The 144,179-nt window shown below is 40.9% G+C and overlaps 1 protein-coding gene across 5 annotated transcripts; it reads left to right on the top strand.

Annotated features, from left to right (window-relative positions):
• The first annotated feature begins 29,864 nt into the window (after window positions 1-29,864).
• On the top strand, window positions 29,865-139,444 carry KLF7 (KLF transcription factor 7). Of its 5 annotated transcripts, none has more exons than XR_014326271.1 (5): window positions 29,865-30,393; window positions 70,526-71,156; window positions 123,740-123,863; window positions 137,164-137,628; window positions 138,717-139,444. XR_014326271.1 is itself a non-coding variant. In XM_082840830.1 (4 exons), the coding sequence occupies exons 1-4, from the start codon at window positions 30,292-30,294 to the stop codon at window positions 137,199-137,201; spliced, it is 693 nt and encodes a 230-aa protein (XP_082696956.1). In that variant the 5' UTR covers window positions 29,865-30,291; the 3' UTR covers window positions 137,202-139,444. The 5 variants fall into 5 exon arrangements, 3 of the variants coding, with proteins under 3 accessions (XP_082696956.1, XP_082696955.1, XP_082696954.1); XR_014326272.1 differs by having other exon boundaries at window positions 137,164-138,361; XM_082840830.1 differs by having other exon boundaries at window positions 70,526-70,954; window positions 137,164-139,444.
• Window positions 139,445-144,179: the final 4,735 nt, after the last annotated feature.

Here is a 144,179-nt window from a genome sequence, read left to right as displayed (position 1 = left end):
ATGCAACTGTCCTCAAGTGCAGAAACCATCATGTTACTCCTCTGATCAAGAATTTCCTATTGCTTATAATAAAGGTCCACATTCTTCACTTTAATATCAAGGTCCCTAACAAATGCCCTCTCACTGCAAGTAAACCCCTAGATCTACCCCTCTCTTTAATCATCAACATTTCTCCTTCCTCTCTACTCTCTGCTATCTCCTAAGTAAAGTCCGTTTCTTTGTCTTCTGTGGTTTTCCATGAGATATCCCACTGCTCAAAAGTGGATATCTCCCTTCCAAGCCACACCTTTCAAAGCGTAGGGATTTTTAGATTATAAATTTAATGTGGTTGAAAGAACTAGCTATGCACTTAGACACCTTGTTTCCCTGGGACAATGGCTTCAGAGCCTGACAAGGAGGGATCATGGAGGACTGAGGAATGCTTGTGTAGGAGCCCCAGACATGGCAACAATGGAGCCCAATGTCCAACCCTCGCCCACACCACCCCCTCCTTGGCAGGGAGCCGGTGTTGGCCAAATGCAGACATTCTGCAGGGCTGAGAAGGAATAGGGGATACTTGCCTCAGGCAAGACCAAAAGCTGAGAACCATGAGCAGGGGAGCAATTTAAGCTAAAAAGGTACAGGGAAAGCCTATGCTCAAGCCCCAGAAACACTGTATCCCAGCAACCAGTTCTGAGGTCAGAGGGCAAGGGTCACACAGCTGAGAGGTGTGAGGCGAGAGTCAGTCAGCAACAAAGAGTCCCTGGGAGCTGATGGTGTCTTTTAATGGTGGTGGTGGGGGTGAAAGGTATGTGGTGTGGGACAACCCCCAGCCCCTTCCCAAGGGCAGTGACAGGGAACACAGTGACGGGAGGCTTCCTTCATGCTCTTGGCCTCTGGGGACTAGAGTGCTCCCTTGACATAGACTATCCTTTAGTCGGCCAGGTAAGCATTTATAACAGGGACTATTCCATCTACCTGATAAGGGAGCTTAGCTCTGTGAGACTACAGGCCAGATCTGTCTTATTCACCACCATGTCCCCAGAGGAGCAGGCTGCCTGGTACCACTTCTAATCAGTTTGTAGCTGCTGAGAGGGTAAGGTAGTTGAGAAAATTAAATGAAATCATATAGGGAAAGGTGCTATGGGATGCATGTTTATGTCCCCTCAAAATTCATGAAGCTCTAATTCCCAATGTGATGGTATTTGAAGATGGGGCCTTTGGGAGGTGATTAGGTTTGGATGAGGTCATAGGGGTGGAGTTCCCGTGATGAGATTAGTGCCCTTATAAAGGGAAGAAGAGACCAGATGCCTGTCAGTCTCTTTCTCCTCGGCCATGTGAGGATACAGTAAGAATGCAGCTGTTTACAAACCAGGAAGCAGGCTCTCACCAGATGCCAGATCTGCTGGTAGCTTGATCTTGAACTTCCGAGCCTCCAGAACTATGAGACATAAATGTTGTTGTTTTAAGCCACCCAGTCCATGGTGTTTATATTACAGCAGTGTAAACCGATTAAGAACAAAGGGCTTAGCCAAAAGTGAATCACATATTTTGAAAGGCTAGTTTAATGACATTAATTAGTGAAGAGATCTAACTTGAAATCCCACATCCATATGTCAACAATGGGTAATATTTTTGCTATAATGTGATATATGTACTCCTAAGAGAGAACTTGTGTTCTGTAGAAGCCCATACCCAAAATAGCAGCACTTTTGGGAAAAATAAGATTGAGGCGGACCGACTAAACACTGAGGTAACATTGTAAACGAAGTATTAATAAAACAGCAACTTCAATCAAATTTTAGTATTTTATAAATCAGTCATACTGTTTTCTTAATAAATATACACTACAGCAAATATAAGACTTTAAAAATGAAGGTGGCTTGACGAAAGGGATGTTCAAGGAAATATTGAGTCTGTAGATAATGGTACAAGGCCAAAATACAAAAAGATTGGGGAAAACTGTGTAAATAATTTTTTTTTTGCTCTGTCTTAGAAGTCAATAATCACTTCTAAGACAGAGCAGGGTGGACGGACCAATACTGTATTTCTCTGTGACTTGTTGCATTGAGCTAGGCTAATATACTTTGCATCCAGCTGCCATTACTGTGTGACACAAAACATTAATGTGCTGGCAGAAAACTGTGAAAAACCAGTGTGTCATTTTTTTTTTTTAAGAAGATGTTGGGGGTAGGAGTTTATTAATTAATTAATTAATTTTTGCTGTGTTGGGTCTTCGTTTCTGTGCGAGGGCTTTCTCCTGTTGCGGTGAGCAGGAGCCACTCTTCATCGCGGTGCGCAGGCCTCTCACTATCGCGGACTCTCTTGTTGCGGAGCGCAGGCTCCAGACGTGCAGTCTCAGTAGTTGTGGCTCACGGGCCTAGTTGCTCCGCGGCATGTGGGATCCTCCCAGACCAGGGCTCGAACCCATGTCCCCTGCATTAGCAGGCAGATTCTCAACCAGTGCGCCACCAGGGAAGCCGCAGTGTGTCATTTATGTTCTATTAACACAATTCCCTTATTCACCACTCTTTTACATTCTGAAAACATGTTTTAAAGCAGAACAGACAAGATTTTCACATTTTGAATAAACGTAGACTGGAGAATTATTTCTCTTGACCATCATGAGTTTTACATTGAAGAAGGTTCATAGTGGCTTATAGAAGTCTTTTGTGTGGCCTACAAAATATTTTTTAAAGTTTTGAATTGGTATGTCCAATATTCAAACATTTAGAGATTTTAGGTAAGAAAGTGGATTTGCTGCCCCTTATTCCTATGTAGCAATAATTTGGCAGCCTGCATAGAGGCTGCCTCCATTTAAAGAGTGGCTCTATTCATGTATTTTATTTTACCTGCATGAGGCTGTAGGCATTGGGGCTGGCAAGACTGGTTATACCTTTTATTCCCCAGGTCTCTGCTCATATGCATGTGTGTTCATAAATTGGATATTTGTAATTTAGGGAATGCCCGCATTTTATTTATATCCGCAGTCCTTTCGTAGATTTTTCGTTACACTAAGATGTATACTCTTTAATTTAAAAGTGACCCAGATCCATACTAAACAGGTCACAGGTAAGTGAGATAAATGAATCCCAGAAATAGAAAAAGAAATAATGAGTTTTATGGGCAAATCAAACATTATCCTCCTAATTATCACAGTTAGATGCTTAAGAAAGATCTGTTGATCACCTTTGAGCAGTGAGTATTTTAGTCTATTCTTTTAAATTTAATTTGACTTGATTGCTGTTATTCTTGTGGAAAGACAAGTGTATATAATGGCAATGTAATTTTATTAGCTGCCTCCCACACAATTGCTTTAAAATAAGCTAATTATTCATTGCTACACCTTAAGGTTCTGTTATTATTATTATAAACACACACAGAGCATAAAGCCTTTAATTTTTGTGCGACAACTGTCTAATACTTATTTTTACTGTTGATCTTGTTATTGAGATGGAATCAATACACATTTACAGAATAAGTTTTTATTTTTCAAACAAGACGATGAACACCTCTCTATATTAATCTACAAGATAAAAACTGGCACTGGGCTACTTCTCAATATAATTCTTATGTTTAAAAAGTTTTGCCTTGGAGTTTGGCATTTCTTTATATGTGATTCTTATGGTATGTAAACCGTCCCCCCTCTCCGCCACCAAATAGAGTGAATAATCAAGAGCCCTATTTCTGTGTTTGACCATGGAAGGGTTTGTATTATGTTTAAGCCTTATTTAAAACAGCTCCTATTCCTTGACTTGAATTTAATGGATGTGCGTTCACTGCATTAAATTCACTTTGTTCTGTTCCAGCAATGATTGACAGCCTTGATTTAAGACCAGTAAGTTAAAGGCAGGTTGTTCAAAGATGGCCACTATTCCCTATCAGGATGTCAATGGTCTATAGAAGATATACAATCCATAACCTTGGTTGTACCTTTTCAAACGAAGAGAGGAAATAAAGAGGGCATAAAAATATAAATATATTAAAATATTAATGTAGCAGGTTCTTTTCTCCTTCTGATTTTCTTTGGTTAAAAGATTATTGACACCAATTTGAGCAGTCATCTAGCATGAAATAATTAAGTGGATTATAACTGAAGTTTTGCAAGTCATTATTAATTTAATACCCTACCAGACCTGGAAGCTCAACTTACTGGTCCTTTTGGTGTTATTGCTAATTAGTTGTGTTTTCAGGGTCAGAAATAGTCAATGCAGTTTTTTTCTGTCCTTCCACCACTGAAGTGTTATATAGATAAATATTTTTATAGAGTTTAGTTGTTGATTCTATAGGATAGTTGATTTACAATGTTGTGTTAATTTCTACTGTACAGCAAAATGATTCAGTTCAGTCTTATATATATATATATATTTTTTCATAATCTTTTCCATTATGGCTTATCACAGATATTGAATATAGTTCCCTGTGCTATACAGTAGCACCTTGTTGTTTATCCATTCTATATATAATAGTTGACATCTATTAATCCTAAACTCCCAATCGATCCCTCCTCCAACCCGCCCCCTCCACACACACACACACACACATACACACACACACACACACACACACACACACACACCCTTGGTAACCACAAGTCTATTCTCTCTGTCTGTGAGTCTGTTCTAACAAGAATTTCTACTCTCACCTTTGGTAATTTTATTCATGATTATTAAATAAGTTCTTGAATAGATACATGACTTGCCAGTAAAACATTAAAAGAAATCACTTTCAAGGAATTTCCAGCCGGAAAGGAAGCCTGTAAGTGTGCACAGTATGCTTATCACTACTGCAAGTCTTCACGACCCCAGGGACACAGCAGATACTGTCAGTGACCATGAAGTAACAGTGGACCCCAGGCTTCTGACACGCTAGCCTCTTTGGAGAGAACACTTGCACTGGGGGTTAGGAGAGCTGTCCTGTCCTTTACAGTGTAAATATTTAGTCCCCCACCTCTTACCACAGATGGTCTGGGACAACTGACAACAATATCGCAACAATAATAAAGCCATAAATAGAAATAGTAAGTCAGGACAAATGAAAAGAGAACCAGAAATGTGCCACTCTGGGGTTAGCAGAGTGGCTGTTGTTGAAGTCAGAAGGACAAGGTTACCATCTAGGGTCCAGCCACATCCTGGTGGCCTTGAGCAAGATGCTGCATCTCTTCGCACTGTGACTTCAACTAGAAAGTATAGGGGTTACAATTCTTAGGTGATTTGTGAACTATCATCCAGCTTTAAAATTCCAGGTTTCTAGGGTTTAGGGCTTTCATGAATCATTCAGCTAAATATAAAGAAAAAAAATGATTTTAGGACTGAGGGTGTATCTTGTAAGTCTAGCCAGTTATCTTGCAGATGAGGGTACTGTTGTTTGTGGTGTAGACGGTGCAGGAGAATGCGGAAGTGTGGACCCTGTCTCCCTTGGTTGGGGGAGGGCCTCGAAGCTGACCATGCTTTCATTTCCACAGGGATAGCCTGTGCAGTTAACCCCAAAAGAACAATGTCCTCTGCTTTGCTCTGATCTGCAAAGTCTCCTTTCAATTTTAGATGCAACTGATTTTTCAGATTTATTTATTCATTGACTGAGACATGAATATCTGACATTTCTCTTAAAGGAAAATTCCTTTATAGTTTTTATACAATATACATAATGTTTTTATATTACAAAGATATTGTAAGTAATACGGAAGAGTAAAGGCAGAAAGTAAAAACAAAAAAAGGAAAGAAGCAAAGAAAAACCACACTAAACCTCACAACCCAGAAATCAGAATCATTGATTGCTCAGGTAAAGCTACTCTGAGAATAGATAAGTAGGAATGTTTTTATAACACTGGGTCATATTATACTTACTATTTTAAACAGGAAGAATCGATTTTAATTTAATTCAAATTTAATACAAATGAAAAGAAACTGAAGTGAAGCAAAAGGAATTACTGAACTTAAAAATGAATGCTTACTCCCAAATATTTGTTGTGGAGAGGAGACCTCTGCCCTAGCTTATCCCACACATCTACCTTCACTTATAAGGAGGTACAGAGACCAAAACATTTAATGCTGAACCTGTTCCCATTACTTGATTATTTTCTTCTACTGTGATATTTCAGTGCAACCATGACTATACCTTAGAGTGTAATTCCAGTTAAACTTGTGTATTTGGACCACTGGTACCATGGGGAAAGCTACCACCGAGCCAAAAGGAAAGAAAGCCCATGTGTTTCTGTTTAATGTCTGACCCTCAGGGAGTTTCTAGAGAGATGATACGGTGACCCTGAGTATAAGCAGTGCCTGGCACGTGCTCCTTTGCACAAACAAAGTTATTTACTTCCGAAAACTGGTGAGAGGCAGTGTGATCAAACAGATGTGCTGAAGGGAGCCCGAGGATCAGCCCCCTGTGGGGCTCTGCCCGATCTGCCCCACTCAATAATTCAGTGGTTTCCAAGGCAGAGAGGACACAGGAAAATCTGTGACAAGAAGACGAATGTTGAAGTCATTCTTACAAAATCTCTATTTTTAGTGCATGCTTTACAATGTACGTAATATATTACTGCAGTGAAACAAGTATATATCACTTACAAAGAAATGAAGAAAAAGATATACTTCGAGAGTGCAGGCTTAAAATTTTCTTTGAGGTAGGTGTGCCCAGTCAAGACCCCTGCATTAAATGGTGGGAGCAGTGCCAGTCTTTCTTTGCACCTCTGTCTCCTGACTTGTAAACTGAAGCTCTTCTCCCTTTTCTTTCTGCCCCCTCCCTTCCAGAGAAGTTGGGAGAGCCAAGGAGAACACCGTTGCCCTAAAGAGCAAAAATTCCATAAACATTCTGCATTAACTGGGGTAATTTAATTCAGATTAAAAAATTGTTTTATAGCACTTATTTTAGTTCATATGTTAATGATATCCATTTCCTATGTTTAATTCATGTTTGTGGGCATTATCCCAAATATATATTCTGAGTTCAATTAAGAAGCCAAGAAAAATGTCTAGGAGAGGCTTTTCACTGTACCCGACAGATTCGTATTAAATCCCTGTGTCTTAATATATGATTTAAGGGGAATAACATAAATGGACTCTGAATTTCTCCCATGTAGCTCATTTACAAAAGTACCTCAGCTTGCTAAGAATTTGCCTCTTGTTGGCCATTAGAACACTTACTAGAATATTTATTAGTTATTAACACAGAAAGTACGTTTGCACGTGTGTGTGTGTGTGTGTGTGCGTGCGCGCACATACTGAGAGAAACATAGCTCTCTAGGCACTTATTGGTGGAGTTAGCTTAGATTGTAATAGGTAATAGATGAATTTTTAAAAATAACTAAATTCAAGAGTGAATTGATGTGAGAGTCCAGAGTAGAGCTGATTGGTTGACTGGGGCAAAAGCGGAGAGAACCACCATGCCTAACATATCCTGTGTTCCTGGCATTCAGAGATGCAATCCCCCAGTAAATCCAAACTGTAGAACTATTTATGCCTGACACCATGGCTGTATCAGTTTGCTTGGGCCCCACACAATGCACAACACACTGGTGGCTTAAACAACAGAAATCATTTTCTCATAGTTCTGGAGCCTGGAGGTCTGAGATCAAGGTGTCAATAATATTGTTTTCCTCTGATGTCTCTCTCCTTACCTTGTAGATGACTACCTTCTCCCTGTGTCTTCACATGATCTTCCCTCTGTGTGTGTCTATATCCTAATCTCCTCTTCTTTTAAGGACATATTATAAGAACATATACAATGTAAGGACATACAAGTCATATTGGAATAGGGGCCATCCTAGTGATTTCATTTCAACTCTCATTTTACCTCTTTAAAGACCCTATCTCCAAACATAGTAATTCTCAGATACTGGGAGTTAGCACTTCAACATATAAATTTTGAGGGGACACAATTCAACTCATAAATAGTGGCCAAGGTCAGCTCAACAGCATTCCAGATAAGTCACAGATAAATTCACACTGAACAGTAGCATTTTTGGCCTGGACTATCTTTATACACTATTGTGAAATGCTTTATTGTGTGCTGTTAAATCAAGTTTGTTGCTCACCATGCCAGAAGTGGCCCTACTCCAGAAATGAATGAAATGTTTCCTGTGTCTTTTCTGTAATGGGAGATGGAGAGAAAAGAAAATTGGGGATAGTGCTGTCAGGTGCTATTATGAAGTATTTAGGAGTGCCAGTTTTAATTTATTTGTAGGTTTCATTTTCATGGAAAGAATTTGATTTCTACTTTAATATAAATTTGGTTTATTTTCCTCCTGAACTTGAGCTCTTTAGAATACAGAGAAGAGGGTCAAAATACAATTGGTTTGCTAAGCTGTCACACAGATTCTCTTGCTAACATTTGCAATATTTTCCTTGACTGACCAAGAACTTTTCTCCCTGGAAAGTAAACAGCAAACAGCTATCTATGAAATGGGTCAGAGCAAATATATTTGGTCAGGTGCAGGATAAATAGATCATAGATTGACTAAAATAGCCCTAAACAAAACAGAACAAATCTCTAAGCCACACACATCCAACCTGAAGACTTTCAAAGGCAAAACAAACAAACAAAACAAAAATATCTAGTGTATTCATGACTAGTTCATATTTCTACTTAAAGTATGTTTCCTAAAGTTTTTTTCTCACAACTGTAGATGACCAGAGCAGCAACCTACCAACCCCAAACCGTGAGCCTGACAGAATTCTTACAAACTCTGATATCCCATGATGTCACAGACCAGAGAGGTGGTCTAGAGATTCTGGAACCCTCAAAATCACAGAGAACGTAATGGAGTGATTGCTGCCTCAAGAGATAGGAGGAGAATAGGAGAGGTTGATAACTGAGTCTGGCATTTCAGATAATGATGAGTACTCTTTTAATAACCAGGAAAGAATTTGAGGAAATATATGGACAGAATGTATAGAGAAAGAAAATACTAACTTGTAAAGCAAAACAAACAAAATCTGTCACCTCCACCAAAGATGAAACAAAAAAATTCTTTATTTTGTGCTTACAAAGACAATTAGAAATTTAACAAATCTGTTAGGTATCAACTTCCAAAAACCTTTGGATTTTTACGATTCTATTTCAATTGTATCAGTTTCTTAGCAAAACCTGATATCATTACAACTGTCAACTGGGATCATAGAATTCTAGAATTCAGTGGGAAGTTAGCAATTATCCTTCCTTGAAACTCCCTTGGTTTTGATGGTATCAGTCTATCTTGGCTTTTCTTCCACCTTTCTGGTTGATTTTTCTCAGTCTTCTGTGCAGCCTCTTCCTTCTCTGTCCATCCTCAGATATCAGTGGTTCAGTCCTTCTACCTTTCTCTGGGTAAGCTTATTCACTCTCATGTCTTCTGCTATCATCTTTTTGCTGATGACTCATTGTGCACATCTCTCTTCTGATTCACGACCCAGAAGTCCAGCTCTCTACTGCCCATCCCCACCTTGATAGTGCTTGATAAGTACTTTATATTCAAAACTGAACATCCCAGACTGAAGTTTTCAGTGGTAGCCAAGCCACAAGATGACCCCTCATGATTCCCACCTCTTGATTTTTATGCCCTTGTACCCCTTTCCACACTGGTTAGGGCTGACCTGTGTAACCAAAAGAACATTGTGAAAATGATGAAGAGTGCCTTCTGAGGCTTAGTCATAAAAGACATTGTAGCTTCTTTCTTGCTTTCTCTTGATTATTTGCTCTAGAGGGAGCTTCCTACTATGTCATGAGGACACTCTGAGACAGGCTGGCACCTGGGACCCTTTGCTGCGATGCCGCAATGTTTGTACCTGGACAAACCTTTCCTCCAGCAACAAAATACAAAGAAACTATATGGGACTAAAAATAACCGTGTGCATGCCCAGTTGGGGCAAATTCTGGACAAAAGATACAAAAAGACCAAAAAACCCCTACTACCACTTCTGAAGAGCCAGGAGCAAAAACAGGGTGTTGGGAGCAAAAACAGGGTACTGAGCATGCCCCCTGCACTCAACACCACCAGAGGGGTGGGCAAAACACCTAAGCCACCCCTCCGGCCGGACCCCTGGACACACCCCCACCCTCACTCCATATAAGGAACAAGCTTGTCCTCCCACCCCACCCCAAGAGAGCAAGCAAGGCAAACTGTTATTTGTTCTCACTACCCCTGCTGCAGCAGGGGTCCCAGTAAAGCCTTGCCTGAATTTCTTGTCTGGCCTCTAGTTAATTACTATTGATTGGGGAAGGCCAAGAACCCCGGTCAGTATCAACTCAACCTCCCCATGGAGAGGACTGTGTGGTATGGAAGATGCCCCCTACCAACAACCAGCAGCAGCTTGCCAGGTATGTGAGGGAGCCAAGCTGGAAGCAGATCTCCAGTCCCAGTCAAGCCTTCAGATGACTGCAGCCCCAACCAACATTTTGACTGTAATTGCATGAGAGAACCTGAATCAGAACCATCTAGCAAAGCCACTCTCAAACCTTGTGTCACAGAAACCGTGTGAAATAATGTTTATTGTTGTTTTGGGACACTAAGTTTGGGGTCATGCAGCAAGTATATAACCAATATTCTAACAAAGCCTAAAACTCCTTCAGTGTCCCCTTCTTCAGACATGTATACCACATTCTAATTTCAATAACTCACATAAGAAATAATGAGGACCCTGTTTAAAATAGTGGCAATAGATGTGGCAGAAAATGAACGGACTAAATAGAAATTAAGGAAGTATATTACAGACTTGGTGATAGGAGGTGAGGAGTTAGAGAGTGACAGGAGTTTAGGATGAGAGGCTTGTTCATCGGTTTGTGTTTTACTATGCTCAATTCCAAAAGGAATGAGAGAAAAATACAGCCAAATAACCTTTAATGAGCTAGGTCTTCATACATCACTTTGCACAATTTCTTCACAGGAATCAGATTTTAAATATCATGATTGAAGAGGGAGAATAGCAAGAGGGCTTACCTTTATGGTAGATCAACAATAATCTTTCATGCTTTCATAGTTCTGTTCCTACGCTTGAAATTTCCCTTATACGCGTTATCTCATGTGCTGCTTACAACAGTACTGTGTATTAGCTCAATCAGTCTTTATGCAAATATGCAAAATATTGTGACAGAAGACCCAAATCAAGCTGGCTTAAGCTGAAAAGGAATTTTATTACTAAAAGTGTAGGAATAGGTACAGCTTCGGGTCAGTAGGATTCAGTCCTCAACAAAGCTGCCATAGGGATCCAATATGAAATTGTTAGCCTCTATGTGATATGGCTCAGTGGCCTTTGGCTCCTAGTATGACAACACTCAACACTCAGATTGATAAAGCTAGAGCAAGTCTCTTCAGGTAGCTTCTAGGGAAGTCCTGAGATTCAGTTCACATAATCCAGGGAAATATGAAATTCTGATGGGCCATGCTTAATTCACATGCTTCAGCTCTGGAGCTGAGAATGCATGAAGTCCATCCTGAAGCTCATGGGCTATGACTGGAAAAGAGGTAGCTCTCAGAGGAAAATCAGAGTAGGATTACCTATGCAGACAACTCAGGATGCTAGAGGACCAAAAATCAATAGCTGGCCACTAGAACCATTATATGTAAAAGCAGGGAGCATATACCTGATTGCATAGTCATTATCAAGAAAAAATGTTGTTAGGTCTAAATGTGAAAACCGCAGCAGAAAAAGCACCTAAGCTAGAGTTAAAACCCAGAGAGCCTGTGTGTTAGATTGATTCGTGCTGCTGCTACCCTGCCCCTGCTAAGGTGGGAAGTGAACAGTCTCACGGGTTGCAGACAGTGGATGCTTGCCCTCCCATCTCCACCCCATCTACCTTCTCGTTTCATGGCTGGGTTGAATCATCCTGTATGCTAAATGCTGACAGTGGAGGTCATGGCCATGCCCATATACTGTTATCTCTGAGCCTCCTCTGACTGCAAAGATCCCTGAGACTTGCAGAATAGAAGCAAGGTTGAAAGTGGAGAGTTGTCTCCAATGAATCAGGCAGCAACCTGGAGAGAAGAGACCCCTCCACCCGAGCGCAGGGATCAGAACGGATGGCTGAGCAATGGACATATTGCGCACCCTTCATTAGTGCTGAGACTACTTCTAGCTTTGAGTCCCAGGGAAGGGAAACTTCCTTCTAATCCCACAGCGGGGAGCACAGTGTCAAGTGGGGATACTGCAGCGGAGTTGCAGCAAAAACTCTGAAGTAGTGTGGGAAAGTATGTTTCCAAGGAGGGGCCAAAGTGATTCCTCATAAGCGAGTGCTGGGAAAATATGATAAGAGGTGGATGAAGCCGGCAGGGCATGATCACTTAGTCATAGCATCACAAGAACTCTACTCAGATTCCTTACAGGATTATCCAGTAAATGCCCTGGCTCAGGTGGGTCAGCCTTGAACCCATCCAAAATACCCAGTCTTCCATGCTATGGTTAAAGGAATTTGGAAAGGAAGATCCCTAATTTGGAAACGTGTTCTAATGCTGAAGGACTCTTTCAATTGAAAATTCTTTCTTACTTATTACTGTACTCCATTTTCTGTCTTTAAAGAGAGCTAAATAATTTGAATTCAGGAAGTGAATTGGAGGATCAATTTTTCATGGCTGTTTGACCTCACATTTTGTCACCTGGCTTTTTAGTGCCCTGACTTTTACATCTATACATCAGAAATCATAAGTCACTTCCTTTATGGGAATATAATGATGAGAAGATATGCTATGAAAAAATATATTGAGCCTGAAAGACAAAAAGTACTATTTAAACAAGTGTATTATTAAAATCCCCATTATTACTAATAATCACAGTTGTAGTGATACTCCTATATGCAGGAAGAAGAGAGTAATTTCTAGTTTGAGCAAAAATGTACATACACACAAATTAAGAAAAGATGAGTAGCAACACTTAGCTGTCACTGAATTTTGCCTTTGTTATAAGGAAACAATTGAGAATTTCTATCTTTTGGAGTGTGTATTTGTGTGTGTTGGGGGGGACTGTACAAAGAATTTGAAAAAGAATAGATACATGTATACGTATAACTAAATCACTTGGCAGTACACCTGAAGCTATCACAACATTGTTAATCAACTATACTCCAACATAAAATAAAAAGTTAAAAAAAAGAATAAGCAATATTTTGCATTCAAGACCAAAGCTGGAAATTGGGATGACTTCAAGTTTTGTTTATTAATTTTCATACGTTTCTAACAGTAGCCCCCAGGTTATTATGAGAGGTTAAAACTAATCTTTTACTGTCTAATTTGGGAGCACTTTCTGGTGTGGATGATCATAAATCTCTCAAAAGGAGTATTGCTCACTTCTTTTAAGAATTAATGGTGATTCCTAGGTGGGACCAGATAGTCATGCATCATACCCACAAGCATTAGGTTTTTCCCAGCAGAGACGCTCAAAACAAGTCTGGCAACTTTTGTAGTTGCCAACAATTTCATGGTTACTGTCTGAAGCAGAAAGGGCACATCATCAGATTCTTCCTTCTAATGCAATCTTGTCTTCCTGAGATTTGTAATATTTTTCTAATATGGATAGGGAATATTTTTTTGAGAGTGCACAGTCATGTTAAAGTAAATACCCTGGAGAAATACTTTCAATTAAAATTCAGAAGGTTTAAAAATCCAGGCTAGAAAGGATTTCCCTGACCTACAAAGCCTAATAAGATTTTTCCTTTCCATTTCTCCCTCCTCATCCTCTCTAAGTGTGCGGAGCCGTCCTGCTTTCTTACCTGGTGGCCCCATTTAGCTCTGCCCTCTAGACATTTAAGTCAGAAAATGGCTTTAAAGAATGTTTTGAGAAAACCTGACATACTGATCTACTCTGAAACTCAATCATTTTTTTTTTTTAAGCTGGAAAAGAGTAAGAAACCACAAAAGCAAAGCAATAGTAAAATCTTTTAGACAAGGAAGAAAAATCTGACCAGGAGATGAAGAGGTAGAACTTGTTGTGATTAAGGGGATTAAAGCAAGAAAAGCTTGGAAAGCATGGATTTTGAGGCCTGAAGAGAGCGCAGGTAGCAGGTGCAGCTGTGGCACTCCTGTTGGAGTGACCCTATCTTCTGTGGGGCTGGGGGCAAGTCATTTACTGTCTCTGGGACTCATCTACCGGGTGGGATATGGATGCCTAGACTGTAGAATTTCTTAGTGTGTATTAAACATAATACACTATACAGCTTGGGCACATAGGTACTCACTTATTTGGAGTTACCATTGTAAAAAATTATATGCCTGGGCTTCCCTGGTGGTGCAGTGGTTGAGAGTCTGCCTGCCGATGCAGGGGACACGGGTTCGTGCCCCGGTCCGGGAAGATACCACATGCCGCGGAGCGGCTGCGCCCGTGAGCCGTGGCCGCTGAGCCTGTGTGCCCGGAGCCTGTGCTCCTCAACGGGAGAGGCCACAACAGTGAGAGGCCCACGTACCGCAAAAAAAAAAAAAAAAAAAAAAAATTAAATGCCTGGGTAGGAAGAAAAGAAAATATCTTTTTCTGTAATTGTGTTCTTATCAGGATTATGGTGAAAAATATAACTATTCAACTGAAATTAATAAAACATACAGTTTAGAAGCAAAAAGCAGACGTAGAAACTGAAATGAATTTAAGGGGGTAATAGTCCATTAGAGATCATTCTTGCTCGGAGGTAGGGCTGGGACGAGGGTGAGGCAGGAGAAAAGTCAGGCCAAAAATTAAGAGGTGCTGACCCTGCATGGCCTGGTGCTGAGTGTAAGCGCCTCCTTAAATTTTTCCCCCCGAGTTTCCCCTCCTGCCTTATTCTAGTCCTTGTCTTTTGGAGGCATCCCGCCTGGCTTGTTGGTAACTGCACCTTGCCCTCTCCCCAGCGCTTTCTTTCACACTTTCAGTATCTGGAGAAACAACAGTCACTGCTGTCAGACTTCTTTAACTTCCCCAAGAATTCCAAAAGAGATCATTACAGGATGTGGCGTGTGAAAGGGAACAGAGGTGCAGTTAAGACTATAAATTTTAACTGCAGAGATGATCTCATGTTCAGTCATCAAAGAAGTACATGGAGGGACTTGCTAAAATTTCCACTGTTGAGGGTTACAAGTCATGACCTCATTTCTCACCCTAGAGCCTTAGTATAAGCGCTAAGAATAGCAAGCAGGATCTTTTTTATTGGCTTGTCAAGAACACCACTCGGGGCTGGAAGACCCAGTCACCTTCAAGAACAAGCAACAAAAGGGAGTTGGGTGGCAGTTGGTGGACAGCCTCCAACATACGCATTTTTCTTAGACATTGTTTTCCAGAATGTCTGCAAAGTTATGGTACTTTCATTATTCAATTCAGTCAACCCTGTTTTCAATCTAATCATTTGTAAACATAGCTTGATAATAACTAGCAGTTTTACTCTGGATTAATTGGTGTTATTTGATAAAATCACATAAAGCCAGTTCTTTGAAAATGTGATATAATAGGATGTGTTTAGCTATAAGTAACAGAAAACCTGCTACAAGGACTTTTAGTGTAGGGGTTAATTTGTCTCATGTAACAAGATGAAGAATCAAGCAGTTCCTAATGTTGGTTCAATTCCTTAGTTCTCTTGGTTTTTCGCTCTTAATCCCAATAAGGCTGGGCAGCTCCAGCCACTGAGACAGTATATAAGGCAGAAAGAAGGAAGGACAGTGGAAAGTTGGCACACTGTGGTGTCCCCTTTTATGTTTTCTCCAGAAGCCCATACTCTCTCCATGTTAGGGTTGAATTGTGTCCCCTTAAACAAGGTATGTTGAAGTACTAACCCCAAGTACCTCGGAATGTGACCTTATTTAGAGATAGGGTCTTTACAGAGGTAACCAAGTTAAAATGGGTCATTAGGGTGGGCTCTAGCCCAATGTGACTGATGTCTTTATGAAAAGAGGAAATTTGAACACAAAGATGCGCATACAGGGAGAACACCACGTGAACAGGAAGGCAGCCAATGCCAAACCAAGGAGAGATACCTGGAACTGATACTTCCTTCATAGCCCTTGGGAGGAACCAACCTTGCCAACACCTTGATTTCAGATTTCTAGCCTCCAAAACAGTGAGATAATATATTTCTGTTGTTTAAGCCACCCAGTTTGTAGTGTTTTGTTATGGCAGCCCCAGCAAACTAATACATTCCACAAGACTTCTATTTACATCCTATTGGCCAGAAGTGTGCCCCTGGCCACCCCTAACTACAAGGGAGGCTGGGAAAATACGTATGTAGCTGAACATAGTCCACCCAAAGCATTAGGATTCTGGCAGCAAATTTAAAAAGGAAGTTGGGCATTGGGTAGATAAGCCAGAGCATTTTCCATAGGGGAGAGAGTATTTGCTTGGTGGTGCTAAGACGGGTAGCTCTCCCTCCAACACAGCTCAGAGATTTGAATTAATGCTTTGGCATGCTGACTGAGCAGTGGCAAGAATACAAGGGGTCTGCACACTAGCACTGACATTGCCACTACTTGTTAAATGGTTTCAAGTTGCTTTAGCAACTAAGCTTCAGCTTTTTTATCTGACAAATGGGAATAATAACCTATACTCTGAGCATTTTAATGCTAGATAGAACTGTTGTGAGGACCAAGTAAAGTAGCAGATATGAAAGTACCTTTGAACTTACATATAGTATGTTGTAAATAGTCTGTTCAGATATAAAAGGATAATTAAGGAGGAGGTAGTTCAGCTTCTATGTCTTGGAAATGAAGGAAAGTTGAAACAAAACAGACTTCTCTTAGAAGTTAGAGGAAGTGAAAGGGGAATGGTGGTTCCTCTAAATCTAATTCTTACCAACAAGAAAGCACCAATTGTGAAGTGGCAGTGACACCACAGGGAACAACCCCATTATCTCAGAGTAAATAGGAGTCAGGCGGGTGGGTGTAGCCAGATGGTACTGGCTCTAGGCTTCAGGAAGCCATTTTTAACAAGTTCAGAAAAAGAGAGGTGATGAGTCCTTGGCCTATAACAGTGCTTCTCAAACTTTACATGCACACAAATCACCTGGGGATTTTGTTAAAATGCAGATTGCAATTCAGTAGGTCTGGGGTATGGCTTGCCCTTCTGCAAGTCTCAGGTGTTGTCACTGCTGGTGGTCCAAGGATCACACTTTGAATAGCAAGATCTACATCGCTGAAAAGGAAGCTGAACCCAAAAAGGATAGGAATTTTTCAGAACTGAAATTCTGACAACATATTGATGAATGACTCTACTAAGGAAAAAATTGTAAGAAATCTAGAGATACTGCCTTGACTGTCTTAGGGTAGCTTCAATAAGCTCAGATTCTAAAAGAATGTGTAGAAGTTGGAAGGAGAGACATATAATCAAGGAAAATTGTAAACAAATGGTATAGACTTGTCTAGAAGGCATTAGAACGGAGTGAGCGGTTATTTAAAAGTTATTTTAATGTTTTTTTTTTTTTTTTTTTTTTTGTGGTACGTGGGCCTCTCACTGTTGTGGCCTCTCCCGTTGCAGAGCACAAGCTCCGGACACGCAGGCCCAGCGGCCATGGCTCATGGGCCCAGCCGCTCCACAGCATGTGGGATCCTCCCGGACCGGGGCATGAACCCGTGTCCCCTGCATCGGCAGGTGGACTCTCAACCACTGCGCCACCAGGGAAGCCCTATTTTAATGTTATTTTAAAATTAGTTAAATTTTAAAAAGCAATGCTAGGGTACCCAGGAGATAGACCCATAGCCAAGAATCCTGTTTTCCTTAGTACCATGTGTAGCCTTATAACAACCTATTTTGGGGTTTACCAAGATCCCCTCCTGGGTCAGATTGTATGTTGAATCTTGACACCATTTCTTAGCAAAATTCTCGAATTAATTATTAAACTAATAATTTGTATGCATCCAAAAGGAGAAGCCACAATACCCTGGAACCAGCATCTATGCCCCAAGATGGAGTCAGGCCAAATAGCCCAGTGTCCTTGTTTAAGTGATGACCTAGCCAGAGGTGCCATATCTTCATCTGGCACCATTACCTTTCTGCCTTCAGAACTCTCCTTAGTAATATTTTAGGATGGGTCTGCCCCCAGCAATTTTTGAAGGACATTTTCACTGGGTATAGAAATCTAAATTGACAGTTATTTTCTTTCAGTACTTTGAATATGTCATTCCATTGCCTTCTATTTACAATGTTCCTGTTGAGAATAAAGAGTTCAATCTTATTTTTGTACTCTTGAAAGTAAAATACCGCTTGCTTAAATGCTTTTCAGATTTTTTCTTTGGTTGTCAGCAGTTTTTCTATGAATTGCTTAGAAATAGTTTTGCTGTATTTATCCATCTTGGAGTCTATATCTCTTTGTAGTCCATGGCTTTTGATGTCTTTTGTTTAATTTTGGAAAATTCTCAGTCATTATCCCCTTCTCTCCTGTTCTCTCTTTTCTCTTTTACAGAATCCTGTTATACATATGAGAGAATGTTTCATGTTGTCCCCTTGCCACTTGTGCTCTTCTTCCTTTTCACCATCTTTTGCATCCCCAGGCTTTTGCCTGAATATTTTCTTCTAAACCAACTTCCAATTCTCTCTTTATCTGTGTCTAATCTGTTGTTAAACTGTGGATTAGGGTTTTGTACAGAAACAGAACCAAAAGGAGATATATAGAGAGAGATATCTATCTATCTATCTATATCTATATATCTTGTCATTTAATTTCATGATTATATTAATCACAGTTATTTTAAATTGTCAAAGGAAACCATGAACAAATTAAAAAGACAACCCATAGAATGGGAGAAAATATTTGCAAATGAAGTGACTGACAGGGATTAATCCCCAAAATATACAAACAGTTCATGCAGCTCTATGTCAAAAACCAAAACCAAAACCAAAACGAAACAAAAAAAATAAACAACCCAATCAAAAAATGGGCAGAAAATCTAAACAGACATTTCTCCAAAGAAGACATACAGATGGCCAAGAGGCACATGAAAAGATGCTCAACATCACTAATTCTCAGAGAAATGCAAATCAAAACTACAATGAGGTATCAACTCACAGTGGTCAGAATGGCCATCATCAAAAAGTCTGCAAACAATCAATGCTGGAGAGGGTGTGGAGAAAAGGGAACCCTCCTACACTATTCATGGGAATGTAAATTGGTATAACCACTATGGAGAACAGTATGGAGGTTCCTTAAAAAACTTAAAATAGACCTACCATATGATCCAGCAAGCCCACTCCTGGGCATATATCTGGGGAAAACTGTAATTTGAAATGATACATGCACCCCAATGTTCACCGAAGCACTATTTACAATAGCCAAGACATGGAAGTAACCGAAATGTCCATCAACAGAGGAATGGATAAAGAAGATGTGGTACATATATATAATGGAATATTACTCAGCCATAAGAAAGAATGAAATAATGCCATTTGCAGCAACATGAATGGACCTAGAGATTATCATACTAAGTGAAGTCAGACAGAGAAAGACAAATATCCTATGATATCACTCATATGTGGAATCTAATATTAAAAATGATACAAATGAAGTTATTTACAAAACAGAAACAGACTTACAGATTTTGAAAACAAACTTAACGGTTACCAAAGGGGAAATGAGGGGTGGGAGGGATAAATTAGGAGCTTGGGATTAACATACACACACTACTGTATATAAAATAGATAATCAATAAGGACCTACTGTATAGAACAGGGAACCCTACTCAAAATTCTGTAATAACCTATATGGGTAAAGAATCTGAAAAAGAATGAATATATGTATATGTATAACTGAATCACTTTGCTGTACACCTGAAACTAACACAACACTGTAAATCAACTACACTCCAATAAAATTTAAAAAAAATTAAATTGTATGTCTGATAATGACAATGTCTGGATTTCTTATGGGTCAATTTCTACTATCTGATTTTTTAAATCCTGGTTTGGGGGAAGTTTTACCTTTTTATACCTCTTTCTTTTAAATTGAGTGCTGGACATTAAGTATAAAAAATTTTGTAGATTAGTTCAAGGTTCTGATATCTTTTTGCAGAGAGGATTTACTCTTTTCTTCTGAAGGGAGCTTGGCTAGGGGCAGACTACTTTACTCCAATCAAGTATTGTGATATGTCAAAGCCAGACTTCAGTCCTGGTAAGGTATAGCCTGTTTCTGTCCTCCACATCTTTCCTCCCTCAACCTCCTGGTCAACTCTAAACTCTAATATTTATACTTCCAGCCTTTTGAATTTACTGAATCCTTTGCTCATCTTCCTTTTCAGTTGTGTTTTCTGCTCAGCTTCATAGCCTCTCAGCTTTCTCTTAGGTAATTACTTCCAGTGGGATAAAACCATGCTGATTTATTTTTTTATATTTTTGCGGTACGCGGGCCTCTCACTGTTGTGGCCTCTCCCGCTGTGGAGTACAGGCTCCGGACGCACAAGCCCAGCGGCCATGGCTCACGGGCCCAGCCGCCCTGCGGCATGCGGGATCCTCCCGGACCGGGGCACGAACCTGCGTCCCCCGCACCGGCAGGCGGACTCCCAACCACTGCGCCACCAGGGAAGCCCCATGCTGATTTTTTAGTTTATCTCTTTGGGTCTCCTTTCTTTCCAGGATCTAGGCTTAATGAGTTATCGCTGCATTGTTACTTCATAATATAATTTTTATATTTTGTCCAGATTTTCCAGTTGTTCTTTGGCATAGGGGAGGGCAGGGTTTATCCAATACCAGCTAGTCGACCTTTGCTGGAAGCACACATGATAATTTTTAAGCTCTTTCTAATATACAGCTAGTGCTGAGAATATTGAATTTAAGAGTGCTCCCTACCAGAAGTGATGTTGAATCTCACTTCGGCTTAGATTTTAGCTCAATAATTCCTTATTATCTTGTCAGCTCATCAAGACTTATATCCTAGCATTTTGGTTGTTTTTACATAGAGGGAGTCTGACCCAATAATCTAGTCTGCCATATTACTCATGTTACTTTTTTTTTTTTTTTTTTTTTTTTTGCGGTACGCGGGCCTCTCACTGTCATGGCTTCTCCCGTTGCGGAGCACAGGCTCTGGACGCGCAGGCTCAGCGGCCATGGCTCACGGGCCCAGCCGCTCCGCGGCATGTGGGATCTTCCCGGACCGGGGCACGAACACGCGTCCCCTGCATTGGCAGGCGGACCCTCAACCACTGTGCCACTAGGGAAGCCCTCATGTTACTTTTTATTTAAATCTCTCTTCACTTAACATGTTAGTTCCAGAAGGACAAGAATCATATCTCACTCATCCTTATAGTCCCATTCCCCAGCCTAGTGCTTGACAAAATAGGTACTCAATAATTGTTGAGTAAATGAAATGATGTGGCTTTAAATGAGACCACCTGGGCACATCTCAGTGGGTCCATCAGAACTGAAAAATATGAAGCTCAGTTTTGCCAGTTTAAAAACCAAATGACTACATTCACAGAAAGAAGATTCTCCACATTGGTTCACGCTAGGCAAATTTACAAGGAAGTAGTTTATAAATAGCAACATACCTTGATCAGTGCTTAATGGGAGACATAGCTGGAATGATAATGGATACCTTCTATATTTCTTCTTCCCTTATTCTTTGGTACTTCTGTCTTTTCTTTAAGGCTAATAGTTTTCTGTGTTACGTTTCCTGTGTTTTAATGTCTTTATTCATACTTCTCCTCTGGAAGTAGAAGAAATAATAAACAAGTAAGTAAATAAATAGAATCGATACTACATGTTTACAAAGGGCAATCTTGTATAAGTCAGTGCACTCAGAAGACCAAATGATAGATCAGAAGGTTGCCATGGTAAAGACAAGTCAGAAAGGGGAAATTCAAGGTTGCCAAATAACTTACTTTCAAGCTACTAAAGTAGATCTCTTTCTAGTCTGTCTAAGTGATCTTTAAAGGTCATTTAGCATCAGGACATCCTCTACCCCAGGTCATTATAAAAGAAACTCAAATTTAAAAAATTCTATTCTCCAGCTTCCTTTTTGTTAACCTTCCCAGAAAAGTCTGTTATTACAACACTTTGTGAAATGTTACAATATTCAAGATCACAATCTCTCTTAAAATGTAACAGTGGCTGTTTCCTGATAGACTATGTAGTACCTTATTTAAAAATATATATTATCTCTGAATCACTCAGTAAAGTGGGTTCTTTGACAACATATCTCATATACTTTATGTAGATTTTGGTATTAAATTTTTTTTAAAAATTAATTTTAGTTAATTAATTAATTTATTTATTGGCTGCATTGGGTCTTTGTTGCTGGGCATGGGCTTTCTCTAGTTGCAGCAAGCTGGGGCTACTCTTTGTTGTGGTGCAAGGGCTTCTCATTGCAGTGACTTCTCTTGTTGTAGAGCACAGGCTCTAGGCATGCAGGCTTCAGTAGTTGTGGCACGTGGGCTCAGTAGTTGTGGTGCACAGACTTAGTTGCTCCGTGGCATGTGAGATCTTCCCGGACCAGGGCTCGAACTCATGTCCCCTGCATTGGCAGGCAGATTCTTAACCACTGTATCACCAGGGAAGCCCAGATTTTGGTATTTTAATTACAGAGAATTTTGCCGGGAGCCTTAGATCTTTTTTCTTTCAACCATATTTGACATCATTTGAGGTAATGCCACTTCCTCCTGCTTAGGTCAACCTAACAGAAACCAGCACAAACAATAGTGTCCTAACAATACTGGAGAAGGAGTAATATTGTTTTTAAATTTTACTAAAAATATTTTGTATGATCTTTTTAAAGTTAGTTTTAAAAAAAGTTTGTGCTTATCGTAACAGATATTAGATTCTCTATAGGGTGATCAGACAAATGTTCCCTAAGAATTTATAATCTCAAAAGGGCAATGATGCACATGAACATGTGGAAAGGACAATAACACTTAAGAGGGGTTTAACAAGAACATCCTCAAAGATCAAGAATCGATATTGCAGAAAAGCAAAGGATAGGTTAATGTATGGCACAGAGGAGTTGGGTTGAATCTCACATCTGGGCAAATTGGGTGGAAGGAGTGAGCCTCTCTGAGTTATACTCACTGTTGGTCTTCATCAAATGGGATTTCCCTAGCTTCCCAGCAAAGCAGAGGAGCATGTCATACATGGGAACCAGCTTGGGCATGACCAAAATGTGATGACGCTGATGATTGCTTAGAACAATTTTTGAGCGTTGCAAAGCAGTAGGGGGAGATGATGAGAGCTGGGAGAGGGCTGTGAAGCATTCTGAGGTGGACACTGAGGCATTTCCTCTGGCCCCTCCCGTTTGGACTGCATAAATGGAAGTTTAAGGCATTTGCCTTGCTTACTCCTGAGAAAAGCAGTAACCAGTATTAAAAACTATGACTCAGCTGACTCTTCTAACCATTCAGATAAGCATCCTTCTGGTAAAGCAAAGTCGGTGAAATGCAAATGAGCAACCAGTCAGCAAAAAACTGCTGCTGACATTATTAATCTTCCAAACTACCCAGATCTATCATCCACATAAAAACTTATCATTGGGCACTTGTGGAATAGGTATCCCTCACTTAAAGGAATGGTCACTGTCAGCAAAGTTAGCGGTCCAGACTTTCTATCAAATCAATCTTATCCTCTCATTGATTTCCATTACCAAATCTGAGATGCATTCTGCTGTTAAATCCCATTAAATGTGTACCAAACCCTTTGGAAATGGCATATGTAAAAGAAAAATGATAATATCCTGATAAAACATTGACAGTGATATTTATACATTAATAGTAATGCTGTGCTGTATTCACCATGTCACAGTAAAAATTGTTCAGGATGAAACATAACACAGTCCTACAAACTGCCTCACACACTGCAAAGGACAATAATCCCTAAAACATTAGCAACTTAATTTCTCACTAGCTTCACAACTGTCTTGGCATTTCTATCATTACATAGTCAGAGGAATTCTTCTTTTTATTATTTAAAATCTTTTCTCATCTTCTACCAGTCTCTTTTCCAAAATCCTTGTCCAGAAACCCCTGAATAGCTTGTGATGCTATTCTCAGATGGGAAAAATTAGCCAGCCAGACTCAGTCATAGTGGTTTATCCCAGTGCCTGCTGGGATTTCCCCATTATTGGAGCAACGGGGCATCTCCTGGAAGGAATATTGTTGAGGGAAGCAGTGGACCTGTGAAAGTAGGACTAGATACTTCAAATGCTTTTTCTAACTTCTGAGATACAGCTCTACTATCTGACATTGTTTACAGTGGTAAACATGTCTGTGTTTACCATTCTATTTTCAACCTATGCACTTTGCATAATATATGTTAAATGACCAAATGTTTTGCATAATATATGCCGAATGACTGAATGTTTTGCATAATATATGTTGAATGACTGATTGAATTCAGATGATGATTTTGTTTTTCATTGGAGAATATTGACACTTCTAAGTGCTCGTAGCTCAGGCTGGAAATGTGGCTACCATCATTAATCTCCATAGGAATTATGCATCATAGGTCATAATGGCATTAAATGTCCAACGTTCTAAGGTCTGGACAGGACGTTCCTGACAGTGAACTTTTGCTGAATTCTTGAGTTCCTTCTCTTTATCATTGCGGTGAGTCAATTTTTTATTAAGCAATAAATAGCCTGCCTTCTTGCATCAGAACAACATGCCCATCACTGGTGATGCACCCCAGGTATTCCCCTTAATCATTTTAGCATAGCCCGCTGCAATGCAAAGTCAACATTCAGGGTTGACTTTACCATCTGATTAAAAAAATAAATGTTTTTATTAAACTATAACATACCCACAGAATTCTGAAGAGTCAGTGGCAAGATTGGGATGTTTTCTGGAGATCAGCAGGCTACGTGCCAAGAGTTTTTGGTTAATTCACTGAGAAAAGGGTTTTGTTGTTGTTGGTGTTTGTTTTTTACCCATCATGTCCAGAAACCTCAACATGGAAGAGTCTCAAAATTGAACACACCCAGGGAGTCAGACCCATGCTCACTGAACTCACGAGGAACACACATACAACTAAAAGGACTTTGTGTGGACAAAAACAACCAGAACTGTCACAATGACCACCAGGCTCCTGTGGTTGTAACCAGCACATTCTTTCCCTGCAGGCAGAACAAGTGGGAAGCCAAATTATGAGCTGAAAGTAAGTAGAGAATGAAAACAAGAAGAGATGTGTATCCTCAAGGAATATTTTGTCCAGGACATGAGAGGCCTGAGGAAGCTGCCATTTTTTTTTCAATCATGAAATAACTCTCTGGTTGTATGTATGTATGTATGCATGTCATTGTATGTATGGCCACATACATTTCCTTTCAGATTCAAACTGTCTCTCAGAGAGTCTTTGGCATTCTTTGGCATCTCCATCTCCATCTCCTTGTCACTTTTATTTTCTCTAATACAAACAAAGCCTGCTGCCTAAGCTCACACTTTGTTCCACTATAGTAAGATTGTAAAGAGAAGCAAAAGTCAATGGTATACGAAAGTATTATTAATGATATGGCCACTTATAAATTAATACTCCATTCAAACACCTCTTTTAAACACCTCCCCCCCCCCCCACACACACACACACAATGATGGTGAACATTTACAGCACAATGCAAACACATTCAGTTCTATTGCAAATCTTGCAAAAGGTGTAAGGTCAGTGAAAGTGAGGTTGGTAAAACTGGCACATGAGGATCTATGGAGTTAAACACATGAAGGTAAAATCAACTGGGCTGACGACTATATTGATACTTCAGAAGAGAATAGTTTGAACATCAAAGAACTAATTGAGACCCTTGGGAAAACTGAAGAAACTCTGAAACATTTTTACAAAAAGTGACCCTCTTTTTTATTATTCTCTGAAAGAATATGAAATAAAGCATGTTGTAAGGTGCTTCACAATGCTTAGGAAAAATTTAAGCCAACAATAATCATCTTTATTATTTATTCATTCTATAATTAGCACATGGTTGTACGTTTCAATTTTGTTCAATGTAGGATAGAATAAATGTGTTTTAAAAATGTTGAGTTTTATTTTCAAGACAAGTCCCCAGCAAACCTTTTTTCACTAACTGCTCTGAAATTTGGTCCGTGTTTTAAGTAGATTTACTTTGACACTTTCCCAGTGCTAATCACAATAGGATATTAAGGACTTTCTGTACTAATGACACAGAACTTTTCTAGTAGTAACAGTCTGATGTCTTGATTGTTTCTATTTGCATATTGAATTTTTACTATTTTGTCTATAAAATATCCTCATTTCTCAGTTCTTGGGGGGTAACTTGTTATTTACTCTTAGGTGTTTCCTACAGGATCACTTCCAAAGGGTGATACTTTAAAAAATATCATCAGTATCTTCTAAGGCAACCCATGTAGAGGACATAGACTTTGGAGTCAACCTGGAGCCAGACCTATATTTTAATCTGCTTTTGCCACTTAAGAGACATATGACAATGGGCAAATTATGTGCCCACTCTGAACTTTGGTATCTTCATCTGTGAAAATGGAGCAGTAATAGCTCCCTCACAAGATTGTGGTGAAGATTAGATGTGAACATGTGTAAAATGCCAGGTACAGAGAAAGCATTCAGTATGCAGTAGTTGTAGCAGTGCTCTTTATTTTTGGTTTGCTTGGCTGCCAAATTTCCCTTGTGATCTTAATTTGTTGATTATTTTGTACATTCGGATTCTTTCCATGTGCTTTGCAATGTGAACCTAGGGTCTCTAGGCTATTAAAAGTAGCTAAATATGACTAATACTGAAAATATGCCTTTAGGAGCGCCTTGTTACATAAATCTCTTAGAATTCTAATGTATAAAGCTTCGAAAAACCTCATAATGAGGTTTTTAGGATTTACATTGTAAAATTTTGGTTGAGTTCTTCTATAAGTTGGATGGCTGATATTTACATGTGAAAAACCTCAATGGAAGCCTCCCTCTCCACACCCAAGCAATTTTTATAAACAAGTCTTGACTTAAAGCCAAGAAACTCAAGTCTTTCACCTTGCAGACAGCCCCATGCAGAGCACAGTCTTGGAAGTCAGGTGGTCCTGGATTTGAACCTCTGTTTGGCTGCTTCCTGGTTGTGTGACCTTGACCAATCCAACTTAGTATTTCCAAGCCTGGGTATCTTTATCCATAAAGTTGGGGATAATAAAAATACTTACGCTGGGGCTGCCATGAGGATGAAATAAGACACAGCATAGAAAATGTTTATGTGCCCATACAGCTTGGCACATTGTGCTTAAAATCCTCAAAGTTAACAGGTATGTCATAATTTGTTGAAAATGGTAATAGTGTAACACAAAGAAAACAAAAAACAAGTTCAGTTGAGTCTCAAACAAATTATGTTCTTTGGTCTTGCCTTGCTTTTTGCCTCTTGCGTTTCCTACGTTTAAGATCCTTTCCCTCCCCTGGGTGGTGGTGAGATGAATTGGGAGACTGGGATTGACATATATACACTAACATGTATAAAATAGATAACTAATAAGAACCTGCTGTATAACAGAATAAATAAAATTCAAAAAAAAAAAAAAAAGATCCAGGCTTCCCTGGTGGCGCAGTGGTTGAGAGTCCCACGGGCTCGTGCCCCGGTCCGGGAAGATCCCACATGCCGCGGAGCGACTGGGCCCGTGAGCCATGGCCGCTGAGCCAAAGATCCTTTCCCTCCGCTATTACTCCTGAACATGTCTTCTGCCCCAGTACTTGTCAGTGATCTCTTCCCCATCCCCACACACAATCAGGATAGCATGTTGGGCTGCAGGGGAAGACCTTATTCCAAAGTGGCAAGAGGTTTCTACATTCTTCTTCTCTAAGACTGGTATATCCCCCTACAAGTCTGATTGGTTCAGATATTATTTAATTTACTCAGCTAAAGTCAGGAGATAATGATGGCTAACATTTAATATTCACCTATTAGCACCGGATACACTATGCTAGGTGAGTTAACAAACATTATAACATTTTGATTGTTCATAACAATCAGGCAAGGCAGATACCACTTTTCCTGTGTCTGAGAAGGGTAGCCAGAGGGTCTGAGCCAGTAATTTGCTCAAAGTCACACAGTAGTAAGTGGCAGTATCAATGGCCATCAGGATCAAGTTAATGCATTAATTGGTATGTGATGGCTCTAAATGGTTTTCTACTTCTGGGAAAGGCCCACGCAGACTTCTCATACTGGCACTTATATGTGTGCTATCATAATATCACTTTATTCGTGTAGGACTTTTACCCTTTTCATACCATTTATCCCCTAGCACCACAAATGTGTATAATACATAATGCTAAATGTACCAAGATCCTTGTACATTCCATGCACACACACTTACAGTACATTCACCAATTATACACTGGATGCTGGAGATCTGACCAACAGAATTCCAGACATCAAAAAGCAAATAAACTAGACTTTCCTCAACTCAATAATTCCCGTTTAATTTCCCCTGGCAAATACTGAACTTCAAACTGTGTTTGTTCTATAAAGTAGAACTTTCGAAATATTGTGATATGGAGTCCCACATAGTCAGGAGAGACAGCTGAGAAGGGCGATTAAGGTGGATGTGTTTCTTCCATTATGAGTTGAATTTAAGTTTCTCATTTCAGAATAAGTACCAAATTCTGCAATCATTCCAAAAGTGGAAGTTCAGCTCACACTGCATTTTGGGGAAGCTTTAACCACACTAACCATTTAAGGTCAAGCAAACAACCGGTCAACCCTCACAACGTGCGTAGTTCAGCTAAGAGATAATAGGCTCTCTATCTATACATCTCTATATGTCAGCGCCATAGCGCAATTCAGGTCCTCCTCTCACCACCGCAGCTAGGCAGACGGACACCCTCTCTCCAAGCCGCATGGGAAGTCTCACGTTTAAGCCCCCAAGCAAGTTGCCGGCTCCTGCCTGCACCCCATGTCTACAAGGATTCCCTCTATTGTCTTTAACACACTCCCCAGCAAAACGTCCAGTTCCAATCAACTCTAACTGCGAGGCTGACCCCCGCCCGGTCCCCGGCGTCGGCTCTGAAGGCTGGGCGGGCGGGGTGGGGCGGGGCGGGCCGCGGCGGCACGCACTGGGGCGCCGGCGGGGCTGGGGGCGGGGCCTGCGCGAGGCGCGCGAGGCGGGCCCCCGCCGCTGTTTTCGCGCATTCCCCTTTGTTCTGCTCCATTGTGTGGCGCTTCCTCCTCTGGCGCTTCTTCTCGGCACCCTGGCAGCCTGTGGGGAATTCGTGAAGGGGCTTTTGGTGACTTTTTCTTTCTTCCGCCCTCCTCCCAACCCCCCGGTTTATTTCTGAGGAAGTGAGGAACTCGTTTGCGCTGCCCCGCCCTCGCGGTTCCCTGCCCTCGGGCCTAGAAGGGAGGCGGAGTGGGAAGTGGCCTGCCCTCCTCCCCACGCCGGCTTCCTCGTCCTCCCGCCTCGCTCTTCCTCCGGGAGGCATCCTAACCCCGCATTCTGGACTTTCACCTCCTAACCGGCCGCGTCCACGCCAGAACGGCGATACGCGACCCTCTCCCCTCTGAGGGGCGCAGGCTCCGGCCGCCTGGGGCTCCACCTGGCACCCAAGCGAAGGTCGGAGGCCGGCGTGCGGCCGAAGCCCAGTCGCCTCAGCGTACCGGGAGCCGGTGCAAGTGTCGCCGCGACCCTCCCAATCCCTCGCGCTCGCGCTCCCCGGGCGCCGCAAGGCCTCTTCAGCCCCCTTATATAGCCCTCTAAAAATAGCTCGCCTCGCACCGCCTTGTAAGGCAGCAGGGAGATTCGCAGCGTGCCAATCCGCGCCCGCCGCCAGGGCCAAGCCCCGCCCCAGGCCCTGCTCCACGCTTCCCATTGGTCCTCAGTGACTTCATGAGCCCCCTGTTTACCATACATGGTCACACGCGGCCTAATGGACGCCCTCCTCCGAGATCCCACGGCTGCGCGGAGAGCCGGGCGGAGGGAGGGAGTTTGGGGAGGGGGAAGAGCAGGAGGAGGAGAAAAGGAGGAGGGGGGGGAGAGACTACAAACTAGCAAGGATGGGGGTGGGGGTGGGGAGGGAAGGAAAGAGGGGGAGAGAAGCGATCGCGAGAAAAAAAAAATGCCACCTCCCAAAATAAAGAGCAAAGATTGCATTAGGAGCGAACAGCGCTGCAGAAATAGATGGCAGCTTCGTGTCAGTGAGTTTGCATCCCCCTTCCTGATCCACGAGCTGGAGTGATTAGAGCCCTGGAAGGGAATTGTTACTCCCGTGAAGTCCCCTTTTCCTGGCAGCCGTCTGCACTGTACACGCTGGATGCCTCTCTCCATCCACCCCACTCAGTCTCTCCTCTCTCACCTCCTCTCTCCCTCTCTTCTGCATTGATTTTTTTTTTTTTCCTTTTTAGTTGACTGAAACAAAACAAAACAAAAGGGCCACTGGATGTCTGCCTCCTTGGGGGGTGAGCCAGACAGACTGACAAACAAACAGACCCAACTGTGTTCGGGGGAGGGTTTCTCCTCCCGTTTTGCCCGGCAGCAGCAGCATGGACGTGTTGGCTAGTTATAGTATATTCCAGGAGCTACAACTTGTCCACGACACCGGCTACTTCTCAGCTTTGCCATCCCTGGAGGAGACCTGGCAGCAGGTGAATGATTTAAATTACTTGTGTAAATCGTGTGGTGGCGGCGGAGACGCAGGGGCTGCGTTGGTGTGGGCTTGGGGTTGAATTTTGTTTGTTCGTTTGTTTAATTCCCCCCCACCTCTTTTTGGCTGTCTGTTGTTTAAAATGTTTTCGGAAACAGTCATCTGCTTACCTCTCCACCCACCCCCTAACCCCTTAGTGTGCTGAGCTGAGCGGCCGGTCGGAGCTGCCTGCGTTTCAGTCACCAACACACATCCTTGCGCACACGTTGTGCGGCTCACTGCCCCCCAGCAGAGACCTGCCTAACTTCTGGGGTTCGGAGGAGCCGGGTGGGAAGGTGGTTTGGGGCTTTACGAGCCATCACAGACAGGTACCACGTCCCTACATGCACGAGCTCTACCTCCTTGGTACCTTAAATCAGGTTCATCTCTTTCAACTGGTGCTAACGACCGTCAGATGGGGGGGAGGGGGTAGGAGCAAAGCGGAGTGTTTTCCTAGTAATTAGCGAGTATCAGTAAAGAATAGGAACTTGATTTTGAGATTAGAAGCTGGGCAGAAGGAAGAGGAGCCCAGTGATAAAGGATACTCAAAGATATCTCGGAAGAGGATGGGAAGATGTGTCTATCTCATGCTGACCGTGCATTGTAGGTTTCCCCAGTGCGGTGTCTTCGGAAGGAGAACACCGTCTGTGGGTGTCCTTGCTTCTCTTTCGTTTGGTGTGCCTCTCCACTTAGCACAACCTCCGACAAAGGGTGGTGTGTGCTTCCATGCCTCTGACTTTGTTTTAGAGGACTAGTCAAGAAACTCCTAAGATGCTGAAGGGCACCGATGCCAAGTTGGCTAGGCGTCCCAGTGAGGGGGAAGCGGGGCTGGTGACAAGTTCACTGGGCTTTGTGAAGTGGAATAAAGAAAGTGCTGGTTAGTGGAAAGTGCGAGATCTGCTGCGGAAACAGTGGTTTTCTCAGTAAGGATTAGGAGCTGCTGAGGGGACATTCTGCAGGAAAGATGGTGGGTGGGGATGGAGGGACACGAACATTCTTTCAGAATTCTACAGTGTGCATCATGGAACGTGCAAGAAGACAGTTCGGATTTGCACATTGGAAGTGTGAACGTGCACAATCCGTCTGGGAGAAACGTGCTTGCCCTTGGGGCGGGCGGCAGGAGGCTTGGTGTGTGGCTGCTCATGTAACTTCTCTGCTCCGTGACAGCAGCTTGTTAAGGCTAATGAACGGCTGAATTTCCTCCGACAGGATACAAAGCGGGATTTGCCAGTTTGAGCCTGGGATGTAACAGTTGCTGCTTTAGCGAGTGAGGTTTGGCTTGTGGTATAAGGAGCCTATCCTGTGTACCATTGTTGCTAGTTGCTGTTCTCCCCTGATTTCGAGGCTGGAGTTTCTCCAGGTACTGGCCTCTGGTGTCTGTGCTTCCACACATACATTCCTGCCCAAGGATGCTGGCAGATGTGTTTGACTTTGTCTTTCCCAAAACGCACGCACAGCTCACATGTTTCTAGCAGAAGGCATTTCTCCAGTGCATCCTTTCCCCCATCCTTGATGAGACTATCTCACGAAGGGTCTCACTAGAGCTTTTTCCTGCTTTTATTTCACATGCTAATTAAACCAAAAGGTTGCCAGAATTTCATTTTCTGAAATAGTCTTCATTTCACACTGTCAGCCCACTGGTGTTGAATCGGTTGCCTATTAACAACTGTCTAGACAGGTTAGGGAAGAGAATCTGTTGATTTAGTCAGCCTGCCCAAGGCAGCCCTTGTTTGTGACTAACTGTTAAGCAGGGTTGGAGGGAAGAAAGTTGGCTTTATTTGTTACAACGTTCCCTCCTGATGAATCACACAACTTTGTTTGGTTCAAGATTTCACAGTAGTAAAGCCTGCTTTAGGGGAAGGCCTCTCCAGAGGAAACCTGCTTTTCTAGATCTGGTTAGAGCATCCTTGAGAAGGTCTAGATCTGTAAAGAAACATCATTGGTTTGATAATTAGAGGATGTACTGGATCTTTTGTTTCCTTAGAAGCCTTCTCTGCTTCCCACCCACCTCATCCTTCATCTCACCTCCTTCAGGGCATCTCTAGCTTAGTTTGTATCTGTGGGCAAATAAATTTTCACCCCCCTGTTTCTTGCGTTAATCCTCTCCTACTGCCAACTGCCCTCAGCTTAAAACCCTTTGCCAAGCTCTTTCAGAGGCATGCTCGTAATCCATACTGAAACATAACTTGTGGGGACACGGTCCTAAATGAGATATCGTTCCAAGGAGCTTTCTTCTGTGGGCTCTGTAGTCACAAATGCTTTCTGTAAAGGTGACTGTGCCTCCCAGTTCATGCTGATGACATAACCTCCAACCTCTGTCTCTTCCTTCCTCCCTCTACCTGCCCCCTCCCTCTTGCCTCTTCTGAGTATAAAGGAGGGGAGTGTGGTTATATGCAACTGTTGGTTCTAAATCAACCATCACATGGTGAAATTTTAAGGCTCCTGTGCTCAAATCAGCTCAAGAAGGTTGCTACAAAGAACCCCAGGCAGGAGGAAGTTTCCTGATGCTCTGGGGTAATCAGATTTTAGAGGTCAAATGAGGAGCAGTTATTAGATGTACTCCTGAAAGTGAACAGTGTACCTTGAGGAGATGAGCGAAGTCCAGAGATTCCAGTAGTCTGATTTGGTTCGTAAGAAACAGAGTGGCTTGGATGATAAACTCAAGACCATCTGTGCATTTGAAAATTAAGGATGGACTCTTTGGAGTTTTTATTTTAAACTCAAGTCTGGGATAATTGTTCTGCTTAATAGTCAGTGAGCTTGTCATGGCCCTCCTGTCACAGGGGTCGTCATTTTGACATTGGGTTTTTGGGCAATATTGTCTTAGCCTCATACAGCTCCAACTATGAAAACCATTGTTGGTGTAATTTTTAAATCCTGATGGACATCCTACATTAACAGCTCTCCATTCCTGGGCTCTGACTGCATACTTAAGCATTTGGCCCAAGTAACATCATCCCTGCCTGTCATATAACTGTAAATTACACTGTGCTTATGTGGTCTATTATTTTATGGAATTCAGCTGACGCACAACTCTTAAGGCTACCAGCCTTAAGCTCTTTGGAAACTTGCAGGAAAATTTCCAAGAGCTGTCTGAGGAAAAGTAGGAAAAAGTCAAAGGTAGGACAGAAACTAAGAGTAGCGTATAGGGTACCACTTGATGATGGATAAAGGGGGACCCATTCATGAGTTTTGTTGCCATTAGAAATCATGATTTTTCTGGACCCACTGCTGACTTGGGAAATAAAAGAGGATTTGGTACAAAACTGATGGTTATTTTTCTTTGGGAAGCTACAAAGACTTTTAGAATTTGGATATATTCTTTATACCTAGACTGCTATTTCATGAGTGCAGGTCAAGTAATGATGTTCTAAGTCTTATTTGCACTTAGCTTTGCTTCATGCCATTGAGGAGCATGGTATGTTTACTTGAAAACTCTTATGGAATTATGCTTGTTGTTAATGCTGATTCATAATTGGCAGATGGGGTCAGTTTCAGGCCTCCTTTTTGCTCAGAGAAAATTTTCCACTGCTACTGGAAACAAATAAATAAATCATAGAACATTCCTCCCTCCTCCCCCATTCCCCCATTGTTTTAAACTAATGGCATACTTGGCTACTGTAAGAACTACAGCGTCCCCATAACACTGCAATTTCATCTTGGTTTCAGGCACCCTGAAACACTTTTTACAAGGGCCTTTGGTATGAAGCATCCCTAGGGGACAACTTACAAAAATGGTTGCCTGCCAAGAACAGCCTCATGGTGCAAGGGATGGGATTTGATCTGTGAGCTACATCGCTTCTCCTATGTTGGGATCTTGCCTTTGCACTGCCTTCTACAGGCCCGAGCAGCCTGGTGCTGTCTCAGCCAGAAAGACAAAGCAAACTGTAGGGTCCCTGCATCCGCAGGTTTGCCTCTGTCCCCAATTTGCAGAAAACCTTGTCATGAATTAGAATTTCTTGGCAACAGCACCACCCAGGGAAATTTGTAGACACAAAGGAGCCTTGCTAACCACACTGAAAGGATAAAATAGCTGGTTTTTTTTTTCTTTTTTGTATGTGATTTGTGTGCTCTTTAGTTACCATAACTCTATTTTTTTTTTAAATTTGAAACAGTGACTTGATAGATGAAAAAAAAATCAGAACTGCCCCAGTTCTCCAGATTTTCTAAATAAGGATGCAGTCACTCAATAAATGTAGCTTTACAAATGAAAGCACATGTGAATGCCATCTATCACACAGTTGGCCTTTCCATGTTCTTTTTAATTTTAATTTCCATGTTCTTTTTAATAGATACATCTTTGTGTAGATTTAGCGATTCTCAAACATTATCACTCAGTCTACCTGTTTGCAGTTTGGTATTTTGAAGTGAGTGAATGTTACAACGCAGATGTTTTTACTACATCTGTCTTTAGTTGGGGGGATAAAGGAAGTGGTGACTTCTTTGTTCTCCATGAAACTCCCACCCCCACTCCCTACCCTGAGGAGGATGTGATGTTGGGGTCCAATCCATTTAAAGGGCAGAGCAGAAGATGTGACACCTCACCCTGAAATGATTTATGTATGGGTATGTCAGAGACCGTCAGCGTTCAAAATGTGCTCTTCCTCTCTCCCAGCCCATTCTAAATATAAATGCCAGTGGGGGCTATTTGCCTCTCCACTTGAACGGGAATAGTTTAGAGAAGGTCCTAATGGAGCTTTCAGTAGCCATTCTCTTATAAATCTTCAGATTCTTCTCCCTTCAGAGAATTCCTGTATTTTAACTTTTTGAGTACGAGAAGGCAATGCAGTCTTCTTTAATCACTGTGTGCTTATTTGGGAGAGAAGACAGTTTCCTCTGGCCAGTCCGAACTGGCTCATGTTGATGGGATAGCTGGCCAGATCGGGTGGCAGACACCCGCTATCTCTGCAGTTTGTCAGTAGCGTGCAAGGGGTTTTAAATCACCTTTGCTGGACTCCATGATTGGTGAATGCAGAGAACGCCTCTGTGATTCCGGTTCACTCAATCTATCAGTTAGCATGTATGTTTGGAATTGGGATTTGCTGAAAGTTTAGGACAGCTCCCCAACGTAACCTGAGCGGTGCCAGAAGGGTGAGGGGTGGAGATTTATCTCTCTACAAATAAACCCCTTTGTTTCCCCAAATTAGCTGAGTGCTTGCTTAGCATAAACAGGTGGAAATATTTTAACCCAAATTGCCAAATCTTACGTAGTACAGTGATTAGGAAGCTCTATAAGTACTAATGGTGTTAAAGTCGGTGGAGCAAGATACAGCATCTAATCATTAATGTTACATGCAACATCCACAAGTTGAGAAACACTCCTCCTCCCAGTTACATTGTGTGCTCATTTTAGAGCATCCGCGTGAGAAGCTATCCTTACTTAGTTTAATTTAAGTGTTCCCCAAATCAAATAGCGCATTACTGGAGCAGGCTTTTACCTAAGATCGGTCATGATCTTGTTCCTCTCCCTTCTTGTTCCTTGGCCTTCATTTTCTGCTGCTAATTTGGAGAATCATTTCTCCTGCCTTGAATCCTTTTTGTTTTCCTCACTTGGTATTTTGCTGTGACCCTGAGAACTTGGTCCTGCTAAGTGTATTGTGTCCGTTGCACTCTCCATTAGAGCAGCTTCCAGCTGCCCCATCCACCACATGCGTGACATAGAGATGGACAGCGGGGGGTCGGCAGCAGCTTTGTGATCAGTCCGGAATCAGCCTGCTTGAGGTGGGAGTGACTTCTGATTTCATAGTGATACCATTCCTGACTGAGCATTACTGGAACGGGCTTTTACCTAAGATTGGTCCTGCCTCTGAGCTGGTAGAGGCAGTCAGTCACACCTTGCGGGCTTTTCTCTGTTTATATTAAAATATGGAAAATATTTCACAGTCAGTACTTCATTCCTTTGCTCTGGTTATGTGCAAAATACTGTTTGGGTGATGCGAATTTGAATTGGATATAGTTCTGCCCTCTATGAGCTTGACTTCAGTAGGGGAGAGTGAGCATGTTCAGAATTAAGTAATACAGTATTAGAACACAGTTGCAAAAAAAAAGAGATTTTAAGTCCAGTATTTGAACACTGACCCATGCCTCTCTGTACTTAGCCACCTCGTTACAACCTTGTTTATAAAACATACTTGAGATTTACTAAATTTTCTTAGGCTTTTTTAGCTAATGGTGTAATGGGGCTGGTGGCCCTTTTAGGGCAGATGAGTCGACAGTGTGAATGAATACGCATGTCCATAATGACCAGGAAACAGCATCCATGTCTGTGTCATTCGGAAATGATTATAGGTAATTAAAATAATTAATGTAGAGCCATATGCAATATCTATTTCTGAATATGGGTTTATTGACATTTCCTGAGGTCATATTGAAAGTCAGGCCCCAGGCCTTGTACCAAAGCTAGACCCAGAGAATTTTAGAATTTCAAATCCTGAAAGGGTCTTGGTTTCTTTAACTCTAAAACACTAGGCTAGGACCAAATGATTGTTGAAGCCAGATGAAGCATTGAACCTTCCAAGGTCACCCAGCTGTTGTTAACATGGATGGTGGTCCCAGGCCCAGTACTCTTTCAGATGCCCAAATCAGTTTGCTTGCTTTTCATCACACTGTTCTGAATATACTTTGAGTCACTTCTCATCTTTCCTCCTCTCTCTTTCCCCCTCTCCCCTTAAAGGGAAGCAAGAAAACCCCCATTTTACTTTGAACAATACTAGTACATGGAATTTTTGAATTGTCTGGGCCCTAAACCAAGATATTGAATATCTTGGAGAAAGCTTATGTGTGTAATTTAATCTCTTTTCCATTTTTAATAATGTGTGGTAACCTGGAAAATGTACACTGTACTGAAAAAACAAAATAAAAGCCCCCAATTGCAACTCCAGCCTAATGAAAAAAAGTGCTGTCACTTAAATGATAACAAACGAGCGAGAGTAAGAAGGGTGCATTGAAATGTATGCGGTAGGGAGTTGGATGGATGATAGAACTGGGGTTTTATGTGGAAAGCGTCAAATGCGAAGTTTTGAAATGCTTTGTCTCTGACAACTTGCCAACAAAGGGACTGCATGAAACTGTAGCAGTTATCATGTGCCAATTCAGAAAAATCTCTTTTGAAGTGTTTTAGAATTTCTTGAGAGGGTTGGATGGGCAGTGAGGTTGTAATGTTTTACAAATTTAAACAAAAAACATTGCACATTGTGATAAGCAGTTGGGAAGAGAGACAACTTCTGTGCGGTTTTTAAAAAGTCCTTATGGGGTGGGAGGGTGAAGCCAAGGCTCAATTTTCAGTGTCCCTAGTGAGGAAAGGAAACGCAGGGTGCTCTTCACTCTGCTCAGTGACTTTTGGCCCTTCTCCACTCAATCTCTAGTATAGTTATGATGGTGAAAATTCTCTCTTGGAACTTGGCTCACAGATTGGTTTCACCTCTAAGATCTTAGAAACTGAAGATTTCTTCCCAAATGGAGACTTCTTTATTTCTTCAAAGCTGTAATCTACAGCTCCAACTCCAATATTTTCCTGAGTTTCAGGCCCACATTTTTGAACTGGAAACCTGGGGCTGACACTTAAGGCTTTTGGGGTTGTCCCATGAAGACCTCAGCTGAATATGTCCCAAAGCTTGAACTCGTCAACTTCTTTCCTCCCTTTCCTGGCTTCCCTGTTTCTTTTATTGAGTTGACCTTTCTTCTGTTATCCAGGTTTGAAGGTCCAGCCATCTTTGGCTCCTCTCTTTCCCTTCACTCTGATTGGTTGAAAAATCCCATTGATTTGGTTCTTACAGTACGTCACCATGGTCTACCACTTTCTTCTTGCTCTGCCATTGCCCCAGGGCAGCCGCATCACCTCAGCTGGACTGACTTTCTGCCTCCATCACCATGCTTCAAACTGTCAGTGGGGCCCTCTTTTACATACGATGAGGCCAAATGTCTAAGAGTCACGATGTTCCAAGACTGGGTCTAGGTAGTAGTCACAAGTTTCCCCCTTTGTTACCATGTGCGGTAACCGCCATCCAAATTGAATGACTGTACTTTTCCTGCTTCTCTCTTCATTTATGTCATTTCCTTCAGCCTTTTCCTTCTTCTTCCTCTTTGAGTCTCTTTGTCCAAATTCTACCCATCCTTTAACTTTCAGATGGTTGCCACATCTTCCAGGAAACTCCCTCGCTTTCCCTTGGCCAACAGTAATTGCTGCTGTTTCTATACTCTTGTGTAGAACTTTTTACTTCCTCATGATGCTTTTCAGTTTTGTCCTGTAGTATAGTTTTTCTTTTCTTTTTTTTTCCCCATTGCCTTATTTTTCCAGTTAGGTTGCATGATTTAGAGCAGAGTCCATGCCTTGGTTATAATTTTGATAATAAACTTTTAATACATAACCCTTCAGGTTCTTAGAAAGCCTTGCACGTGGTAGATACTCAATAGATATTTAGGGCTTAATGATGTGACTTAAAATTTGACTATGTCTGTAGTAATGGTTCACAACTGTGGCTGCACCACAGACCAATTAAATCAGTATTCCTTTGGGTGGAACCCAGGTATCTGTCGTTTTGTTTTTATTTTTTTATAAATTTATTTTATTTATTTATTTGTTTATTTATTTATTTATTTTTGACTGCATTGTGTCTTCGTTGCTGTGCATGGGCTTTCTCTAGTTGCAGTGAGCAGGGGCTACTCTTCGTTGCAGTGTGTGGGCTTCTCATTGCGGTGGCTTCTCTTGTTGCGGAGCACGGGCTCTAGGCATGCAGGCTTCAATAGTTGTGCCATGTGGGCTCAGTAATTGTGGCCCGTGGGCTCTAGATCGTAGGCTCAGTAATTGTGGCGCCCAGGCTTAGTTGCTCCACGGCATGTGGGATCTTCCTGGAACCCACGTCCTCTGCATTGGCAGGTGGATTCTTAACCACTGCACCACCAGGGAACTCCCTCAGTGTTTTTGTAAAGCTTCTGGGTGATTCCAATATGCAGCCAAGGCTTTGAGCCATTAATCTATAGAGGGTTAATATCAGCGATACCAGAGTTGCAGGTGGCTACTACTTATATGGAAATATTTCATTTCTTGTATAACTTGGAATCTAAGTGTAATAGAGGTTTATAATAAAGCAGGACAGTGGATGTACTTCATCCAGCTCCTCGGTTAATAGCAACTGTCCAAGTGTTGTTTCATCTTTCTTGTTTTACTTTCCCTTACCCTAAAGTGTTTCTCATTTAGCTCACATTTCCTATGACCCACTAGAGGTTTGCTTAACCTGGTCAAATTCCATTTCTGGTACCTTTGTGGTGGTGGGCATTAAACTCCAACCATGCCGTGCTTCAAATAATTCATTCTCAGCAAGCTCTCGACCATGATTTTCCACTTACCTCAGCCTGCTCTGTGGTTTTAAAGGGATGGATGCATGCACAAACATTTGTTGGATGATGCCAGATAGGCATTAGGTAGCAGCTCTACATATTTCTTTCTGACCTCACTGTTTGCAAGTAGACTCTGTTTATAAAGAATTTCAAAGGACCCATGTTTCTAGTAAGAGGAGCAAAAATAAACTGTGGAAGAATTGCCGCTGAGGACATTCAGGCAAGGAGGCTGCCTCCTCATCCATAGAAGGCTTTAGCTCTTGTGGTAATGACTGTGGGCATGTGGCGATGTTCACAAAGAAGCCTTAGAAATGCCTCTATTTCAAACTGTGATGTTTGCAAAAATGTATGTACTGTAGCTACATCCTTTCATCTATAAACTGTCTTTGATGGGGGTACGGTTGGCAAGAGAGAACATCATGAGAGGAGCTCAGAGCTTAGGGTTGAAGGATGTCTTTTGGAAAGCTCAACCCGGCCGTGAAAATGGCAATTAGCTGTGGAGCAATTGCTCTGCAAGGAAGTGTCCGCCTGCTCCTGACCCCGCTTTCACACTCACCTTGCAGAGCCGAGGTAGCAGGAATTCAGTGGCGTGGTCACAGTGCTGGCTCTTATTTTTGGAGAGGCGGCAAATTCGCTCATCACACAAAGGAGTGGAAATAGATTGCCCCAGCCCTACCTTTTGAGCTCTTAGTGTTTGTTCATATGGCCACTGTGGAGCCTGTTAATAGAGCACAGTTCCTGCCTAAGGGGTGAAGGATGTCTTCTGTGAGGAGGCCTCTGTGCAGGACTGATTCTCCAGTGAGCTCCCTGAGATGCTGCTCAATGACAGACTGCGTCTCTGGCTTTGCTTTCTGCGTTCCAAGATGGCTCAGCCCTCCCCTGTGCATTTGCCTCCCTATATCAAGGTCCTTGCTTTCTTTGATATGGACCAAGATATGATTTCCTCTGTGGCGGAGACGTTCATGTTGGCTTGTGAGAGTCTAACAAACATCTGTATTGAACTTTTTTTCTTAAGGGCTCAGGGTGTTTTGCTCAGGACCTCTTGTCATCGGCACATTCTTTTTGTAACTAAGGAACGGACAGGTGTTACAGAATTTCCCGTTCAGAGGTGAGAAAATTGGGGCAGAGGAAGATTAAGCAAGTTGTCTTAATGTGGCCGCAAAGCAAATGAGTTGCAAAACCAGTGGTGGAACACACTTCCCTCTTCCTTTTTTCCACTTGGCTATTCTGCCTATTATCATAATAAGCATCATAATAATATCTAATATCTGTCAAATACTTCCTAGAGATGATCTCATCTGAGCACTTTATGTGCATCATTTCATTTAATCCTCACACCAACCCTGTGAGATACATATTCTTCTTATCCCCACTTTACAGATGGAGACATTGAGGTTCGAGTTATTAAATGACTTTGCCTAAAGTCACACAACTTGTAAGTGGTTGAGCCAGAATGCAAACCCAGGCAGTGTGCTCAGGACTCCAAATTTTTACATTTATACTGACTCCTAGTTAGGCAGGAGACACCAGGGCAAGAGCCAAAGGTCATGGCCTGGGACTCAGTGGAACTGTTTGGGTTTGAACAGCTTTCTGGTCTGTCTGCTTTCTGGGCCTTGGTTTTCTCATCTGAAAAAGAACTGGGTTGTGCTAGGGCTCCTTAATGTCGTAGTGTTTGTAGTAGTCAAATTCCACGAGGCCTTGAAATCAGACAGAGCTGGAACCTTGAGAAAGTCACCTAACGTCTCTGAGTCTCATTCTGTCATGAGTGGAATGGAGTTAATAATGCCTAGGTAAGGGCAGGCATGTTGGCTCTCTGGCCCAGTGTCTGGTACATGGCATCCACTCAACAAATGCTCTTTCCTTCCCCGTTTTCAACCATCCTTCCTCCTGTTGAAAACAGTGCAGAGTGACACAATGCTCTTTTTCTAAATAGTATCACTGGTCTCGCTAAGATCCCAGTGATTCTGGAATGTCTAAGAGAAGGTGAATGATGAAAGGCCAGGCCAGGGAGAATGCTGGGCATTGGACATGGTGTTCCTTTATCCATCCCACAAGACAGCTCTCATGAAGTCACTGGTGCTTAGAAGTGGGGAAATACTAGCAATATCCATTGTCCCCAAAACTCAGCCCCCTTTGATATCCTTGGAATTTGCTTGACTTGCTCACACAAATGTCCAACTCGTTCCCTTTCTTTCCAGTCTTACTTCTGACTTACTTCCCTTAAGTTTTTCCAGCATGCGGTTATTTTTCTTTACGAGCCAGAATTAGGCACATATACTATAATACAGTGCTGGTTACTACACCTGCCTTTTTTGCCTTACCTGATGACTGAGCTTACAGCAGCTTATGAGAGTGAATCAGGTTTTATGAGATCTATAAATATCTCCGATAGGATTTTTATTTCATTTCCCCCCTTCAAATAAGACATAACGGAAGCAATCACATACACAAGGAATATTCTTTCTGTGATAAAGTGGGTGTTTTTGAATTGGCCTCTGAAAAGCAATAATTTGATGTGGTTGTTCCATGTTGCGAGTTTTATGGGGGAGGGGGAAGAATCATGCCTATGCTGCTATAAAACTCGAATATTATTTCCTCATGTTGAAGGTTTAGCCCAGCACCTATGGGGAGATTTATGTTAGAGATGCCAGCCCTGTGTGCAGACTGCATTTCCTTCTTCTGAGGAGTGTGTATTTGTGTTTTCTTAGACACACAGAATCCAGGGAAGGAAGGTCCCATTGGCTGGCAGGAGGGAGGGCTCCCAGAAAGAAGGTTTCCAGTTCTTTGTCTCATCTGTTTCCAGCTGCCCCAAGGGAGGATGTTCTCATCCTTCTCTGCACTTCATGGATTTCCTAGGAAGATTTCACACCACTTAATATATCTCAATGAGATTTTTTCCCCTTGGAATTTCATTTTTTAAAAAAAGAGTCTTAAACTTATCCAATTTTTTAAAATGTACTCTTCCCCAGTACCAAGTATGGAAAGGATTTTCCTTACCTTGCTCTTTGAGGAGTGTCTAGAAGGAACCTTGAACATGTAACTTTAAAGAATCCATTAAAAAAAAAAAAAAGCCGTGAGAGTTCTATGTACCTCGTTTTTCCTGTCTGGAAAATGGAAGTCAGGAGCTCCATTTGCCATCTTACTCAGGACCATTGTGACAAAGTTAATTATGGATTTAACAATTGTTTTTGAAAAATTGAATATCTGACTCTGACTACTTAGGATTTTTTAATTTATTTTTTTGGCACAACTTCTCCTTGCATACATCTTCCCCCAGTTCTCAGAAGCTTTGTGTTTAGCTAGATGGTAATTTGGCCTCTGAAAGAATAACCCATGTGAACTTAGTACACCTGATCCAAGGACATGCAGGATTTTTACCTTAATGTCATTTCATTTTTTCTATTTAACTTCACCTCAATGTGTAATATAATCTTATCATTTTGGCTCTGCTACCTACAAACACTATTCCGTGCTTATCAACAAATGATGTGACTTCTCTGGTCCACAGTTTCCTCATGTGTATATAGTAGCGTAGAGTTAGGAATAGTCAGCGATCAGAGATACAAACAGGAAGCTCCTGGGCTAAACTGGCTTCAAGAGCTGTTTTATTTGGTCAGCATACATATTTCAATTTATTTTTAATTGGAATGCTTTTAGACAGATCATGCACTCTTCAATTAACCTTGTCTCCGCTATTTCTACCTCGCTTTGTTTCTGATCTCTGGCCAGGTGAGCATGCATTTGGGTTTGTGACCCCCAGACTGGCAGCTCTGTAAGTCACCTTCCCCTCCAAAACACTGTGATTTGGGGACAACCTTTATTTCTTTATCAGTCTCAGGCTGGCTTGATTACTACTCTTACTTGGAATCCATTTTCATTTCTTTTTAGATTTCTCTGCCTTGTTGAATGTCTTTGTTTGGAATTCTGTTTTATAAAGCAGATTCCAAATTGCTCCTCAATTTCTCCTAGTCATCCAGGTTCTGTTGTAGATCATCGAAATCTGGGTTGGAAAAGACCATCTGGTTTACCCCTCTCCCTGCCTGGGCTGAGCAGTGTCTGCAGAGCATGTTTATTACTTATTGGTATTTGCAACATTTTCCAATTTGGAAACTGACTCTAAGTTTCCTGAGCTTGCAGCCTTCTCTTGGTGGAAATGGGAGTGAAATGGGACAATACCAAACAAAAAGTTCTTTTGGTCTAACAGCCCTCATTAACAAATGACTGCCATTGTCACTGTTTCTTTTGTCACTCCTGAGACCCAACTGGTCAGTGGTGGGAAAAACTCCTTTTTGTGGTAGAAAAACATGTAACCATTTCTGAGGTTTCTTAGTCTTGACATAGAAGCATGTTGTACAGAACCCCATTAACTGCTTTAACTGCTTATTTTGTGTGGAAGTAGATTTTATATGACTTGTTTCGCTGAGGAAGTGATGCTTTTTGTGTGAAGAACTCCAGGGAATTATAATAAAGTACTTTCCTGAGAATCAAGTAATTTGCATTTTTTCCTACGCTTGGCACTCAAATACTGCCAGCAAGGCACTTGGCCTTCATTTTCTAATGCTTTCAGGATGCTAGTCTACATTAGGGGTGTTTAAAAAAATTTATTCTTTTGTATTGGCTCCCTGATATTACTAAGGATATCATTTAGGTTGACCAGCTGGTGATTTTCAGGGTCATTCTTTTCCTGTTAAAAAAACCCCTGTCATTCCATTAAGTTACTTGATGCAGGGTGTTTCTCCTTTTCTCCAATCTCCAATTACTTTTTCTTTCTTTCTTTTTTAAAAACTCTGAGTGTTAAGTAAAGATCCAGGTTCATTATCTTGTTAATATATATATTAATCAATTTTTTAAACTAACAGCTGTTTATCTTACTGGGTGAATTGACAGCTATTAAAATATTTCTGAAAAAATATCCCTAGAAAGAAAGAAAAGAAAGATAGAAAATAAGGAAAAGAAAAGGAAAAAGGAAAGAAAGACGTTATGTGGACTTCAAATGTCCTTGCACAGTTCTTCTGTGAAAGAGAAGCGGAATGCAAACCATTTGTCTTCCTATCCAGGATGTGCCTGCCTACATTTTCCTCCTGTTTTTGCATTCATGATCTCTGTTTTTATGCTCCCTATTCATAGAGACTAGGATTTTACAAATATTAGAATTTGAGGACCATTAGACATCTCACTGCAGTCTGTTTTCTTCTCCTCAATTTGCGGGTAACCTGCCTGAGCTTTAGAGAACATTATTTAAGTCCAAGCGAGTATTGGACCATCAAGAACTGTGAGCCCCCTTTCAATATTTTATTTATTTATTTTTCAAATTTTTATTGAAGTATAGTTGATTTACAATGTTGTGTTACTTTCAGGTGTACAGCAAAGTGATTCAGTTATACACACACACACACACACACACACACACACACACTCACACACACTTTGTCAGATTCTTTTCCATTATAGGCTATTACAAGATACTGAGTATAGTTTCCTGTGCTATACAGTAGGTCCTTGTTGGTTATCTATTTTATATATAGTAGTTCGTATATGTTAATCCCAAACTCACAATTTATCCCTTTTCGGTATTTCAAATGCATTCTCATGTTAACACAATGCATGGTGTGGCATGGCTCAAGGCAGTGCTTCTCAAAGGGTGGGCTGCACTCCAAGGGCTTCGTTAGCACAGCGTTAAATAACAACAGAATCACCTTGGGAGGCCTTATTATTCCCTTTTTAGTTTTCTTTCAATCCTTCTGACTAACTCAAGGAGAAAGACTCAGCTTTGTGGTAGTATGTCTTTAAGCCTTGATAATCTTTTCTTCTCCTCCGCCTTCTTCTCTGTCCTGTCCTCCCTCCCTCCCTTTGTTCCTTCCTTCTTGCCTCTTTTTCTTTCCTCCCTCCCTCCCTCCCTTCCTTCCTACCTTTCTTTCTTTCTCTCTTTCTCTTTCTTTCTTTCTTTCTCTCTCTCTCCCTCCCTCCCTCCCTCCCTCCCTCCCTCCCTCCCTCCCTTCCTTCCTTCCTTCCTTCCTTCCTTCCTTCCTTCCTTCCTTCCTTCCTTCCTTCCTTCCTTCCTTCCTTCCTTCCGACAATAGATCCCAGACCCAGAGATTTTGACAGGCAAACATTCAGCTAAAAGTTAATAATATCATTTTGGCTTTATTGTTTTTAATTTTATGATTATCTTTTATTGATGAACATTTACAGGAAGAGTATTTTAAAATATATTCAGCCTTAATACATAATGCCTTAGTGAGGCAGTTAAAAATGTAAATAATAGGGAAATGATTACACAGATGGAATGCTGATTTGGTAAAAATGTATGAAGGTGGAATGAAATGAAGTTTGAGGAATGCTGGTGTGGTAGAAAATCAAGGGACTTGGAGTCAGAAAACTGGAATTAGGCCTGACTTTGTAAGTATAAACCAGGGCAAATTGCTAAGCTGCATTTTCCCATCTGCAGTATGGGGTTTATAATAATAGGATTCATATAATCAAATGATATATGGCTGTGAAAGTGCTTTGTAAACTGTCATATGCTATATAATGTTGTTGTTTTCTATTCTGTGGTAGGGGAGACTTTAGTCTCAAACCTTAAACTAGCACTCCTTGTTGACTTGCTTCTTCCTTATGATTTCTGTGTAGTGTTCTCAGCAGGGATATAGTAGCTTCTTACTTGTTCAAATGGGGCTATTACTTGTGCCTTAATTATGGCACTTTGAAAAATCTTCCTACTGGTTTTCTAGAAGTGGGGACATAATTTCTAATTTCTTTGTGTGTGTGTGTGTTAGCTTTTAAATAAATTTTGAAAAAGTAAACTTAGTATATAATTTATAGTATGTCAGAACTACTAGATTAAGATAATACATTTAGCTTAATTGATTTTTTAAGATAAATTTTTAAAAGTTAAAATATTTTACCACACTCATGAAACAATTGTGTGCATTTGTGTGTGTATGTGTGTTGGTGCCCAAGGATGAAGGAAGTTTGGATTTTGTGTAGAAAGGAGAACCCTGGGGACAGTTTGCTTCTGCAAGTGGAAGTCTGGGGTGGCTAAAATGACTCATTAACAATGTCTGTCTCATGTTGTTTGATGATAAGAAGATGGGGACTTGCCTGGATAGGAAGTCCTGGACTTACCAGGACCTTTCAGCTGACTTACAGGGAAACCCAGCTTATGCTACACAAGGATTGGAGTGACAGAGCAGCATGCGTGCTCTCTGGGACATGGACTTTTATCCTGCCCAAGACACCCTGGTAGGAGGTAACTGTAGATAAGAAGGGAGGTTGATTTCTCTGACATGAGGACCACACTATGTTGGTCAAGCTCCATGAATTCTTCAACTCAGGATGCTCAGATCTCCATGCTGCTTAAGACAGGTGCCCTATTGACAAGAATTTGGGGGCCCAGAGTGTCAGGTCCAAAGGCCCACTCTCCTACTGCCTCATCTGGAGCACTGGTGGAAATGAGGGTGCATCTGGATCACTGTCTATGAGGCCACTAGGGTTTTAGCCCATCCCTGTTTTGGGGGGTTGAGTAACTCCGTCTGTCTACGTTCTTTCAAAGCGAAGGCTTGCAACTTCGATGGCCCTGGGAGCAGCCCATGTGGTGGCTTGCACGGGCCTCTCTTGTTCTACCTGCCTGGGTCAGATGGCAGCCACGGCCCTCCCCTAACCCTAGGTAGAGTTGGAGGGGGTCCCTGAAGCTCGCAGCTGCCTGTTTGCCCTGGCTGCAGACTTTCAAGGGGAAGTGGAGATGGAGAGGGACAGGAATCTACTTCTGTAGGGGTTTGTCAGGACATACCTTTGGCTCAACCTCCCACATGAGAAATTTGATTCTGGGGTCAGGAATGTGACAAAACACTTAGGTATGCAGCTGGATTTTTGCCATCAATGTGATTTGCAGGGAAGTGTGGCCATAAAATGCTTGAGATCATGAATTGGATGGAATCCCCATCTGGAGAGCCATACCTTTCCCTGCAAAATTAAATATTTATGTACTTTTAAAGTTTAGTTTTGATTTTTTTTAAAAGAGGATAGAAACACACTCAACTATTAAGAAAAAAATATAAATTGCTTCAGACCTAGTGGTAACATTTTCAAGTTTGCAACAAACAGCTTTATTGGAAAACATTGTTTTGTTCTTTAAAGAAAATCAAACGCATCCTAAGATGTTTCAAGACCCGGCTGATGCTATAGTCCTGGCCAGTGAACACCATGGAAGCAGCAGAGGCTGGGGCTGGCACTGGCACATTATATTATCAGAGAGCTTTGTCGCCATCTGTTATTCCTTGTCCTCTCGCTTTCAGGTTCCTCCACTGTGGCTTTCCCAGTCAAGTGCTAACTTATTTCATTTTTAAAACACTTTTTATTTTGAAATAATTATAGACTCATAGTAAGTTGCAAAAACAATACAGAGTCCCGTGTTTCCCCCAGTGGCGACGTCTTATTCTATAGCTATCAGATGACTTACTTCATTTTGAGGCACTTGCTCTGAGGGAGTCAGGCATGTGTGATAGGAGGGAACACCTTGGAAAGCAGGGTGATGTCCTTATGGGGCAAAGGGAGCTGTGGGCAGGGGGCAGAGGGGGAATCAAGAAGGAATCCAGGCTATCCCCTCCCCAGCCTCTTTTTACCTGGGACCTCCCAGCTATCAAAATGAAAAGCCAATTACGTTCTGTGTAAATGAGAAAAAAGAAGAAATAAAGCTGTCTATTTGCTGATATGCATAACATTTCAAATAAAAGGATATACGAAAGTACTCATTGACAGTTCGAGGAGGAGGAGAGGGTGCTGGGAGATAGAAAAGGGAGATTTTACACCTTTTCTGTTCTGTTTAAATGTTTTTGACCTTCACATGTGGTCATTACTTTTAATTTTTTTAAGACAATCCTGGTGATGGAGTGATGGGCCACTTACATTTTCCTCGTGTTATATATATATATATATATATACACACATATATATATATATATATAAGTCTTATGTTCATTTAAAAAATACCAAGCCTCTTGAGAAGATCAATAATTATCAACAATTTGGACTGTTGACAGTTGTCTATAATTATACCATGATTGCCGTTATTTTAGTGAGGCCAATAAATTAACCCCACCTCTCCCCTCCCTAACCTATTTGAGAAAACAGATACGGGAACCAGAGAGAGAGAGGTTAAATATCAGGTGTAAAAATTGATAAAGCTGTGTTTGGACCCCGCCGGGCGGTGCGATGTCACTCTGGCTTCCCAGTATTTCCTGTCGCCCTCCCGCTGGCGGCTTGTGGGCGGGCCCATCCACGGGAAGTGTGTGCTCCACAGAACAGCAAGCAGGTTGGCAGCCTTGCCTGCCTACCTGGCCCCTCAGTGCTTCCCCCGCGGCAGGTGGCAGAACCTTCCAGGAAGAGGTCAGGGCAACAAGAGAGGAGCACAGGCTCCAATATTTTTTGTTTTCTTAATGTTTTTTCTCCCAGTATCACTGATCACTTTCTTTCTTGGGCAGGAGTGAGGGAAGGAAGTAAAAAGAAGTTTGGAAGCTTTACTTCCAGGATGTCCTGGGAGATATTTACTTCTGGAAGAGGGAGCCCTGTGCCTCTGTGGAGTTCCAGAGGAGGGCAGGGAGAAGCCCAGCACAGCAAGGGGAGGGGCTCAGGGTGACAGTTTTACATTGGTCTGACTCAGGGGCGGGGCTCAAGGGTCCATTGTCTTAGGCCCACTGGCCGGAAAGGAAGGAGGAGCAGTCAGGGAAGGGGAGTGACCCGGAGCGTGTCCGGTTCTAGTGTGTCCTGAATTCCCCCGACCTCACCGTGCAAGTGAAAATGGAAAGAATTTGAAGACTATAGGCAGGTAGCCTTAACAGAAGAGTGGTGGAGGTGGAGAGACGAGAACAGAAGAATCCTGTGTCTCCAAAACACTCTGGTTGTGGAGACTGCTTTGTCCCTTACCTATCCACCTGTCCACTTACCTCTTCTTGGCCACTTCACGTCAGAACAGAGCTCACTCCTAGTCCCTGAAGTCAGCTGGCCCTTGCTGATCAGAGTTTGTCATCCACCAATGAGGGGTGAAGGAGTTGGAACAGTCACACTCGTCTGCAATAAACCATCAGGATTCTTGAGAAAGAAGTAGAGAATGCTCAGTTTTGTAGTTGTGCTTCATTTCTCATCTGTGATTTTTGTTTGGTTCTCTTTCTTTAGGATTTTCTCAGTGATGTCTTGTCCATGAATAGCTGTTAGTAGTTCTTCTTGTGAAGTCTGGAACCACCTATATCACCATCTTAGTGATGTCACTCTTCTGGTTCTTTTTCTTTAATTTATTCATTTAATTCCTCTCTTTATTCTTCTCTTCCTTCCTTGAGAGCTTTTGATGTGCCAAGCATTGTGCTAGGCACTGAGAATGTAGTAGTGACCCAAACAGATATTGTCCCTGCTGTCATGGAGCTTAGAGTCTAGAGGTGGACCCAGAAGATAAATAGATACATATGGATGTGTGCGTTGTGATTGGCATATAAGGAAAAGAATAGGGCGTCAGGAGAGAACATTTCTTCAGTGACTTTCCCAGTCACATCTGAAATAGTTAAGGAATTTTCCTATTCATCTCATAGCTTTTTTATATACTTCCCAAAATGTTCTTCTCAAACCTTTTTCCTGGAAGTGTATAGTTACCACTCAAAAAGGAAATATAAAATGGAACAGACATTTTGGGTTGAGGATACTTACAACCTTTAGACATATATTACTAGTATTTCATATATTACTAGTCTCCTCCTGGGTATATAAATTCTTTTCTATGTATGTAGCTGGAGTTTTAACCTTGCTAAACAAAGGTTGTCATGCTCTGTATCCTATATGTATTGTTACTGTTTGAGTAAGTATATTTTTGTTTAAAGGGTTTTCTTTAACCTCAACTCTTTTTTCTAATAGATTTATTTTATTCCTTTCATAGGAAAAAAAAAAACGAGGGAAGTAAAGAAAAGGAAAAGCTAATGGGTCTTTTCACATCACACAGCAAATCATGGCAGGCAAGAGATTTTGACTAAGCATGTCAGTTAAGGCTTTAATGATATGTTACTGTACAGCACTTCCTTATAAAATCTGTATATGAAAAAGCAGTAGGTAACTTATGGTCATCAGTGGTGGCAGTTTTAAAAATATACAGATACGATGAACATTCTGTTCCTTAAGTTCTGCCTCAGGATTGGTGAGTTGCCATTGCGTCCTGTTGAGTGATGTGAATAATATCGATAAACATATCGGGTCGTATTTGTCGGATTCTGGCTTGGTACATAGCTAAAGGGAAAAAAAACCTTTCTGGGAAGAGTAATGCTTCTTTAACAGCAAATGGATTGAATTGATGTAAGTATGATTTGCAACAGGGGATGCTTAACCTTCTATCTAGAATCAAATGCCGGAATTAGAGACGCTGAAGGCAACAGTGACTTTAACAGCAGTAAGACTTTTGCTGGATCTGCATGATTGGGAGAAGGATTTGGGGATAAAGATGTATCTGAAATCTTAACTTTGCTTACCTTTAACATCTGCCAGTTTTCAGCCTTGCAGTGACAGTTACTGGCATCACCGAGGGATGGTGGCAGGGTACTGGAGAGACCAAGGTACATTTTCATGTGAAGGGAAGCATGAAATGAACCTTGTTCATCGGGTGTGCATGAGATTTGTTGACACTGACTTGGTGATAGAGGCAGTTGAATTGGGTCATGTGACCTATGAGAGGGAAGCAGTGACTCCCAGCTGGTTGGGAGTCCTAAGCAAATCAGAAGGGACACAAGTGTAGGGCTGGTGGTTTCACTTCCATGCAGGTATAACAAAAGCTCTGTATTTTCTTCTGGTGAAAACATTGGAAAATGTTCATTTTGGTACTTGTAGGTGACCCAGGAAAACAAGTTGAAAAGTTAGCAGCAATGGGATGCTGTACAACTTGTGACTCAACATTTGTATGATGTTTTTGAAACTTTTGCCTTGGGTTAGCCTCCTGGCATGACTTTTTGGAAGTCTGCACTAAACAATAACTCTTTGTCATTCAGACCTAGCTTGGTCTACCTGTACTTCCTTCCACTATGACAGCTCCTTGACCAAGGGCAAGATTTTTATGGGGGTGGGGGAGGTGCTATATCAATACTGGCTTCATCTGCAGAGCTTAAACGCATTTGCCTCCTGAGAGTTAAGCCTTTAATGAGGCATCCTTTCCCTTGGAGCCAGCCTGCCTTTCTGCCGTCTTTGCTCTCCACCAAGGCAGAGAGCAAAGCCTTCTGTTATGATATTGCGGAGTTAATAATGCTGCTCTATTGATTTTATGAGGCTCTCAGTCACAGGGGAATGTATGGGGGATGGGGCCAGCACTCACAGTGCGCTTCCTCCAACTCTCTTTCCAGCCCTGGAGCTTTTGTTTTGAATCTGGAAGCTTCCAACCAGGGCTGGATTTCCAAAGGTCAAATGTGCCTGCACATTTTGTCCTTAATGAGTTAGCTTTGCCCTGGAGCCCTCTCTGAACTTGCCAGCGTTCAACCTGAGTGGTAGCAGCAGCTTGATGACCAGATCCAATTGACGTTCCACCCTTGCGAGGTGCCAAAAGGAGCCACTTAGGGTTATTGGCCAGGAGAATGTGGTCATAAATGCATGTCTACAGGAATGGGCGAGGTTTCCTCTTTGCTTAGAAAGCCAGAAAAACATCAACAGAAAGGGGCTACAAAGGAAAAAAACACATCCAGGCACTGAACCTTTGGTCCCCTCACCAACAAAACAGTTGATGGTTTTAATGAGGAAATTTCACTTTTTTTAAAAAGGGGAGATAATCATCTTTTTTCCTCTTGTTCTTTCTCTTTTATTCCACATTTTCTCGTCTTCCTCCTCTTCTTGCTTTAAAGGTGGCATACACAGGTCAACTGATATCTGAGGAACTGATGTTTCTTTTACTTGATGATGAGAATTTCTTAACTCAGTATTGATCTTTTTGCCTTGGCTACCAGGAAAATCAGTGCTGAATTTAATTCTGTGCATGATCCAGTAGCATTTTTTTAAGCTAAGATTTTTGGTAATATTTATCTTCTTTTGTTCTCATTTTAAGGTTTGTTATATGTATGTCTTAAATTAGTATGAATCTGAAACGGAAAATGCCTTAGATGACTTTGTAAAACATTTGGGTTCAGGAGTATTACTTGGTAGCATTAATATGACCATTGGGCCTCACTAATATCTTTTGAGCTCTTGATCTTTCCCTGAATTATCACTGAGGATCTAGAGAAATAGCCATTGCTGTTTAGTAAGTATACTGGTAAAGCTGAACCTAGAACAAACCAGCAACGTCATTGCCAGCCAAAAACTGTTTGCATTTTCTAGGCCCTGGGGATGCATTTTTTGCTGCCGCTTTACAGATACCCCATGTATCAGACCCCCTAGACTGCTCACCCTTTTCCAAGCACACAGTGGGGCTTTCATGTGTCTACATCATTGCTCATGTTGTGTGCTCTTTCTAGAATGTTGTTGTTCCTTTTCTACATTTGACAAAAGCTCACTTATTTTTCAAGGTCTAGCTCAAATGTGACTTCTTCATGTGGCCTTCACTGACCTCTCTAGGAGAGTGAGTTGGTTCCTTTGCTGTGTTGCCATAACACATTGTTTGTCCTAGCTATTGGTCACACATATACCCTGTTCTCTTTAATTGTATGTGTTTCTATCCCTCTGTCCCTACTATACCATGGGCATCTTATAGGTAGATATTGAGCCCTAGGATTCCCTGAAATCTCTAGCAAAGTGTCTGATGTAAAGTGGAGGCTCAGTAAATAATTGTTAAATTAATTTAAAAGAAGTACGAATACAGTACCTGGCCCTGAAAGGCCAACAGAGTTCAAATGGGTGTAACCTACATATCGTAGCAGAGTTCTTCCTCCCTGGCCGTTATCCTGCTAAGACAAAGCTACCAGTCTGATCCAGTCACCCTTGAGAAGAGCACAGAATGATAAGTAATAGTGGCTCCTAATCAAGATTTTTTTAAAAATTCATTTAGGAAGAATTTGTTGAGCAGCTGTTGATTATACCGAGCACTGTGCTTAGCCCAAGGGAGGTTTAAAACTTGGTGCCAGACCTCCAGGCTCTTGTAGATTTGTTAGCGCTTCCCTCTCCTGCTTGACTTTTCGTGGTGACACCTCTGCAGATTTCCCTTTCTTGTGTCAAGATTCTTCTTGAGAGCAGGGATTCCAGCTGCGTGGTGCTGGGCAAGAGTAGCTGGTCAGGAGACAAAGGAAGGTGCTGCTCATTTGTGATTTCCTCCAGCTGGGTCTCTCCTCCAATAAGCAATTTCTTAGGAAAACTTGGTGGAAGTGTTTACCACAGTTCCCACCAGTCTCTGCTGTCATATTCTTTTCACTAATGTGTACTAGCCTCCTGTCCCCTGTAGGTGTTTTGAGTTTGTGAATCCTGACCTAGATTTATCAGGCAGGGCATTGATAACTACTAGAGGAGGGGATCCTTAGAAACAACACCTGTCTACCCCAGCATCTCAAGGACAACTATCTGGCCTTGTTTCATGGGACCTCACCTGGGAGGTTGGGCAGAAATTGCAGTCCAGAATCTGAAATTGAGATACCTGAAGACTCCTATAAGCAGAGGGATCAGAATAGTAAATTCCATCTTCATCATGCCTTGCTTCCTTCAGGCAAGCAAGATTTGGTCACAAGAAACCAAGGATCAAAGAGGAAGTGACTTCAGGAAGGCCACAAAGCCAATTACATAGGAGGAGCTGGTAAAAGTCCCCCTGGCTTTGGTCTGTGTTCTCGCCGTGACGCCACAGTGCCTTTGATTTTATATACCTATAAAAAGTCCCAGAGTTGAAAGACTTTGATATCCGAGATTGATTAGGTACCCCTCCCAATAAGATGCTAAATTACTTGATGTTTAATAAAGATGGTCTTCCACAACCACATATTTCTGAATTGCAATAATAATTCTTTCTTCTTAGTTTACTACCAAATGATTATAGATAAAACCACTTTAAAATTAAGGTTTAGGTTCCATGTAGGGAGCAGGGGTAAGTGTCAGTTTTGCCCTTGTGTTGATTTGCTGCCCAAAGTTTGATGGATCCCCTTGGTTAGAGGTACGTCACCTGATAAGAGCTGCTGGCATCCAGGATTTTTACACAGGAGTGAAATGCTTGCTGTTCATCTGTTTTCCATTACTGCTATTTTTCCTCCTCTTCTTGCTGCTTCTATTCCTTCCGTGTTCTTTTTCAAGCTGCATTTTCTATTCGAATCTTGAACAAAAGAAATAAGTGATTGATAATACTGGTGTTGAAAATGGGCTAAGATCCAGTATTCTGAAGGGCACTGGGTTGGGGGGGAATGTTGAATCTGGTTTAGTGAAATATGCATTTTTATGTTTATTAAAACTAGGAGGGCTTCCCTGGTGGCACAGTGGTTGAGAGTCTGCTGCTGTTGCAGGGGACGCGGGTTCGTGCCCCGTTCCGGGAAGATCCCACATGCTGCGGAGCGGCTGGGCCTGTGAGCCATGGCCACTGGGCCTGCGCGTCCGGAGCCTGTGCTCCACAACGGGAGAGGCCACAGCAGTGAGAGGCCCACGTACTGCAAAAAAAAAAAAAAAAAAAAAAAAAAACTAGGAAATTTTCTTTCAAATGTTGAATGGCAAATTCAAATACCCCCTTTAAAAAAAGTGTGTCACTTACAGTTTTCATATATTTGGTATTAATCCAATAAACAAGTAAAATTAGGTTCTTAGTAAACTGTAATTATAAATTTTCTCAGTTCAAATCTTAAAAAGTGATACTGGTTCCATTTCTTTCTATCTCAGTAATGACATTTGATGTTGACAGATTGGAATGACTAAAATACTGTTTACTTTTAACAATCCAACCAAGATTTGGAACAGTCAGAGAAAACTCAGACATCTCCTAATAAAGGCTGTTGTCAAAACTAAGACCTCTTTTTGTTCTCACCAGGAGAAATTACATATGTAGTTGAAAAGTTTGTGAAATGAAATTTGGGATCGGGTATTGTGTTTACAATTTGGGAAGATCCTGAACCTTTGTCAGGAATCCTGTTCCTTCAAGGTTACTGCAGATGGTTTGTTGAATTTTTTAGAATGTTTTGAGATCGTGGTAGAGGGTTCAGAGTTGCACCAGAAAAAAAGCCTAAGGGAAAAAGGCAAGAAACTTTTGGTTCTGTTTCTGGTCTATAGTGTGGCTATAGAAGTATGGAAAACCCAGTTTTCTTTACTAGCTTGGGTTCCCCATCAATAGGATGGGGATTTTAATCCTTGTTGTCTAGTTGGTCTCACAGGGGGACTTTGAGGTTACATGAAAATATTGACAACCATTTTCAGAAGCTTTTCACAAAAGAATTATCCGTAAAAAAAAGGTATATGTCATTTCATATGGATTGGATTGGAAAAGTCCCAGTTTCACCTGGCTGCTATAGTTATGATTTGTTCCCGATTCTGTCAGCCTGTTTTCTAGAGAAAATGGAAGGTTTCTATAGATCTCTGATTCAGTGAATCGTGGGTTCAGAGCTCAGAGTATGCTTTTAAGAACAGCACAGATAAAGCATCCCTGCCTTAGCAAAAGTGATCCTTTCATTCATATAGTTGTTTGCAAATCCTGATAGTGTGGATGGCATTTTAATTTTATTTTTCCAAGAAGCACATTCAAGAACTCAATTTATATACACTAATATGTATAAAATAGATAACTAATAAGAACTGCTGTATTAAAAATAAAATAAAATTGGAAAAAAATAACTCAATTTATTGAAGATCAAGCCAAATATAAGCAAATTTTATGGCAATTGCAGATATAGACACAACATCAAGATATCTCCTAAATCAAGGCTGTGGCTCTGCTGGGGCCCACATTCCAGGATTCTCAGTAGAGAAAACATGTTTTCTTTATAGGGGAGTTTTATTAGCAGCAATGTTCCGGTATGTGGTTCAGGTTAATTAATGATGTAGTCACACTGGTATCTTGCCATGAGTTTTATTCCAGTAAGTAGGGCACTAGGAAGTCTCATTGGCATATCCTGTCATGCCAAAATGGAATCCTTAATTTGGACCATTAAAATACATCTCAGTGAGGTCTGTCAACAAGGTAGTTTAAGAATTTTTAATGTGGATACTACCTTACACTGAGAATTCACTCACCATAAACTATTAAGTAGCATGTGCATTGGTTTCAATGAATATATGCCGTTCTAAAATATTTTGTTGGCTGAGATGATTGAGACAATTGAGACCTCAAAGACCCAGACCACCCACAAGCTCTGGTGGAGTTGACCTTCAATTGTGTAAGGAGATTTGTACTAAGAACCACCTTTTCCCCATGAGAGTTTCTATTAATTTTAAATCATGGTGGCGTTTTAAAACTTAATTTTATGTTGTGCATATGTAGCAACCTTCCTTGGAGGTTGAAACAACAAAGCAACTAGATTGGAAATTAGATTTTCCCCCTTATGCTGCTAATGTAGTTCTTGTTCCATTGGGATTTCCCTTTGCATGGGCTGATGATTTCTTTGAAACTGTATGGAAATTGGTTCAAACAGGAACAAAGGGGAGAGGGGATGGCAGTGATGATTCAAATTAGTGTCTCTTCTTCAATGAGAGTCTGGTGCGCCTGAAAGTGCATGTCTTGCGGTACCAGGCGAGCCACCTAAGGTTAAATGAGATGCCAGAGCTACTGGAAACCAAACTTCAGGGCCTCAGCACTTGATTCCTCCCTGTCCAGTTGGGTTGAATTGTTAATTTGAAATCTGCAACATCAGAATGTGGTTCAGAAATGGGCCAAGCACGATTTTTCTTTTCTTTACGTGATGGAAAACCCTCTCTTTCTTTCTCCCTCATCTTTTTCCAGCCATCATGTGAAAGCTTCCTATTGCCTAACATAATAAACAAGAAAGGGAATGACTTTGTGACTCTGAGAACAATGACGGGTTTAGAGAAAGGCATCCGAAAGACGTGAAAAAGAATCTACATTTCATTTTCAGTGGCATGTGCACACACACGCATACATGTGTTCATACACACACAGGGACCCTGTACAGCTTATATTCAGTATTTTCACCCTCAGCTCTTGCCTAGTTTAAGCGCCATACCCTCTTAATTGGATTTTGGCTTACTTCCAGGTTCAGTGTTTGAGGGCTCTGTATCCGTGAAATAATGATACTGAAATAAATAGCACCTCTCAGTAGAGATATCTTTTTATGTAAAATTCTTAAAGGGAATGGAGAGGAACAAAATGCTTTGTGTTTAGGAATTTATGGGAAAGTCACCAGAATGGGCCAAAACAGGAATTTCCAAGGACCTCACCTATGTAAGTGAAGTGTGCAGCTATTTAGGATGACAAAAAACATGCGTCCTCCCTGCCTGCGAGATTTGAATGCACTGTTTCATCGAAATATCAGTGAATGTGGGGATGCCCGTGTTGGGAATCAAATGGATGTGACCCTCAAGTGCTTCAGAGACCAGTGGCCAGAGTTGCCTTTCTCAGGGAGGTCCTTTTGGGTAATAGAAATGGGAATAAATGATGTAAGATGGTTGAGTCTCTATCTTAAATCTGTTCCCTCAGGGCACCAGTTAACAGGAACCTGGTTGTGGAGGCCAGGAGAGGGTGGGTTTGTTCATTTGAGCGACACTTGGAGTACATGATGCAATACAGACTCCTGAGAAGAAATGCCCTCTTTGCATCTGTTTGAAATGTGCAGGTGTGAGGACCCAAGGCTGATCTCTTTGTCTTGAGCAGAGTTTCCATCTTACTGAGTCTGATGAGTATGAGTCAGTGAGTGCTTTCTCGGTGCTAAAATGTGAACGGAGGAGAAACATTGATGGAGTCCTCTGACCTAATAAGGTAGACATTTTAGGATAGCTTTCCTGGCTGGTGAGACCAGCTAAAGTCCTCCCTGGAATTCAGCATTGACTAATGGCTTCATTGATTCATTTACCCATTAAACTAGTATCTTTAGATGCCTTTTCCAGGCCCTGTGCTGGGTGTGGAGATTCATTGGCACATAAGCCCAGGTCCCTACTCTGCTGGAACTTCCCTAATAGTATGGAAAGATGGACAATAAACATGAAAACAAATAATTTAGATCTTTCCAGGGCTTGGTAAGTAACTAAAAAACAAATAATACAAGGTAGTCTGAGGGAGAATGAATAGGGTGTTTGGGTTAGTTTATCTAGGCAGATCAAAGGACTCTCTGAATAGGTGGCAATTAAACCAAAACATAACATTAAAAGAAAGCAGGTACACCATGACCTGGGGAGTCTGGATTCTGGGGTGCAGGAATAGCAGGCACTGTGGCCCTGAGCTTGGTGTGATTGTGTGAATGGAAGGGGGGCGGTAAGAGGTGAAGAAAACAAGACTGGTTCATGTAGGATCTGATTTGCCATGGCGAGGAAGTAAGTGTGATGGCAGGCCACTGAAGTACTATCAGCAAGCACTTGAGCTGGAAGGGGTCTTGAGAGGGTGGTTCACTCACTTTGCAGGAAGGGAAAGAACTCCCTGCTCAGGGTTAGTAGTTCCGTGGGAAGGGAAGAGGCAGTGTTGGAAAGGGAGGTGTTGAATCTGATTCCCAGGCCAGGTTCTTTTTACCAATACAAATGAGAGTTGAACAGCACCTTGTCCACTTGTGTTTATGGCTTCTCTTCCTGGTGGTTTCTGGAGGCCAGAGGAGAAAAGATGAAGTGGCAGGAGGAAGAGGAACATTCTCTGAGATGAGGAAATGGCTTTTACTTCCTACACAGGGCTGCCCTATGGCCTTGTGGGAATCTAAATGTGCCTCTCATTTGGGAATGCTGGGTGTATCCCAGACAGTAAGCATTTAAACTTTTTTTTTTCTTTAATGAAAAACATTGAAGAGACAAGTTAATATCACCTCTAATTAAATATGAAAATACTGCTGAAGCCTACAAGGACTGTTGTTGGTTATATATGCATACATATTGTTTCTGGTGTTCTTTTGGTGGAGGAAGAAGAATTTTGGGCTTGTATCATACTTTCGACCCCTGCCTGACCAGAATTGTGATCAATTGTGTTGACATTTTGACTGAATTGTTTGTTTGAGAGTTGCTTCATTCATTCATTCGACAAGACAAATGCTTGAATCAGGCCATGAGTCAAAAACAAGTCCGGGTATCTTCGAGGAGCCCATATTCTAGTGAAGATTATATTTAGATGCTGGCGAGGCTCATATCCACGGTGAACCAGAGAATTCGTTTCATAGTATCTGTAAACTTGGGTTAGTGAGTGTCTTAAGCTTCATGAGCGAGGCCATGAGGTGCCTGTGAAGAGGCCAAAGATCACCTTCTTCTGGGTTTTGCAGCCTCCTTCCTTTCACCAGCCAGTTGGGCAGCAAAACCATTGGTCTGTTCCTTCAAACCTGTTCTGAATGAGCCATTCCCATGTTTCTTTACCCTTCCACCACTATTTCATGGCCTCCTGGAACTCCAGACTAGTAGGTTCCTGAGAACCCCCATCCATTCACCTGGTAGGTGAGAAAACAGCGCAGTGAGGTAGGTCATGCAGCCGGAGTCCCCTGCTCACTTAACCTTTTCCACTCAACAGCTTTGCTTTACCTTGATAATTATTTGGTGTTTTTATCTTCCCTTTCCGTGCCCTTGATATATTTATTTTCTTCTTAGATGTGTAATGAAAAGAACACATTATATATTGGCTATAGCATCCATAGTGTGTGTTTCAGGCCCTGTTATAAGCGCTTGACACTTGAGAGTGATTGAACTCTCACACACTTCTGCAGTGTAGGTTCTTCTGTTATCTCACTTTACAGATGAGGAAACTGAGGCAGAGGGGTCAAGTAACTTGCCCAGCAGTGATGTGAGCTAGTAAGTAGTGCAACGTGATTTTGGACCCAGGCAGTCTGTCTCCAGGGCCAACTCTTAACCCCCTTGCTTCTGCCTTTCAGGGTACACAGGGCCTGTTTCCTTAACTGGGGTGAGCAGCACAGTAGCACACCCACACAGGCACCTTGAATATTTTGGGAAATTGATTCCAAGGACCCTAAATTAAGTAAATGAACAACCATCTATGTCAGGAAAAGCGGCTTAGAGCTTGGTTTCATTATGTCTTTGGCTGTCACTTTTCGAAGTCTGAGGAGCAAAACAAACATTCCTCTTAGTGCCGCTACGTTGTCTTCAGCATTCCACAGTGGAAGTGCTTAAACTCTCTTGGTTTTGAAAATATCCTCTGTGATCACCAGCCACTAAATTGCATCTGCCACTGAGGGCCCTGATGGGATTTGAACCTGTTGTTCTTGGGAAATTCAAGCTTCGAGTGGGTTTGTGTGTGTGTGTGTGTGTGTGTGTATACATTGTACACCTGGGCAGCTGTGCTTTGGGGTGAAAAACAATCATGTATGTATACGTATTTTTTATGGGAGGTAGAGGAAGGATATATTTAATTTACCTGACTGAGAAGGATATAACAATGGTCCAGAAGGGAGTCAATGAAATGAGCTTGCTTTAAAAAAAAAAAAAAAAAAAAAAATCCCAGTAGCCTGAGTCAGCCTGTGCAAGTGATTTGGGAGAGGAAGGGGAGATGATGTCATGGGTTCGGCATGTTCCGATCTTGGCCACTCAGTGCAGAGGGGCCCGGGGAGTTTGGGGAGGGTGTGTGCATGTGTGTGCAAAGTTCACAGGAGCGGGTAGGGGGGTGAGTAAGAGCGGGTTGTAAAACAGGATTAATAACCCCTTGTCAGACCTTTCCCTGTTACTGTGTTTTTCAGTAATTTTGGTTTGAATGAAGGCTCTCTAGCCAATTAATGTTTATTTGTTTCCTTTGGCAAGACCCATTGGGGGAAGGGATGAGATTGGTGAATTTAAAATTTTTGTTTTGTTTTTGCATTTTGGAAGAAGAGGCAAGTAACATGAGTGTGGATTTTCAATGAAGGCTCCCCTGCCCACCCGCCCCCTCCCAGCCGCAATCCACCCCTTTAAGAGGCAGGAGGCAAGACATGGCCAGCTGGTGCCTTGAACTGACACAGGTGCAGAGGCAGTGGGGGGGTGGCGAGCCAAGAATAATTACAGGTTTCTGAACCATCAGGCCCCTCCTGACACAAGCGCTCATCGCAAAAACTGCTCTTTATGGAGAATTAATGGTGAAGCTGAGCAACTGTCAGGATCATTGTTCTTGCGAAGCATCACCCCTCAGGGGGGAGGCCTTCTCCCGAGTCCTTGGGCTCTCATGAGTTGCTGGAGCAGGGTGCCCTTCTTCTCGAGCAAGGACTGGTTGGCCCTCTCCCGCACAGTGATGGGCTTTTCCTTTGGGGGTGTCTCTTGTACATTTTTTTTCTTTCTTAAACCGCACTCTCAGCCCAGATCTGGGTCTTTGCTCTAGTGTAGGATGATTTTTCCTTGACTATTAAGGCATGAATTTTATTTTGTCTATGAAAGTATAATAACTGAAGCAGAGACATCTAATGAAACTTATTTTCAAGCTCTAAAATAACAAATGGGATTTCCTCCAGTGTGTGTCAAGCTAAATGGAGACTTAGCTGGGAAGCAAGTTGATAGTGGACCCCAGCATGTTCTGTGATCTAGCTGTGATGAGCAGTGGTGTCTCTCCATGACTCAGAAGTTGAATTTAGTTATAGTTCAGTGGCCAAGTGAGAGCGACTGACTCTCCTTAAGGGCTGATGTAGGGTAGGTGCAGTAATTGTAGGTAGAGGCCAGAGTGGTAGACTTCTCATTGGTGTGTTCTGAAAAGTAACATATGGAAGAAGAACCCTGAACCAAGATAGGATGGCCTCTCGTGCATGGGCCACCTTGTCCCTAGTGGACACTGAATTTTAAGGGTCACAGACACTGTGAAGGAGGAAAGAGCTCTTCCAGGTTGTTGGAGGCCTGGGAGACAAGGAGCACAAGACGTGGGCCCCAACTCTGCGCAGGTTACATGGCTGTAAAATTCGCCTTAACTCTTAATTCGGATTTGAGTTGTTTGGTGGTTGTTGGTTTGTTTGTTTTTAATGCGCTGCAACTAAGGAATCCTTGGGAGATGAAAGGGGTATTTGAGGCTGTCTATTTCAGAGACGTCAGGCTCTCCCCAGGCCTTTAATTTTGTCTCCTTTCTCCCCAGCCTCCCCAAAGGAAAAATATACAACAAATATTTTCTTTGTATGTTGAAAATAGTTGGGGGAGGAGAAACACTGAAGGGGTTTTGGTAGAGATTTCCCAACTTTCATGTTTGTTTAGAATTCAGTTAATTTTCATAGCACTGTCTCTCAGAATTTACAGATTACTAGAGGGAAATACTTAATTTGGTTTCAGCTCCAGCAGCCAGTCGATGTGAGAGACAGTGGGAAGGAATGGCATCGTACACTGGTTACAGTGCTGTGGTGGTTTTGCGGAGTTCAGCAGTTCTGACAGTGATGGGTAATACTGTTGTACCTCTGGGGTGTGCTGTTGATGTGGGTTCTTGTTTTTAACCTAATAGCTAAAAAACGCAGTAAGAGATTTTCACTTATACCATATACTTGCTCACCCACAATTTCTAGACAGAATTTATTCTCTCCTAACTTTCCACCCAAATATTTTCTGGCAGTGAAAGTCAAGAAAAAGTGAATGTTTGTTTAAAATCTATCTCTAGGTCTTACAAGTTTGATTCTTGTCACTGGTTCATACCTCCTCTCTGCTACGAGTTAGGTTCACTGTTACATTCTCCTCCTCAGAACTGCTTTGAAATGTCGAAACCCAGGAAGATGGGCAAAAAGTTGAGGTGCCTGTTATGTGAGGTTCTCCCACAGGCTTACTGAGTTTATCAATTATGGTGCTTCCTTTCCCTCCCCCAATCCCTCAGAAAAATTGGTACCAGAACTCTGGCCATGTTTTCAACTTCCTTTCCCATCTTTCAACTCTGACCTAATTTAAAAAGACTAGAGATGTGTCAGAACCATTACATCATACCATCCTTTGAAGGGGGAAAAAAAAAAATCACAAAGTTCCCATAAATATCAATCTTTGCAATCCTATAGAGTTTTCAAGTTGGCTTGGAGTTAGAAGAATAAAGATTTTGCCAAAAAGTGTGAACTTAGTTAATAATATGTTAGAAAGAATGAGTATTTTAGAAGATTGCTTTACAAAAGAAGCACAAATTACCCTACTGTCAGTAGCTTGTTTTGTGTCACTTTGAATTTCCATTCTGGGTTGTGTGTGAATTTCAGAGCACAGAAAAGTAATTAAGCTTTGGGACACTCCCAGGAGAAAGGTAAGAGCTTTGTCTCCCTGTTTCTATACTTCAGACTCTTTGGGGACTGTGGCACCATGGTTAATAGCACGTGACAAAACCACACATAATAAATGTCAGGAAGGGGCTCCCATGGGCAGCTAAGTGCAGTTCACCTGTGTGTGCAGTTACCTGGGTGAGCATTCTTTCTGGAGCCAAAATTCACCCCTTCCTTGCTGGAAGCATCGGCATTATCATCATCATCAACATCAGTAGGTCAAGGTCTGATCTCAGAAGAAGCATGACTTTGCAAGTTTCCATGAAGGAGATTGCTGTTATCTCCCCATATTTTTGCCTCTATGTTCTTTCCCCAGTTTGTTTGATCTCTTTGTTCTTTTAACTCTTGGATCTTTTAAGTGAATGAAATAGGTGGAATACTTAGAATGAAGGGCAGCTGGCTAAAGGGAACACAAATGACTGATAATTGATTATGAACACAGGTAGTAGTGTAGGTGGCACTTTATTTCAATGACTATATTATTCCAGAAAGAAATCATTAGCAAAATGCCATTTCTTTTATTTCTTCTATTTCTTTTTTGACTCACTAACTCAAGTATATGTGGATCCAACAACTACAAATAACTACTCCTAGTGACACACTTATTGAGTGGTGGCAAGAATATTGGACCAATGGCTTTGTCTTATGTTCTAATTAAAAGACAGAAAAAAAGCCTAGAACTTTTTGTGTTTTAAAAACATTTGGCTTTAAAGGGATGGCATTGAGGAGGCTGGACTAGAGTCTGCCCCAACCAAACACGGGTATAGTTTCAGTGGTGGTGATGGATGGGGGTTGTGAGGCAAGCTTATGTTTTAGAAAGTTCTTACAGTGCTACACCACTTCAAATACTTAGACATATCTCCCATCTGAGATAGCAAAGGTAGAATTTAGCTCTAAAAGATTATTTTTATTGTTTGAGACCTATGTGATTTAAACAATATGGTCATTGCTTTTAAGGAGATCATAATCTTAATAAACCAGACATGCTACCAATTTATGGACCCTTAGATCATTTTGGAGACACAGTTTAATTGTCCAGGATTGAGGAGGGTTGTCTTTCAACACTTGACAGCCAGCATATTTTCTTAACTCTGTGTTTCCTAAACCAGGCTTCCTGAAAGAGATAGACTTTATGCTGAACTTTGGATGAAAGAATGATTAGTGGGAGAGAAAATAAAAGATTGTGTCAAGCATATGGGCATGAGGGGAAGTTAAGGAGAGGAAAAATAGGTGAGGGAAACCCTTTAGGGGGAGGGTTTTAGGGGAAATGGCAAAAGCACCTGGAGATATTTGCAATCTTGACTGGCAATTTTCATGTAAATTATGATGAGATAAGGACAGGTTGAACAAGAGCCATTTGGTAACCTTGGCATCATCATGCCCACATATGACCAAGTTTCTTACATATTTCTTGATCCTGTGAAAGTAACTACCTCTTGCCAACAGCAGGGAGATTTTGGTGAACTTAATTTGTCCTGCAAGACTTGGATTATCCTGTTTTCTGTCAAATTCTGCCTGTGCATCCTATCATAGAAGTAGCAGGTATGGCAGTTAACAGGTTTGATTTTTTTTCTTTTTTAAAAACTAGGTCTTGGATTATCATTTTAATAAGCATGTTTCAACAAGAAGGCTATGAAGAGAATGGAGAGTATTTTAAAGTATTTCAGGGTGATCATTTCAAAACCAAATTCAGGTGATGTTTGTTAGGAAACTAGAAGAAGCCATGCATTTTGAAATTGAGATATCGGACAGCCTTCACAAAACTCATCTGTGACTCATAAATAATAAGAAAGTCACTTTGCAGTTGGGTGCGTTTCCTCCCCATTGCTGACGGTAGTGGATTTTTGAGAAGGTGGAGGCTGATCCAGTGGCTCAAACCCTAAGTTGTATTGCTAGGTCAGGCTGAGGAAAGCCTCATTTCTCCAAGGTGAGGTACCAGACAGCCATGATTTATGTCATTAAATTGACATCTGCTGACTCCAATTTGGAGTTTGCTGGCTAGTGTCATTGGGACAGAGTAAATCTCTGGTTCTGGTGGACAAACAAACATTTGAACTCTGTATCAAAATTTGCAATCTGGAGACACTCCTAGTGTGCCGATGGGCATTTCTTCTCTCTCTCTCTCTCTCTCTCTCTCTCTTTTGAAAGTATTTAGACTTATATTAAGTCGCAAAAATTGTACATAGAGTTCCTGTATACACTCTTTGCAGCTTCCCTTAATGTTACATAATCATAATACAAGTATCAGAACAAGAGATTAACCTTGATAAAATACCATTAACTAATTTATACACTTTATTTGAATTACATTATTTTTCCCACCGGTGTCCTTTTTCTCATCCAGGATCCAGGCAGGGATCCATTGCATTTAGTTGTCTTATCTCCTTAGTTTCCTGCAATCTGTGACAGCTTCTCCTTTGTTCCTCATGACCTTCATACTTTTAAAGAATACCAGCCAGTTATTTTGTAGAATGGCCCTCAATTTGTATTGGTCTCATGTTTTCTCATGATTAGGTTGAAGTTAGGTACTTTTGGCAAGAATGGCACAGAATAATGTTGTGCGCTTTTCAGCCTATCATGTCTGGGGAGCATGATATCAATATGCTGCAAATTTCATCATATGGTGAAGGTGGTGCATGCCAGGTTTCTCTACAAAATTATTATTTTTGTCTTTGTAATTAATAAATGTCTTGTTGGGGGGGTGCTTTGAGACTAGGCAAATATCTTGTTTCTCATTATACCTTCATCTATTAATTTTAACATCCATTGGTGATTCTTGCCTGTACTTATTACTACTTTGTTGTTTGACTAATGGCGATTTTCTATTTCAATACTTCTATTTTCAATACTTCTCTGTTTATTAATTGTAATTTTACTATAAGTAGGATCTGATCTATCTCCTCCATTTATTTATTTATTCAACCGTTTATTTATATCACTATGGATTCATGGATATTAATCGTATTCCATGGGTTAGAATCTGTTATCATTATTCATTTTTGTTGCTCGCGTTGCCTAGATTTGGACTTTGAGAACTCCTTCAGGTTGGCTCATGAGTCTTTTTGACATGCCTCCATCACTTTATGAGCACTTCCTTACCTTCTGGTACGACAGTATATTCTAGTCTCATCTTTATTTTCTTTGCCTCAGCCTTTCAATCAACTATTTCTCCAAGGCACTCTGGTTCCCTTTATTGGATAGTGATATTTAGAAACCAAGATCTTCATGCCAGGTGTGCTCACTGCTACTGGGGTGTCTTTGCTTGTAGACTCCTCTCATTGACGGAGCTAGGAAATACATGTATATATACACATACATGCATATACACATTTATTTCTATACATACCTCTGTGTGTATATGTATTAAAATCTCTGAGTAAATACTGATACCTTAAATTCCAATTAAACATCATAAGCGTTTCTTAAGGGAGTTCTTATAATTATTTTTCAAAAACATTGGCGATAAACTGTCTCTTTTGCTTGGAAATAATCTAACATTGAAATCCTCCTCCTCATTAACATTTTAATCTCCAACACTCCTGATGAGTTTCTGGTTGACAAAATCTTCTTTTCTATCTAAGCTTCATCGCCAGCAAATATTACAAGAAGTAGATTTCTCAAGACAAAAATATTCCATAATTTCAGAGGGCTACTCAGCACATTCTGATGGGTACTCATGCTTCTCTAACTCTCAGATGGAATAATAATGCCTTGTATTAGGATTGCAAGTGATAACCTCTCTTAAGTGGTCCAGATTTTCCCACATTTAATGATGGGAAGTATCTCCATCCTTAGATAATTAGTGTGATCCATGTGTTCTGGGATTCAATCTGGGATTCAAACTAGGGCATACTGGGTAGGTTATTTTTGTTTGTTTTTTTTTGGTACACGGTCCTCTCACTGTTTTGGCCTCTCCCGTTGCGGAGCACAGGCTCTGGACGTGCAGGCTCAGCGGCCATGGCTCACGGGCCCAGCCGCTCTGCGGCATGTGGGATCTTCCCGGACCGGGGCACGAACCTGTGTCCCCTGCATCGGCAGGCGGACTCTCAACCATTGCACCACCAGGGAAGCCCTGGGTAGGTTATTTTTTATCCTCCCTGAAGAGTGTGTAAATGCATTTAGAATATCTCAGTTCCTTAGAATCCCTTAGAGTATGAAGAGATCTGAGCTTCCTAATAATCACAACAATTTCTTAGTGACTTTTGATTCTGTGAGCTAAAAATATGTAAGATGACATGACATCCGAAAGCTGTATCCACAGACACTGGTGACTGTGAGTGTGAAATCATCCTTGTTTGTGAGGCCGGGAAGGACCTCTTATAACCTATGATTCAGCTGATTTCTACCTGAAACATATCTGTGTCTCTATGGTCTGGTTCTGCTCTTTGGGCAAAGCTAAAGGAGTATTACAATTATGTTCTAGAAGACATGTATTAGTGGTCATTTCTAGGATTGCTAGCCTCAGCCTAGTCCAGGTTAGGGTCAGCAGGTGGCTTTTGTAGAGTGGAGTAGAATAGAATGATCAAAATAATAGTATAAAGTTGATTTTATCTTTGTTTGATAGACATTATGTACCTGATGGGTACCAGACACTGTACTTGGCAGATGATGGTTTAAAAAGGGAAGGGGAGGTTTCAGGGGTAATATCTTATAATTCAGAAGTGAATTGACTGGGGCTAACACTGAGGGTTTCAATATTGGAAAGAAGTAAATGATAATTTTTAGCAATGAGATGGAAAAATGAAAGGGAAAATCTCTGAAACATAGAATTCAGAAAAGGGGCAAATAAGGATAAGACAAATTCCTAGACCTGAGAAGGTGGTAGTACTTGTTTCGGATATAAAGTGGTGGGAAGCTACTCAGCAAGAGCTATTATTTAATCAATAAGCAAAATAGAATCAAACTTACTTTTCCAATAAGCTTTACTTGATTAATACCTCCATAATATAGAGTACAGAATTCATTGTCCACTCATCCCCTAAGAACTTATCAACATACTTTATTGTTATGTTATTTGGTACCACTTTGCTTATAAATTCATGTAATTTTTAGCTGGTAATTGTTTATTCTGCACCTACATCACATGGATCTATCACTGTCTTCTTCTTCTAACATACAGAAAGCCTTGCACCTTGCTGTGAACACAGTAGTTGAGTGAACACTTGTGACATGAGGGTTGAATGAAGATTGGAACCATTCATTAGTTTATCCTATTAAAAATCAATAGTGAGACCCAAAGGTGATTCATTGTTAAAAATCTGCTTTTCTTATTCAGTAATGCAGAGTTTTACCAGAAGGCTGATTAAAAACCAATCTTTTGAAATGTCACCAAAATAAAATCCTTGACAGATACAACACAACTAGGTATATCATTAAAATAGATTCTTAACAGAATAAAAACCTAGAATCAGAACATTGGTTGAAAACATAGAAGCTCTACAGAGGCAGTAAATTAGGAGCTAGTCACATTTTAAATTTGCCATCAGTGTTTTCTTTGTTGAAGCCCCAGAAGTTAGAGCAAATTGAACTGATAGTATAAGTTAGCACCATGGTTTTCTACCAGATTCTGGAAGAGTAGGATTAAGTGAGGAGAGCTTTTAGATTATAAACTTAAAATCCGCTTTGGCCATAATAGCGCTTCCCCCATCTTACAAAGACTTACATGCACCATGGATGAAGATTTGTTGAAACTCTGAACCTTTCTGTTTTTTTGGTTTCTTTTTCCTCATTTCTTTACCGGGTGAAAACTTTATATTGAAATAGATTGTGTCTTATCTGTACCAATTCAAATAGCTATGATTGAACTTATTTTTATCATGGAGTCAGAGATGTCAAACTATTGTAATGGGACTCATGCTCCTTGCCACACAGTATGTAGCAATTGTATTTTGAATAACTTGCTGTAAACAATGGGGGTTTTGTCATGTGCATCAAAGGTTTTATACAAGGCGTTCTTTAGAACAGTGTCCATTCCTGCTGGTTAGGAAATCCATTCCCAAGGCAGGGCTTGCTGTTGGTTCAGCTCATGACTTAGTTTGGGTGGGCATGGTTTATTCTAAAGGGCAAGTTGGAAAATTGGCCTATTTTTGTGACTTGCTAAAGTCTATTTGAAAAATTAAGTTGGACTGTGGGGAGTCTTGATATGAAAATCTTGTCTGATTCTATTTGCTTCTTGCTTGCGCGGGAACTCCTAGGGAGGCTTAGAGCATCTCACCTGCTGAATTGGATCATGGAGCATGAGGCCATTTTAACATTAAATGTTCTCAGGGAACTTGATGGTGTGAGATAGCCCTTCTGGGCTTCTAGTTCCCCATTAACTATAGTAGTTGAACTCATATCATGTGACCCTTGTGAACCCTTCAGAAGTGTCCAGGGAGAAAATAACAAGGTCAGACCTTTCAACAAGAGAATTTCAGATATGAGCCATGAAACATTCTCTGTTCCTTCCTGTATCTTCTTCCTCAGCCTGTCAACATGTGGTCTCGTGGTGTTCTTTGCTTCTGATGGCTGTTTCTCTCCCTCCCTCCTTCCCCTCTGCAGACATGCCTTGAATTGGAACGCTACCTGCAGACGGAGCCTAGGAGGATCTCGGAGACCTTTGGTGAGGACTTAGACTGTTTCCTCCGTGCTTCTCCTCCCCCGTGCATTGAGGAAAGTTTCCGGCGCTTAGACCCCCTGCTGCTCCCTGTGGAAGCGACCATCTGTGAGAAGAGTTCGGCAGTGGACATTTTGCTCTCTCGGGACAAGTTGCTATCTGAGACCTGCCTCAGCCTCCAGCCAACCAGCTCTTCTCTAGACAGCTACACAGCCGTCAACCAGGCCCAGCTCAACGCAGTGACCTCATTAACGCCCCCCTCGTCCCCTGAGCTCAGCCGCCATCTGGTCAAAACCTCACAGACTCTCTCAGCCGTGGATGGCACAGTGACGTTGAAACTGGTGGCCAAGAAGGCTGCACTCAGCTCAGTAAAGGTGGGAGGGGTGGCAACAGCAGCGGCAGCCGTGGCGGCAGCTGGGACAGTTAAGAGTGGACAGAGCGACAGTGAACAAGGAGGGGTAGGGGCTGAGGCATGCCCCGAAAACAAGAAGAGGGTTCACCGCTGTCAGTTTAACGGGTGCCGGAAAGTTTATACAAAAAGCTCCCACTTAAAGGCCCACCAGAGGACTCACACAGGTAGTGGTACAAGTTGGCCGCACGTGGTTTCTTCTTTTTCCTCCTTTAGCCTCATGGTGGGAAGGGCTTCTCTCTGTTCCGAGAAGTGGCATCCATGCCAACTAGGAGGTGCAGAGAGGCAGGTGGGCCTGGGTGGGGAAGCAGGCGACTCACTTGTTACCTTAGGATCTCCAGGTGTCCTGAGCACAGGACATGGGTTTGTCACTCACTGGCTCGGAGACACTTTCAGAGGCAATAATTCTACAACCATGAGGTAGAATCAGACACTACTGAGGATGCCTGAACAGGGGCTCTGGTGGTGTGACTCACAACCCTACGTGATATATGCACTTGTCACTTTCCTGGTACTTTTCATTGTTTTATCAGTGTAAGTTTGCAGTTTGGATCAACAGTGGAATCCGAGGAGGTACATTTGAAATTCACAATTGAGCAAGGTAGCCAAGGTGTCCCTATTCACTCTTTTTCCAGCATCCCTGATTTTTCATCAAAGTCACCAACAGCAGGAGGGTTTCAGAGTTCATTAGAGGTGATCATTCTATAATTAATTGGCATCTCCTCTTTTGCATTGTCCTCTGGCGCATGCTTTATGGAGAGATGGCAGAATTGCTTTTTAATGAGCTTGTTACTGAGAACTTGCTAAAGTGATTACATGGCTGTGTGTGTGGTAAGGGCGCTGGGGACCGGTGGGGACTGTATATTTTCCTCAGGACTTCTGTGGTGACTCCCAGGAATCATGTTGATCTTGGGAGCGATGGGATAATTTGGTAGAGGGGGGTTTGCAGAGAAAAGAGTGAGATTAGCATATTCCTTGAATCTGGTCTTTGTTCTCTGGTTTGAGTTGGAAGCTTAGGGCTGGTGGCTCTTCTTGGGGTTAGCATCGTAGGAGCAATTACTATCATTGGGGTTTTTTTAATGAGTCCCTGACAGTGTGTTGCTGGTATGGTTTTTGCATACTGCGTGCACAGTACAAGCTGAACAGGGAAAACCTCCGAAAGTATAAACAGCAGAATCAGAGTGTTGTCAGGGAGAAATAGGGGATTGGATCTAGGCTAGGAGATGTGTTGGTGAGAGTTCTTTTCGGGCTCACTGCCTGTCTTCCAGGTACTCTGCGGTGGTTTGTGGGCTGTGTCACCAAGGAAGAGTACAGTGCAAAGTTCATTGGCTGGAAAATCAGGAAAACCTGGGTTCTACTCCAGTGCTATTACTAACTAGCTTTGTGACCTTGAGCACATTGCTTTACCTCACTGGCGGCCTCATTTTCCACATCTGCCAAACAATCTGGATCTTAAGGCCCCTCTCAGCTTTAATCTTCTGGGGGGAGGGGGTCTGTGAAATGTCTTTGTGCAGGACAGAGAAGCTTCCCTGAGGTAGGAGTACATAATGTGTGACTAGAAGCCATCACCACCGCGAACCTGGAAGGTACTCCCACGGGGGGATGAGCGTGGACGTTGCTTCTTCACACCACAGGACTTAGGCATGCTGTCCTCTAACTCCAAACTGACTTTCCCTTCTGCCCTTGCTTGGTTCATGGGAAGGTCCCCTAAGGTAACTTTTGAACCTGTGGCTTAGGTTCAGGTGCCACTCAGGGTTCCCATTAGAGATTGGGTTCAAGTCCTCCAGTCCACATACATCAAGGCGAAAGCTTCCTGCAATTTTCAGCTTTTTTTTTTCCTCTCTCTGATATTGTCCTGGAGGTCGTTTTTATTTATATGTCTTTCTTTCTCAAGTCAATGAGTAAAGTAACGAGAAGACATTGCAGTGCTCCCAGGCTTCAGCCATGACTCATCTCCTGTTCCCCGCAGGAAACCAGAGAAGGCAGGATGAGGCAAGAAGGTTGAGCATTGTTGGGGGTGTGGAATTCATGCTTATGAGCACATTTTTTCATTACTGACGTGAGACAGGCCATGTCCTGCCTAGTATGAGACTGGACGGCTCTGGGGAAGCAGAGAGTCTTTTTTGGGGGTGAGTCCAGAGCATTTTCTTCTTTTCCCTATCCCCTCTTTCCAATGGATGTATTAGAAGGATAACTCTGAGGAGTGATGCATATTTTGTGCTTTGTTTTTTGGTCATTTTCTGTTCAGAGTGATTATCAAGGTGGAGCTCATTATGTTTCCCAGCACCTGCAACCTCTTGCCTTATAGCGAATTAAAGTGGAAAGACTCCTCCCCGTGGGGAATTTACCCAAGAAGGCACCATGCATTATTAGAAAGGCAGTACTGCAGAGTGGTTAAGAGCAGGGCTTTGCAGTCAGGGAGACTTGGGTTTGAATTCTGGCTCTACAACTTCCTAGATTTATGACCTGGATACATGATGTATCTTCCCTGAGCCTCAATTTCCTCATCTGTAAAAGAGGGATAATTTACCTCCTAGATTGTTTTGAAGATTAAATGAGTAAACATATGTAAAATACTTGGCAAATGGTAAGAGCTCGTTAAGGATAGTCATAGGGTTGGTTATAGTTGTGACTATTGCCGATGACCTTGATTAGCAGTGATTTTGTGCAAAAACAGCTTTATGTAAACTAGAAATAAACCACTTAAAGTTAAATGCCACCAAAGAACAAGAAGCTTTTCTTTCCTCACTTCCATAATTTCAGTGTAGGGGTGATGATACAAGGACATTACTCATGGAGGGTGAAATTGGACATGCAGGCCTTGGCCCATTGAAGTTGGCAGTAATGTAGAGCATGACTTTCCTAAAACAACACAGGAAGCAATGGCCTTGCACCCTCCAGAAGCATTTTGCCAGTAAAACCTTCTGCAGAGACAAGCACGGAGGGAAAAGTAGGTGCTTTGAGAAAGAGAAAGGATAGGAGGGGAGGTAGAAAGGATAGGAAGGATAGGAGGGGAGGTAGGAAGGATAGGAAGGATAGGAGGGGAGGCAGAAAGGATAGGAAGGATAGGAGGGGAGGCAGAAAGGATAGGAAGGATAGGAGGGGAGGTAGAAAGGATAGGAAGGATAGGACGGGAGGTAGGAAGGATAGGAAGGATAGGAGGGGAGGCAGAAAGGATAGGAAGGATAGGAGGGGAGGCAGAAAGGATAGGAAGGATAGGAGGGGAGGCAGAAGTGGAGATGGGGGATTAGGAGAGGGAATCTGAATTAATTTGGATGAAATGGATGAGAATCGGAAGTATTTATTTGGAATTGGTGTGAAGGGGGCACATGGGGAACTGAAAAAAACAAAAGTGATAATTTATGTGGTGTGGATGAACTAAGAATAATGAAAAAAGCATGAAGGATGGAATCAAATTAAGTGCAAACATATCAAGGAAGTAGACTAGTAAAAAGCTTGAGGGCAAAGGTATACAGTGATGGGAATTCAGGTTGGAGACGAGTCTGCTGCTAGAAGTGAATGGAGTAGGAAGAGCCGCTGACCAAGTGTTGAAATGAAGTTTAAAAAAATTGGCTCTGGGGCTTCCCTGGTGGCGAAGTGGTTGAGAGTCCGCCTGCCAATGCAGGGGATGCGGGTTCGTGCCCCGGTCCGGGAAGATCCCACATGCCGTGGAGTGGCTGGGCCCGTGAGCCATGGCTGAAGGGCTCTGGTTGGATTCAGGCAAGCTGTTTTAACACAGGGCTCACTTTAATTCAGTGAAAATATTTTCTTATCCTTCAGCTGGGGAAGTGTTCTGGGACATAGAGAGAGAGAGAGAGAGAAAACCATCCAGGAGAAAGAGGGAAAATATTGGCATTTTGTTCTCTAGAGTTATATATATGATCTGTCTCTTCTATATGGTAATATGTTGAAAAAGAGACACTTGCAAATGTGAAATAAAATGTGTGGGTCTCTGTCTATGCATAAAGAAAGACAATACGTTGTTGGTAACATGGACTTCCTTGCATTGAAGAATTTTTAAAAGTGTTATCCATTTAATCTTTAAACAGATAGGATTTACTGAGCTGGAAAAGATATGCTGCTGCTTCTTTTTTTTTCCCTTCTGTGTCTGTTTTTTGAGGATGCTGAATCCTTCAAACTTTTTGCCCTGGAGGATGTTAGGCAGTGAGGTGGCCTTTCTTTTTTTCAGGTAGCAGATGTTCAAGTTGGTAGCTAGGGCACAAATACTGGTTGCCCAAGGAGGTGAAGTGAGGGATGGGGGAGCCAGGCTGGGGGTTGCAGAAGATGAGGCAGGGACTGGGACAAAAGGAATATTGTGAAGTAGCAGAATCTTAGTGAAAGGAAGCATATAAAAATGGACATATGGTTTATTCATTGGGAAGAGCACTTAGTGCTGGCATGAGCGTAAAAATGTCCTTTAGCAGCCAAGCCATTACAGACCTTTCTCTCCCACTCTGTTTTCTGGTCTTTGTATAATATATTTTTCTTTCTCAATAAGTCAACCATTATGTTCATAGTTTTATTCATCTTCTTGGAGACAGCTAAATAATTCTTATATTTTGACACAGGGGAATCTCTCACTTTCAATTAAAAAAACCCACTTTATTATGCTTATTTTCAGCAAAAATCAATTTGTTAAAATGTTAGTAGTTTCTATTCAAAATGAGAAAGAATAATATTCCACATTTCTTCTTGATCACTGCTGAGTAGGAAAGGAAGAAAGTCTGTGATTGAAATGGTGCTTTGTGTTAAGTGAGCAGACTTTTCTAATCTGGAAATTCATATAAAAGCATGTCCACATTTACACTATTAAGATGAGTCAGGTTGGTAAATTCTGGACAAAGGCCAGCAATGAAGTCTTTGGTTGTTGGTCACAGAAGAGGAAGAAAAGAGGCCACGTCCTCTCTTGTGCTACTTGGAGAGCTCTCTATAGACTGGGGTTGCTTTAGCCTAATCCATGGGTGGTGATAGGACATTCTAGATTTTGCACTGAAAAATATAAAAGTATACTTTCTAAGTGAAAAGATAAAAAGAACGTGCAATTTACTTAGCATTCTATATCTGCTTTGGGGTGGTCATAATGAATCAAGATGTGGCACAATCTCTAAGTTTAATTAGGATTTAGGGAAATTGTTTTTAAATGGAAAGGTGAGTAAAAACATTACAAACGAAAAGATGAGTGTAGTATTTAAGAGGCAAACAAAAGTGCTTATTTTATACATATAATGAAAGTTCTTTAAAGTTTGAAATATAATTTATTTTACTTTTCAACAAATACTTATAAACACTTGCTATATGCCAGGTATTGTTCAGAGTATTAAGAAACAAAATTCGACTGAGTAAATTTTAAAGATCTTATTGGCTTTATTTAGTGATTCATGAATTGGGCAGCATCTCATCTAACAAATAGAAAGGAACTCTGAAGCACTATGCAAAACAAAAGACTTTTATAGACAGAAGGGGCTGGACAAGGAAGTTGTACCAGCAAAGAGTCTGATTGTTTGTGGCAAGGTCACCTTCCTTTAGGGGATGACAGGGATCTATCACGAAAATTACCTTTCTAGTGCTGATCAGGTAATTCCAGATTGACTGGTTTAAGATTCCATTCTTGCGGCCGGTGAACCTATATTAAAATTGTAAGTTTCAGTTTGTTGAAGAGGGGCTTAGCACAAGTGACTCCATTTTGGGCCAGTTGTCTCTTTTTTTAACAATTCTCCCTTTCTGATCAAACTCAGCCTTAGAGATGTGATCAAAATTTAACGCATTAATGCCACTCCCAGCTACTGCTCTGAAGATCTCACAGTTTTTGCTGATTCTCTGTGTGCTATTCACAGGTCATGACTTAAGTTTCACACTTTTTAAGTTGGTCATTCTCTTCATCCCTTTTCTGACATTTCAGTCTTAGGGTGTTACTTGCTTGGTGGTTAGTGACCATGAACATGCACTTAAACGTGCATTTAAAGTGCACCAGGAAGACTACTATGATTATTGTAAGCAAGACAAATTCCCAGTGTCTGGAGTGCACTTCAGAGCCATGCTCCCCAAGACCCAAACCAAGCAAAATCAAATATGTCAAGGAAGACCTCATTGAAGGAGTCACTTTTTAAAGCCAAGTGACTTATTCAGTGATTTTATGTAGCTGAGTTTCAGCTTCCCCAGAAGTGTTAATCCAAGTGCAGCAAGTGGTATTGGATGCAGCACAGACACCTTATTGTTCAGCTAAAAGATAATCAAGGGCTATCCCATTATCAAGAACAACCTTGGTCAGAGTCTAAGGAATTTTCTTGGGCAGCTATTGCTTTAGCAGTGGATTTTGCAGTACTTTCAAGAATTAAGGAAGGTTCCTGATCATAGTCTCATTTGTACTCACTTCTAACCAGGGAAGTAAGTGCCTGCCAAAGGAAGCGAATCCTGAGTCCTGAAGCCTTCTGATAGGTCCCTTCTAACTTGACAATGTAAATCAGGGGAATTGACCAATGAGGTGCCTCAGTTTGATTGTGGATGGTTAGGGGCACAGTTAGGTAACCTAAGAGGCATTGCCTGGTTATGTACCAGCCATCTAGGTATGCATAAGCCCAAGGAGAATGATAATCACCACAGACAAAGATTAATCATGTCAGGGCACAAATCATTCCCATGAAGGTGGCACTGTTAACGGATTCATTTGCAGGGATCGTTGCACTTGCCCATTCAAGCCAGGGGTCAGTTAGTTTTTCAGTGCATTTGGAAAGTAAATCTCCTAGCCCCAAATAAAAAGCTGTTCTAAATTCCTTGCAAAAATGGGTGCAGCTGGTAAGATCTTTTCATGATTGGGGTAAGATCTGATTTAGATAATCATAAGAACGTCGAGGTGCAAATGTACTATGGTTTGTCTAGGTATTGTGTCTAGTTGGGCAAGTACAGCTATAATCAGAGAAAAGTAAAAACAAGGCACTGAATGTCCTGGCCATAAAAGTTAGACCCTCTAAGTGACTTCTAAGGGGGGTTCAATTGTAGTTTACAGGACATTAGGAATAGAAGAAAAATTGGTCGCAGGAAGGACCAGGGGGTCTCTAGCATTATGGACAGGTTGGAGTTTTTAATGGCAAATCCAGCAGTCTAAAAGGTTATCCCCCTTAGTAATGGCCTGGGAGATATGATGGTGGTGTCGTTCCAGGCCAATGCCACAGTAAAGGAAACAAAGAGAAGAAGAAAGGGTTTTTAATGTTTTGTTAAAGTATGAAGTCTTGATTCAGCATCTTGGGTGGAAGCAGTCTATACTGATGTCAGCTCCTTCTCTTCCTAGTCAGTTTAATTTGCAGGTCTCCAGAGTTTGCCCAGGAGCAGATGTCAGGTGGAACCTTCTTCAGCTGTGAGATATGTACCCAAGGTTCAGTGCCTTCTATTTTTGCAGCAGTGTCAGTGGTCAGAAGCACTTGGTAAGGTCCTTTCCATGAGTCTCACTTTTGCAAAAATATCAGAGTAAAACAATAACTGCCTGTAAATTATAAAAGACTTTAAAATGCCCACTGTTAAGATCTGATGAGAACTCATTTGCCGAGGAAGTGTATTTATTTCTGTGATATACATTTTAAGATAGTAACTGGAATTACGACTGATAACATTTTACCAGAACATTTAACATTTAAGAATTTCATACGATTTCTGGAACACTTATAACATATACAAATACAAAATAGAGAAGACTTATTGTTACCTATTTGGCAATGCTTCTTATTTAATTTAACATATCAAATAAGCCTATTTAGTTTAACATCTTTCTTTTTATGAGGAGACAGAATAAATCTCTTGAGATGTTCCAGGGGCCCTCTGGAAAATCCCAAAGAAAGTTTGAAGTCAAAAAACTTCACTTAGAATTTGATTTGGGGGGAAGTGTGTCAAAAATATCCATTTAATAGTGACAGTAGATACTGTTAAAGGCAAATACAGAAGGTTACATAGTTGTAAGCAAAACTTAGCTCTTTTAATATTGAGAAGATTAGGTTTTCTCAAGCAGTCAAAGACCTGATAAAGACAGTGTGAAGCACAGTAAGTTGCTGGTAAGACACAAAATCTTCACTGTCCAGGCAGATTACTTAAAAAATAAAGAAAATTTCACAATCCATTATCAAAAGCAGACTAAAAGTACAATAAAACCTTGTAATTTTAACAGAGAAAACCAATTCTAATTTTATACTAGTGTATTTTTGATATTAAAACTCATTTTTTTTAAACGTAAATAAATTCATTCTAATCTTAGCCAGCCTGACTACACATAAAATTTGTTTCCAAGGTTCCTTTTCCACAAACTTTCTACAATTTTGTCCTATTTTTTTTTTCTCTTTCTCATTTTGGAACAATCAGTCATTTTACTTTCCTTACCTACTTTTCATACACAGTTGTTTTCCTTCACCCTTATTTTTTCTAAGTAGTTTTAATTACATATATTGATAATATTGAAAATAAGGAATGCATCCTTAATTCATAGTGAAAACTAAGATGTAAGAAATTGTGGACTGTCTCTTATATGGGCATTCTGTGGATTGGTAAATTTATAAATACATTTCATAATTTCTAGAAGTATATTCTTTCTCATAATAAATTTTCCAATGTAGCAAAAAAAAAAAAAACCCATGTCTACTAATAAACCCAAGTTTCTCAGTAATAAGAAGCTAAAAGATAAACCTGTGTTCAGGACTAATGTTCCAGTATTTATATGGAAATGATCTAGATAGTCAGTGACTATTCATCATTTAATTTAATAATTAGCAAAACTCTAAGGTTTCAAGTTACCAAAAAGATTTGGGGAAACTATTTAAGTAGATATACCATAAACCGTAGTTATTGCTGGAAAGTGGAAACGCTTACCCACTTGCATCTATTTAAATCACTTGTTCTTAACAGTTATGTTTAGATTACTCATGAAAATTTTATCATACCAAGTTATTTTTCTTGCTGAAAAATTTTGTAATGGAGATAACATGAACTTATTTGACTAGTAAACCCAGGTAGAATAAAATTGTATGTCTGCATTATTTTCAATGTTGATAACTCTAAAGACATATCTATTTTAATTAAGCCAACAAACTTAAACGAGCTTTTATTTACTGAAGATTATCCTAGGTCACGTGAACTTGAAAAACATTTGAGTTTTCATATTTCTGAGACTATGTTTAATTTATATAGCATTTGTTTTTAAACCAATTAAATGGAGCCCTTTACAAATTAATCTTAGCAATACCATCCAGAGGTAGAAAATACCACACATCTACAACACATATACAGTTGACCCTTGAACAATGTGGGGTTCAGGGGTGCCAACCCTCTGCATAGTGGAAAATCTGTGTGTAACTCATCATCCGCCCTCTGTATACATGGTTCCTCTATATCTGCGGATTCAACCAACTACAGATCATATAGTACTGAAATACTTACTCTTGGAAAAAACCTGCAAACAAGTGGATCCAAACAGTTCAAATCTTTGTGGTTCAAGTGTCAACTGTGTATATAGACACACATAAACATACAGACTGACTCAGAGACCTTAGAGCTTCCATCCTCAAATTTTAGCCATGAATTAGGTACAATAATACAAAACTCACTAGTTATATAAAATAAGTTGGATCAAAATTGTGTGTTTGGCAGATGGAATAAGTTAAGGCTCAGATGGCTAAAGCTTTTCACTAATATTTGTGATGAAGACACTTAAGATTTTTCATTTGTCTAAGTTCCAAATAACTCCCTACCCCCTTTTTTCCCTTTGGTAAGAATTACCTCCCTGGAGTTTGCATTTCAAAGAGATATGGCCTAGATACGATTTCCTGGAGAAGACCTGGTAGAACATTTACATCTCAAAGGCACAGGAAAAGAATGTAAGTTCGTCCAAGAAGGACTCTTGTTTCATAAGGCCAGAATTTTTACAATACCTACAAGTCTTTTGAGATGAATAGGGGAGGTTTGGGGATTGGACTTCGAATTGTTTCTAGAGCTGCATTTCTGGTTTTGCAAAAATTTGTAAGATAGGGGCAGTTGCTTTTAATTTCTCAAAGAAGTGGGTTGTAGCCTAAATGATTATCAAGCGGTTGATTTGCTTATTCAACCACATTATCTTCAATTTGCTTTTTTATATTGGGGAGAGGATTTCCAACTAAGATGGAAATGAAAATTTATGTTCTGGATTTAGAGCTGTTTGTCTTCGGAATGTTTTAGTAAATCCTTCCACAAAGGCATCAGAATAGTTTTTGTTATTTTATTTTTTTCCTCCTGGGTACCTAGTTTCATTTATCTTAGGGGAGAAGGTTTAAAAATTTTTTTCTGTCAGGCTCTGAATATCAGCTTCCAGTTTGGCCAGCTTCTGATCACAGAGCTATTTAAAAAATGCTTTCAAATATCTTGTCATTTTTCAGCTGACACACGCAATAAATATAAATAAATAAAATGAAATAAAAAATACTGGCAGTATTGAACAATCCTATGGACTCAAGAGATGTCCCCAAAGAGGGTGCAAAAGTTATTACCCTCCCAAGATTCAGAGCCACTCCCAAAGATAGCCAAAAGGAGAAAGAAAGAAAGAAAAAAAAAGACAATTCCCCTGAGGGCTGGCTGTATACCCAAGCTGCAAATGGGGTTTAACCCACATTTCTGTCCAGCCATATCTAGCTGCAAATGGGATGTAACCTACATTTCTGCCCAGTCATATCTTGAGGCCCTCAAATTGACAAGCCGAGTTCTCAGGACGTAAAACAAGACAAACAAGAAGGTAACAGCTGTCCTTGGGAGAGAAAGGATCAATAACCAATGGATCTGGATTTAGAAAGGAAGGGGCAGTGTGAAATTTTATTTTCCTCTCCCAACTGGGCATAACAGACAGAAATTCAGGAGCGCTCCCTCTGGTAAGAACTCTCACTCTTTGCTGGCTTCTGCCAGTTTCCCAGGATCCCATCTGCAGGCTATAGTATTTACCAGAATTTGACAAGGTTTTTCCATTAATTTTATTTTTCCTTGGCTGTTTAAGGGAATAATGTAGCAGTTTACCAGAAAGTCTCTCGGAGTCCTGTCAACTCTGGGAGGGGTGCATATAGGGACCTTCCTTTGAGGGTAGATATGGGGGTGTCTGTATGGCCACTAACTTGGCAGACTTGTTCAGTCCTGTAGTCTCTTCAGAATTGAAAGACAATTCAAACAGAAGACAGTAGAAGGAATGTTACCGCAAAGGGGGGTAAAGGGGAGCAGTAGGAACTGTGTCCCTCCTGTGGTCTTTGGTTTTAGGTACTCTTGAGTCTTTTCATTAGCCTTTTATAACACATCTTTCAGTGAAGGTAGTTTGGAACTTTGGAGCCTCTGCATGCCAATTACAGTAGGTATCCCATTCTATTTGTTTGATTTGGGAACCCTTGTTTTAAGGCACGCTTTCTTAAATGATTATGTCTAAATGGAACGTTCCCTATAATGGCCGTTGTAATTCTAGGTTGTCTTTAGTAAGGTTTTGCCATTGTTGTTAAGATATTTATAGCTTCCGGGACCATGGTTCTTAGACATAAAATAAGCAGGTGTGCCAGAGGTAGTGTACTCAGTTCTTTGAAACGTAAGGATCCTAATTTTTTTAGCTAAGCCTTGGGTCTCTCGGAGCCAGAATTAATACCCAAGAGGGATGTGGCACTGGGTTGGGGATTGTGTGGTGTTTTACAGCACACCTTGTTGTGTGGAAATTTTCTTGGGATCGGCAGGTGACCTGGTGTCAGTCTAACCTGTTTTGTGACCAGTTTATCCTAAAACAGGAGTCTTTTGAGTTAGGTGACAAGCCCTCTAACAGCTTTTAAGTGCTCGACCATACCCATCAATTTTGTGACTTTTGTCTTCTGAGATTCCCATTAGCAATAGTCTTTACCTCATATGCACACTAACATACCAGCAGTAACCAAAGACATGTTACTGCATACTGGCCAAGAGAAGGTGCTAGGTGGACACCACCAGCTGTTCCCAATGAGGAACTACAGACTAAACAGTCTCTAATAAATGGGGACTGTGGAGTAACCAAGGGCTAGGGACTTGGGTTCCAGGTGGGACCGTCTGCCAGCTCACGCTGACCCACTAAGCCCTGGACTGGGGCTGTGGTCTAACCAAGGGCTAAGGATTGGCATTCTGTTAGAGCCTCCTGTCATACTAGGCTGGCCCGTTAACCTTGCACTGGAAAGCCAATTGGATCAGGAGCTCAATGCAAAGAGAGCAGAACTCAGAGCTGAGAGGAACTTACCCACAGCCCTTGAAAATGATGAGACAGAGAACTCAAAGGTTTACAGGTACCAGTGCCTGTGTTTCTCGTTATCTCTGAAGCCATCAGAAGTTTCCTTTGGATCCCACCACTGCCTCCAAATCTGTTAAAAAACAAAATTCAACTGAGTAAATTTTAACGATCTTATTGGCTTTATTCAGTGATTCAAGAATTGGGCAGCATCCCATCTGGCAAATAGCAAGGAGCTCTGAATAACTCTACAAAATGTAAGACTTTTATAGGGCAGAAGGTAGCAGGACAAGGAAGTTATACCAGCAAACAGCTGTTTGTGGCAAGATCATCTTCCTTTAGGGGGGATGGCAGGGGTCTCTCAGGCAGATTACCTCACTAGTGCTGACCAGGTAATTCCAGATTGACTTGTTTAAGATTTCATTCTTGGGGGAGGCTAAAACTATAGTTAAGTTAGGTATTAAGTCTTGATTTGATGATGTGGGGCTTAGCACAAATGACTCCATTTTGGGCCTTTTGTCTTTTTTTTTTTTTTTAACAGAAATCTTTTACAAATATAACCCTTTAAGCCATATTAATCTAATGACACAGGTGCTATTCTTATTTCAAAGAGGAGAAAAATGAGACCAGGAGAGGTCAAGTAACTCGTCCAGTGTCACAGAGGTCCTAGATGGCTGGTCCAAGATTCAAATCAGACAGTATTGCTGCAGTCCGAGCTCTTAACTTCTGTGCTAACTCATGAGGGGAAAAGAAGCCATACAGATATTTTTCTTCATAACCCATTCAGAGGAAATGAGAAACTTATCATTTAAATACAAATTGACAATGAAAACTACTTTAAGTGTCTTCTAAATAGGTAAGAACCGGCAGGATCCTTAAACATACTGCCTCATCAAGTGACTGAGAGCCAGAGCAAGGAAATTACAAAGGGATGATCTTCCGTTTCCAGGCCCATTACTGTTACTGCAATAGTTACTATTATTATGGTCATTACTATTAAACCGTTTTTTTTAAAATTAAAGAGAGACTTTCTTATAACATTCCCAATTCACTCATTAAAATGACAAATGTTAATACTCTATCCATATGAAGTAATAAAAACAAGCATTATCACATATAGTGGAAACTGAAGACCAAAACTATAAATATGCGTTAGTCCAGTGTATACGACCTGCCACTGGCAGAATTAAAATTTGTACCATGTCCCTTAGGCTTGCATTCTATTTAGTAGAATTTAGTAGTATTCTTATTTACTTTGTTCATTCAGTCATTCTACAAACAGGTATTAAGTGCCCGTAGATGTCAGATGCTGTGCCACAGAAATGACCAGCAGTTAAGAAGGGAAGCGCCAGTCAGATAAGGAGTTCTAAAGGAAGACAGGGCATTAAATGAGATTAGGGCTCCTGTCCGTGGTCAGAAGCAGCATGGATGATTCAGAGATACGAAGTCGCTCTTCTCTTTCTGGAAAGGGTGTTTTTTACTGATGCTGTTCATCTTTTAAAATGATGCCAATGTGATAATACACTAATGTATATAAAATTAGAAACCCTAATTCGAGGTCAGGCGTACCAGCAGGATAAAATTAAATACCTCAGTCTGGAACTGTAGGGGGCCCATCGACCACTTTCAACCTCCTCAGCGCCATAGATAAGAATTCATTGAATTTATACAATAGCAACTGAAATAGGGCAATTTTAAGACATTAAAGGGCCTTTAATATGCTGAGACACATGGCTGCTAATGAAGTTTATCCATGTGTTGAGGCAGAAACTCATTAAACCCCTATTATGGGATGGAAACTAGCATAAGGGTTAACTGTTCAGTTCACAAGGTGGAGAGAGTTCAATGGGAGGGTTTGATAGTTTGGATTTAGCATATTCAGGGGCTTAAGAGAAAGAGTTTGAAAGAAGGGGCGTGAATGAGGTGGTGAAAAACAATTGATGGGAGAATTTTATGATTCAGGAGAATCTTAGAGCTTCACCACATGATAATTTAGCAATATGCTAGCTCTTAACATTTATGAAGATAAATTTAGGTAAACATATATTGAGTAGAATGGCTTAAACTCAGCATATACACAGCAAACACATTTATTTTTATTATTATAATATGGTAATAACTGCAGGCTTTGCGGGATGCCTATTCCAGGTGTCCTTTTAATGGATAATTGGTAGTCACAAAGTAAATAAATATGTTAAAATAAGAATTGAGGAGAAAGAAAAAATCATGAAATTAAAAAATATTTCACCATAAACAATACTTATTGAACACCCACTATACTACTGTTCCTTCCCCCATCTCTGAGAACCTCATTTTTTGATACAAAAGCCTGAAATATGGTTTCATAAAGCCATTATATTTAGAACCTGATTTCAGAAGAGAATAGAGCATGGATTGGGGATGGGAGGTAGGAAGAAGGAAGAGAAAAGAGGAATCTCATTTCAGAAAAGGCAATGGAAGTAATCGAATTTTATAAATTCTAAGATATAAAGGTTAGGCCAGCTCTGTTTGCTAAAGAGGAAAAGAGGTTCATGAGAAGTCTGTGCAAATGAAGGAATGGCATTGGGAAGGCCAAGTGTGAACCTGAAAAAAACTGTTCCCTTTAATAAATAATGTATAGACGCTGTTTCTAATACAGTAAGAATATTAATAACCATGATCATTATGGTTATCCTGTATATATTATATTGGGAGGTTGGAGGAAAGTTAAACGGAGCTTTGTAAAGAGTGCAGGCAAAGATAATATTGTAAGAATTAATTGGTGGTAGGCAATAGTTTTTTGTTGTTGTTTTTTTTTTTTTGCGGTACGCAGGCCTCTCACTGTTGTGGCCTCTCCCGTTGCGGAGCACAGGCTCCGGATGCGCATGCTCAGCGGCCATGGCTCATGGGCCCAGCCACTCCGCGGCATGTGGGATCTTCCCGGACTGGGGCACGAACCCGCGTCCCCTGCATCGGCAGGCGGACTCTCAGCCACTGCGCCACCAGGGAAGACCCCGGCAATAGTTTTTTTATGTCTCCTGAAGTTGAAATAGTAATGGAGTGATTCTGTTTGAATCAGGAAACAAAGGGGAGTTCAAGAAAGTCATGTGTAATAAAACCAAAACCAAAAGCTTTTTTTTTTTCCAGCTTTGGAATAATTCTTTTGAAAAAATTAGTTGAAATACAAGGACAGATGAAAAAGTATTTGTAAAATGATGTGCCTTTCTTTGAAAAATATTCAGTTTGAATTTTGTAGAAATTGTAGTTGAAACCTTGAATATGGATCATGAGGAAACAAACTTTTCATAGAAAGAAGTTAATTCTGGTAAGCAAATGGAACTCTTTGGGAATCCAGCCTACTATGGATATATGTGTAATGGGACTCAAAGCCAGGCCATCAGCTACCAAATGGAGAGAGCGTGGCCCTTTAAACCAGGCAGTTTCAATTTGTCCCCAGTCTAATGGAGGCGAACTGGATGGCAGCAAATTTGTTTTCTAAAAATCTCAGTTCCTTCCTTCTTCATGCCCCACCAAAGAATCTTATACTTGATGCTTTCCTATATTGAGTCACTTCCTGCCTTTTTAGCCTTCCTTTACCCTTCATTACCTCAGAAAGGATCTGGACACTATTGATTGGTGGATTACATGTCCATCAACCAGTATAAAACACTGAAATCTTTTATTATGTTTTGAATCTTCAGTTATAGGAGACTCAATGGAATTTCAGGAATCTGCAAGCAAGTAGGGAGTCAAGATGGGGGCGTGTTGGAAGCTGGAGCAGCATTCTCAACCTCCCACTCTTTCCCATTTCCCTGCTGATGGATTTTCTACATTTTCTAAGAGTAACCTCTTTTCAGCCATTTTTTAAAGTAATATGTTGACAGGACAGTTATTAAGCTAAATGTTAATAGAAGGAAGACCATTCAAAATAAACAAAAGTTAGTGACTTTTTAATGTGCCGGCTATTTGGCCAGCCAGTGACAGAGTCACCCCCCATTCCTGCAGTGTCTCCATATTTGGTTGCCAGTGTTAGGACCTGACTAGCTTATATAATGGAAGTCAACCTACTTAAATTATTTAAGGGTGTCTGCAGAGAGAATATGCTTTCTGTGGTCTGTCCCATATTTATGTTCACCTTGCCTCCTCCTCTATTATCTGTGCTTATTGAGGTAGGTGAGTTGGAGACTGACCCAGGATGGAAGCCAATAAGTTTTGGGGGATGGAAGAGCAGGGCGCCCCATGACTAATTCCTTATGGATCCTAGGTCCAGCTTTGTCTTAAACCAGGCCTACTTGGCAGACTTTCTTCCTTTTTGGACTTTGCATCTTTTCCTTTTCTTCCCTTCAAAAGTTACCTGCAGTCAGGTTAGAATCCTTTTATTTTATTTGCAAAATAAAAATGCACTTACAATTTAAAACTCATTTTATATGATAAGGCACTCATCTGGTGTCAGCAAGCATATACTTTAGACTTCTTTTGTTGTTTTTGTCTTCAGAATGTATCCTCTTTCCATTACTGTAATTGACATTTAATTTATGGAACTCAGTAAAGTAAAACAGTATCATGCATACTGTTTTCAAGCAAACAATGTAAAACTTTTTAAAATCCCAAATCTGTTGGGATACAATAGTTTCAACCATTCCACTAGGTGAGCTAAAGTTGACAAAAGCCATCAGTCCTTTTGTTGTGGGCAGGAAGCCAGAAGCCATCCTCAATGGAGAAGGTCCTTTTCCTTCGTGGAAGAGTATTGCCCAGTGAAGTGTGTTATGGTGTCTAATGTCTTCTTCTGGAGCCCTTGGAGTTTTCATAACAGGGGAATTTTGTAAGAAGGATGATAAATTGTTCCAATATTGAAGGTACTGTTAAAATGAGACAGGTTCTAGGAGTCTAAAGGATGCCCTAAAAATGTGAAATTATATAATCTGTGCCCTGATGACTAGAACCTAGGAAAAAGGTTGACGCCAGTACATATTCTAGTATATAAGATGGGCAGTGTGCAATTGGAAATATTTTAGAATAGCTGCACGATAGTCATGTTTAAATGTTTTCTGTCTTCATTTTGTATGTTCATGAGGTTTAATATCACCTCACTGGAATTCATTACTGTGATTGTGAACTTACAACATGGCGTTTGAATCCCCTTACTGCGGTATTCACACACTCTTCACCTGTACTCAACTTCTATTGTAGAAAGGAAATAATGATTCCTCATACAGAATTCTCAATTGGTCATGAGCCTATTGGACATAGTATCAGTATTTTAAAAAGAGCAACAAAAGATACATCTCCCTTCTCTGATATAGGTAATAAGACATTTTATGTTCCCAGTGTTCAGGAGAGAGTGTCAGAAAATCAATATGAATAAATTCAAGTACACAGAGGATTCAGCCTATTCGAAAATGTAGTGTATGGAAGAATGACGGTATGCATTATTAAATGTTTCTTGTTTCACTCACATGTGAATATTAGCATGAAGAAAAGGTACCATAGGCTACTTATAAACTTAGGCAGAAGGCGATTTGCTGGCTTTTTTGTTTTTTTGGTTCTTTGTTGTTGTTGTTTAGTGTCTCAAGGCTTACAGCTAATCTGAATTTGAAACTAAATACTGTCATTACAGAAGATTTTTTTCTGAGTTCTTCCAATTTCTCTGGGGACAAAATAATGGCTGCTTGAAGCAGTGGAGAAACAGTAATTAGGGCAAATAGTAATACTGTGCATGATTGAGGAAAATGTGAGGAAGGGAGGGAGAAAATGCAACAGACAGACTTGTACAGCCTGTTACTAGGAAACCACATCAGCATTAAATACAGTGTGCTAATTGGCTATCCTGTTTCTGCCTGGGTACCAGCCTGGGCCTGCTACACAGCTGTTTCTGCTCTTTCTGGTTGCTAGGTAACTGCATCAATTTTTTTCCCCCTCTTTGTATTCTGGAGGCTAATTGGCTACTTCTGCTCCTGGTGTTGCTGCTGGGTACCAGTCTGGGCCTGCTGCTCTGCTGTTTTCCAAAGGGATTTAATGGGGGGAGGGGAGGAAAAAGGGAAAGGAAGATATGCTGGCAATTAATGGAGCATAAGTGCAAATTCTACACAATGTCTGGCACCTGCGTCCCTTCAGCCTGCTTTCTCAACTAAATCCTTTAGCTATGAAAACACATTAGAATCTTGAAGTCTTTCTTTTCTCTGCTTACCTTTTGAATATAGTTTAAAAGAAACAAGACATTTGAAGACTTATTACTTCAATGATGGATCTGATCTTAAGAAAGAATGGGCAAATTATTACACATCTATAGTTGATATGGGCACTAATAGAATTTGTGCAAACATGAACATTTCTAACTTAATAACAAAGCAGCATCTTTAACATCTTAAGGAGAGTACCACTTTATCTCTTAACTGGACCAAATTCTTTTGTAGTCATTCTTCTTGATATCATACAGAGTATAAAGTAAGAAATCAAATGGACTAAAAGCAACTATAGGATTTTCCCAACTGTTTTATTCATTAAGAAAGAGTAAAGGAAGCTTCTAGACCCATGCCTTTCCATTATGGATTTCATTCCTCTGATGTGCACAGCGCATGTCCTAAGTACTCTTTGGTGATACATTGCATTTACATAGAAATAAGCATGTTTGCACACCTTATTTTTCTTTCCTTATAGCAAACAAACAAATGTGGTGCAAAGTAAACCTAAAATCAGTTTTGTGATTTTTTTTTTAAAAGTGTAATTACTTTCCATATCATTTTTATTTCCTATCTAAGTAGAGGTTTCCATTTCATCATTATTGAAATTCTCCCTGGAAGTATGGGGAGGAAGATTCTTCAGAAGTGAAATGATGCTTCAAGGAGGTTTCACTTTAAATGGTTGAGAAAGTATATGTAAATTGAGGCCCCTTGAAGAGGCAACTTCATCCCCCTGGGAAGGAGCCGTTTTATTGAGAAAACTCAGAGCATGTTGTGTGACTGTGCACAGAAATAGTTAGCAGAGGCAACTCTTACTCAATGCTAATGGCTAGTGCTGGCTTCCCATACTAATGAGATCTGCCCTCCTCTGTTGAAAGTGAAGAAGGAGAAGCTCTATTCTGAGCAACAGCCCTGCCGCTAGTAGATCAGATCAGGCTCTATGGAATCATTTCTGTTTAAAGTATCCTTAAAATAGGTAGAAGGCCTCAAACTAGGCTAGGATGATGGAGAGAATAGTGCAGTGTTCCATAGATCTTAAGGAAACCAGCTAGCTGTTAGTAGCGATCGAACTGCAAAAGAAAACCTTATTATCAGAGGATAACTACAGAGCAGGTATAGTATTATTTCTGCTGTCTCTATTAAAAGGACCATTGTTAATCACTCCGAAATATTATGGGACATCTGCAGTCAACTGAAGCAGGATATGGAGGAAAAGTCCAAGGAAGTCCTGGCTGTTTTTGTCCGCTCCTCTTCACCTGTGGATTGGATGTATCTGCTTTCTGGCTCTGGTAAGACCTGAGAAACCAAGACAGAGGTCTTGGAAGACTGAAGCAGTCATGATTAGCCCTAGCCATAAACAAACACCGGGACCCACTTCCTAGCTTCCTCTCTTCCTGCTCTTCGGGCAGGCAGGTCTTTATTCTTCGCATGGCTCCATATTGAAAGCAATAGTGGGAAGGCAAGCATGCTTTGGGGGTTGAGGAAAGGAGATGTTCCATGTAGCTGCTTCAAACTTTCGATTCTCCTCAGTCACAAAAAAACCTGCTTTGCTAATTCTCATCTGCACGCAGTGTTGCTACCCCTTGTATGAGGTACATCAGTTGATGAACCTGGAAAAGAGGAATCTGATGGCTGCTAGCTGCCCAGTAGGGCTGCTGCTAACCCACATCACGCTTTTGTGTGAATCAGAAAAGGGTGCACCTTCCGTGGGCAGACGTGGCCTGTGCTTGAGCAGCAGAGCTGGATTCAGCCCTCCTCCGCCCTTCAGCTGGCCACCCTGTGTGCACAGCCTCACATGGCTGCCTGCTCACCACGGGAGCTGATCCACTCGGCGGGCCTTCCCTGACCCTCCAAGAACTTGAGAAGCTAATGAGGTTCCGGCAGGAACATGAAAGTCGCATGACTGTTGGGGTGGGGGTGGGTATTGGGACCTCCTCTCAGTGGCTGAAGAGGCTGCCCATTATGTGTGAGAGTAAACCTTTTAGCCCAGCTGCACTCCCCAAATGCGAGATCATTAGTTGCCTAATGCTCTGATTCTCAACTTGGGCCCATTTTCCCCCTCGGGGCATTTGGCAATGTCTGGAGACACTTTGGGTTGTCACATCTTGGAGGGGGATTGCTACTGGCATCTGGTACGTGGAGGGCAGGAATGCTGGTAAACGCACTGCAGTGCACAGGACGGCCTCCACAAAGGAGACTCATGGGGCCCAAGCGTCCACAGGACCGAGATTGAGAAACCCTGGCCTAACGCAACCTTAGCCGTCCTTTGCTCCTTCTCTTTGGGTTCCTCTGCACCGCTTGCAAAATATTTCCTCATCCTTTTAAGACTACAGCCAGGTCTTGCCTTCCCTTTTGTGCTCTTTTAAAAATTGACAGAATATAACTACTGTATAATGTATTATTTCTTTTGGGTCTCAGAAGATGTGCTGTTCCCCCCCTCATGATATAGGGAAATCTCTTCACCTCTACCCGATGCCTAGCTTTCTAGAATTAACATTCATGATTGTAGCTCCTCACAAGCGACATCCCCTCCCCTCTTGCTGAAGGCTCCTGACCTGTAATAATTTGAGATTTTGCTGAGGCAGGGATTTAAATCACATGGGCTGCCAGGCTGGTAGGTGGTAGAGAGGCTTTTAGCCAGGAAATGGGTCCAGCTGACCAGGCACTAACGATCATTTTCTACCCATCCTCTCATGTACAGCAGTCTCGCCAAATTGTAACAATTGTTTCCTTATTATCAAAGAGAAAGTTGACTGTTAGGGCAGAAATAAGGCTGAGAATAAATATTTTCAGTCAGAAAATGGACCTTTTATTGGGAAAACTGTGTTATACTGGTATGTGCTACCTCAGTGCATTTGCTATCGTTCACTGTCTGGTTCACACCAGCATCGTGAGGAAAGTACCGTGAAGCATTTTGAGTTCCCAGGGAGAAAGGTGCTACCTCACGTAAAAGGATTTTAAGTGGCATTATCTAATGGACACATACTTCATGCTTGCATTTTGTCAGGAGATGTGAATTATGCATTGGCCCTTTCAGCTGCATTCACATGCATAGAAAATAACATTGTCAGACATGTCATCCCCAGATACAATGGACAATATGCTATTATAATTGTGTGGCATTGTCCTTGCTGTTTGGAGATAATACTGCTGACATTATTCCTCTCATACATGTGAATGTGGCTATAGGGAGGATGTGACATCTGTGTCTTTCACACAGATTAGCTTATCCCTTGCCACTTGGAGAGATTGCGATTAGTGGGCTGGCCTCCTGGGGTCATGGTAAGGGCCATGTTTTGGATCACAGTTGTTATCGGACCTTAGTTTTAGGTACAGTAGGGAATTAGTAATATTTATCTTGATGACCTGAAGAGGCAATGGTTATTTAGTCAGCTCCCCAGAGCAGATGTACTAAAGAAAGGGTAGGCTGAGGCAGTCCTACTCAGATTGGCTTTGGAAATGAGAAGGCAGTTGGGGACCAAGCCTGGATGGCTGCTTAACACATTATTGCTTTATCCAAGGAAGTAAGCAATAAGATATCACTTGTATAGGTTGTCATAGCTCACCAAGTGCTTTTACGTACCTCATTTTATTTAACCCTCACTTACCTGTCAGGTAAATGTTCTCATTATTCCCATTTTATAGATGAGGAGACTAACGCTCTGAGAATGATTTTTCTGTGATGAACTCTAAAGCATACCCCATTCTGTTTGTCCTTTGGAACTCAGTTATTTTTGCAGGGATGGGGCTAAATTCAAACAGAATATAAATGAGTTTAGTTGTGTTTATGGTTCAGCAAAATAAATGGCTTAACTTTTGCCATCCTTATCTCACACATATGCTAAGTAACAGGTGAGTTGTTATATGTCCAGTATGACAAGTTTAGAATAGCTAAGAGAACTGAAAGTTTGTCTTATCTATTCCTATATTCTATTTAGATTGAATTTAAGAATCTTTAATCTTGGGTTTTTTTTTTTTCTATTTTAAGAAAGAAAGCTTTGAAGATGCCAACAAGTGCAAGGCATTGATTCTTGAAGTGATAGCTCAGTACTAGCGCATTTGCATATTTTAGAAAATGTATGGAGAGAAATAATAAATGAAAACTTCTCCTGACCCCTTACAAGAATGCACTTTAGTCCTCTTTCCTTACTAAACTGGAAAATCCAAATGGAGTGCCTTAGAGAAGAGGTGGGAGAAGCTGTGGATGGATGGATCTTGGTGTGTAGGTTACTCGTTGCTGTCTTAGGTATACCAGAGCTTTGCTTGGGGAGTTTGAACAAATAATTTGTGCTTTTATTTTTATTTGTATGATAATTACAGGGTTAAAAAGTAATCCTGTTTATCCCTCTTTTGCCCCACTTTTTGGAGGATGTTTATGGATGTGTTAAACGTCTTAAGGAGAAAAACACTTGATCAGTACAGTAATTATAAATCCCCTAGTGGGCAAAGATCCCAAACTCAGGTGAAGATTCTGCTGCTGTGTGCAGCCATCTTCCCTCTGTATTCACAAAAGCACGTGGTGAAGAATAGCTGCTTTCTAGCATTCTGCCAAAAGGATCTATAGGAACCTCTGAGTGACAAACACTTGCATTGTCTTCCGGAGAGCTGAAGAAAGAAAAGGTTTTAACACCAAAAGCCACATTTCTGGAAGGTGGAAGGAACAGCACACATGACCCCTGCGGGCTCTGCTTTTTGAGGATTGTTCGCCTGTAGATTTAATTTCGTCTGATCTTGGGTTCCTGTGCGTCCTCATATTTACTTCCCCCTTTTATTTATTCTACCTGCCAAAGAAATAATCATAACAAACCATTAGAACTGGCAGGGCCCTCATCCTCATTTGATACGAGCTTCTTGCTTGCTTAGAATTTGCTGCTAAGCATTAGAACGCTTTCTAACCGATGTGTGTCTTTTCCCCCCTTCCACAGTCAGATCTTGAAGTTTTTCCTGTGGTTTTCCTTGGTGTCCATCTTTTCCACAAAGAATGTTAAATAAGCAATGGCAGGGACTGGAAATAATCCTTTCAACTAAGGAAAACCTTTCATGCATCTTTCCCTCTAGTGTCATCGCACGAGTTAGAAGGACCAGAGGCACAAAGTTTATGGGATCAATTACAATGAGTTCACTATTAAACATTTTTTAAAAAAATCTGTTGTGAGAAGAATAAAGCAATAATTAAAATTAACTGAACAGCTTTTGCTCTATTGAGGCGTTAAATCTTTGTGTAAACACAATCATATTGTGCAAACATGGGTCTTTTCACTTGGCTGATTCAGACAGTGAAACCGCTGAAGTTTTGAGGTCTCGGGGTCAAGGGCCCATTTTGACGCGGCTTGAAAGGTCACCTGCTCGTTTGTGTCTCCGCTGTGCAGCACACTGGGCCGTGAGCAGGTATGATTCCTTGCCCACCACGGCGCAGAGAGGAGCCGGCAGATCGCAGGTCTGAGGCCGGCACGTGAAGTCAGCGTGCTGCCCACGGGGCGGGTGTGGGTGCCTGCCGGCCGCTGGGGTCCGGGCAGTGAGCCGGCTTGAGTGTGGAGAAAACAGCAGTTATGAAATATAAATGTGTTTATTATTACACTGGGCCCCATGCTATATAATTTCACACACACTCATATTTGTGATTTATGGTCACAGCTTTATATGGAGGAGAAGCTTGCTAATTAACCCAAATTGATAGGGAGGTCTCTGAAGATGATCAAATTGGAAGGAGTGGGGTAACTGAGAAAAAACGGTCTCCTGAAACAACCAAAAAAAAGTGGCTGCCGTGTCAGAGGCATCCTTTGTTCATTTATTTTGATAAGCGGAGCTTTGCCTTAATTATTCATGATAATGCTTGCCCTGCAAGGAGTGTCTGTCCCCTGTCCTGGCAGCCTCAGCTCGGTGCTGGGTTCTCCGTGAGGTTAATGCCGAAAACACCCAGCCCAGCTTCTCTTGAGATGGTGTCATGCTTTCACCTGTGAGAGCTGAGACAGGTGAAGATTAGGAGGTTCACGCACACCTGCCGCCTGTCCCTTTCTGGAAGACGGATGTTGAATGGGTTGAAGGAGGGGAGGCCTCAGCCCCGGTTTGAGGCACTGCTGTGCTAATCAGGCTGCTTGCTGGTGCTGTACCTGTGTCCCTGCCCTGAATCCTCCCAAGGTGGGTGGTGATTTTCCCATCACAGGGAGGAAAAATAGGGGCCTAGAAGAGCCCAGGGATACCCAGCTAATAAGGAGCTAAGCTGACTTTAAGTCAAGATCTGATTCCAAAGTCGGTTCTCCTGCAGTATTCTGCTGGAATTTTCTAGGAGAGAAGCCAGGAAGGGGCACAGGAGCAAAGACCCCACCCAGCTTCCACCACAGCCCATCCCATTGGCTGTGCTTTCAGCCCATTTCCTGATCGTAGCAGCAATAAACATCATCGTTTCCAACAGCTTTCCAAAGTGATTCTTGTCTTGGCAGAATCTTGGGTTACTTGTTCTGGGAGCTCTTCAGAAGGAAAGCACTTTGGAATAGCATATGCTAGTTCCAGAGTACTCAGAGCATCCATGATTCATGACTCTTGCAGAAGAACTTAATGCAGGCAGGATACTGCGACCCCGGGATAACTTGATGGGCTATTTTTACTTGGATGTATAATTACTAGAGAGTGGATACTGAATGGCCCACCCACTCTATTCATAGCAGAACCTTGGGAGTCATCCCTGTACACAACCTTTTGTTTCCCCCTTATTCATTCATTTTCTATAACTTTTGGGCATTACTTTCTAACTATGTTTTGTATTTTGTTCACTTCTCTCCTTCTCTGCTGCTAGGAGCAATGCCGTCCATGTTCCAGCCACAGTCTTCTCTCTCCCAGATGGTTGTAGAGCCTCCTAGAGTGTCTGCCACATCAGCTTATTTCCCTCTGCAGCCCATTCTCCGTTTTGTAGCCAGGGTGATATTTTAAAGATTCAAATCTGATCGTGGTATGCCTCCGCTTAAAAGCTCACAGTAGCTGCTATTGTTCTTAGGATAATGTCCAAATCCTTATGTGTGGTGTATAAGATGACTGTCCAATAGAAATATGTAATACAAGCCACATGTGTGTTTATATATACATATCCTGGCAGCTTTATTTTAAAAGTAATTAGTTATACTAATTAATTAATTTTAATACTAGACTTTAAAATAATTTCAACATGTAATCAATATTAACATTTATTAATGAACTACTTTACATTTTTTTCCATAGTAAGTCTTTGATATCCAGCATGTATTTTACACTTAGAGCACAGCTATATTCAGATTGCTCACATTTCAAATGCTCGGGAGGCACATGGGACTAGTGGCTTCCAGATTGGACCCAGCAGTCTGGCCTCTTACCGATTTCTCCAGTCCCATTGTGTTTCTCGCCTCCCTGCAGGACACACCAGATCCTCCTCTTTGGGCTTCTGGGCTAGGTGTGGGAGAGGATGTGGCAGAGAGGTAGGAGTTTGAGGAAACAGCCCAACACAGAGCCATCTTCAGTCTACCTTTGGACCTGCAGAGCTTTCAGGCAGTCGGAGGTATGGGTAAAGAATGAAGCCATTGCTTTTCTGTTGGCCTCGGGGGTTACCATTTTGGTTTATCTAGGACTGTGTCAGGCTAAACTGATGCTTTTTTGAGAAAGTGAAGGGAATTAAATGGAAAACCACTGGTAAAGTTGATATGTGGTATCACTTTGCCTGCCTACTCCACACAGAGGTCCTGTAGTGGGTAGTACCATTATATGAGCTAAAGATGAGACTGTGGGACCTGACAGGGGTGAGTGAGGGGTAGTTCACATCCCTGGCTTCTAGTCTCTGTGGATAATATTCCTTCACATATTCATTTTTTAAACGTTACAACAGCTACTGTATGCATGCCTCTAAAGAGTTCTGGTATTCTTTCCAGTTGAAAGATTTATTTTATCAGAAAATATCTCCAAAAGGAATATGAACATTTATTTTTATTGTTGGCATTTAAATAAGGGGCAGAGTGAGATAAGGGTTAATTATGTGGACTCTGAAGGTGAGCCTTCCTGGGTCTAAATCTTGGTTGTACCACTCGTAAGCTGGTGAACTTGGGGAGTGGCTTAATTTCTCTGACCCTCAGTTTCTCATCTATAAAATGCGGGAGGATGATAGCATGTATCTCATAGGGCTGTTGAGAGGATTAAAGGAGAGAATAGACTTGAAGCCCTTAGAGTGCTGCAGTGCCAGCCCATAATGACTGCTGGATAAATATTAGCCAGTACCCTGTTTCCCCAGGATTTATAAAATATCATCATCAATTGAGGATTGATGGAATTGAGCCACAAGTCTTGGCTCAGGATGATCATGCAGGATGTTTTCTCGGGAAAGATGCATTTATTGTCTGTTTGTGTATAATGTTTTGTGTTTTTCTCTCTCACTTGGTTTCTGCTATATGTATATCTATGTGAGGAAGGAAAATAGAGACAGCTTATCAGGATTTGATTCTGCCATCCGTGTATCCAACAGAAAAAGCAGACATATTTTAGTGGATGAGATGTGTGGCATGGTGAGATGTATACCGTCTTTAGTGGTACATGGACTATGAGCTATTTTTCTATTTAAAAAGTTGCGCTGGGGCTTCCCTGGTGGCGCAGTGGTTAAGAGTCCGCCTGCAGATGCAGGGGTCACGGGTTCGTGCCCCAGTCCGGGAAGATCCCACATGCCATGGAACGGCTAGGCCTGTGAGCCATGGCCGCTGAGCCTGCGCATCCAGAGCCTGTGCTCTGCAGCGGGAGAGGCCACAACAGCGAGAGGCCCGCTTACCGCAAAAAAAAAAAAAAAAGAAAAAAAAGTTGCGCTGTTTGGTTCAAACCCTTTGTGTTTCTAATCAGTGACACAGTGCAGGTTGAGAAGTTGGGGCTTAGCGTGACATCTCTGATCATTCATTGAAAGACTAGCACCAGGAGGAGGTCTGCTCCTAACACCATACACTGATCTCTAACCACATTAGCTAGAAACAGGTGATTGCAGACCTTTTGTTCACCAAGAAGGTACATCCAGCCACTGGGTGTTGATATGAGCCACCTTGCATAAAGAAGGATGTTTGTTGGGAATATTTTAATAATAAGTTTGCTTACATAATAAAAAGCACTTGCCCAGCCATCATTTCTCTTCATACTTCATAAGAGTTCTGTGAGGCCAACATCAAAGAAGAGATTAGCCCCATTTGTTTCTGGTTTTATGTTTATCTTAGTATGGTATTTAGTACTTATTATCATTGGTGGATTTGTTTATTGGGTTGGTTGCTCTCTTCCTTATATATATATATATATATATATATATATGTTTGTTCTTTTTTTTCCTTTTTCTCTTTTTGTAAGTGTGTATGTTTATGCTTCTTTTTGTGATTTTATCTGTATAGGTTTGCTTTTACCATTTGTCCTAGGGTTCTGTCTGTTTGCTTTTTTCTTTCTTTTTTTTTTGTTTTTTCTCTCTTCCTTTTCTTCTGAGCTGTGTGGCTGTCAGGGACTTGGTGCTCCGGCCAGGTGTCAGCCCTGAGCCTCTGAGGAGAGAGGGCTGAGTCCAGGACATGGACCACCAGAAAACTCCTGGCCCCACATAATATCAATCAGTGAGAGCTCTCCCAGAGATCTTTGTCTCAAACTAAGACCCAGCTCCACCCAACGACCAGCAAGTTCCAGTGCTGGACACCCCATGCCAAACAACTAGCAAGATGGGAACACAACCCCACCTATCAGCAGAGAGGCTGCCTAAAATCATAATAAGGTCACAGACACCCCAAAACACACCTCCGGACATGGCCTGCCCACCAGAAGGACAAGATACAGCCCCACCCACCAGAGCACAGGCACCAGTCCCCACTACCAGGAAGCCTACACAAGCCACTGAACCAACCTCACCCACTGGGGACACACACGAAAAAGAACAGGCACTATGAACCTGCAGCCTGCAAAAAGGAGACCCCAAACATAGTAAGTTAAACAGAATGAGGAAACAGAGAAATATGCAGCATATGAAGGAGCAAGGTAAAAATCCACCAGACCAAACAAAGGAAGAGGAAATAGGCAGTCTACCTGAAAAAGAATTCAGAGTAATGATAGTAAAGATGATCCAAAATCTCGGAAACAGAATGGAGAAAATATAAGAAACATTTAACAAGGACCTAGAAGAGCTAAAGAGCAAACAATGATGAACAACAAAATAAATGAAATTTAAAATACTCTAGAAGAAATCAATAGCAGAATAACTGAAGCAGAAGAACGGATAAATGACCTGGAAGATAAACTAGTGGAAATAATTGCCACAGAGCAGAATAAAGAAAAAAGAATGAAAAGAATTGAGGACAGTCTCAGAGACCTCTGCAACAATATTAAACACACCAACATTTGAATTATAGGGGTCCCAGAAGAAGAAGAGAAACAGAAAGGGTCTGAGAAAATATTTGAAGAGATTATAGTTGAAAACTTCCCTAACATGGGAAAGGAAATAGTCAGTCAAGTCCAGGAAGTGCAGAGGGTCCCACACAGGATAAATCCAAGGAGAAACACGCCAAGACACATATTAATCAAACTATCAAAAATTAAATTCAAAGAAAAAATATTAAAAGAAGAAAGGGAAAAGCAACAAATAACATACAAGGGAAACACCATAAGGTTAACAGCTGATCTTTCAGCAGAAACTCTGCAAGTCAGAAGGCAGTGGTAGAACATATTTAAAGTGATGAAGGAGAAAAACCTACAACTGAGATTACTCTACCCGGGAAGGATTTCATTCAGATTCAATGGAGAAATTAAAACCTTTATAGACAAGCAAAAGTTAAGAGAATTCAGCAACATAAAATCAGCTTTACAACAAATGATAAAGGAATGTCTCTAGGCAGGAAACACAAGAGAAGAAAAAGACCTACAATAACAAACCCAAAACAGTTAAGACAATGGTAATACAAACATAGATATTGATAATTACCTTAAATGTAAATGGAGTAAATGCTCCAACCAAATGATACAGACTGGCTGAATGGATGCAAAAACAGACCCATATATTTGCTGTCTACAAGAGACCAACTTCAGACCTAGGGACACATACAAACTGAAAGTAAGGGGATGGAAAAAGGTATTATATGCAAATGGAAATCAAAAGAAAGCTGGAGTAGCAACTCCTATCAGGCAAAATAGACTTTAAAATAAAGACTATTACAAGAGACAAAGAAGGACACTACATAATGATCAAGGGATCGATCCAAGAAGAAGATATAACAATTGTAAATATTTATGAACCCAACATAGGAGGACCTCAATACATAAGGCAAATGCTAACAGCCATAAAAGGGGAAATCGATAGTAACACAATCAGAGTAGGGGACTTGAACACCCCACTTTCACCAATGGACAGATCATCCAAAATGAAAATAAATAAGGAAACACAAGCTTTAAATGACACTTTAAACAAGATGGGCTTAATTGATATTTATAGGACATTCCAAGTAAAAAGAACAGAATACACTTTCTTCTCAAGTGTTCATGGAACATTCTCCAAGATAGAGCATACCTTGGGTCACAAATCAAGCCTTGGTAAATTTAAGAAAATTGAAATCATATCAAGTATCTTTTTCGACAACAATGCCATGAGACTAGATATCAATTACAGGAAAAAATCTGTAAAAAAATACAAAGACATGGAGGCTAAACAATACACTACTAAATAACCAAGAGATCACTGAAGAAATCAAAGAGGAAATCAAAAAATACCTAGAAGCAAATGACAATGAAAACACGACAACCCAAAACCTATGGGATGCAGCAAAAGCGGTTCTAAGAGGGAATTTTAATTAATTAATTTATTTATTTATTTTTGGCTGTGTTGGGTCTTCGTTTCGGTGCGAGAGCTTTCTCCAGTTGCGGCGAGCGGGAGCCACTCTTCATCGCGGTGTGTGGGCCTCTCACTATCGCGGCCTCTTGTTGCGGAGCACAGGCTCCAGACGCGCAGGCTCAGTAGTTGTGGCTTACGGGCCCAGTTGCTCCACGGCATGTGGGATCCTCCCAGACCAGGGCTCGAACCCATGTCCCCTGCATCAGCAGGCAGACTCTCAACCACTGCGCCACCAGGGAAGCCATAAGAGGGAAGTTTATAGCAATTCAATCCTACCTCAAGAAACAAAAAACATCTCAAATAAACAACCTAACCTTACACCTAAAGCAATTAGAGAAAGAACAAAAAAACACCAGAGTTAGCAGAAGAAATCATAAAGATCACATCAGAAATAAATGAAAAAGAAATGAAGGAAACAATAGCTATGATTAATAAAACTAAAAGCTCATTCTCTGAGAAGATAAACAAAATTGATAAACCATTAGCCAAACTCATCAAGAAAAAAAGGGAGAAGACTCAACAGGTTTAGAAATGAAAAAGAAGTAACAATTGACACTGCAGAACACAAAGGATCATGAAAGACTACTACAAGCAATGCTAGGCCAATAAAATGGATAACCTGGAAGAAATGGACAAATTCTTAGAAAGGTACAACCTTCCAAGACTGAACCAGGAAGAAATAGGAAATATCAACAGACTGAAATTTCAGACAAGCACTGAAATTGAAACTGTGATTTAAAATATTCCAACAAACAAAAGCCCAGGACCAGATGGCTTCACAGGTGAATTCTGTCAAACATTTAGAGAAGAGCTAACACTCTTCCTTCCCAAACTCTTCCAAAATGTAGCAGAGGGAGGAACACTCCCAAACTCATTCTACAAGGCCACCATCACCCTGATACCAAAACCAAAGATATCACACACAAAAATTACAGACCAATATCACTGATGAACATAGATGCAAAAATCCTCAACAAAATACTAGCTAACAGAATCCAATAGCACATCAAAAGGATCATACATCGTAATCAAGTGGGGTTTATCCCAGGAATGCAAGGATTCTTCAATATACGCAAATCAATCAATGTGATACACCATATTAAGAAATTAAAGGATAAAAACTGTATGTTCTCAATAGGTGCAGAAAAAGCTTTCAACAAAATTCAACACCCATTTATGATAAAAACTCTCCAGAAAGTGAGCATAGAAGGAACCCACCTCAACATAATAAAGACTATGTATGACAAACCCACAGCCAACATCATTCTCAATGGTGAAAAACTGAAACAGTTTCCTCTGAGATCAGGAACAAGACAAGGTTGCCCACTCTCACCACTATTATTCAACATAGTTTTGGAAGTTTTAGCCATAGCAATCAGAGAAGAAAAAGAAATAAAAGAAAAAGAAATAAAGTCCAAATCGGAAAAGAAGAAGTAAAACTGTCACTGTTTGCAGATGACATGATCCTATACATAGAGAATCCTCAAGATGCTACCAGAAAACTACTAGAGCTAATCAATGAATTTGGTAAAGTAGCAGGATTCAAATTAAATCACAGAAATGTCTTGCATTCCTATACACTAACAATGAAAAATCTGAAAGAGAAATTAACAATCCTATTTACCACTGCAACAAAAAGAATAAAATATCTAGGAATAAACCTTCCTAAGGAGACAAAAGACTTGTATGCAGAAAACTATAAGACACTGATGAAAGAAATTAAAGATGATACAAAGAGATGGAGAGGTATACCATGTTCTTGGATTGGAAGAATCAACATTGTGAAAATGACTCTACTACCCAAAGCAATCTACAGATTCAGTGCAACCCCTATCAAGCTACCAATGGCATTTTTCACAGAACTAGAACAAAAAATTTTACAATGTGTATGGAAACACAAAAGACCCCAAATAGCCAAAGCTATCTTGAGAAAGGCAAACGGAGCTGGGGGAATGAGGCTCCCAAACTTCTGACTATACTACAAAGCTACAGTAATCAAGACAGTATGGTAGTAACACAGAAACAGAAATAGAGATCAATGGAACAGGCTAGAAAGCCCAGAGATAAACCCACACACATATGGTCACCTTATCTTTGACAAAGGAGACAAGAATATACAATGGAAAAGAGACAGCCCCTTCAATAAGTGGTGCTGGGAAAACCGGACAGCTACATGTAAAAGAATGAAATTAGGGCACTTCCTAACACCATACACAAAAGTAAACTCCAGATGGATTAAAGACCTAAATGTAAGGCCAGACACTATAAAACTCTTAAAGGAAAACATAGGCAGAACACTCTGTTCTGTGACATAAATCACAGCAAGATCCTTTTTGACCCACCTCTTAGAGAAATGGAAATAAAAACAAAACAAATGGGACCTAATGAAACTTAAAAGCTTTTGCACAGCAAAGGAAACCATAAACAAGACGAAAAGACAACCCTCAGAATGGGAGAAAATATTTTCAAATGAAGCAACTGACAAAGGATTAATCTCCAAAATATACAATCAGCTCATGCAGCTCAATATAAACAACCCAATCCAGAAATGCGCAGAAGACCTAAATAGACATTTCTCCAAAGAAGATATACAGATTGCCAACAAACACATGAAAGGATGCTCAGCATCACTAATCATTACAGAAATGCAAATCAAAACTACAATGAGGTATCACCTCTCACTGGTCAGAATGGCCACCATCAAAAAATATACAAATAATAAATGCTGGAGATGGTATGGAGAAAAGGGAACCCTCTTGCACTGTTGGTGGGAATGTAAATTGATATAGCCACTATGGAGAACAGTATGGAGGTTCCTTAAAGAACTAAAAATAGAATTACTATATGACCCAGCAATCCCACTACTGGGCATATACCCAGAGAAAACCATAATTCAAAAAGACACATGCACCCCAATGTTCACTGCAGCACTATTTACAATAGCCAGGTCATGGAAGCAACCTAAATGCCCATCAACAGACGAATGGATAAAGAAGATGTGGCACATATATACAGTAGAATATTATTCGGTCATAAAAAGAAACTAAATTGAGTTATTTGTAGTGAGGTGGATGGACCTAGAGTGTGTCATACAGAGTGAAGTAAGTCAGAAAGAGAAAAACAAATATCTTATGCTAACACATATATATGGAATGTAAAAAAAAAAAAGAAAAGGTTCTGAAGAACCTAGGGGCAGGATAGGAATAAAGACGCAGAGGTAGAGAATGGACTTGAGGACATGGCAAGGGGGAAGGGTAAGCTGGGACGAAGTGAAAGAGTAGCATTGACATATATACACTGCCAAATGTAAGATAGATAGCTGGTGGGAAGCAGCTGCATAACACAGGGAGATCAGCTCTGTGCTTTGTGACCACCTAGAGGGGTGGGATAGGGAGGGTGAGAGGGAGGGGATATGGGGATATATGTATACATATAACTGATTAACTTTGTTACACAGCAGAAACTAACACAACATTTTAAAGCAATTGTACTTCAATAAAGATGTTAATTTAAAAAAAAAAAAAGAGAGAGGTTAGCCCCATTTTGCAGAGGAGGAAAGTGAGACTCAAAGAGTATGTAACTGTCTAAGACCAAATAGTTAAGTAGTAAGAGTAAAGGCTAGAACCCAGATCTCCTGATTGTGAGTCGTGTGTGTGTGTGTGTGTGTGTGTGTGTGTGTGTGTGTGTATGTGTATGTGTGAGTGTGCGCACGTATGTATTTTCCACTGAACTGTACTTGCAAACATGATACTCCATTTCCAGAAGTTCTGGCAACCTTTCTGAATAAAACAAAAAATGAGATTGAGATGTGAAATAATGCTTTTACTGCAAGTTTTCCATTTGGGCATGTATTATTTTCATTCATTGCTTTCTGTTTACCCTTTGAATTAATAAGAACATAAATGAAGCTATTTTTGACAGAGACCCAAGCTAACAGAGGCTTAAAGAAGATGGAAGATTTTTTTTTCTCTTTCACATAAAAATCCAGGCTCTAAAAAAAAAAAAAAAAAAAAAAAAAATCCAGGCTCTGAGGCAGGTGTGCTCTGAGAAGTTTTCAAAAGCCCAGACTCCTGTCCTGTTGGTCCCTCCCCCATCCCAAGGGTTTCTGTCCTTAAGGGATCGCCCATGTCCATGCAATTCAAGATGGCTACTCCCAGGCCTGCTTTATATCAACCTAGTTTTCATGCAACTATTTTGAAAGTGGGAAGGGGAGAGGATGTCCCAACTTTTAAAAGTACAGCTTGGAATTGCACTTGTCACTTCCACTCACATCTCATCAACCAGAAGTTAGTTATATGTCGATATGCAACTGCAAAGGAGCTGGGAAGTAGAATTCTCATTCTGGGTAGCAATGAGCATGGCTAAAATCTGGGGATTCTCTTATGACAGAAAAAGGGAGAATGACTATAGAAGGACAACTGGCTGTTGCTGCTCTGCTCTGAGTCTTAAGAATAGCCTCTTTTTAAGACATTTAAACATGAAGCACTTCAGTTCAGAAATTCTAAAAGTATAATATGGTAAGAAAAAAAATCGTAGTGCATTTTAGTTTGTGGCACATTGCACAGTCAAAATAACTGCAGGGAAACTAGCTTCCTGTGGTATGCCAGAAGTTCTGAATGGAAATTTAATTTACATTTTGCATTTTATGAGAATATTGCATTATTGGCATAATATGAAGTGACTGGGAAATGAATAACTTTGAGAAAGTAAGCCTATAGGGTCAAATTAACCACATCTTAATATTCTTGCACTTTTTTCTTTCCAAAGTATCAAATCACATTGCACTGACATTTTCACCCCAAGTTGAAAATTTAGTAGAAGAATGAAGAGAAAAGTATTTTGTAGCTGTGGGTTTAGCACAGACAAAATTAAGGCTGTTTGAGGTTAGAGGGATATAGTCTGACAGATTGTGTGGGGATGTTTTTACATATGTGGGTGTCAACATGTTTGTGCTGAATTGTTTGCAGATTTGGGGGGAGGTGGTTTTGTGTGTGTGTGTGTGTGTGTGTGTGTGTGTGTGTGTGTTAATGTAGACTCCATGGGTGGCTTCAATCATTGTGTTTTCTTCCTAATTCCTATTACAAAGCAGCAGAAAGAGGTTGTAGGAGGATCTAAGCTACAGTGCTTGAAGGAGGGTTTGAACTAAGGACTAGTCATAGATGCATGTTTGTTCGATCAAGTTAATTGACGGTCTTTGAAATGTCTCCACTGTTCTAAATAAGTCTTGGAAATACTAAGGCAAGTAAACCTGGCCTCTACCCTTGCAGGGACCAGTTGGTTTTGTGAGGCGACAGCATGTAAACAAATCACTCAAGCAGTAAGATGAGACTCTCCTGCGGAAGTTATAGGATCAGGAGGAAGGGGCACCCAGTTCTACCACAGTTGGTCTAGAATCGCTTCCCAGAGGATATGCCTTGTGAGGTACTGGTGCACACATTAGGCTAGGCTCTGAGGATACAGCTATGTACAGACATGAACTCTCACTTCAAGGAAATCAGTCTCCTGGGAGGGGGGTGGCTTGTCATCAAGACCCCTAAGGGTGTGGTTCTTACTTCTTTCCAGTCCATTCTTGAAATTCCTCTTCATATACTCCCCCTTCACCTCAGCTGCGACACCCCACTGTTCCGCATCTGTGGGCCTTTGTATCTGCTGTTCCTTCTCCCTGAAATGCCCACTTTCCTTGTGCCTGGCATCCCTCAAGTTTCAGTGAGGCTTCTCTCTTCTGGGATGCCTACCCTGAGGGTCCTACAGAGTCTAGGGATGGCCTTCTCCACACATCCACGCACATGCACTGATCAGACACATCAGGCTTTTGTTGTTTGTGTGCACACATGGCGCTTCCCCACCTGGAAACCCCTCTAAAACAGAGACCCTTTACTTTTTTGCTTTAATCGCCGGCACTGTCATTGCTCAGTGCATATAAGAACCAACAAGTAATGTTGGTTGAATCTAGGTTGTCACACTGAAGAGGCTGATGGTATTTTCACCATCAGTGAGTTTGACCAGAAGTCTTGGTATCTGACTTTGCCTGCTCACTTGTGGACAGAGATGAGGTGTGTCGGAAACAATTGCATGTTAGGGTTTGTGAATCTGGAAGGCAGTATGTTACTGTTGATTTCTGATTGATCACTGACCTGTTCATTAGTAAGTGTCATTCTGAGTGAACTATATGCACTGAGAATGCCTGAGCTGGTACTCGACAGTGGGTGATGACAAAGAGGCAAGCGAGAAAGCATCTAGCTCTGTTCCTAGACACATTGGATACTCAGGCAGGGCAAAAGATCAAGGCATAAAAAGATAAATATCGATAGGAAATAGCAAACAGGTGGCCAAAGAGTGAAAACTCGGACAAAACTATAGTTTTCTGAGAAGGAGAAATACTTTGGGCTGACATGTAGAAGGCAGACACATCTTGAGTTGAGGACATCCCCATAAGCAGGAAGGGCTGGGGCGGGCTGCTTGGGAATGTTGGAGAGTGAGGGGTTTGTGGAAGGAGTAGTGGATAGATAAGGGTAGGGAAAAAAGTGAGATGGTTTTGTGGACATCTTTTCCAGAGTACATAGGCAGTGGTATTTGAAGAGCATCTTGCATAAGTTATCATTTGTCAAAATAAGAGATTAATGTTTTCCTTTTGAGTTTTATTTCCTTAAACTTCATACTTGGGCAGGTACGCATGTGGGATGGTTTAGCTAATGGGGAAATTTGGTCTCTGGGAAAAAAGGGGGTTAATCTTGGGAGAGTTAAGTTATATAGACAAATTGATGCTTTAAATCTTGACTCGAAATCTCTAGGGAATTGGATCCATATCTATTCAGCTTGAATGGTAGCTGGTCCAGGTGAGGGCCCATATCTCCATCGTCTGTATGTAAATGATACAATTTGGGCTTTTTGAGGATTGATAAAGTTACCTTTTTGTTTGTTAATTTAAGACAAATTACCTTATCCTGTATTGATTTGCTTAGACCACTTCTCTACCATCTGCATTTGTATAATCAGGGAATAACAATTAATGATTGCGTTAGCTGAATCAGAACAAATTCAGGATGCTGACACTAGTCATTTGATAATTTCCAAAATCAGATCTAATGTGGTTTTTGGATTATCCAGTTTTATGGTTTTCTATACCACCGGTCCATCTCTTTCCATATATATCACATATGTAGCAGAAAATTAACTCTGTACCCTAATATATGTGTTTCAAGCTTATATTATCCAATTTTTAGTTAGCAAAAAAGGAAAATTCACTGTATCTAAGACAATAAATTAGGCATCATCTACTAATGTGATATGTGCCAGTTGGTGACTACCATGTGTCCTGGATCCAGTGAGATTTGTTTTAGCCTACCCTCCCGACACAGTGGTACTGGATCTCCATGCCCCTCTTTTTTTCATAAATCCCAGATACAAAATCCTCTCCCGCTGCCCTCAGGTTCTCCCAGACCTCACCAGTAGGTATAAGGCCTACTCTCATTCAAAGCTCTGTGCTACCCATTATTCTTTTTCTTACTACCTCCCTTCATGCTAGAAGAATAAATTCCTGCCAGTACTCACTTGAAGTTGTACACCTGAGTTACCAGCCTCTGAAATCCGTTGGACCTTTGGGTGGAAGGGTTCCTGTTCTATGTTGGTTTGCTTCTGAAGGGCATGGCACACTCCTGCATTAGAGATATTACTACTTTCACAGTGGCTTGGTGATACTTTTTTCATATCAACTAAGCTTGGAACATGTTGATTGGGGCTAAAGTTACATTTTTTTCCTCTTCATTTTTAAAATTAAATTTTTTTAAATGATTCAAAAATTAATAGTTTGGTCATGGTTGTAATAGTAATACACTGTTCCTGCATGTATCCGTTGCAATCATGCTATATTTACATTTGAATACAAAACTCAAAGATTTTGGCCATGAGTTTGAAATTCATAGTTCTTAATCAAATTCTTACCTAAATACATCACACTGAATTGTGGAGACCTGGCTTACAGAGTAATATCTTTATTGCTAAATGGAGGAAATGCCCTACAAATTAGTTTCAAATAAATTCACGTGGTGTAGTTATTGTGACAGGAAAAGGGACAAATGTTTTAACAAATTTTTTCTTCAAATTTAATTTCTATCTAGCTTTTAACTTTTATTGTAACTTTGGTAATCACCAAAATGTACTTAAATTTCCAAATTGATATTAAACTTTCCTTGAATTTATCTTTAAAAAGCTGATAAAAATAATTTTTAAAATTAATATTGGACAACAGCAACAAAAAGAAGCCAGTAAGAATCAAAGCAAAATAAGAAAAAATTAACCATGGTGCCAGAAAGACATTTAGTTCCCCGAATGGTCATACTTACCTGTTTTACAGCTTGAGATCATATAACTTCAGGTATGAGTGTTGAATTTTTAAGTGAGTTTATAGTCTTTTGAGAATTACTCTCTTAAGAGTTGTGGGATTTTGTTTTTGTTTTGCTGGGAGAAGGGAATTAATTGTAACTTACTGAAAATATTAGAATGCTGTATACATTTTGATAAAATAAGAAATCAGTTTGACTTTGAGAATATTATGATACCCCTAGCCTTATGGGACACATGCTGTGGTACCTAAAAACAAATGTATTGGACTCACAGGTTGCACATTTGCAAAAACTCTATAATTGCTGAGAGATATACTTGTTCCAGCATCTGTGATGGTTGCCTGTTTTCATGACCAATCCAGTCTTCCTTCAGCATTTCAGACAAATTCACTAAGAATCTAACAGTTCACCTCCAAAGGAACGTTTAGAAAAAGTTAACATTCATTAAAAATGGAATATGTCCCCAAAGACTTGCTTAATCCTGTGTATTTCCAGGCCGTGTTTTACAAGTCTGAGAAGTGATTCAGTGTGATGCTTGGGCTCCAGTTTAAGTTTCATGGAGAAGCCCTTGTGCCCTTGCCCTGCATACAGAGGTGACAGAGGTCTCTGTTCCCATAGTCTTCTCTGGCCTCCTGCACACCTGCAAACTCCATTTTGATATCACCATCATTGTCAATACACCCTTTATCCATTTGGGACTTCGTAATTGACCACTTTTATGTACTAGATTCCATTGAATCTTCATAACTACAAGAGAAGAGGGAAGATGTTTTAAAATTTCTACGCGGTTAAGAACAGTAAATCCAGAAGTTAACTGACTCTGCAAGGCTGTATTGCTAGTATGTGGCAAAGCCAGAACTAAAAGAATCTGGTTTTGGATGACTAGTCCTTTATCTCTCCACCAGACCAATGACTCAAGTTTCATCAGGGCATTGAGGGAAGCCTACCCTGAGGGTCCTACAGAGTCTAGGGATGGCCTCCTCCACACATCCACGCACACACATTGATCAGTTGCATTGGGCTTGTGTTGTTTGCGTTCACGCGTGGGGCTTCCCCACCTGGGAACTCCTTTAGTGCCGAGACCATTTGCTTTTGCTTTAATCTCTAGCACTGTCATTGCTCGGTGCATATTAGAACCAACGATTAATGTTGGCTGAACCCAGGTTGTCACACTGAAGAGGCTGATGGTATTTTCACTATCGGTGAGTTAGACCAGAAGTATCAGTATTTGACTTTGCCTCCTTACCTGCAGACAGAGATGAGTTGTTTTGGATGATGTGTGTTAGGGTTTGTGAATCTGGATAGCAGGGTGGTAACATAGCTTTTTGTGCTGGGCATTGGTAAGAGTTTAGAAAGGATGAGCCCTTACACTTGAATTAATGGTGGGAATTCTACATAGAAGCTATATTTTAAACTAGTGCTGTCTAAAATAGAAATATATGCAAGCCATATATGTGATTTAAAATTTTCTAGTAACCACATTTTGTAAAAAGTAAATAGAAATAGGTAATAGTAATTTTAATAATATATTTTATCTAAACCAATATATCCAAAATATTCTTTCAACATAAATCAATATGAAAAAATTATTGAGCTATATTTTACATATTCTTTTTATTAATAAGTCTTCCATATCTGGTGTATTCTATACTTATTGCATGCCTAAATCTATATGCTAAATTTTCAATGGTTAAAGTTAAATACAGTCCTACCAAAAGAAGAGTATAAAATATTCTTTATATTGCTTCAGTTTTCAAATTTTAATTTACATTAAATTAAATTGGAAGTTCAGTGTTTTTTTTGTTTTTGTTTTTGTTTTTTGCGGTACGCGGGCCTCTCACTGTTGTGGCCTCTCCCGTTGCGGAGCACAGGCTCCGGACGCGCAGGCTCAGCGGCCATGGCTCACGGGCCCAGCCGCTCTGTGGCATGTGGGATCTTCCCTGACCGGGGCACGAACCCATGTCCCCTGCATCGGCAGGCGGACTCTCAATCACTGCGCCACCAGGGAGGCCCGGAAGTTCAGTTCTTTAGTTGCCTTAGCCACATTTCAAGTGCTCACAGCCACATGTGGTTTCTGACTACTGTATTGGACACTGCAGTTGTTGACAGCTGTGGGATTAAGTCAAAATCCTTTCTCACCTCTCTCCATATTCTGAAGTAGGAGCTATACCTCATTAAGGATATAAGGTTTAAATTTTAATTTATAAATTTTTAAACAACCATTTTAAGGTGGTGATCCAGGCAATGAGGAGTTAACCTAATCTAAGCCAGTTATTATTTTATTAGTTGTTTTAAAAATTTAAAAAAAATAGAGTAAATGTTTGTATGGTCTGTAAAGTGTCTGGTGCTTTGCATAAATTCAGTAACTCAGGCCCTAGCACCTAGTTGGCTTTTGGGTGAGCAAGTAAATGGATGAATGAAAACAATCAACATGGAGCATAAATAAATGAGTACATATTTTATTTTATGTAATAGTTATAAATGCTTTTGAAATTCAGGAAAATAAAGCCCTTGTCTCATTTTTCCATCACTCCCCTAATCTAAAAACCTTGGGAAAAAATATTTAAAATTCAGCTGGAACAATGATTATTAATAATATTTAACAATGTTAGTAATAATAATTGGAAGCCATTTCCACCTTAAAAGTGGCAATCTGGAAAACGGGGCCATGGTCGTTTTCTTTGAGTTTGAGAATTTACAAACCTGTCACAGCATCATGACCTGTATATTGCATTGCTTACTACAATTTTCCATTAAATGTTTAATTTATTGAATTCATGTAGATCAATCTCAAAGTGATTTAGTAAATAAATGTTTCAAACATTATCATTAAAAAAAAAAATTTAGCTGGAATCTAAGAGGAACTCTGAGACAGTTTTCCAAAGCAGCGTTAATAACGTGGAGTATTTTTTCGTTGTAGCACATACACCCTGAGAAGGGATTGCCAAGCTATGGAGTGATGTTTACTGGTTACTCTTTTTCCAACTTTTTTTTAATGTTTATTTATTTATTTTCTTATTAGTCATCCATTTTATACACATGAGTGTATACATGTCAATCCCAGTCTCCAAATTCATCCCAGCACCACCCCCCAGCCCCCGCCGCTTTCCCCCCTTGGTGTCTACACGTTTGTTCTCTACTTCTGTATACCAATTTCTGTTCTGCAAACCAGTTCATCTGTGCCATTTTCTAGGTTTCACATATATGCGTGAATATACGATATTCGTTTTTCTCTTTCTGACTTACTTCACTCTGGATGACAGTCTCTAGATGCATCCACATCTCTACAAATGACCCAATTTTGTTCCTTTTTATGGCTGAGTAATATCCCATTGTATATATGTACCACATCTTCTTTATCCATTCGTCTGTTGATGGGCATTTAGGTTGCTTCCATGACCTGGCTATTGTAAATAGTGCTGCAGTGAACATTGGGGTGCATGTGTCTTTTTGAATTATGGTTTTCTCTGGGTATATGCCCAGTAGTGGGATTGCTGGGTCATATAGTAATTCTATTTTTAGTTCTTTAAGGAACCTCCATACTGTTCTCCATAGTGGCTGTATCAATTTACATTCCCACCAACAGTGCAAGAGGGTTCCCTTTTCTCCACACCCTCTCCAGCATTTGTTGTTTGTAGGTTTTCTGATGATGCCCATTCTAACTGGTGTGAGGTGATACCTCGTAGTTTTGATTTGCATTTCTCTAATAATTAGTAATGTTGAGCAGGTTTATGTGTGCTTCTTGGCCATCTGTATGTCTTCTATGGAGAAATGTCTGTTTAGGTCTTCTGCCCAGTTTTTGATTGGCTTGTTTGTTTTTTTAATATTGAGCTGCATGAGCTGTTTATATATTTTGGAGATTAATCCTTTGTTAGTTGCTTCATTTGCAAATATTTTCTCCCATTCTGAGGGTTGTCTTTTCGTTTGTTTATGGTTTCCTTTGCTGTGAAAAAGCTTTTAAGTTTCATTAGGTCCCATTTGTTTATTTTTGTTTTTATTTCCATTTCTCTAAGAGATGGGTCAAAAGAGATCTTGCTGTGATTTATGTCAAAGAGTGTTCTTCCTATGTTTTCCTCTAAGAGTTTTATAGTGCCCGGTCTTACATTTAGGTCTCTAATCCATTTTGAGTTTATTTTTGTGTATGGTGTTAGGGAGTGTTCTAATTTCATTCTTTTACATGTAACTGTCCAGTTTTCCCAGCACTACTTATAGAAGAGGCTGTCTTTTCTCCATTGAATATTCTCACCTCCTTTATCAAAAAGTAGGTGACCATATGTGTGTGGGTTTATCTCTGGGCTTTCTGTCCTGTTCCATTGATCTCTATTTCTGTTTCTGTGCCACTACCATACTGTCTTGATTATTGTAGCTTTGTAATATAGTCTGAAATCCAGGCCCCTGATTCCACCAGCTCCATTTTCCTTTCTCAAGATAGCTTTGGCTATTCGGGGTCTTTTGTGTTTCCATACGAATTGTGAAGTTTTTTACTCTAGTTCTGTGAAAAATGCCATTGGTAGTTTGATAGGGATTGCATTGAATCTATAGATTACTTTGGGTAGTATAGTCATTTTCACAATATTGATTCTTCCAATCCAAGAACACGGTATATCTCTCCATCTGTTTGTATCATCTTTAATTTCTTTCATCAGTGTCTTATAGTTTTCTGCATACAGGTCTTTTGTATGCAAAAGATTTATTCCTAGGTATTTTATTCTTTTTGTTGCAATGGTAAATGGGAGATTACCATTCCTTAATTTAAATTCCTAATTTCTCTTTCAGATTTTTCATCATTTGTGTATACGAATGCAAAAGATTTCTGTGCATTAATTTTGTATCCTGCAACTTTACCAAATTCATTGATTAGCTCTAGTAGTTTTCTGATGGCATCTTTAGGACTCTCTATGTATAGTATCATGTCATCTGCAAACAGTGATAGTTTTACTTCTTTTCCAATTTGTATTCCTTTTATTTATTTTTTGTCTCTGATTGTCATGACTAGGACTTCCAAAACTATGTTGAATAATAGTGGTGAGAGCGGACATCCTTGTCTTGTTCCTGATCTTAGAGGAAATGCTTTCAGCTTTTCACCATTAAGAATGACATTGGCTGTGGGTTTGTCGTATCTGGCCTTTATTATGTTGAGGTAGGTTCCCTCTATGCCCACTTTCTGGAGAGTTTTTGTCATAAATGGTGTTGAATTTTGTTGAAAGCTTTTTCTGCATCTATTGAGATAATCATATGGTTTTTATTCTTCAGTTTGTTAATATGGTGTATCAGATTGATTGATTTGCGTGTAGTGAAGAATCCTTGCATCTCTGGGATAAATCCCACTTGATCATGGCGTATGATCCTTTTAATGTGTTGTTGAATTCTGTTTGCTAGTATTTTGTTGAGGATTTTTGCATCTCTATTCATCAGTGATATTGGTCTGTAATTTTCTTTTTTTGTGGTATCTTTGTCTGGTTTTGGTATCAGGGTGATGGTGGCCTCATAGAATGAGTTTAGGAGTTTTACTTCCTCTGCAATTTTTTGGAAGAGTTTGAGAAGTTTGGGTGTTAGCTCTTCTCTAAATGTTTGATAGACTTCACCTGTGAAGCCATGTGGTCCTGGACTTTTGTTTGTTGGAAGATTTTTAATCACAGTTTCAATTTCATTACTTGTGATTGGTCTGTTCATATTTTCTGTTTCTTCCTGGTTCAGTCTTGGAAGGTTATACCTTTCTAAGAATTTGTCCATTTCTTCCAGGTTGTCCATTTTATTGGCATAGGGTTGCTTGTAGTAGTCTCTTAGGATGCTTTGTATTTCTGCAGTGTCTGTTGTAACTTCTCCTTTTTCATTTCTAATTTTATTGATTTGAGTCCTCTCTCTCTTTTTCTTGATGAGTCTGGCTAATGGTTTATCAATTTTGTTTATCTTCTCAAAGGACCAGCTTTTAATTTTATTAATCTTTGCTATTATTTTCTTTGTTTCTATTTCATTTATTTCTGCTCTGATTTTTATGATTTCTTTCCTTCTGCTAACTTTGGGTTTTGTTTGTTCTTCTTTCTCTAGTTCCTTTAGGTGTAAGGTTAGATTGTTTACTTGAGATTTTTCTAGTTTCTTGAGGTAGGCTTGTATAGCTATAAACTTCCTTCTTAGAACTGCTTTTGCTGCATCCCATAGGTTTTGGATTGTCATGTTTTCATTGTCATTTGTCTCTAGGTATTTTTTGATTTCCTCTTTGATTTCTTCAGTGATCTCTTGGTTATTTAGTAACATATTGTTTAGCCTCCATGTGTTTTGTGTTTTTTACGTTTTTTTTCCCTGTAATTGATTTCTAATCTCATAGCAATGTGGTCAGAAAAGATGCTTGATATGATTTCAATTTTCTAAATTTACTGGGGCTTGATTTGTGACCCAGGATGTGATCTGTCCTGGAGAATGTTTCGTGCGCACTTGAGAAGAAAGTGTAATCTTCTGTTTTTGGATGGAATGTCCTATAAATTTCAATTAAATCTATCTGGTCTATTGTGTCATTTAAAGCTTGTGTTTCCTTATTAATTTTCTGTTTGGATGATCTGTCCATTGGTGTAAGTGAGGTATTAAAGTCCCCCACTATTATTGTGTTACTGTCGATATCCTCTTTTCGAGCTGTTAGCAGTTGCCTTATGTATTGAGGTGCTCCTATGTTGGGTGCATATATATTTATAATTGTTATATCTTCTTCTTGGATTGATCCCTTGATCATTACATAGTGTCCTTCCTTGTCTCTTGTAACATTCTTTAGTTTAAAGTCTATTTTATCTGTTATGAGTATTGCTACTCCAGCTTTCTTTTGATTTCCATTTGCATGGATTATCTTTTTCCATCCCCTCACTTTCAGTCTGTATGTGTCCCTAGGTCTGAAGTGGGTCTCTTGTAGACAGCATATACATGGGTCTTGTTTTTGTATCCATTAAGCAAGCCTGTGTCTTTTGGTTGGAACATTTAATCCATTCACGTTTAAGGTAATTATCGATATGTATGTTCCTATTATCATTTTCTTAATGGTTTTGGGTTTGTTTTTGTAGGTCCTTTTCTTCTCTTGTGTTTCCCACTTAGGGAAGTTCCTTTAGCATTTGTTGTAGAGCTGGTTTGGTGGTGCTGAATTCTCTTAGCTTTTGCTTGTCTGTAAAGCTTTTGATTTCTCCATTGAATCTGAATGAGATCCTTGCTGGGTAGAGTAATCTTTGTTGTAGTTTCTTCCCTTTCATCACTTTAAGTATATCATGCCACTCCCTTCTGGCTTGTAGAGTTTCTGCTGAGAAATCAGCTCTTAACATTATGGGAGTTCCCTTGTATGTTATTTGTCATTTTTCCCTTGCTGCTTTCAATACTTTTTCTTTGTCTTTAATTTTTGCCAGATTGATTACTATTTGTCTCAGCATGTTTCTCCTTGGGTTTATCCTGTATGGGACTCTCTGCACTTCCTGGACTTGGCTGGTTATTTCCTTTCCCATGTTAGGGAAGTTTTCGACTATAATCTCTTCAAATATTTTCTCGGGTCCTTTCTCTCTTCTCCTTCTGGGACCCCTATAATGCGAATGTTGTTGCATTTAATGTTGTCCCAGAGGTCTCTTAGGCTGTCTTCATTTATTTTCATTCTTTTTCTTTATTCTGTTCTGCAGCAGTGAATTCTACCATTTTGTCTTTCAGGTCACTTGCCCGTTCTTCTGCCTCAGGTATTCTGCTATTGATTCCTTCTGGTGTGGTTTTCATTTCAGTTATTGTATTGTTCATCTCTGTTTGTTTGTTCTTTAATTCTTCTAGATCTTTTAAAAACATTTCTTACATCTTCTCAATCTTTGCCTCCATCCTTTTTCTGAGGTCCGGGATCATCTTCACTATCATTATTCTGAATTCTTTTTCTGGAAGGTTGCCTATCTCCATTTCATTTAGTTGTTTTCCTGGGGTTTTATCTTGTTCCGTCATCCAGTACATAGCCCTCTGCCTTTTCATCTTGTCTGTCTTTCTGTGAATGTGTTTTTTGTTCCACAGGCTGCAGGATTGTAGTTCGTCTTGCTTCTGCTGTCTGCCCTCTGGTGGATGAGCCTCTTTGTCCAATGTTAAGAAAGCTTTGTGACATTTTCTCTCTCAGTGTCTGTATTCCCCAGGTGTTTAAATTCTCTAGTGTTGCTGAGTGTGATGTGAAAGCAATTGATGGGTCTTTGCTGGTTTCCTCTAGATGTGCTAGGTGACAATATAAACCCATTACAGAGTACCCTTTCTCCTTTCCATTTTGCTTTTCCATTTCCTGATCTACAGAATTTCAAATTCCTAATCCAAGTCCTAAGGAGACTAGGACCGTAACATGCCCAGATAACAGAAATCTAGTAGCTACATTTTTTAAACAAATAAAAATAAATAGATAGAATTAGTTTTAACAGAAACATAGGTACATCAACATCCTAGTCTCCTTAGGAAATGGATTAGAAACTTGAAATTTTGCAGATCAGGAAATGAATGCAGAAAATTTGCATTAGCAATGTTTATTTTCAAGAGACTTTTAATGCAAGATTCTGACACCTGTTCGTATTTCATGCTACAATCTATATCTTAAAGGCAAATGTATAGTGCAATATGTTTGACGTATCACTTATGCTCTCCCAAACCCATCTTCAGTGAGAACCTCTACCAATGAGTTCTGTAAAAGGATGCACTTGGTTTCCCAGAGGGGATGTTTCTCAGGAGACTGATCCCAGGGTTGAGATGAAGATTTACAGGAAGATTTTCAGGATACTCCTTTTTTAGGCTCGGGCAGATAGGGAAGAAGTGGGAAGTGATCTTTGATGGTGAAGGAATAGTTAATCCATTGTAGAGTTTCACATTGTAGTCCCTGTTACAGAGGCGTGGCCAGATTTAAACAAGCAAGCAAACATTTTCTACTCTTATGCCAGTTCAGTACATAGCGAGGGACTGAAATCACTCAGGCTGTCCTGCCCCTCTGCTGTACCTGGGTCTTTGTTGCAAATGAGGATGCTTTATTCATGCAGTTTCTTTTACAGGATTGAGCCAGGCCCTGCTTTAGTGCTGTTGGTATCACAATGAACAAAAGAGATGCCCGCATGAAGCTTATACTCTCCTAGGGGAAGCAGACAGTAGTACACACAAACAATATGCAGTCTAATGTCAGAGTGACTAAGTAGTATATAGATGACAGAATCTGCTGTTCAGCAGATGATGGGGAGGGTAGGTCTCTCTGAGGTGGAGACATTTGAACATTGACCTGAATGAAGTGAGGCAACAGGAGTGTTCCAGGTAGCAAGTGCAAAGGCTCTGAGGTGGGAGCAGCCAGCTAGGGCGTGGGGAATCAGGTTGGCGGTGGCAGATCATGCAGACTCTATACTACAGGACCTTATAGGCTTTTGACTTTTATTCTAAAAGCAATAGGAAACCATTGGAGCATTTACACTTTAATATCTTCTTAACCATTTTTGGGTCATGAACTTCTTTGGCAGTCTGGTGAAGCCTGTGGAACCCTCTGCAGAATAATATTTTTAAATGCATAAAATAAAATCCAGGGGATTTTAAAGAAAACAATTATATGGAAATATAAAGATTGAAGTCCCCTTTAAGGGACACACATGCTCTGATTTACATTTTCAAAGGGTTGTTCTGACTGCTGCAGCGAGAATAGACCGTAGGGGCCAAGGATAGAAGCACAGAGACCAGTGAGCTTGGAGCCAAGCTGTTTTCATCTACCCTGTAGGGCAACGGTCTCGAAATAGGGTTGTGCAACACAGTCTTTTTGAGTGCAGGAAGAAAAATTTATAACTTCTATTTATATTTAATTCACCCTAATTCTTTTAAATTTCTATATTGAGTGTATGTTTTATAACATCCTAATATATTAGGACATTAGTACATTTATATAATTCATGAATAAATCTGCATGTATTGGAGGTACATGTTCAAAAGGTAATGGTAACAATATATTTTGATCAATCAAATGTGATGTTTGTGATGTAGGAAGAGTTACTCTATAAGAAACTAAAAAACAAAAAATGCCACACTGCTTTAGACCACATTCCATTTCAGAGGCCATTTTGTGGGGAAGCATGAATTTGTGCCATGATTCAGCCTTGCTAAATGTCAGTCCTGTTTCTCAAGCATCCTTAACTCTCCTTAAGAGCCCTCATATGGCTGTAAATCTATTTACACCTGATTAGACCTACTATCACGTCTGACGTGACACATACTCCCCCAGGGAAATGAGTTTCCTGGGGTTAATAATTTCCAGAAAGGAAAAGCAGTTCTTGATGTTCCCCCTAAAATTCTGAAGAGCGGCTTCTACTGCGGGCCCTGTGAACCGTGCAGGCACTGTCATGCTCTCCTGTACATCCTCTTTGTCACGTGCTTGCCTTCATTCACGCACTCCTTCGGGACTTGAGTCCTGATGTTTGAAGCCTGTGTCCCATTTGCCTGTCTCACAGAGACCTCTCTTGAACATTTTTTTTCACTCTTGAGATGCAGTGAGCCAAATGCTGGGCATTCTAGGTGCCGCAAGTGTAGCGTGGGGCAGGGCTATGACATTTTCTGTTTTATACCCAGGAATAGGACCTGGAGTGGAGCAAGGACAGAAGGGAGGGTGAGGCAGATGAGCTGATTTTGCATGAATCTGTTCAGTTATTACTGAACTGCCTTTTTCTTTTCTTTCTTTCTCCCTCCCTCCCTTCCTTCCTTCCTTCCTTCTTTTCTCCTACACCCCTTTCACCCCCTGTCTTTTTTTTCTAAAAGACTTTGTTTTCTTTTATAAAGAAAGCCGTTCTTTTCTAAAGAAGGAAACCCAAGCCTTTCATAAAATGAGCAGAAACCCTCAGGTACGGTGTTAGGATAAAAACTAATTCATTGTGGGTGTAGGTTGTTCTGCCCCCAAGATCCAGCAGTCAGGTGTTGGTGTCTGGAGGATGTAATCTTGGCCATGCAAAGTGCTGATGGAAGAATTTCACTGACTTGAGAGTAGATATTAGTTTGTGGAAGTGGGTACAGAAACTAGGCCAGCCTAACCACACTATTTGTGAGCTTTAGATAGGAAATTGTATTCCAAATTCTTTGTATTTTTCCTGTCCCTCTGATTTCTGAACTCTCCCTGTTTCAGGCACTACTCCTTCATTTGGCTCTGTTCTTTCTTGGTTATTTTAAATTTCTTATTAGTGAGTATTTGCGGAAATGGCAACTTGTAGGTCAATTACTCAGGAGCTAGAAAAATAACCTGATGCATCACTGTAGCATAACTTGGCTAAACTAGCAGGGCACAGAGGGTCTTGTCTGTAGTGTTATTCTGTATAGCACCTGCTGCAAGCAGGAAACAATGTTAGGTGACACGATTCAGAGCTAAGTCAAGCTGTTTGTAGTTTCTGTCTGTGCAGTGGCAAAAGGGACGCAGCCACTGGAAGGACACTGAAATAGCTACTGGGAAGAGGATGGTTGGTTTGTGCCAGGAATTAACAGAGCATCTACATTATTTTCTGGGAAATAACTAAATCCTTGATATTATTTGTCAGAATAGAACAGAACAAAACTGGTTAAAAAAAATTCAGCACGGGGAAAAGCAAACTCTTTGAAATTTTTAAAAATATACCCAAAGACATCTACTTTAATCTCCCTCATTTTCTGTGTCCTTCCTGTGTCCTTCAGAATGTGGTTGCCTGTGATGGACGGGTCTGTTCGATTGTGGGATTGATTTTGGGGACTGGATGTCTCTGCTTGTTGCTGTAGAATGTCATGGGATTTCCAGATGCCTTGTTGCATTTGGGGTACGCTTGGTACCCAAGGTTCCAGGACCCTCCAATTTTACTCTCATTTGAAGGCCTTTGAGGGTGGAAGGTATTTTGAATTTCTGAAGTCTTTGGTGCCTCATTCTCCGTTTCTTGTTGTTGTTTGTGTCAGATTTGTTTGAAGTAACAGAGCCTCGTGGGTGATCAATAACATTAAGTAAATGATGCCAACAGGCCTCTCTGAGAGGGCACTTCTCTCTCCTACTTGGGTCTCTTATTTCCCCCTCAGCATCCCACTCATTCAGAGCAGATCTAAAGAGCACAGTTTTTCTGGTCCATTCTCCATCAGTATACTGAGAAATACTTAAAACTTAAAAAGACTCTCTGTTTTCCAATATTTAGTTTGCCCAGAGTGACTCCAGACCCAGCTGTCTGGAGCCTGAGCCCTGGAAGTTCATACTGACGGCCAGTTAGACCTGTCTCCTCAGCAGCCTCTGAGAATATAGACGAACGGGGAGGAAAGGGGGTTCAGATTAATTGAACATTTACCTTGTGCCAGGCTTTGGAAATGCCTTATACACAACAAGTTATGTAAGCCTCACGATAAACACAGGCATCTCACCCCCACTTGACAGATAAGGACCCTGAAGCCTGGTGTCTGCAAAGAATGAATAAGATCCCAGGTGTGCTAACTCCAAAGCTGACTTGACCCCTCCACTCTTCACCTTCTCTGCAGCAAGCGCACTTTTCCAAAATTGTGGCTTTAAGTATCCAGAAGCTGAACTTTTAACACCGCTCAGTGATTCTTTTTTTTTTTTTTTTTTCTGGTTTCCAAAACTGAATGGGTTTCCTCCTGCGCTTCTGGCCCTCCTTCATGTCCTCTTGGTTTGATTGAAAAGAAATGCCTGTGTTTCTCATTCCTCTTCTCCATGGGTTTTACAGAGCAGCAGCCCACTAGGGCACCAATTTAATGAAATGAAATTTTTCAATCATGTTTGGTTCAATTCTAGGTGATACAAATAAAGAATTGTGAATGCTTTGTAGTTAGGTTCAAATGGAAGGAAAAAGGTGGAAAGAAGAAACTGGGTCAAGTATAGTACCTGGGCAATGTCTCCTTAAGTGCTGCCTAGTGAACGTTGAGCTATTAAAAATGGAGAAATAATGGGGCAGCCGTACTACTTTGGCACTTGTGTATCTGGAAATTTCAGGTTTAGCAGTTTATAATACTTACCTATGCCAGGCGTTGTTCTAATTTATATATAGTACATATGTATATTAATTTATCCTCTCCAAACCCTTTAAGGTACATATCTCTAAGAAAACAGAGGCACAGAGATGTTGATTAACTTGCCCAAGGATAGACAGTTAAGGGCGGAACCAAAAGTTGAGCCTAGGAAGGTTGGCTTCAGAGCTGTTGACTGCTATGCTAACCAGCCTCTCAGTTACAGGGCTCAGTAACTCTCATGATTTCAAAGATCATTTTTCTTCTTATTAGAACCAGCCCACCATACAGTTGGAAGGGTAAGTATTTGTCATGTTTGATGACAGACGTTGATGGGTTAAAAAAAGGTCTTAGGAAAATCATGTACTTTCTCTTCCATATTCCTCCATCTGTATTTACTGTGCAAAAAGGTCACTTGAGCACAGAGCTCGAATTTCGTGCTTCTAAGCAGCTTCACCGTGGCTGAAACCTTGCTCTACAAATTGACTTTAAAAATATTTTGTAATAATGTGTATCACGCTCAAATATGAACGCTCTGGAGTCATTAAGTGATGAGCTTCTTAAATAGGACTTTTGAAACTGTATTTTACATAAATGCCGGGAATCGTTAAGTGATTTTTGTTTTACTCTCAGATTGTAGCCTTTTCTCGTGACTGTCCATCCACTCACATTTACTGGAAGGAACTGGGGTTCTGGGAGACCTGAGCTCTTTGCCTTGTCAGTCAGCTGCGTGGCTACAGTTTGTGGTAGGAGGGAAGAGAGGGGAGAAGACTAAATAGGCTGAAATGGTAAATTACTGTAGGTTCTGGAGAAAAATAGAATTAGAAACATTTGTGGTTCAGATGAAAATAGCACATTTCCTTTCTGCTTGGAGTCGGGGGGAGGGGGTCAAAGTGCTCCAGGGAATAGAAAATAAATAAAAATTGATCCCTCACCAGTTGAAGGAAATGCTCTGACTCTGGGAACTGAAATGACAGCTCCAGATTTGAAGATCTTGTGAAACCACTTTTGAAGGTTAAAAAATAAAATAAAATAAAATAACAACAAGAAAAACACCAGGAGACTTAAAAAAGAAAAACAAGACAAATGTGACATACTGTGTTAGGAAATGCAGTCTTTCAAGAATGATTTCACAGCCCTTTTCCAAGACTGTAGAATAGGTAGCAGACCCTGATCAGGTGTGTGCCCGTTTTGTTCCTGTTGCTGACCATGGTCATTCCATCTCTTCTTGCAGGTGAGAAGCCTTATAAGTGCTCATGGGAAGGGTGTGAGTGGCGTTTTGCACGAAGCGATGAGCTCACAAGGCACTACAGGAAACACACAGGTGCAAAGCCCTTTAAATGCAACCACTGCGACAGGTAAAGAAACTTAGAAGCTGCTGGGATGGGGAAGGGAGTTGCTGAAATGGGTGGGGGGGTGCTGGTCGTGTGCTCTTGGGTTTATCACAAGCCTCTCTTGCAGAGACTCAGGCCTGGGAATGCCTTTTACTTCTCCATGGAGAAAACCAATTAGATAAGGGTGCCTCCTTGCATGTAACCAAGAGATGATATGAATTCTTGGATCAGTTACATAAGTATTTAATGAGCACCAGAACTGTGATAGTCACTGGGTATCAATAAGACATAGCTCCTACCCTCAAGGGGATGATGTGACAGATAATTTTAGTATAATAGGAAAAGTGATAGGATAGAGAATGCTCACCTGTAGCTTCTGATCTTTTTATTAACATCAACACTATTTTTCCTCATCCTTAATAACGTGAAAGAATAGAAAGCCTGCTTAATGGAGGGAAGGTGAATTATAAGGCTTTTCTTCGAAGCACTGTTAGAAATGAATTTGCTGAAGAGAGTTCCCATTCTTTGGGGGGCCTGAACCATCCTTTCTTCTTTGAAAATAGGTACAAAGTTCTAAAAGTTGGTGAGGCTTTGAGAACTTATCCTATAATTCAATTTCAAACCTTCAGCATTTGATAGTGGAAGAAAGAGCACGTAGCAGCAGATTCTACGCAAGTAATAGTATCTGACAGCCCTGGCATTATCAACCAATAAACCCCAAAATGGAGACTCTGCAGGCCAAGGTGAAGGCAGGATTAGGTTTAGACATAATCAAATAATGGGCTTGCATCTGAGCGTGTTAGCCTTCTAATCCTATTTCTGTGTTTAAAAGGAAGCTTAAGAAAATTAACCATCTTTTTAATGCACTACTAAAGGTCTCGGTTATGATGAGAAAAATGCTTCTAATACGATAAAAGCCCTGAAAGCCTCAGGGTTCCCCGGCTCAGCCAGCAGTTCACAGGCTGGCAGGAGGGGTGAGCAGGATGTCTGCAGAGGCCTGGCTCTCTGTCGGAGGAAATGCAATGGTTTTCCCATCCTGCCCCCCTCATCACTGTGCCGGCACCTCCCTCACCAGACCTTCCTCTGGAGTAGTGCCTGTTTGTTTGGAGAGCAGGGCAAGAGTGGCCAAATCTCATGGGTGGCCACTTGGCTTGGAGCTCCTTTAAGATGCTTATAAAGGAGTATTCAGGTTTTTCCTCCTTTTTGTTTTTTTTCCTTTTTCCTGAAGAGGCTATTTTCCTCTTATCTTCATTCTTGAAGAACTAAATAAAGCCCCCCATGCCTCCTGGAGCCCAAAGATAACCTCCCACCCCAGGGCTGAGGAAGTACATTCCATGAAGCTATTGTCTCTCATTCCCTTGGAGCTCTCTTCTGCTACCTAAAAACACAACCTGTTTTTTCATTTCTATCCCATTACCTCAAAGTCCCCCTAAATTTCTGTGAATCAGCAGCTGTTCTTCTACAGATTATATTTCAGTGATGTTTCTCCTTACTTGATATCGTCTCTCGACTCCCATCTCAAGTTCATTCCTCTCTAACCCTGGCTACTAATAAAGAAGTTATAGAGATGGTGACTCTTTGGCCACAGCCCTTTGAGGAAGAGCCTTATATCAGTGGGGATGAAGAGGATCCTTTGTGAGTTGTCAAGGTGTGGTGGTAGTAGGTACACACGAGTCGCCTTGCCCTGAAGGGTGGTGAGGCTATTACTTGGAGGTGGTGCATTAGAGATGGCCATAATCTGGGGAAATTGCCAGAGTTAGTATTCCTCTCTTTAGGTCCACCGAGTTACTAAGCATTATGCAACTGTCCAGCACTTGACACATTAGGATTAAACCTGACCATTTGTGTGATGTATATGGAGAAATATTTCACACCGACTGGATATTTCAGTGAAGGAGATGTCAGGGATGGGTAATTTGGTTAGTCTTTTGCTTTATTTTCCTCGTTGAAATATACTCTGGTTTCTGGAGTTAGAAATTTGAGGAACAGGTGGTACAAATTCTGTGACGTGGTATTTGGGGGAGCTGGTGAGTAGCTCAGAGTCCTGTGACATGGACCAAGAGTCAGTGCATTTCAACAGTGTCAGAAATCAGGGGGAGGAGTCTCATTCGTGTGTCCTGACAGGCAGCACCTTGTACTTCAGTTGCAGGAATTATACTAAGAATAGAGCAGGTCTGGGAGGTGACGTGGGGAGTTGGAGTGGTCCCAAAGCCAATGGAAGGAAAGCCTGGAGCGACCGGGGACTTGGCATTCCTTAGAAGACTTTACCTTCAGAAACAGAGGGCATCTGTAGCCCTTAGCAGGACACTGAAGCCTATTGAGCCCAAAGGGTGTATGAGCCCAAGAAACCTATCTCTTGCCTCGTTTAATTTAGCAATCAGACCGCCTAGAGGCCAAACTAGGGTTAGGGTTTCTTGTCCTTAAAGCAGGTACCTCCTGGAGCCCAAATTATTTGATTCTGCATTTCTAGATGCAAAAAAGTATAAGTCTAACTTATACTTTTATTTTGCCTGAAGGGTAGATTAAACATACATGAGTTTTTCTTTGTCTTGCTAACATTTAAAATTGCTAAGTGCCACAAAGATCTCTATTCCTGGCTTTGTCTGAAAAACGCGGAAGATCTGGTAACAGTGGGCTCGCATTCCCACGTGGCCGTGATTTCCTGGCGCTGAAGAGTCATCACTACCTTTCAGTGATGGCCCTGTGGTCACTCATTTCTCACTGTCCCTCCTCCCCCACCAGTCTCCCCAGTGAGAAGGCAGAGCATCCTTCGCCGTGTATCATCACACCTCTCGTTATGTCCTCTTAATCCATGCCTTATCAGAAGTGGAATCACATAGTCTAACAGTGCTGTGTGTTTCTTACACTTCACCCATTGCACCCATTTACTTTATCTGCCTGGCCCCTGAAGACATTGGGTTTTGTGACCTCTGGCTTCAGGTTTGGGTTAGAGGAGAAAGCAGTGAGGTGACTCTGCCATTTTCTTACCGTCAAACTCAACAGTGCAGCCCACTCAGTGATCAGCTGCTTACAGCGCTGAATCTTCTTTCTCAGCCCACAGAGCATGAGGCTGCTGATGGTGGTTGTCAGGGCTGTTTCCACAAGTGGTCATATGCAGATATAATCCAGGGAGACTGCTCCCGGGGTAGTACCTCCAAGATCCTGGGAAGTTTAGAGGAGGCATTTTGATCTTTGATCTCTAAGTCAGCTCAGTAAGAGGTGGTGACAAATACCAACCCCTATCTGGCCCTTCAGTGCCCTAGAGGATTGCTATCAGCTTAATGCCCATGTGACTTTAGTGGGCCTTTTTCATAAGCAGAAGAAACTACAATAGGGGTTTTTGACTAGTTCTCTGTAATGAACAAATTTCAATCATTAAGGACCTTCTTATTCAAGGTCATCTGACTGCTGTAGAGTCACAAATACCCTCTGGGGGTGTATTACCCTTACAATTATTTGATTCTGCATTTCTAGATGCTGAGTTTATTACTTTTTACTTTACTATTCCTATGTGGAACTCAGTAAGTATAAATTAATAAATATAAATTAATCATGGCTAAGTATCTTGCTGGTGTACTGGATTTAAATAAAACCTCAGTGGTGAGGGACCTAGTCTAATTTTTCTTTTTTAACATCTTTTTTGGAGTATGATTGCTTTACAATGGTTTGTTAGTTTCTGCTTCATAACAAAGTGAATCAGCTATACATATACATATATCCCCATATCTCCTCGCTTTGCGTCTCCCTCCCACCCTCCGTATCCACCCCTCTAAGTGGTCACAAAGCACCGAGCTGATCTCCCTGTGCTATGTGGCTGCTTCCCACTAGCTATCTGTTTTACATTTGGTAGTGTATATATGTCCATGCCAATCTCTCACATCGTCCCAGCTTATCCTTCCCATTCCCCGTGTCCTCAAGTCCATTATCTACGTCTGCATCTTTATTCCTGTCCTGCCCCTAGGTTCTTCAGAACCTTTTTTTTTTTTTTAGATTCCATATATATATGCTGGCATATGGTATTTTTCTCTTTCTGACTTACTTCACTCTGTATGACAGACTCTAGGTCCATCCACCTCACTACAAATAACTCAATTTTGTTTCTTTTATGGCTGAGTAATATTTCATTGTATTTATGTACCACATCTTCTTTATCCATTCATCTCTCGAGGGACACTTAGGTTGCTTCCATGTCCTGGCTATTGTAAATAGAGCTGCAATGAACATTGTGGTACATGACTCTTTTTGAATTATGGTTTTCCCAGGGTAAATGCCCAGTAGTGGGATTGCTGGGTCATATGGTAGTTCTGTTTTTAGTTTTTTAATGAACCTCCATACTGTTCTTCATAGTGGCTGTATAAATTTACATTCCCACCAACAGTGCAAGAGGGTTCCCTTTTCTCCACACCCTCTCCAGCATTTATTGTTTATAGATTTTTTGATAGTGGCCATTCTGACCAGTGTGAGGTGATACCTCATTGTAGTTTTGATTTGCATTTCTGTAATGATTAGTGATGTTGAGCATCCTTTCATGTGTTTGTTGGCAATCTGTATATCTTCTTTGGAGAAATGTCTATTTAGGTCTTCTGCCCATTTTTGGATTGGGTTGTTTGTTTCTTTGATATTGACTGCATGAGCTGCTTGGATATTTTGGAGATTACTCCTTTGTTAGTTGCTTCATTTGCAAATATTTTCTCCCATTCTGAGGGTTGTCTTTTCGTCTTGTTTATGGTTTCCTTTGCCGTGCAAAAGCTTTTAAGTTTCATTAAGTCCCATTCGTTTATTTTTGTTTTTATTTTCATTTCTCTAGGAGGTGGGTCAAAAAGGATCGTGCTGTGATTTATGTCATAGAGTGTTCTGCCTATGTTTTCCTCTAAGAGTTAGATAGTGTCTGGCCTTACATTTCGGTCTTTGATCCATTTTGAGTTTATTTTTGTGTATGGTGTTAGGGAATGTTCTAATTTCATTCTTTTACATGTAGCTGTCCAGTTTTCCCAGCACTACTTATAGAAGAGGCTGTCTTTTCTCCATTATATATTCTCGCCTCCTTTATCAAAAAGTAGGTGACCATATGTGTGTGGGTTTATCTCTGGGCTTTCTGTCCTGTTCCATTGATCTCTATTTCTCTTTTTGTGCCAGTACCATACTGTCTTGATTACTGTAGCTTTGTAGTATAGTCTGAAATCCAGGAGCCTGATCCCACCAGCTCCATTTTCCTTTCTCAAGATAGCTTTGGCTATTCGGGGTCTTTTGTGTTTCCATACGAATTGTGAAGTTTTTTACTCTAGTTCTGTGAAAAATGCCATTGGTAGTTTGATAGGGATTGCATTGAATCTGTAGATTGCTTTGGGTAGTACAGTCATTTTCCCAATATTGATTCTTCCAATCCAAGAACATGGTATATCTCTCCATCTGTTTGTATCATCTTTAATTTCTTTCATCAGTGTCTTATAGTTTTCTGCATACAGATCTTTTGTCTCCTTAGGTAAGTTAATTCCTAGATATTTTATTCTTTTTGTTGTAATTGTAAATGGGAGTGTTTTCTTAATTTCTCTTTCATATTTTTCATCATTAGTGTATAGGAATGCAAGAGATTTCTGTGCATTAATTTTGTATCCCGCTGCTTTACCAAATTCATTGATTAGCTCTAGTAGTTTTCCGGTAGCATCTTGAGGATTCTCTATGTATAGTATCATGTCATCTGCAAATAGTGACAGCTTTACTTCTTTTCCATTTTGGATTCCTTTTATTTCTTTTTATTCTCTGATGGCTGTGGCTAAAACTTCCAAAACTATGTTGAATAATAGTGGTGAGAGTGGACAACCTTGTCTTGTTCCTCCTTGATCTTAGAGGAAATGGTTTCAGTTTTCACCATTGAGAACGATGTTGGCTATGGGTTTGTCCTATATGGCATTTATTATGTTGAAGTAAGTTCCCTCTATGCCTACTGGAGGGTTTTTATTATTAATGGGTGTTGAATTTTGTTGAAAGCTTTCTCTGCATCTGTTGAGATGATCATATGGTTTTTCTCCTTCAATTTGTTAATATAGTTTATCACATTGGTTGGTTTGCGTATATTGAAGAATCCTTGCATTCCTGGGATAAATCTCACTTGATCGTGGTGTATGATTCTCTTAATGTGCTGTTGGATGCTGTTTGCTATTATTTTGTTGAGGATTTTTGCATCTATGTTCATCAGAGATATTGGCCTGTAGTTTTCTTTCTTTGTGACATCTTTGTCTGGTTTTGGTATCAGGGTGATGGTGTCCTCGTAGAATGTGTTTTGGAGTGTTTCTCCCTCTGCTACATTTTGGAAGAGTTTGAGAAGGATAGGTGTTAGCTCTTCTCTAAATGTTTGATAGACTTCACCTGTGAAACCATCTGGTCCTGGGCTTTTGTTTGTTGGAAGATTTTCAATCAGAGTCTCAATTTCAGTGCTTGTGATTGGTCTGTTTATATTTTCTACTTCTTCCTGGTTCAGTCGGAAGGTTGTGCTTTTCTAAGAATTTGTCCATTTCTTCCAGGTTGTCCATTTTATTGACATATAGTTGCTTGTAGTAATCTGTCATGATCCTTTGTATTTCTGCAGTGTAAATTGTTACTTCTCCTTTTTCATTTCTAATTCTATTGAACTGAGTCTTCTTCCTTTTTTTCTTGATGAGTCTGGCTAATGTTTTATCAATTTTATCTTCTCAAAGAACCAGTTTTTAGTTTTATTAATCTTTGCTATTATTTTCTTTGTTTCTTTTTCATTTATTTCTCATCTCATATTTATGATTTCTTTCCTTCTGCTAACTTTGGGGTTTTTTTGTTCTTCTTTCTCTAATTGTTTTAGGTTTAAGGTTAGGTTGTTTATTTGAGATGTTTCTTGTTTCTTGAGGTAGGATTGTATTGCTATAAACTTCCCTCTTAGAACTGCTTTTGCTGCATCCCATATGTTTTGGGTCATCGTGGTTTCATTGTCATTTGTTTCTACATATTTTTTGATTTCCTCTTTGATTTCTTCAGTGATCTCTTGGTTATTTAGTAGTGTATTGTTTAGCCTCCATGTATTTCTATTTTTTACAGATTTTTTCCTGTAATTGATATCTGGTCTCATGACGGTGTAGTCGGAAACAATACTTGATACGATTTCAATTTTCTTAAATTTACCAAGGCTTGATTTGTGACGCAAGGTATGATCTATCCTGGAGAATGTTCGTTGAGCACTTGAAAAGAAAGTGTATCCTGTTGTTTTTGGTTGGAATGTCCTATAAATATCAGTTAAGTCCATGTTGTTTAATGTATCATTTAAAGCTTGTGTTTGCTTATTTATTTTCATTTTGGATGATCTGTCCATTGATGAAAGTGGGCTGTTCAAGTCCCCTACTCTGATTGTGTTACAGTCGATTTCCCCTTTTATGGCTGTTAGCATTTGCCTTATGTATTGAGGTGCTCTTATGTTGGGTGCATAAATATTTACAATTGTTATATCTTCTTCTTGGATCGATCCCTTGATCATTATGTAGTGTCCTTCTTATTCTCTTTTAATAGTCTTTATTTTACAGTCTATTTTGTCTGATATGAGAATTGCTACTCCAACTTTCTTTTGATTTCCATTTGCATGGAATATCTTTTTCCATCCCTTCACTTTCAGTCTGTATGTGTCCCTAGGTCTGAAGTTGGTCTCTTGTAGACAGCATATACATGGGTCTTGTTTTTGTATCCATTCAGCCAGTCTGTGTCTTTTGGTTGGAGCATTTAATCCATTTACATTTAAACTAATTATCAATATGTATGTTCCTATTACCATTTTCTTAATTGTTTTGGGTTTGTTATTGTAGATCTTTTCCTTCTCTTGTATTTCCTGCCTAGAGAAGTTCCTTTAGGATTTGTTGTAAAGCTGGTTTGGTGGTGCTGAATTCTCTTAGCTTTTGCTTGTCTGAAAAGCTTTTGATTTCTCTGTCAAATCTGAATGAGATCCTTGCTGGGTAGAGTAATCTTGGTTGTCGGTTTTTCTCTTTTATCACTTTAAATGTGTCCTGCCACTCCCTTCTGGCTTGCAGAGTTTCTGCTGGAAGATCAGCTGTTAACCTATGGGGATTCCCTTGTGTGTTATTTGTTGTTTTTCACTTGTGGCTTTTAATATTTTTTCTTTGTATTTAATTTTTGACGGTTTGATTAATACGTGTCTTGGCGTGTTTCTCCTTGGTTTTATCCTGTATGAGACTCTCTGTTCTTCCTGGACTTGATTGACTATTTCCTTTCCCATATTAGGGAAGTTTTCAACTATAATCTCTGCAAATATTTTCTCAGTCCCTTTCTTTTTCTCTTCTTCTTCTGGGACCCCTATAATTCAAATGTTGGTGCATTTAATGTTGTCCCAGAGGTCTCTGAGACTGTCCTCAATTCTTTTCATTCTTTTTTTTTTTTTTTTATTCTGCTCTGTGGTAGTTATTTCCACTCTTTTATCTTCTAGGTCACTTATCTGTTCTTCTGCCTCATTTATTCTGCTATTGATTCCTTCTAGAGATTTTTTAATTTCATTTATTGTGTTGTTCATCATTGTTTGTTTCATCTTTAGTTCTTCTAGGTCCTTCTTAAACATTTCTTGTATTTTCTGCATTCTATTTCTAAGATTTTGGATCATCTTTACTATCATTACTCTGAATTCTTTTTCAGGTAGACTGCCTATTTCCTCTTCATTTGTTTGGTCTGATGGGTTTTTACCTTGCTCCTTCATCTGCTGTGTGTTTCTCTCTCTTCTGATTTTGCTTAACTTACTGTGTTTGGGGTCTCCTTTTCACAGGCTTCAGGTTCATAGTTCCCGTTGTTTTTGATGTCTGCCCCCAGTGGCTAAGGTTGGTTCAGTGGGTTGTGTAGGCTTCCTGGTGGAGGGGACTGGTACCTGTGTACTAGTGGATGAGGCTAGATCTTGTCTTTCTGGTGGGCAGGACCATGTCTGGGGGTGTGTTTTGGCGTGTCTGTGACCTTATTATGATTTTAGGCAGCCTCTCTGCTGATGGCTGGGGTTGTGTTCCTGTCTTGCTAGTTGTTTGGCATAGGGTGTCTAGCACTGTAGCTTGCTGGTCGTTGAGTGGAGCTGGGTCTTAGCGTTGAGATGGAGATCTCTGGGAGAGCTTTCGCCGTTTTATATTATGTGGACCCAGGAGGTCTCTGGTGGGCCAGTGTCCTAAACTCGGCTCTCCCAACTCAGAGGCACAGGCCTGGCACCTGGCCGGAGCACCAAGACCCTATCAGGCGTACAGCAGGGAAAATCTGCCATCTTTTCCTCTAAGATCAGGAACAAGACAAGGATGCCTCCTCTTAACTACTTCTATTCATATAGTACTGGAAGTCCTTTTTGGACAGAAAGATCTTATTCCTGGATTGTCATAATGACTTGATGATGATCAGTTAACCACAATTTGACTTATTCAGGAAGTCTGGAGGGCAGTCCTGTAACAGTTATATCCTAGGGCAAGTTATTGAACTTCTCTGTGTATCAATTCCTCATCTTCTTCAACTGTTTTATAAAAATGTTAGCCACCCCTCTTTAGATTTATGGTTTTCAGTAACACTGTCTTGATCTCTCAAGAATGATGGTGCTGATAAAGAGTTCAAAGACGTAATCATAAGAATGCTTGCCAGGCTTGGGAGAAGAAAGGAGGAACTCAGTGAGAACTTCAGCGAGGACCTCTGAATGCAAAGGCCATACTGCCTGTGGTTTATCTTCCCATATTTCTGTAGGTCAGAAATCCAGCTTGGCCTGGCTAGGTTCTCTCCTCAGAGTATCATAAGACTTCTTGCTATGGTAGGCCTGAAGTCCTATTTCCTTGTTTGCTATCAGCCAGAACCACTCTTAGCTCCTAGAGGCTGCCCACATTCCTTGCCCTGCAGTCTTCTTTATCTCCAGTTCAGAAACCACCTAGTCTAATTCTAAACATCATGTACTTCCTAGAGTTTAAAAAAATAATGATGCTAGTTTGATTCAAGAGGGGTGCAGTTACATTTCATACCATGTCAAAGATTCGGTTTACTTTTTTCTGAAAGAACTTGAAGGGTAAAGATAGTTGCTTGTACATATATTGCTAGATACCCAGCACAGGCTAGGCAAGTGGTAAATGCAGAATAAAAGTATGGAACACATACATTACGGAGTGGTAATTTCAAATGAAGTCCTATCTCAAGAATACTGTTGTCCTGTATGTTCTCAGGATATGGAAAGGAAAAGAAAGAGGTTTTGTACTGCCATGACTTATACTTTGCTTCTTACTGTCTCAAATCCCCATGTGCCTCTTTTGGACAGGCAGGATTCTTAGTACCTGCTCTGTTGCTTTCTTACAGGTCCTTACTGCTCAGGTCTGACCAGATTAACTTCTGGATTAGTTTTCTAGCTGCTGCCATTACCAATTGCCACAAGTTTATATCACCCTTATTTATCTTTATAAATTATTATCTTACAGCTCTGTAGGTTAGAAGTCCAACACAGGTCTCACTGGGGACAAAATCAAGATGGGGGCTGTGCTCTGTTGCTTTCTGGAAGCTCAAGGGGAGAATTCATTTCCTTGTCTTTTCCAGCTTTCAGCTTTGCCCACATTCCTTGCCTCCTGACCCCATTCCTTCATCATCAGAGCTGTTGAGTCCTTCACCTGCTGCCATCTCTCTGGTTTTCTCTTTTAATTCCCTCTTCCACTTTTGAAGACCCTTGTGGTGACATTGGGCCTACCCAGATAAATCAGAGTAATCTCCCTATCTTTAGATCAGTCGATCAGCAAATTAATTCCATCCACAACCTTAACTCCCCTTTGTCTTTGAACCTAACATATTCACAAGTCCTGGGGATGAGGTGTAGATATCTGGGGAGGGCCATCCATTATTCTGCCTGCTACAGACTCTTTAAATTGACAGCTCAGCTTGACCTTCTTTTCAGCCTAAAAAGCAGATATGGCTAAGAGCCTGGGCTCTGGAGTCAGGCTACTTGGGTTCAGATTTTGGCTTTGCCTCTTTTTGATGAGTATCTCATCTGGTAGTGGGGATAAGAATGGTACTGTCTTTATATAGAGTTCTCGTGAGGATGTTAACTTTAAAAAGGAAATACCTACAAAAAGAACTTCCTGGCTTAGATCTTCTTCCTCAAAGCTGTTGAGATGAAGGACGGAGAAAAGAAAGAAGGGAGGAAGGGAGGGAGGGAGGGAAAGAAAGAGAGGAGGCAGTGGGCAGTACTAAGTGTGCCTTCAGGACAGGACAGAGTCGTGCAAGTCAAATACTAAATTCCCTGCAGGCTGTATTGCTTTTTCTTGTACCAGTGACATCAAGTACTTGCTTTTAAGGAAAATTTATCACTGTTTCATAGTAAATCAAATCCCCTTTCAATGGAACTCTAAGGGATTATCCAAGTATCTTTCTCATACCAAATCAGAGCCTGAAATAAGTGGTTATAGTTAGAATTACTATTATTCAACACGTTATTGGATTAGATCATTTTCTACTGTACTTTTCCCTTTTTTTTTTCATTTTACCTTTGTTCTGTTTTGCTTCATTTCCTTGAGGTTCTATCCTGCATGTGTACCTGTTTATGAAATGAACACAAAAGGTGTGTGGAGAAATGTTGGGATCAGGGGATAGGGCTGGTTTTTGTTTGTTTGTTGTTTGTTTGTTTTGGGAATGAACAAATACAGGGAAATTCTGCACTGAACAGGAAACCTTGCTAACCCGAGCAGGACAGCTTGCTAACATCCCAACAAGAGTTTTGGACTGTGAGGGTATCTCAGGCCTCAGGGGATCCTGGGAACATTCTCCCAGGTAGGAGGGTGGCCAGTTTCTAGAAGAGGATCTGAGGGAGGATCCCCTCAGATTCTTAGCTCCACCCAGAGCTAAGAATGACTGCTGTCTGAGGTGCTGACTTCACTGGGATTCCAGCCAGAACCTGAGATTGTATGTAGGCTTTGGGGATATGGAAATGGCCACTCTATTAGTTATAAGTACAGAACTCTAATTCAGACTGGTGTTAGCTTCCAAAGGTATTTGTTAGCTCTAATAACTAAGAAGAATAGAAATGGATTTGTCTTTTGGCTTGGCTGGGTCCAGGTTCTCAGATGTATTTCAACAGGACTAGAAACTCTCTCTTCCTTTCTACCCCCTGGCCCCATTTTTCTCTGTTGACTTCGTTCTCAAGCAGGCTCTTTCCCACATGGCCATATGGACACCAGCAGCTCCGGGCTTCAGTATTAGTATCTTAGCCCCAGTGGAAAGAGAGCTTCTCTCTTCCAATAGTTTCAGCAAATGTCCCAGAGCTGGCTGTCATTGACTTTTGTGGGTCACATGACTGTCAGTAAAGCAGATCACTGTGGCCATAAAACTTCAGCCTTAGGAGGAGGGTCAGGCCCATACAATTGAGAACGCAGAAGAGTTGCTGTCCTGGGCAAGATCAAGTTGGTGGTGTCAGAAGAAGGGGGAAGGAGTGAAAACAACCACTGCGTCAGCTCTGAGGCTGACAAAGGCACTCAGCGGTGGACATTGGGTACCAAGAAACAGTTCAAAAGAGTGGGCTTATAGATCTGCCTGGGTTCTCACCCCATGGCTGCCACTCACCGGCTGTGTGACCCAAGCCTCAGTGTCCTTATTTAGCACATGCACACAAAAGGGGTGCAAAGATTTACCATGGAAAGCAGCTGAGGATATTATGAGGGGTGAGATTGGGGAAATAGCTAGCACATGCCTGCATATGATACCATCCTTAATGAACATGAGCTTTTTCTCGACTTGAATATAGAGTGTCTATATAGACCTGCAGGTATCACAGGCAGCATTTCTGGGCTTCCATTGTAAAGCTTAGGACTGAAATCTGGGTGTTGAAATGTTAGAGTTTCATCATTCAATGGTACAGGCTAATCATTCTTTATTTACCCTATACGGGCATGACACGTCATTTCCAACACACTTTTACATTCATTTCTTCTTTAATAATGACAATTTCGATAATAATAGTTAATATTCATCGAGATCTTACCATGTGCCAGAGAATTTTCTAAGCACTTTACATAGATCATCTCATTTAATCCTCACAACCAATCTATGAAGTAAGTGCTGTAATTATCCCCATTTTATTGAGGAGGAATTAAGGTACAGAGAGCTTAAGGTGCTCAGAGTCATACAGCTATTGGAAGAGCTGGGATTTGAACCCAAGCAGTCTGACTCCTGAGCTCACCTTCTCTACACACCTTATTTCTCAACACACATGCACTGCTTCTCTTTAAGGTAGGGCTAATTGTTTTCTAAGGGGTGATGGAAGTTAAGTTATTAACCCAAATCTCTCTAATATCCTTGTTATTTTTATGTTTCCTAGGTGTTTTTCCAGGTCTGACCATCTTGCCCTCCATATGAAGAGACATATCTAAAAAACCTAAAGGCCACAGTTGCCATGGCGCCGGCCATTGTCTGAAGGAAATGCCATGAGGCAGGGGGCTGGACTTCAGGCGGGGACCCATTGCCTCGCAGAAGAAAGTTCTCACTTATTAAACCTCTGTGTACACACACGCACAGACACACACAGACACGCACACACGCACTCACACATAGACACACAACACACACGCACACACACACTGTCATGCACTCAGCTATATTTAAAATATATACGTCTATTCTTTATGCCTTGCCCTAGCCAGATGGTAGAAGACGAAGAAGAAGGAAACCAGGTGAACTCAGCAAGGCAGTCTGGCTGCTTACTTCAGCACTATTGGAATTATTTCCCGCTGTTGCCAATGGAAATCAAAGAAAATGGATATGACGTCTCTGCAGGTGGACGGCAGTAAGAGGGGCTTATTTAACTTGCTTCTCAGTGCAACTTGATAGGAGAATACAACGTCTTAAAGTTGCATATGTGTAGCACTAATGTTTCTTTTTAAATAGTTGGGGGAAAATGACCTAGAAAACCAAATTGCAGTTTGGTAGCCAAAATTAACTCTTGGTTTATTTGTCCTTTGTGTGTGAAAAGTCCTACTATTCCGTGCGTCCGACTTCCTCACAGAACTGTTGATCAGTTTTGGTTCTTCTTAGTACTATTGAGATCTATCCAGTTGATACCAACGGCCTTAGTGGCGGCAGACTCTGGAATAACTCCTTACACCTTTCTGGCCTGCATTTCTCTAGACTTCACTCTCCAGGGAGGAGTTTTCTTTTCTTACTTTTTGACTCTCTTGCACACCATATGCACTAGGGATTCTGGAAACTTCTAGCATGACTGCAAAGTGGCCAAGAGAATAAAGTCCTTGATGATAAATCACAGTATATCCCTTGAGCCTCACCTTATTGCCAGTGCTAGATTTTTTCTTTTTAATCTCTGTTTTTTGCTAACGAAAACTTGAAAAGCTTATTTGGAAGCTTAAATGTTTTATCTTTTCTCCATGGACTAAACCTCTCCAGGACTCTCTCTCGGCACCTGGATGTCCAGCTCTCGAAGCAGCCAATCAGATGGGACATCACACTTTTCTCATCCCCCTTGAGGCATCCTGACCTCAGCTTACAGTGATCAACCCTGTGCTGTATGTCATTGCTACCCTATAACCAGTTTCAGCATAGATGTTGCTAGTCTCAAAGGGCAGCTGCATATTTAACCTAACTCTGGGTTACGACCTGACAAAAAGCCAAAAATATCACTCTTTCCAGGAGTGGGGAGAACAGAGGATGCCTCCCAAGTCTAGTGACTTCAGAAACCATCACCCTTTCTTCCTCTCTCATACCCACTGAGTCGTATCACCCCACTTGTTAAAACACACAGTTCAAAATGCCATTGTGGGAATGAAGGGTGGACATTTAAAGAAAGGGTTGAGATATTTCTCTCATGCTCTGTCTAAAAAGAGAGACATATTTCTGATTTTTTTTTTTTTTTTTGGCTAGGCCCACCATGACTTGTGACCTAGAGCACCCGGGATCAACAGAGGCCTCACTCTTACTCTGCAAGCTGACGCCGAGGGGGTTACATGCCTCACTTTCCATCCCACACACACAATCCAATATCGGCCTCCATCTACCCGCATTCTTAGCTAGCTGGCACTGGCCTCAACTCCAAAGACTGCCTTTAGGACCATTAAATGGCCTATGCAAGCAAGCGGGGTGGTTTTAGGGCAGATTGTATATTTTGTATATTCTGGGACCATCCCTTCAAGACACGTCTAAAAAAACAAAAATGGCATTTGGTCCACCCATGGTTGCTGCTCCTTCATCCAGCTGGCTCCCCTCCTGCCCTCCTTGACTGTTTGACTCATTGACTGTTAAAATGCCACCCCATACCTATTTGGGATGCAAAAGTGAAGTCTTTGAAAGGAAATAATAATGTAAGAAACACAGATACATTTATGACAGCAACCTTCAAGATCCTTGGCATTTGGTTTCTCAGCTTTCTGCAAACTTTGATTTCACTGACATGTTGAAACTACTCGTCTGAGGGCAAAGGAGCCTCCTTATCACAAATGCTGTAGCTGCCAATTGGACACTTGGGGCATTCTGAGGTCCGGCCCTTAAAGTTTTCTTTCCCTTTTTCCTTTTTTCAATTTAGACCAAAAAAAAAGAAAAAAAAAAGAAAAAAAAAATAAACAAAAAAAAAAAACAGCAAAAAAAAAGAAAAACCACCCTAAACACACATACACACAAAATCTGCCCATTTGCCAGAGGCAATTATGTATATGTTAGTAGGAGGGTATTTTAAAAAATCAGTTTTATTCCAAAGATTTAAAACTAGACATGACTTAGAAACCGTTTCTGGAGCACTGCTTGCTGACAATCTCACAGTTCTCGACTGCATTCGAGTGCATTTGTAGCCAGTCCATCAGGGCGGACCATGGGATTATATTTGAATGTGTGGTGCATCCTTTCTCAATGAAGGATGTGTGAGGGACCTTGTCTCTCAGCTGTATTAGACTGTAGCGCCTCCAGTCAGTGCACTAGATGAAACTTTAGACACCCCAGGTTTTGTTGGTTCGTTGATTTCCCTTTCTAGAGCAGCCTCCAGCATGACTGCACGCACACACCAGTGATGGCGTTAGCCATGGCTGCCACGATTTACAAACGTTCTCTGCCCAGCTGGAGTTGCTCTTGCCTCTCGAAATGCTATTATTATTAAGGGTTTATAATACTTAATTTAATTTTTGAACTGACCAATGCAAGGCTCTATTAAAAAAAAAGTTTAAAAAAAATGCAAAAGAGTAATCATTGCTTGCTCGCTTCCCGTTGTCATCTGTGGTCTTGAAAAGATCTCATTTGAACGTGGCAGAACGAAGGGCATTTGGTCTTCATCAGCATCTGAAGTGTTCGGCAGTTTCTCTCTCTTTTGTATCAGTGAGGTCCTTTGTAATCTGCTCCTGACCTTTCTCTGAGCAGGGTGCACTGAACCTCGGTGGTGGGGCTGGCTTGCTCGCTTCAGGTATTTGTTGACTGTGAGAACTGGCCTGAGAATTTGGTGGGCGCTAAGTGTATGGCTTTGAAACCGTTCTTCTCTAGCCCGATTGACACCTCTGAATGATAACCAGTCCTGTCCGTGGTGAGTGGGGTGGGGGGCCAGTAGCCCCAATCATTTTGGAAATGGATTTGTGATCAAGTGTCCATCATCTCTGAAATGGCAGAGATGGTTGGAAAGAGCCTGCTGGCGTGAACAGGCTTTCCAAGAAATAACCTGAAGCTAGTTTGCTTCCAAGAGGACAGGTTATTTAGAACAGTGCTTTAACGGACCTTTGAAATACAGTAAACCGCTTTCTCATTTAAATTGTTACCGCCCAACATTCCAGGGGATCTCAAATTTGAAAGGAAAAACCTGGCACGGTGTTTCTTGAGGTTGTCCTCTCAAGCTCGGTTTATCCAGGGTTCAGAGTTTGATGTATAGGAAAAGAGTGTCTCGAAGCCATTGACAGTTTTCTTTATTTCAGTTTGTGCTTCTTTCTCCTACCACACGGCTGTAAGTCAAAGATGTGGAAACCTGAAATTATAATGCTGCTCCTGGCTACTGGCCTCCTGCCCCATTGATGGTTCATTGCCCAGCTTAATGCCTGGTGGTGATGAGTATTATGTCCCGAAAAAGAGATGTTTGGATTCCATGACAGAGCTGCATTTTATAAAAATATCGGAGACCCCCAGAATGAACTTCATGCTGACCATTTCCCTCTCCTCTCTGTGCTCTCCCTTGCAGAGCCCTTCAAGTATCCCCTGTCCTCCTCCCCTCCTGCACCTCTTGTGCCCTTTTCACATCTTTGATTGCCTGATGATAACAGGGTAAAAAAAGACGGCCAACCTCACGCATGATTAGCAGAACTGATTCCTATGTTTTAAAAACTCTTCTTTGAATCTAGAAGCCAGAGAAGATTTTCTTTTTAAGGATCTCAGTTTGAGATAAGCTTCCAGATTAGCCATGTCTATTTGCATCAAAGGGGAAATAAATGGGACTTTCAGGGTGGCTCAGCCAGTGCGTTCAGAACATTCTGCCTATAGCTCCAACTCCTGAATTCTACGGCAAAGTCAAAAGAAATGAACTCAAATAGCAAGAACAACAAATCTTAGTGATTAGTTTTATTGGTTCAAAATGGTTTCCTCTATGGAAGTCACTTCATAAAATCTAAAATATAGTGCAAAGTGCTTTTGGCTTTTCTTTTGCATGAGTTGGTTTTAGGAGAAGGAAGAAGGTTGGGAAAGTCAGAGATGCAACATATTTAACTACAAAAATCAGGTTCATTGTTTCTTTTTGAAAAAAATCTTATGAGGGCCAACATTTCTGGCCGCAGTTTTGCACCCAGATCTTTGCCAAAGTGAAAATTCGTTAAGTAGAACCTGGTTGAAATCTACTTGCGGAAGCGTCCTCTGGCATCTTCCGGAAGTGGCCACTGCCAAGTGTGGGGTGGAGGGAGGAGGAGAGAATTTGCATTCCGGGTCTGGATTACATTTCGGTAAACATGGTGATATCTCAGTTTGAAAAGGGGCTGGCCTGAGTGTACATCGATGCCTCTTTGATGGCCTACTTTCCTCAATGAGGATCTTTGGGAAGACTTGAGACGGAACAACGAAAATGTGTCAAAGGAAGCAAAAACTGCTTGTAAATGTGAGATCCCATGACGAACTGCCTGAGGCTTCAGGGTTTTCTCTTGCTTTTAACACTGGCTTAAATCTCCTCTGTTGATTCCTAATAGATCCTGGAAAAGGGGAAAATAAACCTGCAATTAACTTTCTTCCGTGCACCCTTCCAGTATTGTACTGTCTTCTTCAGGTGTTTTGCATTTACGTATAAGTCCTCGGGAAACAGGTATCAAAAACGGAGAGAGAAATCCTAGGCCGTCACTTCACAAATATCCCAAACGATATACTCTTTTCGAACAGGGCTCCCTCTCAGCAGTCGCGAGGGAAGGTTGATGCGTTCTTTGTTGGGGACTGTTTATACAATTTTTTTCAACTGTGAGCTTTGGAATCGTAAACTGCTTTGACTCCAGCTTCTGTCTACTGCCATAAAATGCACCCCACGTCAGAATAATGAGGGTGGTATGCGTGCACGCAGCTAGACACGTGTGCACGTGTACCTAATGTACCTTCGCAGAAGGAAAACAGTTAGGCTACTGACGTTTACGAGGAGTAGCCACCAGTGCCTAATATCTTTTGGGGGGGATGGATGCTTATAATTGCCAGTATATTGAAAACACACTGGGAGTTCCACGTAGAGGGGAGGGGCTGAGGGTGGGGAGAGGGGACATTTTAATCCTAGGCCTTCGGACCTGAGGCAGAATGATTTCTGCAAATCTAGGTCCCGAAAGGCTTTGGGGCTCACTGGCTGGTCCTCAACCTTTTTGTTTTTGTTTTTCTCAGCATGCATTTTCTATCTAAACCCAGATTTAGTTGAATTTCTTGATCTTTCACTTCTGCTTCATTCCAGGGAGGAAAAATACACCTGTTACGGCCAAGATCTCCTTGCTAACACAGAGGCAAAAATAAACGTTTAATGTTTTTGAAGCCTCCCCCTTCCTTTCCATAAATGCCCCCCAAACTCCTTCTCTCCTGTCACCCTCTCCCTCCTCCTACCATGCAACCTCCCAGCCACTGCCACTTTTCTTTCAACTCTCTATCATGCTCGTAACAGTTGCTTGAAGAACTTTATTTTTGCAGTGTACGTTTTCTTTTTGCCAGACGTGTCTAACAAGTGTGTTTGGAGAGACCTACTCCCAGCCCTACCCCTCCCACACCTCCCTCGGTCACATGCTCTCTCTCAGGCCTTCTCTGGTATTTATAATATATCACAGAAGTACCCAGTCTTATAGCCCTCGGTTATGCCTTTTTTTGACATTTTATTTTTTTTAAGCTTTTTATATATATATATAAATATATTACTTTGTCAAGTTTTTTTGCTGTACAAAAGTCTTAAGATTTAAAACTATTATTTGTATTATATGATGGTGGTATGTTAATGTTACAAAATTATTAATGAAGAAAAAATTTATTTTTGTTACTGGTCTGTTTCATAATTCTTTTTTAAATTGGTATATTGTAAGATATCTATGCAAAAAATGTTATGTGACGCATTTTTATTTAAGAATGTAATATGTGTAATAAACAGTAGAATGTGTTTGGCCTTGGAATGCCTTACTGTATTTCTCCTTAGCTTATCTCACCAGGGAGAAAAAAAAATCCTCAGAGAGATCCAAACGGGTCCTTATATACCTCATGAGAACTTTCTTTCTCAGAGAGAAAAAGGGAAGGCAAGAGATTGTATTAGGTATTTTTCTTCATTTGGGAGGCTGTTGTGTGTGTGTGTGTGTGTGTGTGTGTGTGTGTGTATTTTATGGTTTCAGTGAGGTAGCTCAGAGCCCAGATAAGAAGGAACACTAAAGACAGTTTATTTCTTTAAGGGGAGGTAGAGAGCAAATGGTTGGAGGTTATGAAAAGCAATATTTTCGAACGAGGTGGGTTGTGGGATGTCATTTGTTTAGGGGGTTAGGAGCAGCTTATTGAAAGCAGTTTATTTGGTGAGAGAAGGGGAAGGTTTGTTCTGGGGTAGCATTAAACGGAGCAGCTTTGGAAAGGGTAACTTGAAGTGCTTGGTGCAGGAGAGAAGAAGGCAAATGTGAGAAGGAATAATGGAGGTGAGGTGTTGAGGAATCAATTTATAGGAGTTTGGTGACAAAGTGGGGAAGAGAAGGCTAACCAGAGGCAGAGCCACGTGGGTGGCTAGGCGTAAGTACGAGAAGGTAGATGCAGATCTAAGCAGCCGCAAACACTGACAAGAGGGAGATGGAAGGCCTAGGGAGAATTCTCAGAACTGAAAAGAACACTTACTAAAATCTTCTCTTCCCCACACGACTTCCAGGAAAGAACATCCAAGTAAGCAGAAAGGTA

Source organism: Leucopleurus acutus (assembly GCF_964270905.1).
Source record: "Leucopleurus acutus genome assembly, chromosome: 6".
Taxonomy (NCBI): Eukaryota; Metazoa; Chordata; class Mammalia; order Artiodactyla; family Delphinidae; genus Leucopleurus; species Leucopleurus acutus.
This window is presented reverse-complemented; position numbering and strand designations above follow the sequence as displayed.

Excerpts from the sequence above, each read along its gene's own strand:
- KLF7 (XM_082840828.1), top strand. The coding sequence starts at position 30,292 with ATGGACGTGTTGGCTAGTTATAGTATATTCCAGGAGCTACAACTTGTC. Across the intron at positions 30,394-70,525 it reads TGGAGGAGACCTGGCAGCAG|ACATGCCTTGAATTGGAACG; the intron begins GTGAATGATTTA and ends TCCCCTCTGCAG.